This window comes from Struthio camelus, chromosome 1 (genome assembly GCF_040807025.1).
Source record: "Struthio camelus isolate bStrCam1 chromosome 1, bStrCam1.hap1, whole genome shotgun sequence".
Classification (NCBI taxonomy): domain Eukaryota; kingdom Metazoa; phylum Chordata; class Aves; order Struthioniformes; family Struthionidae; genus Struthio; species Struthio camelus.
This window is the reverse complement of record NC_090942.1, coordinates 55844084-55947201: the sequence shown is the minus strand read 5'-3', so window position 1 is coordinate 55947201 and position 103118 is coordinate 55844084. Positions and strand designations below refer to the sequence as shown.

Below are 103118 nucleotides of genomic sequence, written 5' to 3'. Positions count from 1 at the left end.
GCCAAAGCAAGAGGATAGGAAAAGTGACCTTTGCACCAGCAATGATCACGTGCTTCAGTTGCTGTAATTTCTGGTTAAGATCACGTTATTTGTAGTAATGATCCTTCACCACGTTCTCTCTCTTTTATCTTTGAAAGAGCATCTGACAGCTTCTCAAGATAAATGATTTGCAAAAGCAAGAGTAATGAAATGTCCCCCTGCCAGAGCCGCAAAGGCAATCCCTTGGGATGAGTAAAAGGGAAATGATTCCTATGAAAGCAAGGAGCTTGAAGAGTAAGATTTGCTTCTTCTCATCTGGTATCAGCAACATCGGAGTCCTAATATGCCCCGAATAGACAAGATTAAGCCCATGATGAGAAAAGGTGAAATATGTTAAGTTGACAGCAAAGACTAGCTTACAGGGAGGTGAAGATCACGTGTGCGTTTAATGCTCTTATCAGGTCTCTATTGCCCGCCCAACTCAAGATAGCAAAGAACAACAGTCATTGGTTTTTAAAGACCCCACACGGTAAAGATCAAATTCTGATTTTTTTTTTCCTTTATTGTGGTAAGAGAATGCATGTCTTCATTTTTCATTGATGTCAATGACTGTAATGGTATGGATTTATGGGAACTGCACCTTCAGAACTTTCCTAATAATTCCAGCACCTAACCTGTCATCAAGCTTTAATCAAGCTAGTAAGTGTAACTTAAAAGCCACTCTTGTGTTGGATTTCAACATCATATTTAGGTAAGTGTATGGAATTTTATATATGCAGAACTGGGGAATCGGGGGAGACGCAACCAGCAAATTGTGCAGATCCAAACTGCCCCAGCACAAGACACTCCCTGAACTGAAAATGCAATGCATTGCATGATTAGCTGGATCTGTATCAACTTACCCGGGTCAGAAAGACCATTTCAAGTGCTATATCTCAAAGAACGAAGCTGTACCGGTCCAGGACTTGTTCACTGTATTCCACTGCTACATGGATTTACAGGGTCAGGCAGGAACTGGCTTGAAAATCTCACCATGCCATTCTACACATAATGTAGACTTACCTAATGTTTTATAAAAAGAGAGTTTAAGAAGACTGACATTTATGTTCAGGTGTCGCTCAAGTAGCTATACTGCTCCAATACATGAATTATTACATACTTGAGCCATTTAGCATTCTTAAGGGTGAAACAGAAGAGATGTTTGCATGTTACAGATAACTTATGTTCTTTCACTTGACGGAGCTATGTCCTGGTGAGTCTAGAGCAGTCTTCTACTGAAAAGAAAAATATACATTCTGTTACTCTGGAAATAGCTCTGTTGTTCCACCTGACTTTGCTATTTTGAATATTAGAATGTTTGAATATTGTTTGACTGACCCTATTGAACTCTGGATTTAATTTTAAATGTCTTTCATCTGTTCAGTGCATTTTTGAGACTTCAGGTGGCTTGGTAAAGCGGCCCCAGGCAGAAGGCCTGCTGCTGAGAGCTGCCGTTAGCTACGCTGCTGCTCATGTATTGGCCTTCCTCATCAAGCTGCCATCTCCTCATCATCCATCACCTCTCACTGTGCTAGGGTTAGCTGTTGAGACCTTACATCCTAAATCAAACTTGTATAAGGACATAATGTAATCCCTAGCCAGCATCTATAGCGCTTTAATCTCTGAAGATAGGTTAGGAGCCTGAAAACCCTCTGAAATAGTTTTTAGAGTTAACAGGGTTTTCTAACTTCACATGGAACAACCATTTACCTTACTAACTTGTTCCTGTCTATTGCCTACCAAAGTTTTCTACCATTCCAACTGTAGCAAATACTGAATCAGCAGTCCAGGTGTCCAGACTCAAACTGAGACTAGGCAGAAAGAAGCTTCCATACAGAGGGTTTCGATCAAAATGCCCTGTATCCCCTATTACCTGATTGTGCCATTTATACCTACCAAGCAGCACTGTAGTTTATGGAAACCTTAGGTTATAATCTCACTACACCTGAGAGCTTCTTATGCCAGCAAACCACACATCCATCACTTCTCCATTTTCCTTAGATGGCCTTTCTCTGTTTAGTCCAGGAATCTGTGAATATCATGTGCTGGTAACTTTCTGGTGAGCACAAGTGAACCATAATGCACTATTACTACTGGCTTGAAAAAGTTATCATAGGTAGAGGGAGAATATGATGCAAGTGGAATTGGTATTTGGCCAGTGATGATGTCTCCTGAAAGCCCTTTAGTCACTAACATAGCCTCTTTGTAGCCTGTCTCAATATTAAGAATCCTGGAGGACAAAGACTATCTGCTCTTTGCCCATCCACACGTATGGTGATACAGAGTGTTGCCAAATCTGCTCTCTCCATTAAACTTTTTTGAAACAGGAACTGATAGTTCACTCTGGCCTAATCTTGTTGGGGTTGTCGTGAAATAAACAAGTGCTTGAGAAGAACTGAAGCCCTTGTGGCCTTTGACATATAGGGGCAGTCTTGTCTCTGTTGGTACGATACAGAAACATGGCATATCACTTCAGAGAGAAGAGTTTTTGTTTATTCTACAAAGATTTTGCCAAAGACAAGTTTTGGGAAATGGATTCTTTTTATCACCGGTTCAGGTTCACTGTCATAAGGAGCACCTATTAATTCTTTCAAGGGTAGCAGGAATTTCCTTTGCACCATCTGTATCTGACAAGATCTGGCAGAGCTCCTTGTTTTTCTACTCCTAAAGGTGGTCATGCTTTCAATATGTTTGTTGTTTTATATTTGCTAATATCATCCAACCTATGCAGCAGAACATTTTTGCCTTGCAGGAATGCCTGAGAACATAACTGAGTATCAAAACAGTGACGATTTGGTTGAGTTCCTACCGACTGCAGCTAAAACAAGGCACAAGATCTCACTTCTCTTCTCCCAGCCTGTTGACTGGAATAATCCAGATTTGCAACTACACAGCAGTGATTCAGTTTGGCCTGATCCTCACAGGGAGGAGATGTTCAGTCCTATAGAGAAAGAGTACAATATCAGAAGTTAAGAGGGAAGACCTCTTACTATTTCAGTGATGTACAAGTGAGATGGCTGAATAATGTTGACTTCAAAGTGTGCCTGCATTGGGAAAGGGGTAAGAGGAAGAAGCCTTTCTTAATTGGGCTAGATATTTATGATATATCACATATTTAGCTTCGTCTTCCAGTATGTGGCAACACAGACTTATGGGAAAATGGGGCCACCACCCAAGCTGCTGGTAATATGATGCAATTCCAATTGTAGCTTTTCTTGTCCATGTCTGTTGATTTCCTCTTACTGGATTGGTAACTTCTGATGAGAACAGTCAATTCTTCGCAGCTGTAGTGTAATTCTACACTAATCTGTGGCAGCAGCTATGAATTCCAAGGAAGTTCTGAAAAGCAAATACAGTTTCTATATAGCTATGTTTGTCATCATTTACATTACTTTCTTCCAAATCTAGATAGTAGAAATATTATTATCAGAAATCATTTAAAAGACAGAAAAAATGACTTTAATGTCCTAGCTCGTTTCTGTAATATTGAAGGTTAGAGAAGGCATCTTTATACTGGGCAGGGTAGACCTGTGACGTGCTCTCTTTAAAAGCACAGACATTACAGTATTGTAACATTTGCTTTTCTACCTGTAGACGCATTTTTTTATTCCAACCTTTAACAGAACTGAAAACAAACAAATGAAACAGAAATGTTATTATTTTCTTTTCTTCAATGTGATTTTAAAAATCTTTTTAAAGAGAAGGAAAAGGTTGCTAAGGCTCCAAACAATCAAAATAATTTTAATAGTGGATAGAACTTGAAAATTCAAGTGTTGCTTGAGGTATTTCTACATTTTACTCGACTGGCTAAATATGACTACTCTTATAAGGTGCAATATCTTATGCAAATTTTGTATTAAAAATCCATATTTTAAGGAAACAATATTGACAACCTCAGTTAATCAAAAACATAAGCATGGCCACTGAAACCAAGGAAATTTGCTTTGAAATAAGTGAAAATTAAATATAAAAATGCTTCTGTTGTTCCTTTTATTTACATAATTTTTTTTCAGATTTTTTTGTGTCCTTGCTTCACATTTTCCAACTTTGCAACCCTAGAGATTTGCAGGCACCCTCTTTTTTTAATGAAACCTCAGATTCTTGTGCATTATCCAAGTTCCCAGCTCTAGAGAAAATAAAAATAAAATTATGAGACTCAGAAGTTGATCATAACAATCATAATTACATGACACTGAGAAAATAAATAATAGCAGCAAGTGCATAGAAAAAAAGTTCCATTTTAAAGGACACTGCCGAAATATTTTATTCTGCAAAAGAAGATAATTGTATCACAATGCCTGATTCTTGACAAAAGAGTTGCTAGAAAAATACTACATTGGTTTTCTTTGGTAGCAAATAAAATGAAAGACAAGCTGACAATGTGTCCACATTGTTTTTTGACTTGCTAGGACTAGTGGTGCCATCTTCCTCTGGTGGCAGCTGGTATTTTCATATAGCTCTTTGGCTCTTATGGGCTATCGGAAATTCTCATTCCATATCTTCTCTCTGTTTTCCCCTCTCTCCCCCTTCTAAGGAAGGAGATAATTTTTTATGAGTGGGTCATGTGGAAGTAATGGTTTGTAATTAAGTAAAAATGAAATTAGGCTAGATGCCAGTGAAAAGATCCTAAAAATGAATCCAAAAGTGTTGGAGGTATGTGGTGCCTCATTCTGAATACAGTCACGCTTTTACAGAATGAGCTTGCTACACTGATACCAGATTGGCCTGTTTTCCCCATTTTTCAGGACTCTTGTACTCGTTACGAAAAAGTAAAGTCTTTGAAGTGAGGAAAGCCCTGTCACTTGAACCACTGAAAAACTGTACTGGAAGATATTCTGTGGAGAGTAATCTTACGCAGGCAGAGGGAGCTAAAGAAGCACCTTAGTGGGTTTTTTTGCTGTTCTGGTTTCTGTTACTCTGTCCGCATGCCTTTGAATGTTCCAGAAGACCGAGAAAATCACTCAGAGTAGTTTTAGATCAGGAAGTCAATGCTGATTATCTGTTTCAACTAAACCCTATAAAATCTGGTTGTTTATTATCCAATAAAACAGAGGGCAGAACAAACAAACAGTTTTCCCCAGAATCAGGGGCCAAAAATCACTTTTCACTAAAACCAGTGTTACATTTTTTCATCAATATTTCTCATCTGACATAGATGAGAAGAACACCTACACAGATCTGCTAAGCTGTTCTGTAACTACTCAATACATGCTCAAGTGTTATGGTTATTGGCAGGGGATTACATTTTCCTTTCAGATAAGTAAATACAGGAACCTCCCTATCTGAATGTTAACTGTCCCTGTGCTTCTGAGGGCAGAATATGTTATAAGCTTCAGGTTTTGTACTCAACGATCCATATATGTATTAGCTAAGGGAAGACCTCCATCAACTGTTAATAAAGCCAGGACTGCAAAGATGTACTCAAACTGATGAACACTGAAGAACCGACTTAAAGCATTTTGCACATAGTGAATATTTAGTGCTGGCATCTTTTTGACCTTCCTGACAGGAGCATAACAGTAACCGAGGCCTAGAAGTTAAAGTAAGAAAAATCTAACAGGGAAGCAAGACAGTTTTTTCAGCATCTTATTCCTTAAAAGGTGATTAAACATGGAATCTTGTAAGAGAGAATAAGTAGTTCTAGAAGAAGTGTTTTGAGGAAGCTTTTGGGAGAAAGTTGTGGCCTATCCTTGGGGTGTCAGGAGAGGGTATCTTTAGCAGGACTTTCCTAGTTTTTGAATTTCTTGATCTGCTTCCCCATGATATCTCATTCTTTCATTGTGGGGGACTCTATTGCCTTCGGTATGCTCCTGTCACTTGTAGTTCTGCTGCAAGACATTAATTCTAATTAAAGCTTGCGCTCTAGGCTTCAATCACCTGCAGTGGTCAAAAGGGACTTTTTTCCCCTCTGATGCATAATTTTACTTCTAGTTTTCTAAGCTATGTCCCTCAGTTATTGAGAGAGTGGAGGCAGTGCCATGAAGAGTTATGGGAGATCTTTTGGGGCATCTGGCTCTTGTCTCACTGGTAAGCTCTTGATCATATAGATTACTAGACTGGACATTAGGAAAAGTTTTTCCCTTACATCAAATTGGCTGGGATCCTTGGGGGCTTAGCTTCATTCAGCAGCTTGTGCGTGATGGATTCTCATGGGTGTCTCATCTGTTTTATTCCCTGGGACTGAAGGTCCCTCAGGCACAGGCAGGGCCTTAGACTCCCTTAGCCTCCCTCCTCTCTCCTTACGTGAGAACTGAACATATGGCATTTTCCCTTCGTGGAAACCCAGCACCAAACACAAATATACAAAGTTTTTGCTTGTGCATGGCAGCCCAACAAATCTTGTGCCTTACGTATAAGATTCACTTGTCGACTTTCCTTCTCTCCACCCTCTCAATCTTCTACAGTATCAATAACTCACAGCGCAGCCCCACAGCTTTTCTTTGTCTTGCTGACCTAGTGAACTAGGTGTCACCAATCAGACCACCAAGCAACTGTGTCTGATGCGTAAAGCCCTGAGGTGGAAGGGAAAGTGTCATGGTCAGCCAGTATGCACCTAGGAGCACCCGCTTCACCCCAGCAGCAATCTCCTGCAGCAGTCCCTCCCCCTTCACATCACCTGATGCTCAAGGCATGCTCCTGTCATGAGATTTGACGCGGAGGGACTACACACATTGGACAATTAAAAAGTTGAGAGGTCACCAACTCATTTATAACTTGTTCTGACTGGGGACTCCCTTTGGCAGCCTGGGGGCAGGAGGGAAGGGAGAAGGTGAAAAGAACTGCTGTGTTAAGGCCATAGTTGGTCTTTCCTTTTGTTTTTAAAGGACTTTTTAAAGCTGCTATGAAAACTAAATAACCACATGAATAAATACAAAAACAGAGGGACTTCAGAGCCCTTACATACTCCCTATATGATCAGTAATGTAAAATACACACTCCTATTTGCATTATCCAGGCTTATTGTTTCTCTCAGGCTAAGAAGAGTATAAAAATGCAGATCCTGTTATGCTGAAGTTAATGACAAAACTCCTATTGACTTACATGGGAAAAGTTTCAACCACTTTGTTTCCAAATACCTATAAAATGGGCCAGAAATGATCAGATAATCTCAACATGAAAGGCTATATTCTGTTCTCAGTCTGTCACTCCAGCCATCTATACTAGTCTAGATCTTTACATGCCAGATTGTTAATTTAGAATTACTATATTCCTAAGTGCAAATGCTAGATGAGATGTGCTGAGGTGTTCAAGGCCTGCTCTTAAATGCTGGCTCATGGTCTTCACTGTTTTTGGGTATAAGAAGCATTCAAGCGATTGTTGTTTGGCATTAAAAACAGGGTCATGTAATATTACTGTGCAAATACATTTGAAGTATATGCATCACCTTTTAAATACAGGCTTTTCAAATGAAAGAGACTATGGAATTTCAGTTCTTCTGTTTTGTGCCAAAAGCACTGTTATTTACACTGTTGATTATTAATTTCCTTGTTTTGTTTGTCTTAAAATTATCTCAGGACAGTAATAAAAGTGAAATGATTTATTATCTGACAGCCTCAGTCCAGATTTCAGTAGAGAAATAGAAGCTTCTATAGGTGTTCAAGAACCTTGCAAATTCAGACTAGTCACGTTCAGCACTTTATTTAAAATTTTCCTTTTTGGAAAGCTGTCGGTTCCTTTTATTACAGAATCACAAAATGGCTGAGGTTGGAAGGGACCTGTGGAGATCATCTAGTCCAACCCCCCTGCTCAAGCAGGTCACCTAGAACACGTTGCCCAGCACCCTGTCTAGATAGTTTTTGAGTATATCCAAGGATGGAGACTGCACAGTCTCTCTGGGCAACCTGTTCCAGTATTCAAGCACCCTCACAGTAAAGAAGGTTTTCCTTATGTTCAGAGGGATCTTCCCGTGTTTCAGCTTGTGCCTGTTGCCTGTTGTCCTGTCACTGGGCACCACTGAGAAGGATCTGCCCCTATCTTCTTTACACCCTCCCATCAGGTATTTATACCCATTGGTAAGGTCCCCCTCAGTCGTCTTTTCTCCAGGCTGAAGAGTCCCAGCTCTCTCAGCCTTTCTGCATTTGAGAGATGCTGCAGTCCCTTAATCATCTTAATACCCCTTTGCTGGACTTGCTGGCTCATGGTCAACTTGTTGTCCACCAGGACTCCCAGGTCCTTCTCCACAGAGCTGCTATCCAGCAGGTCAGCCCCCAGCCTGTAGTGGTTATTTCTCCCCAGGGGCAGGACTCTGCACTTGCCTTTGTTGAATGTCATGAGGTTCCTCTCTGCCCATCTCCCCAGCCTGTTGAGGTCCCTCTGAATGGCAGCACAGCCCTTTGGTGTATCAGCCACTCCTATCAGCTTTGTATCATCAGCAAACTTGCTGAGGGTGCACTCTGTCCCTTCCTCCAGGTCACTGATGAGTAAGTTGAACAAGACTGGATCCAGTGTTGACCCCTGGGGGACACTGCTAGCTACAGGCCTCCAACTAGACCTTACGCCTGCCTTGCACTTCTCCCTCATCAGTAATGCTTGTGGGTTTTGGTTTTTTTTGTTTCACATTCATTATACCCACCCTCCCCGAGACCATTCTCAGGAAAATGAGAATGATGAGACCATTCTTAGGAAAAGTACTCAAGAAAGCCTTAGAGCCCTAATCAGGAACAATACCATGGTGTCTTTTAGTGTGTACCTTTTAGTGATGCCATTTACAATCTAGCTTTGGTCCCGTAGGCCCAGGACGTGCCCTTCAGCATTGCTAATCCCTACATGGTGCAAGAGGTCACACCACATAAAATACGAAGATGTTGTCCTCCATTTCAGAAGGCATTTGACAAAGTGGGAATGGGCAATGCTGCCTGTGCTGCCTGGTAGCAATGTCTCTAGGGCAGACCTGGGGCACTCTGGGGTGCAATACTGGGTGACTACTAGCAGACAGGCTTTGTGCTGAGCCTTCTCTGTCAACAGAAACAAAGGCTTCAATGAGGACTGCAAGTCAGGCATTCTTGTCGATATCAAAAGTACTTTGATGGTAAAAGCTAAAGGAATGAAATTGATAATTTACCAGAAGAAAATATACCCTTGGTTTATGAGCACGGCCAACAGACATGGTATTATAGGGCAATGCAAACATGAAGCAACCATCTGTTTTCCTCTAGGCTTTAGCAGACCTTTTATTTTATTTCTATTTTAAAGAGCCTGTTTTACGGTCCATTTGCCCCCTCCTCCTTCCTTCTCTCAGCCCATCAGTGTGATGAGAAGTTAGTGTCCTTATCAGGCAAGGTTTCGGGTAATGCTTCAGTTTTATAGCCTCGGCCTTTCCATGAGCAAACATTCACAGCAACCTTTGGCCTTACCTGAGTTCTGCTGTTGTTAACAAACAGAAGTGCCACCTACAACACCAGAAGGACAGGCAGAGGTGAAGACAGAAAAGGGGATAGGAAAGCACCTGAGAGGAGGCTTGTATAGCCTATGTTTGACTCTGCAGCGTGGAAATCTGTTCCATCCTATTCAGAAAAAAAATCAATGTAGAGTATCTGAGAGGGAGATCTCAGAGAGATACCTGAGTATCTCCGAGAGAAAGAGAAAAGAGCGAACACACACAATGGGTCTAAACTGAACAATGATGAAGCAACGGATGTTGCAGCTGGCCATTTGGCCTTTATTTCTCTTGCTCCCACTGCTGCAACAAGTTGGTTCGAACAAGTGTAGTGACGACAGTTATGTGATCAATGTGATGCTCATGGATAGCATGGATTTCCCAGCAACTGGTCCTGATTTGAGGTCAGCCGTGGAGAAAGCCTTGGAAATGATACGAGGGCAATTCCAGATGGCAGGTAAGGCAATGGGTGTTGACTCTCCCTTTCCCACTGTGTTTTCTTGTCAGACTTAATGCTACAGCTCTCTACTGATCTGACCTTCTGCAAACTGCTTCTCAGACAGGCTCCTTGGCTGTCCGCCCTCCCTATGTAGCTCCTACAGAAGTAATGGCTCTCCCTCTGTGAAAAGAGAAATGCTATAGGCAGAACTACACTGGCTTTCATGGAAGCTGGGCAGACTCTTCCTGCATTCTTTTCTGGAGATGTTCAGTTGGGATTGGGAACACGGGATTACACAAGACCAGTGATCCATCCAGTCCGGTTACTGAGCTGTCCTTGCAGCAGAACCTAGCACTAATTCAACCTATCTCATAATTGCTAGACTATGAGAGATATACCATATGAAAAGTGAGACCTTCTCCTCTCCTGGTTGGTGTAGCCTGTACTGTTGGAGAAGACTTTTCATCTTGACCCCCAACTCTTGATCAGATTATGACTTGAAGTGTGAAGAGTCTGCAGCCCATATGTTTTTTGTCCTCATTCAGACTCACTGTAGATGATGCTTTTATTCACTTTAATATCTTACTTCTTTCAATATCACCAATCTATCGTCACTCCCTAGAATATCTAGGGACAAAAAGGTCCTTGAAAAATGATTCCGTTTTCCTCCTGCCTGCTAATTGAAGTGGTTTTTTTTTTCAATTTTTTTGGAAAATGGTGTCTCAGCTAGTTCCTACAGAACTCTAAAAATCTTTATCTGATAATGACCAATAGTTAATACTCAGTAGAGGAAGTCAACACTGGAGCAAATTCTGCAATCCCATACTAAGTAGTGGGAGTTAGGTAGGTGGACTTTCCGGTAGTTTTTTTGGGATTGGAAACACCATAGCATGAGACTACCTGTGTCGAAAAAAGAGGGACAGAGTATATTAGCAGTTATCTACATCTCATGATGCCGTTTTCTTCTACCTCTGTGTTGCAGGAATACAAGTGGAAGTCAATGCCACCTTCCACAGCTTTAACTCACCACTGTATGTCTCACAAGGCTGTCGTACCAGCACCTGTGAAGGTATGGAGCTCCTCAAGGAAATTTATGTGAGTATCAGGCTTCTTTTAGGCTAATTTCTTAAGAAGAAAAGACTTCTTCCTTGTGTGTGGTGTATGTATATGTATGTGTCTGTGTTATTATGTCTGTCTGTCTTTCGCTGATTTTTGAATCTGTAGTTCAGTTCCAAATAAATTTGACAGGGAGGTGGAGTTTTCAAAGACAAGATGTTCCTTTAGGCTTTGTGAAGACAAGCGGTCAAATACTAGAGGGAGACCCCAGAGGCTGTTATTAGACGTTTGATGGCAGTGTCAGCTAAAGCAGCCTCCTGCTTCCAATTGCTTACTCCCTCTGTTATATCTGCACAGCTCTGTGTGTGGCAACACAGCCAAAGTAATCCAGCTAAAAATAAACACCCAAACAGCCCAAGCAGAAAAAAAAAAGGCTATTTCCAGCTGGATCTTTTCCCCCATCTGGTTCACTGTGAGATTACTCAAGTACTTGTGCCAGCACAAAGGGGAGAGCTGTGCGAGGATGAGAATGTGCAGCTTGAGGTAGAGGGACTGTTAGACTGGCACTGTTACCAAAGAAACACTCATGGAACTATGTCCAGAGGGCAATGATGAAATGTGTGCTCACTTCTTACTAGAAATCAGAGAAGTCACATGGAGAAAAGATGTGAATACCCTAATGCTGGGAAATACAATTGGTGCCTTTCAACACATTCAAGAAAGCGTGTTTCAGTGGATTTGCTGATGTCTAATAACTTTAGCCTCTGAGTGAAGCTTTGTCAATCCAGTGTGAATTCTCTCATACTTAACAATGTATGAGCACATGCTACACTCTTAGTTAATCAAAAGTCAATCATGACACATAAACCAACTGGAAATCAGGCCTCATTAATTTTGATGGTCGTGAAAGGACTTTTTTCATGAAAGCTTCATAGGCACATAAATAATCTCATTTCTGATACACAGTATCTTGAAATTCCAAACTTTTTGTCTGCTCTGAGTGCAAGCGCCGTTCTGGTATGTAATTCCTTATCTGCGATTGCAACATACTGGTGCATTTATTATGCATTTTAATCCTAACATGTGCTCTGCTCCTCCCTTACTGCTTCCACTCTGCAGATCAAGAATTTAGTTCCCACAAAGTTTTCTCATATCTCTCAGTGAAGGTCATACTCTCACACGTGCTATTCTGTCCTCTTTATTTTCTTAGATAGCGCTCTGTGACTGTTCCTTCCTTTGCTCCAGATTTGTTCTTTTAACCTTTCTGTAGCTCCTTTCTTTCTCTACTCCTGCCTGTATTGAGTAAGTTCTGTGACTCCCTCTTAAACTCTGTAGTTTTCTTCGTTCTCCCACCCTGTTCTCTCTGACAGCCCTCTGCACTGTCCTCACTGCTGACCCTTTCTGATCTCTTGCAGAATAGTGGCACACTTGGCTGTGCTGTCATAGGACCGGCTTGCACTTATGCCACCTACCAAATGGTCTCGTAAGTATTAAAACACCTCTCCCTGCCAATATTATGATGTTAAAGATATGAACTCTTGCACAAAGTTGTTTTGTGCGCAACAGGCCAGCAGAGACATTGGGGCTGGGGATTCAGCAGACACCTTGGGCTCTGCAGAGAAGGCAGTAAGACTCTTATTCACAGCCACTGTGTTTGATGGAGAGAAATAAATCCTCTTCCAGAGCCCATCAGTGATTGCAGTGAACCCCCATTACTACCAGAAAAATGTTTATAAGGGGTCAAAACACTTAACTCTCCAACAAACACAGCAGGAAAGAGAGAGATTAGATGCAGTTATTGCAGTACTGCAGCAACCGAGGTCCTTCTGGGTGCATATTCAGTCACTGAAAGGGTCCTGAGTCACATGCTTCAAGAGAAAAGCCAAAAATCCCAACCACATATAGTAAACAGTGTTCATATAGTGAGCACCCAGTTTCATCCTAACCCTTCTACCTGAGAAAGCATTCCTGAAGAATGAGAGAATCTCTCTATGAATCCGTATAATTCTGTATTATATTATACATTATATGTTCATTGCCAGATATCAGGTAAGGTGTGAGCTGAACCTGCAGCCTGAGCATAATTCAGTTAAAAAAAGTGGTCAGTCATGACAAACAAATCCACATTTTTACCCAAGTAAATCACGGTCCCCTTTTTAAATTTTCCTAGTGTCTTGGCTTCACTGAGAGGTGCTGAAAAGGTAGGAATGTTTTTACCCCAATCTTTGTCTGCTTCCAGCTCCATATTTTTCAGGTGGGATGACCAGAAGTGAACACAATGTTCCCAGTGAAAGCATGTGATAGATTTATAGAATAATAAAAGAATAAAATCTTCCTTATGTATAAGACCACAATAAAATATTATGCAATATACCCCATTTTATTTATTGTGTCTCCTAACTGTATGTTTGATTTTCTAATCTACTGGATATGGAGCTGTCCAGAATAATGCCCAAGTGTTTTCCTCCGAAATTGACACAGTTAAACTGGTATCCAGTAAAAAGTACGGGTAGCAGAAGTTTGTGCAGAGCAATGAAGAGCACTAACCATCAGGCAGCAAGCTGGGTTTGCCCATGGTGCAATAGATTCGTAAATCAAAATAGGTGCCTTAACTTATAGCATACTAAACCAGCTAGAAAAATGTCCATTTCATTAGTGAGATAGTCCTCCTGATTCATTACACCTTCTGGGCCTCTTTCTGTTACACCAAATGTAAACTCTGTTTTTTGATAATGACAATGGCCTTTACCTGAAAAACAAAGTTATGTCGTAATAACGCCAACAGCTCTGATGGACGTGTTTTTTGCAGGCAAATTTCTCTGGCATAAAAGAACTCATCCCCTATTATAAGAACTGAAATATTTTGCATCTAACCTGATAACACTGCAACATCTAGAAAAATACTTTCATCTCATCCAACTCATTCTCTCTATGGAGAAAAATATTGTTGTTTCATCAAATCACTTCCAGCAGAGGGTTGCCTTATTTCATCTCCCTGACTGTTGCTGTTGTCCATCTCCCAAAACATGCCGTAGTGAAACTAAAAGACTTTTCCTTTGACTTGTAGGAGTAAAGCTTTTTGATGGCAATAAAACCCTCCCCCTCCAGCACTGCCTAATAAAGAGACCAAATCCATCCCATGCTAAAAATTACATTGGAGGGCAGGGAGTCCTCTGGCAATGCTCACAAATCAGAGAGGTGATAAAATCCTCCTTACTCATACAAAACTAACTTAACAGCATTACCAAGATGAGCTCCTTTCAAATTCCCTGAGCACATAGCTCAGATTTGTAAAGACGTTTTCCTGTCAGTTTACAAATGTTTACAGGCACCAAAGGTTCTTTTGTTCCATATAGTTTGACCAAAAGATTACTTGAGAAACTGCTAAGAGCGTGTAGCTTGTCATTTCAATTGGGTGGGGGAGTTTTCCTGGGAATATCTCCTATGCCCCCTTCTTGTGATCTGTTTTTCTAGCCTGGCCCCTAGAATATGTCATAAAGTGACCATCATCTCCTAGCTTTTGGGTGAATTGCTGAAAATAAACATATCACTTACAAGCCAGCTCCTGACAGGCAGCAAACAGCACCTAGTCCTCGATGGCAATCTGGGAGCAGAATCGGATGCGTCCTAGAGCCCTTAAACTGCTGTTGTAGCCCTTGGACTTAGACGAGGCACGGTACTGCAAGGGGCTGGAGAGGGAAGGTGCAGGGAATCGGGACGCTTGGAGAAGCTGCCTGGCATGCCCATTTCAGCAGGCTGATACTGATTTGAAATTTGCTCGTGTTCATTAGGAGCCTTCTGTTTCATGTTGAAGTTGCTGTTAAACTAATGCAGGACGCAAGATGAGCGGGTGCTAGGGGTGGAAATCACCTGGTAGCTGCCTTGCTGCGACAGCAATCCATTCAGACTTGTCCTCTTGTCTCTCCCCTCAGAGCTGACACAATGCTGAGCCTGCCTCTGATCTCTGTAGGGAGTTTTGGACTGTCCTGTGACTATAAGGAAAGCCTAACCCGCGTTCTGACCCCAGCCAGGAAACTGAATGACTTCTTCTATTATTTCTGGACTAATGTTAAGCTGCCATTCAAAACTACAGCCTGGGAATCTACCTACATTTACAAGAGGAATGAAAACTCGGAGGATTGCCTCTGGTAAGGTGCAGCTCCACATCTGTCCCAGCTGTTGTTCTGATAAACTCCATCTCCGTCTTGAGGCACAGCTCTTACAGGCTGTCCTTCAATTCCTACTCTTTTGGAGGTGCCGTACCGCTAACGAGGAATGAGAGCAGGAAAAGATGAATTATATCCTTTGGGTGTACCACATATCCCCAGTCTACTTTTAAGTATTCTCAAGCCTTGGAAATTCCAATGGACAGCATAATCCAAAAGTTGTCCCTGCTGGAAATACTTCATGTAAATAGCGTGGCATATGAGGGGCCCCCTCATCGGACTCCCTATAGATGTGTTTTAGGTTGGGGGTCTTATTAAGCTCTTTTAAAATTTCTTTGTGGCCACTATTGTTACTTTGAAATCTTTCCAAATGTGGAACAGTTGAACAAAATGACCCAAAATGATTGCAAAATTTAAGCTGTGCTCTCACCAGTTTGGAGCAAAGGAGACAGTTTTTACTTTGTGACATGATACGTCAGCCTGTGCTTGATTCTTGAGAATATTGAATCTTCTCCTTGCATAATCTCAAATACTGTTTTAGGCATGTAGATGCATTAATATACTGGTATTTATCATTACTCCTTATTTATTGACTGTCGTTCAGTTTTCAGTTCACGTGAATGTTTCTATGCTCTTTTGAATTTTTTTTGGTCAATTTTAGGACATGAAATATTGATTAATTCAATTACATCATCCCCTACTATTTTTACAAATGTACCCCAAGGGCAGCTAAGTATTCATGGAAATTATTATTGTTTATATTTCCAGTTCAGAACCTGAGGAACCTGCAGAATTGTAAGGAAAATCTAAAATGCTGTTGGCTTCAAAGTGATATAAGAATGTACTTAGAGAATATTTTGTATATGTGATTTTACAATTAAAATTATTTGCAGAATTGAGGGACCTAAAAACTGATCTCCTTTTCACTATTCTTGTAATAGTTAGGGACGTCTATTGTTTTCTCCTTTTCTTTAACTACAAACAACAACTTGACCACATGATGTAATTGCTAGGATTACCTCTCTTTCTTGCTTTGAAATGTGAGTGCACTTCTCTAATCTGCTACTACAATCCCTATTTCTCCGTATTTCCAGACATAACTGCCAATGTACTACACATATTTTAGCTATATCCCTTTAATCCTGCAAGTTTCATACTGTTCAGAGAAGTTAATTTATATAAGTTGTTATATGCAAAGTTTCATACCTTGTCTTTATTAATACTTCTGTTCTTTGTAACTTCAGAATTTTTCAAGCTCGTTTTCTTTGTTGTTGAATTAACAAAATATTTTAAAATCAATTTTGTATCTCTGCCCATTTTAGTGTCATTTTCCATCCTAATATAGTTGGGAAAAAATGTGTATCTTGCTCTGCTTTAATGGAAACTGTCAGCTTGAAGGTTTCTTACTTGTCTAATTTTAAAAAATACTTTTTTTTGCTAAAGCACAAAGTATGCCGCATGGGCTAACTGCCATATATATATAAAAGTGCATGAATGTTTGAATTGATAGCTGAGTTTATGCAAAATCAGGTATGTCCCAACTGTTTTTATATTCCTGTAAATTAATGATTAACTCTTCTGTTTCTGATAATAATGGAGAGAAAAAGATGCTTAGTATTCTACAGAACTAGGATCTCAATGTTGTTAGATCAGAAAGTTAAACAGTCTGAAAACAGAAAAATTTCTTTTTCCCTCTGCACTAACTTTATTTCAGATAGAATAACTCTTTTTAGATGCAACACATTGCGGCAAGAATAGGATTTAGGAGTTGGCTGTGTTTGCTTAATCTTCTAGCTAGCTTTTACTCGCTTGGCTTTTTTTGCTCTCCTCATTTCTTCCCTTCAATTTTTGACTGACTCAATATATATATTTTTTGTTGCTACATTCCTCCTTCCTCCTTTTCTTTTACCATCCGGGTGTGTGTGTGTTTTGTGATCTTGGTTCTTTCTGTAGCTCCCATTTACTCCTTTGGATCTTCCGATGTGTCTTCTAAGATTAGCCCCCATGTCTTTTTACAGCAGAGAATCCTAGCACTGTCTCTCACTAGAATTTTCCCATATTGCGATTTCTTTTCTTAAGTGTTAATGTCTTATCACATCGTTGTATTCTCTAAACCCATCCTTTGTATTACCAGGCTTAAATACCTTTGGGTGACGCTCCAGACACTTTTAATTCTTTCATGCTCTGCATTGACTTTCTTTCATTGGTGCAGAAAAACTGCTCCTTACCCTGTTACAAACACTGAACAGTCTATCTAGCATTTTGGCTTATTTTGGAGAGAAGGCTCTATGTGAATGTGAGGGGTGAGCAATTTTCTGACAATATCTGTGCTCCCTGCCTTGTATCAGGTACATGAATGCGCTGGATGCTGGAGTCACACAATTCTCTGAAAACCTGAAGCTCAAGGAGATTTTAAGGACTCCGGAGCAGCTTAAAAAAGTTGTGAAAGATCCGCACCGGAAAAGCAATGGTAAGGGGGGCTGAGGGAGCACTCTCCCTTGCAGGTAAGTTGCTATTCCCTGAAAATCAATCCGACCCCTTAGTTACATTTTAAGGACAGTCTTTCCACAGAAATGGTGGAAGGCACACGCGCTGTTTCACATTGGTGCAAACATAAGCTGGCACAAAGTTCTCAGATTCCTTTTTCCCTTCCTAGAGAATATGGGGGACTACTGTGGTTCCAGAGGCCTTTGGGGGTTAGTTATGCCACTGAGGTATGACATTGTCTTCTTATGAACCCTCTTTTGTGAAAGATTCAGAAATCACAGCTTTGAGCAGGGCCTTGAATATTACAAGAATGCTTAGTTCTCTACCATTCCTCTGTTTGCAGCAGCTCTGGTACACATACAGGCATTGTCTGTGCAGTAAAGGGGCACTTCTTCAGGAACTGGTCCATCTAAACTAGAGACACTGATAAGTAACACTTCATCTTCTAATAAGACTATGCACCTGGCATCAACAGGCAAAGTGAGTGAGAGTGATAAAGATAGTGGAACTGTCTGTTACTTGAATGCCATTTGTCTTAGAAACGTTCATATTCAGTAGCCTATATTGCATCAGAATTGCTAATACTTACCTGGGTGAAGTAACGGTAATGCCTTGGTGCAGTCAAACATAACATGGGGCAGGCGTTGAGGGACCTTTTACCACTCTGCTTTTCCTCAGATATCCCAGTCTCATTGCAGATTGTCTGTAGCTCTCTGCCTGGGTCTCAATACAGCACAGGATGCTTCAGCCCAAGAAGCTTGCACAGGATGCTTCAGCCTACTGCCTGCTGCTCAAGCACTGGGAGTAAGCAAATGTCCTCTCCTTACCTGTATGTCTCCATTTTTGCCCAATCTGTAGTGATCATCATGTGTGGTTCTCCAGCTGACGTCAGCTCTGACCTAGGGACGGAGGAAGTGGATGACGACATAGTTATCGTCCTGATAGATCTCTTCAAGTAAAGTATCATCTCTGCTTTTCCTCATTTCTCTGCAGTTTGTTGCAGGACAGAGATAATGGAAATAGTATGAGTGGAACTGTTGCATTGAAGAAATACTCTCTCACAAAATGTTTTTCATTGCTGTCCTTCCCTATGTCTTGCCATTTATCTAAGCTGTTTAGTGCTTAAATTGTGGAACATCCTCTACAGCATCTGAATTGGTTCACATAAGACTTTTCTAAGGCAGCGACCAGAGTAGGTAGAGTTGACTTCATACCGTGCAATCCTGACCTCACTGCGGAATCCATTAGAGAACCGTAGAAGCTGATGTCAGAATGGTCATGAGATTGTATATTTTTCATACTATCTATCCAACCAGACAATTACATAAGTAACCTTGCAGGATATTTTTCTAGGCTTTGTTTATTCTGTTTTTAAATGACTTAAAGGGTGAGACAACCCTTTCGTTCACTGACCAACCTCTTTATAACTACATAAATCTAAATTTTCAGAGGTGTTTCTTAGTATTCAGCCTAAGTACTCCATTGTTCAATTTCATCTTTATAATGGGAAAATAATTATAGATGAGGATTGATATGAACTGCCATATCAGTGGTAGTGTGCATTAACAAATAAGAGGACCAAGGGCTGATCTCCGGCCCTAAGCCTGACTGACACAGCATAGCTTGCATCCATACAGCTAAACTGTCTTAGATGTCCAAATTGCCTTAATGGCTCCCATCATCTTGGCAAGTCACAGTCTGGGAGAAAGCTAGTTGGCCTGGGCCAAAACCATGCCAAGGACTGTGCTGGCAGCTTAGTGGTATGAATGATCACAAGTGTGTATACCCATGCCTTGGCCTTATTTATTTCACTGTTGATGTAACCGAAGAATCCATGAAATTTCAGGGCCTATGGGACATCCCAGCCCTCACTTCAAAAGCTGCTCTTGATAGGGCAGGACTGAGGCACTTTGGAATAATGACTTCAGGCATTTAACTTTTAGGTCCAAGCATTTATTGGAGCCTGCAGTTCAAGTTTCAGCGGGATCTGCTCTGTTCTATCCCCTTTCAAAGTTCATCGTATATGCGTACATTTTTCAGAAGTGCTGCGAACAGCCTTAGTATTTTCACAACTTTATCCAGGCATTAAGAACTCCCAGATGCTTTTCCTAAGGCAACAGTTCCTCTTTCTTTTTAAATGCACAGCAGGGACTTACTGATGCTGCATGTATAATTGCCTCAGTTCTCCCCTTTACAATAGGAGAGGAAGATTAGGGGCTCCTCTGCTGTGATATATGATCTTCTGAAACAGACAACTGCCTCAGCCCATCTTATGGGTTGCCTTACTTAAATTTGCTACATACCCCTCTGATTTTGCTAAATATCTCATGTTATTCATAGAACACAAACAAAATACAGCCACATGTTAGATCCAAACTCAAGCAGTAGCAGAAGACAGTAGGCAAAATCCCATGCTTCTCCGGCAGTGAAGTTCCTCAGGTAAAGCAATGGATTTAAATTTTCTTCAGCCCTGAATCCTCTGGCAGCCAGGACACAAACACTCAGTATTTAAGTCAGCTATTGCCAGGGGAGGGGGGATGCTGTAGGATTATCCAGTCTAGTGGAGTCTAATGAAGTTTCCTTTTCACCTGGATAGTTCATCTGGATAGTTCAGTCCAAGCCGGACTGAAAGTCGCTTTGAAATTCTCTAGGGTGAAGAGTGCAATGTCAAAGTCGGACAGCTCAATGAATGTCTGGGACAGGGTTCTGGAGTCAGGATCCCATCTCATGCTTGTGGAGCAGAGCCTGTGGCCTCCAAAAACTCTTACTATGGTGCTAAATGAAAAAATAAAAGGATGATCAAACATGAATAATGAGAGAAAGCTCATACAAAAAGAGTTTTAATCAGTCTAGCTGTAGCAATGATAAGTACTGCTACTTGACACTAATATGTATTAATAAATTCCTCTATAATACATTAATCTAGTGGTTGCCAGACTAATCGGGGAAGCACTTCCAGATGGCCTGTCAGGATGATGAAACTAAAGACACCTGAAAGCTACAATCCTTCCTGCTTGTTTCAGCATAGTTTGCAAGTTTGCATGGTTTTCTCTGATTTTTCCTAGCTCACTGAATTAAAGGATCAAATCAAAAAGCTGCTTTCTGCACCTGTCTAATTCTTTCACACCTTCCTGGTAAATGTTTTCAGTGCAAATCCTGCTGTGATCAATTCTAGCATGAAATATCAAAATTAGAGGAACATGCAGAAGAATGCAAAGTCAGAAACTATAACATGAAGAAACTATAGCTTCCAGCACTATAGATACCAAGAAGATACTCAGTTTTAATAAATGTAAACTCCTGCTTGAAAGAAGAGGAAAAAACAGCCCAGAAACAAAACAATTATAATAATAACAATAATCCTCATTACAACTATTGAATTTCAGATTGAGAGATCTCCCTGATGTTGTCTTTTTATGTAGTTAAGCATAGAAGCTGCAACCAGGGAATGAACAATATTAAGGGTTGTGTCCGTGATGAATTTTTATTTTTAGAACCGCTGCGTTAATCTGTTAATTAACAGTTCCACTGGGGAGAGGAGAATGACTCTGTTGTGGTTTCTGCTGTCCCTGTTGTTGATTGTCTGGGGGGCTCTTGTGCTTTGCTCTGCAGTAACACGTACTTCAAGGACAACAGCTCAGCCAGTTACATGCAGAATGTACTTGTCCTGACCCTGCCACCAGCTAATTACAGCTTGAATACCACAGAGACTGAGGGAGCCCTCCAGGTAATCACACTACTTTATATCAGATCACTATCAATCAGTTGATATCAGTTCAGTTGATTCATGTTCACACACTAGGAGATGCAAACTAAAAATGCAACTGCAATCAATCCGCTGATATGCTGTTATGTTGATATTTTCTTACATTAGCGCAGGAGAACATTTAGTTCTGCTATAATGATGTAAAAATAAAATATCGTAAGACAAACATGCAGGATCTCATATTCCTGCTTTGTGATGTTCAATTCAATCTTCTTGTCTGGTCTGCAAGTGTCGTGTTCATGGGGCTTGCAGGAGACTTGTAAACACATGACCTTCTTACACCACTTTTGGGTGGCTGACAACTTAATCGTGTTTTCAATGTGGCTGCAAGACATCATTGAAGGAGGGTCTATATGTGCAATAGGGATGTGAGTCTGGAAAGTTCAGAAACTAATAATTGTTGGCTGATTCGTGTATGCAGATATGTATAAGCAGCAGCAACCATTGTTGTTTCTGTCCAGTGACTTTGCAGTTAAATGTTTCAAAAAATAGAACTTTTTTTCTGGAGGAAATATTTCTATTTTTAATTTCCTGAAAAGCAGAAGCTACCTAAACTTTATGTCTGCTGTGTGAAATGGTTATGCTTGCAGTCTGCTCAGGAACCAGACCCTACACGTAGAGTTCCTCCAAGGATTTGTGGCGTTGCAATCCAACTCTCTGGCAGGGAGCCTGAAGCTTCAAGCTGGATTTACAGGGCTCTCAGATCCCCCAGCCCTGGCCTAAGGCTTTTCGAGCGCTCTATGGCAGCCGGATGGAAATTCTGGCACAGCTCCCTGCCCCTGAACTGTGGCCATCTGGAAGCCTAGACTCGCTGGCATCACACCAGATTATCTGTACAGAAAATCTAATCCAAAGTCAGGAGCTTTGGGTCCTTCTGAGTGGACCTGCTCAAGACCCACAGTACAGGATTTATTGAATCCTTTGCTCCAGGATCAGCATGCCAGAGCTTCCGATGGGCCTCTTATAGTCCAAAGTTTTCCCTACCTCTCTGTGTTCAGACACCAAAAACATCTTGCAGGCCTCTATTTTTCCAAGTAATAATGCTGAAGTGGCATCGCCCATATACTCACTCAGCATTCAGCAGCTTCTGCCTTTCCATTTTGGAGTTTTTGCCAAATAATGACCATAAAGGATGTTGAAATTCTAGGCAGAAGCATGAACTCTCAAGTTGCCATTTTTCTTTTTCTCTGTTCTAGCTGGACAATGACTTTGTTCTTGGCTATTTTAATGCAGTCTTACTTTTTGGACATATTCTGAAGAAATTCATCTTCTCCCAGATCCCAGTTTTGCCTCGTAGTTTCATCGACGAATTCCGAAATGTCACTTTTGAAGGTAATATAGTACTATCCTGAACAGAATTCACTAAATTGATGGGGGGAAAGAAGTTTGTTTTTAAGCAGTCTTGGGATAAGTGCCTTCTACACCAAATAAGTCTAAGCTCCTCAGTGAGTTCTATTCCCACTGTTTTTTTTCCCCTGTTTTATCACTTTTTTCCAATTATGTTATCGGTATTAACAAAAGGACTATATGGTAGTCATGTGCAGAATCCCCTCAGTGTGTGCAAAACAGAAGAGGCAGAAAGCCAAAGTGAGGGACATTTGAAACATTACAATTAGGAACACACTGAGGACAAGATCCCTTTCTGAGATGTGGTCTTTTCCTGCTGCTTTGAAAGTATAAAGGAACCTATAAGGAATATTCGTGCCTAAGGAAGTATGGAGAAAGGAGGAGAGATAGAGCTTCCAAGTCAGTGGAGTAGGAGGATAGGCACAAGCCCCTGAAGCCAATGTCCTTCTTTGACTAATATAATGATTTGCTCCTGCTGGTACAGAAAATTGAGCTATCTGTAGGGGAACTGTTTGGAGAATGAGAAAGGACTTGGAACGGTGAAGCATATGGGTGGATTTCAGGGTTCGTGCTTCCCAAAGAGACAGACTGGCATTCAGATTTTATTTTCAACTTACCACAAGTTGTTAAATTGTGACAGCGTCCTTTCTAAACTTTGTCCCAAAGATGGACCATGAAAAACTCAGCATCAGTCTCTGAGGCAAAAAGGGAGGAGATCATTGCCAAAGTGAAATAATGATGCTGACCTTTAGAAAGGATAAAATAAGTCATCAGCAACAGCAGCAAAAAACTATCTAAAGCTGGTTGAAAAGACTTTCCTGAAAAAAGAAAGGAAAAAATGGAGGTGAGATTTTCAGGAGTGGTGGGAATTGGCTTAGCTTGTGCTCTTCTTGTTATGAGTGACTTCATGAGAGCAAAGCCAAGCCAACACTGAGTAGCTTAGAAAATTCCACCTTAAATCATTGGAATGTGCTACATAGGCAGTTTTTCAGTGTGTACATTTGCTGACATAAGGGGGCAAGAGGTTAAAGAGAAAAAAAAACTGGTTAAAATAATATTATTAGAGCCAAGTAGGTAACTCTCAAAAGAGCAAGAGGAATGAAAGTGTGTCTGTATTTCCTTTCTTGCTGATAGACTCAAATTGAGGATGGAAACAGGCAATTTCTCTTCTCATCTCTAAAACAGTTCCTTCAAGGGAGGTTACTCTGACATTCTTGGTATGCTGAAGAAACCTAATAAATGTATCTTTTCAATGGCTAGAGGGAGACCTTTCCTTTTGAGTGCAGTCAGTTCAACACCTTTTACTGGAACTGAATCCAGATTTTGTAGAAAGAAAAGTAGCGTGCTATTATTAAGGGAGAAGCAGAGCCAAACTGTGTGGATATGTGTCCTAGAACATACATGGAGAAGGAAGAAAAGATCCCAAGCATCAGAAACCTTTTTATCTCATTCTTCCTGTCACATATTTGTGTTTTTGACAATACAAGCCCTCTGACTAATTCCTTGTGTCCACAGGCGCACTGGGTCCTGTGACTCTAGATGAATTTGGAGACATAGATGTCAATCTGACCTTGCTGTACACGTCACAGTCCGCACATGTACGTATGTCCAGAGTGCAAGTGTTCAACCATAGATAAGAGAGGAGAAACAAAATGTCCTGCACTATGGCGTAAGGATGACGAAAACAACTACCGTAGAAGCGGTGGCATGCCAAGGCGTTTTGTGCATGCTGGGAGGGGGTCAGGAGAGGTGTGCTGGAGGCTGACAGGACTGACGTCAGGCAGTGACTCAGTAAATGAAGTGCAGCTGGTAATCTGTGGGACTGCTACATTTCTTTTTGGGGAAGGGGAGGAATGGCAGCCAAACGTATGGCTTAGTTGAGGGACACACCTCTGTAGCAGAAAGAGCAAGAATTACTGTGTTTAACTTTGAGCAATACATTTATTAAGGTAGTTTGAAGCATGGGGTAAGAAAGAGAGAGCACAGCTACTGACTGCATTTCTTCACTCCTACACCTGTAGTTCAGGACTCTCCTGTATTTCGACACTCACAAGAATGAGACACATGTGCTGACTGCCAGTCCAGATTTTGTCTGGAGAAGCCACAAGCTGCCTAATGATACTCCAGGCTCTGGTGAGATACCCATTAAACCCACCTCTTCTAAGAAGACAGTACTAAGGTCCCACCAGCACACCACCTTAACACTGCTCCCAGCTAGTGACAATAGGAGCTGGAGATGGAACAGTATCTTTTCTTCTGCTGCTCACACCCTCATGTTCTCTGCATCCAGCCCAATTCTAAACCTGCATTTCTGTTGAGCCACTGCTACGTCTCTTGTAGACTCCATACAGTACCAATGACTGCAGGCAGTAACATGCCATGGGTTGGAAGAGGTCACACTGGAACATAAAGCTTTACTATAAGATTGTGATGGTGTGAATTGCTTGAAGGACCGTTCAGGAAAGGCATCAGAGTTAAAGTTATCATGTGTTATCTGAGTCTGCATTTCTGTATCCCTCGTGCAGCATAATGGCTTTTGTCTGCCCCTTTAAGCCTACTGGATGGAGTTGGGGAGAGGACAGAGGTGCAGATTTAAGGAGTTCGTGCTTCTTCATTTCCACAGTTCCCTGCTGCAAGCCTGTTCCCATCAAGTGACCCAGTACCAGAGGCAGGGGGAGGAGGGCAGAGAGTGGGGAACAGCCCTTTCTGCATTCACAGTTTGGCTCCACCATCTCGTTCTCTGAAGCCTGAACTGCATAACTCCTGACTTGACTCAGTGTTTGGATTTTGGAAATATTGACTTTCATGTTGGAAAAGTCTATGATAAACACTACAAAAAAGTTTTAAAATAGCTCCTGGTTAAGTATGGTGCAGTATGGTCCAAACAAACTTAGCCAGCGGGAGGGCGCCTCAGCAAAGATCTGCTTAGATTAGCTGCTTCTGTGCTGGCACAAGCACTGTTTCAGACCTCATCAGGAAGCTTTCTCACAGACTAAAAAATGCCCCAGGACAGGTCTTGGCTACAGCATGAAGCACCTCTCTATGTGGAACACAGGGGACAGAACCAGTTGGCGACATCACGTTTAGGCTTTCCATTCTTATTAGCATCCGTAAGTTTGATATATTGAAGTTCCACATAAATTTCTGCTCTATTTGATATTTCACACCATGCTTGTCCAGAGTCCAAGTTTGTTCCTGTTAACTGGCTTAGTGGAACCAATTTTCCATTCATATCAAACCTGGTAGCTTTTCTTAGCCTTTTGAATTAGAGGTCTGAATAGTGCTATCTAGGGCTGTCCATCCATTAATCCCTTGCAGATCATGCATTGGTTCCTTTGCTAGCAGAGCATTTGCTTTTGTGCAGCTTTGACTGCCATCAGCTAGTGAGATTAGTTATTCAGCACACGTGGTCTATAGGAGAGCTGGCTCCTTGGAGATAGAAAATGGGAGACTAGATTATCATTCTGTCTCCATCCAAACTTTAAATCTGAAATCCTAGAAATCACTAGCTGCTTCTCTGTTGAGCTTTGGGTGACTCTTGGATAGAACGGTTGACCCGTCTTCTTATTCAGCAGAGCAGAGCAGAGCCTTGCTAAGCTGAGCACTTTGGGGTTGTTTCCCTGTATAGACTGCGGCCATATGGTGATTGGCAATGGTAAGACACGTTCTTCAGGGTATGATATTGAAGATATCTGCATTGGCAGTGATTGAATGGGGTTAGTGCACAATGGGACAGTGTTCAGCTGAGTCATTCACATCGGCACGCTTCAAGAGGTTCCATTGTTATTAGCTAAAGGCCACCATTAGATTACCTCTGTTAGGGACTATTAGACTTACCTGTATTAGGGCATGTTATTATGCAAGCATAGATAACCTGAGGAACAAACACTTCCTGATAATTAACAGTACATTCACAATAAGGTGGTGTGCGGAGTCAAACTTTTTTATTCCTCAGTAAAGTAAACCAGCTCACTTCAAATTAGGTCTTGCCCCTCCTAAGAGAAGCTAGAGAGTGTGTTCAGGAGCAGAGGTGCATGGCCAGAGTCCTACGGGAACTGCCAGAAGCAGGTAGCAGTGACAGTAGAGAAACAGGGGAGATGGCACCAGCACTGACCTGACTCCGACTGGGCAGCTCTGAGAGGAGCAGAGGGAGCTGAGCTGAGCTCTCACTTGTCAGCTCTGGTCACCGCTCAGAGAGTCTCCTTTGGCATGACTGCATGGCCTGCTTGTGCGGAGACAATAATGAGCTCCACACCAGCCACATGCTCTCCCTGCTCTCCTGCTTGCTGCCTGGCCACAGCCTTCTCAGTGTCGCTTCAATCCCAGTCTCACCCATCCCCATGTTTGAGAATTGCAGAAAGCCAGTACCGCCTAATCTGGTTGCTTAACATTCAGCTCTTAATGAAGGCCTGACTTTGCTGCCAAACTACGCTAAACCAAAACCAAACTGCTTCCCAAAGTCAACTAGTTATTTTTTTTCCCACATTTTAAAAAATAAACTTTCCTCCAGTGTGATTTCTAAATAAATACATCCCTCCAAAGGCTACTTTTTATAGCCAAAGTTTGAGTAATCATCAAGATTTGACAAAGCCAGACAGAACTTTACAACCAGAAATATTTTTTTTCCTCCAGGGAGGAGAACAAACACAGCAATCAGAGCCCAGCTTCTTCCTAGTCTGTAATTGAGAGCAGCTGACCCAATTCTGCTACCCTCCTCTCTCCTGGCATCCCGTGATATTAGGGATTTCATCCAAATTTTTCCATTATTCAGAAAGCTTTAACTCTCACTCTACACATGAATAAAATCTGCTTTCCATTATGCAAACATTTCTGCTTTATAGAGGACCTGAAAACAGTTAATTTGTGATGCACTATCCTTTTGTTTGTTGTAATACTAATGGCCAGGAGATGGTAGCAGAGGCTCAGGAACAAGAAATTGTAGTTTTCCCCAGAGTTCCCACTGGGAACTTGAACCTGCTGGTCTTTAAACTGCAAGCCACAGTGTACAAACTTAAGTTTCTGAGGATTCTTAGGAAATTCCTTCTGAAATTGATTTCCTATTGGAGAGAACAGTCCACCCAGTAGCACTTGTAATCCCAACACACTGTGTCTACAGAAGAGTTTAGAAGCGAGTCCAGTCTCCAAAGCTCTGCCTACAACAACTTTAGAGCAGCTTTAAACAACTGGGCCAATAAAGGAAGAACCCAGCTGCCAAATGTCGACAAGACTGCATATGTTAAAAGTAGCACCATCATTTTCACCCTGATATTTCCTTGGATAACAGGTCTTTGCGAGAAACGCCTTTTGAATTTACAAGCCACTGTAATCCGTATCAGCTCAAATTCTGGATAGAAATTGTGGTCCTCAGATCCTTCAGACCTGAAGTGAATTATGTCAGTAAAGGCTTTGAGTGAGAAAGGTAGGAGTTGCTGAGGAAAAATTCACTGTGAAAGAGGAATATGTCCCACTGGTTTGGTGCACTGCTAGACTGTAAAGCAAAAGATTGCTCTTTTTCAGCATTAGAAAGCCTCAATCTGACCATCATCACTGATTAATGCTTTTAATGATAAAAAACAGTAGGGACTAAATCGTTGTGCCCCAATTTTGAGAAAGCTTTATCCAAAGCAGTCAATGAAGAGCCCGTTTTGCATTAAGCCAAGAGTATGCTGGGCGCAAACAATGTTTCCTGCCTGCTGGTGACTCTGCACCTAAATAACAGTTACTGGATTTCAAATGGTCAACTGCTTACTTCATCTACATCCCCATCTCAGAGAGAGTTATACCCAAGGTTTGCCACCACCATCCACTCTTCTGAAATTATTACAAGGAGTAATTTGGCCTCTTCATTTTTTAAAACATGGTTACTGAGAAACAGTCAGCTTTATTCCTGGGCTGTCATAGTTTCTTTTTAAAGAGGAGAAGACCTGGAAACTCTGCTTCTGAGCTGATGTGAGGTTTGGTACTGTTAAATTCACTTCCTACCTGAGTGTCCCTACTGAACGCCCATGCCTCAGGTACTTGTGCAAGACTGCACTGCTCCGGTTCCTGCTTCATCCTGCAGTGAAATGGGGCGGGCATGTGTCATCTTTTTGGCTGGACTTTACCAAAGCTTCTGAGTTCAGGTGTGACCAAAAAAATATCCCTACTCAGCAACTGTGAATTGTGTATTTGTGGGTGAGGGTAATTTTTTTTTAAATATAATGTTCTTTGTCAGTGTCTGTGATCAAGTTGTTTACTTTCCAATTTTTCCTTTCTGCAGGCCCACATATTTTGACTATTGCTGTCTTTACACTCGCTGGAATTGTGATTCTGGTTCTGATCATCTCTTTACTGATTCTAAGGTACCAACCCGTTTGTCCCTTTGTTTGTCCTTAAACGATTTTTCCCTTTAGGCAACTCCTTTGATCTCTCCTTGAAGAGCCTTTCCTTATGTTTCCCTACACACCTGGGTGGTTGCCTTCAGTGTACACCTTTCAGTATCTGCCAGGTAGTGTTTACATCCATAGTGTTGCTAGGTCAGGCAAATAATCATGAGAGAAGATGCTCAGAATTATTGCACTCACTGAAAAGCTCTGCTTCCTACACATATACAGAAACTTATGTCTCAGATAAGTCTATAGACTTTTTCTCATTTACTGCCTGACTTTAGCCCACTTGGAGTTCCCTTTTATTTCTTTAACTATCTCGTGATATGAAAGTTCAGCCTGGAAGGGTGTATCTGTCTTAAGTCACTATACGAATCAGAACACCAGGAGGTTTTGATGTTTTTGTCACATGGACCCATCCTGTCTCTTAGTTTCCTCCAACTCAGTCCATCTCCTCACATACAGACTTTTCTCACAGCTAGATTTTTCTTGACTGTAACACAGTTCAGCTTTATAATAATGGAAAAAGCAGAAATAGAAATCAGTGATGGCTCCTTTCGCTGGAAGAAATGCCACTCCATTTCCAAAGTGTATTTTTTTTCCTATTTAAAGAATTTATCTTACCCAAGAGTGTTTCTAGTAGCTCAGGATCTGTCTTTGCTGTATATCAGAGAACTCCATACAAAGTAAGAAAATCAGGTCTTAAGAAAATCTGATTAAAACCAGATGCTACCCAGACACTGCTGTTTTGACTGTACCAATCTGCATTGCTAACTATGGTTTTCCAAGAGGGAGAAATCAAAGATGAAGGTATATAACTATTGCATATCCAGTTGTTCTCAGGAAACAGAAAATCTAATTATTCCCACGTCTAAGCTGTAACATATAAATGAACAGGTAAAGTTAATCTTTTTTTAATGGTTTTGTCTTGTTGTAAAAGGTTCTGTACTCTTCTATATTTGCAGTGTTTCCATTTCCATTTTGAGTGTTTGCATAGGATATAAACACTCTAGATTATTATATTAATAACATATACATACCACTGTAATGTACCCAAATATCAAATATAGAAGAAATTTCTGAGGATTTTTTAGAATATTTGTTACAGAAGACCGTCCCCTAACAAGAAAAGAAGAGACCCTCAGCTACGAAAATCAACAAAATGCTTCATTATTTCTCATTTATTTCTCAAGTTACTAGTGCTCCTGAATCATCATACTTCCCCATGTAGTTCTGACTGCCAAGTAAAAAGACAAAGTCCTGAAAAACACACAACTAAATATTAGACCTTGTAGAGTAGTTCTAGTCAAGATATGCTTAGTCACCAACTAGTTTGAATTTTCTTCTGTTTTGGGATTTGTACATTCCTTGCTAGTTCTCGAGGCATTTTGACTAAGTGCAGGATGGAAGAATTTCCACAACTGTTAGTTAGCACTGAGGAAGAGAGAAACAGCACTCCAAGCTTCTCCAAAAGCAGAAAGTGCTAACTTCCTGACATTGAATCCTGGTAATACAATGACAACTCAGCTTTCCAGACTGAACTCAGAAAAATAGTTCTTACAGCTAGTATTGGTCTCCCTCTTCTTATAGACAAAGAAGTTAAAATATGTTAGAAAAGGGAATATTTATGTTAGTCAATACTATAGATTGTCCTGTTTGGACCATTTGCCAGTAGCCATCAGTGGACTGGGATTCCCCTGCAGCCTCTCCAGTCAGTCTGGTGTCCTGTTTTTTCACAGAGGAAGGACTTGCACAGCGGAATGGGTACTCTGACGAGTCCCAGTCTTCTTGTGCTCTTCTCTGACAGAAGTTCTGAAGTTGTGCAAGAGAGATAGCAGATTTCCCCCTCCCAGTTCCAAGGTCTCTTCTCTCATTTTTGCAAGATAGGCAGAATACAAGGGTCACCAATAGAAAGGAATCTCATCTCAACACTTGTTACCTCCTCTCCTGGCACTGTGTTCACTCCAATTCTTACCGTCCAGCATTGCTGCCAGGACTTCCTTTGGCTCGTATTTGTTTGTGGGACCTCCTTTTAGAGTATGTTCAGTAACACAGATGAGAAAAGCATACAAAATCCTGATGGCTCTTTGTGCTTTAAATTGTAATGTCCTCCCTTGAGACTCTGGCAACGGCCTGCTGGTTGTTTTTCTGCTAAATCTATGGAACTGAATCAGTGTTTAGGCTTTGCCAGAGTTAGGTGAATAACAGCAGCCTCAGACTGGGCAACTGTGTGAGACACAAGGCTTGCGCTCAAGGTTTATCCTGACACTCCAAGTTTCCCTGCCCTAATCTCCTGTTGTGGGTTTCAGTTTGCTGAGGGGAAATTCTGAACAAGTTTGCTTATTTCACAGGAAGTATAGGAGAGATAATAAGCTTCGAAATAAGAAATGGTCCCATATACCACCTGAGAAAATCTTACCTCTAGAGACCAGTGAGACAAATCATGTTAGTTTGAAGGTAAGAGAATTATGGTGCCGTAGGCTGGGTCTTGGCTTCTGTCTCTAAAGACCGTAAATGATGGAGTATTGGCATGCTCTGCCCGGTGGTAGGGCTGGGTTCTGCTAAAATTATTTCATTTATTTGTTTAACTCTCACTTGCTATATGGAAGAAAAAAGAGATTATTCCCTGTCAATAGCTCCCTAATAGAATAAATCTGTTTCCAAACAGTAAAGCTCATTTTGTGATGGAGGAACAGGCTGTGGGACTGATTTCCCATCTCTTCCATACCACCACTGTTACAAATGATTTCCCTATGCTGTGTTCTGCCTCTAATGGCCAAGAGCATAAGAGCGGCAGGCGGAGGCCCAGGCAACTCTGGGAGTGGCATGGACATCCCACACTTTCTGTGGCATTCAGTGGCACTCCTCAGAGAGAGAGAGGCTTGTGCTTCTCTGTGTGGCTCACACTGACATTACTTATTTCTCGGAACCTGCCAAGTGGGGAATATGTGATAATTGCAAGTTAATGATCCTTCTTTGTTCCCAGATTGACGAAGATAAGAGGCGCGACACCACCCAAAGACTGCGCCAAGGCAAATATGACAAGAAGGTAAAACTGACTGCAGTATCCACGCTCCCTTCCTTTGCTTATGCAAATTCTGTGTGAGAGATGGGCGGTTCTCTTCAGAGGTCAGGACAAAACACCTCCCTCTGACCTTGGGCTGAGTTTATGGAAAGAATAAGCAGTTTGTTTCCTATCTATCTGGTGCTTGGCATTTTGCTGACTGATAGGAGGCAAAATATTAGACTCAGTGAACTCCTGGCCTAGTCCAGAAGAGCAGAAGCAGGAAGAGATGTGCCAATAAGCTAATAGTTTGCTACTGAACAGATTAATGGATTAATGGACAAGGACAGGCTATTTATATGGCAATTCCTATACAATCAGTAGAGCTAACTGCCTGACTGAGGTATATTCATATTAAGTTAAAATCTCCATTAATGTCAGTTCTAGATAGTTCCTATCTATCTGGTAAATCTTTTAAGGAAAATATAATTCCTTATTAGTTGAATTAGAATTAGAATTAGAAGCATAGCTACTTGTTAGTTGATTAAGAGATACTCCAATAGCGAAGTAGTAGGCAGGTGTTTTTTGAAATGTTGCTTTGTATAGACATTTCTGGGGAATAAAAGATGAATTGTTGTACAAAAACTATGCTTTTCTTCCACTGATATCTTTCCTTCAGGTGGTAATCCTAAAGGATCTCAAGAACAACGATGGTAATTTCACAGAGAAGCAAAAAATAGAACTGAACAAGGTAACTATTGCATGTAGGAACCAGACACGGCAGAGTTCACTATGAGTGATTGCTTTCCATTGTCAACTCCAACAGCCATACGCTAGTACTTGTTTGTGAGGAGAATGGGTATATGAGCTCCTCAAAATATTTTGCGTGATGATCTTTCTCCTTGGGTGTGCAATCTCACCACCAGTTCAGAATCTGGACTGTAGGCCAGTGAAACTGCAAATGAGTGAAGTAATTCATACACAGTCATAAGGCCTTGCTAAAACACATTTTTATAGTAGATGCTAAAAGGCAATGCACTCTCTTTCCTCATGTAATACTAATTCATTAATAGTGGAATATTGTAATTAAATCTCATTATTAAATGCTAAATGCAGCTCTTTCAATATAAATATCTCTGCTAACTTCTGCATACTGACATCTTCTGCATCAGATCTGAATTTGGCTACAGTACTGCATCTTTCTGAATAAAATACACTTTTCCTTTTCACGCAACATGTAGCTACCATGTGAATTCAATAAGCTTTAAAAGTAATTCAAAGCAAACTAAACTACAGTTGTCTATATAAATGGGCAGAGTCCATACTATCGTGCAGAATCATTACATTCCTATGACTTATTCATTTACACACTGATTCACAACATTCAGTCACTCATAATGGCTGTTCTAGTCTACTGTGAGGTTTTTCTACTAGATAGGCAATAATGGAGACTGTAATGAGCTCTGGAATTAACCTGCAATACCCAGTAGCAGGCACTCTTATCTCCTGAAACCGGAAAGCTCTGGAATGAAAAATGCCTTCAGGTACTTCACACAATGCCTTAGTTCACAGAGTCAAAGGGAACTCATACATCTTATCAGGGCCTGAGATTGAAATCCTCTTCACAACGTATCTTTGACCTGTGTTTCTATACCAGCCATGGCTGCTCTTTAAAATGGATGTACTATTTCTGTTCTAGCTCCTACAGATTGATTATTACAACCTGACCAAGTTCTATGGCACTGTGAAGATAGACACCATGATCTTTGCGGTGACTGAGTACTGCGAGAGAGGTTCCTTGCGGGTAAAGGATTTTGCAGACCCCCTTCCACCTCAGACTATCAAAATTCAAAGTAAGAAAAATAATCCCCTGCTCTGTGCCTCTGGCCCCGTGTGGCAGCAGTGGAATGAACAGGTGGTGACAGGTTTCTTACTCCAGGTTCCCTCTCCCTTGCCTGGCTCTTCCCAGCCCTTACCCAGCTGCTGCTGCTGCTGGTGCTGCTGCTGCTGGTGCTGCTGCTGTCAGATTGCTGGTTGTAGGCAGCCAGATGATGCTGCGAGTTGCAAGCAAGTAAAATACAAAGCTCTGCCCAGACAATAGCAGCAGCCAGGGTTCAGGATTTCTTGTATTTATATTGTGTTACTCATTGAAAGCATACAAGCTTTAGCTATCATCTCTGCTGATGCTCTTGCTGCTCCCACAGTTGCCCCAGAGTTTGAAAATATAGAAAAAAATAATATATCTCGTATTAGTAAGGGGGACACAGCTTGAGGCTGGAATTTAGGAAATCCTGTGCTGCATGCTTCTGAGTCCATGCAAAGACTCTCATCAGCTGCAGTGGGCTCTGGAATAAACTCACAGCAAGGCAGCAGAATAACACTCTTCTGTTTCCAGTTCTTTTCTTGTAAATCAAAATATTCATGAAGATTTATGCTTAGCAGTGGAAATCATAATGGCTGGAAGCAACTGTAACTCACTGGCCCGTATAGTTCCTTACATGCAGGAACAGTCGTCTTTGAATTTGTACAGCCATAAGTAAATTGATAGGAACTGGACTGCAAACAAAATTATTAAAGACTTGGCTTTAACAGCAAATTCACAATTTACCTTTAATAACATAAAAACCCCCCTTTTCCAGAGTCCTCACCTTTATAGCTCTATGTAAACCTAAAATATATTTCATTTTTCCTGTCTTCTGAGTCAACTCCTGTTCTAGGGCATGTACTCCCTTAGAAAAATGAAGGGCCACCTTTTTCATTCCCTGGCTGAAAGATGGTGTGATTTAGATACTTAGGTCTCTTCTTCTGCTTTTTTCCTAATGTAGATTAGAACAATTTTTTTCTTTCCCTTACAGCATGTTTTAAATGATAAAATCTCCTACCCTGATGGCACTTTCATGGACTGGGAATTTAAAATCTCTGTTATGTTTGATATTGCCAAGGTAAGTGGGCTGCTGACAGTGCAACGTTAATCAATCCATCCTGTATTGCAAAATCGACCCTCAGGAAGAGAGCAGCTACCCAGGCCTCTTCCTCTTCTTTCTAGAGCTGTATGCTCTTTCACTCTTTCCTCCTTGGATTGTATGAGGCAAGATGAGCCAGTGACTCTCAAACTGAAGGAGGAAATGGGAGGAAGAATTAGCTCTAGGCTGTTTAAAAACATGCAAACAAGTAAAATATGCCCCAAACAAAAGTGACCCAAAGATCGGAGGGTTAAAATTTGTTTACTAGTGGCTCAGATTAGTAGGAGCTGTGCAGCCACAAGGCCTACAAAATACACTATGCTGTCTGGCCTTGGATAAGGCAAGTAAAGGAAAAATATGTTTTTTCAAAATGATAGAATTATTTCAATTTGTATCTAGAAATGGGGATCAGCTTTTGCTTTTTCTAAGCAAATTCTTTATTTTGCATCCTGATCAAACTTACTAGAGTTGTCCATTTTAGGCAGTTAGAGAGGGAAGAATTCATCTCGTACAGAAACCAAGACTAGGTTTCAGTAGCTTTTATTAGATCTCTGCATTTTAGGTCTTTGTGGAAGGTGGAGTCGATAAGCACAGTAGAGCAAGTATTGTTCAACATTATAGACCTGCACCAGTTTAGCTGGTAGTTAAGGAACCTCTATGATTCACTTCAGAGAACAAACCTTTGCCTTCTGCTAGTACCCCATTGCTCTCCTCCTACTATTGCTGGTTTGCAGTTTGACAGGCCTCCCATTTCCCTGCACGCCTCAGTTCAGACTTGATCTCTTCAATGAATGACTCTGCTATGTCTGTTTTAAGAAGATACTGAAAAATCTCACTCTTTATTAAAATCCCCTTAATCCAAATTGTCCAATAGTTTGGACAATCCAAATCCAATAGTTTGTTGGCCCTATTAACTACTTCCAAGTTCAGTTAGCATTCAGCATTAAGTTTCATTTTAAATAATAGCAGTGGTGTTTCCCTTTCTCCTTTTGCATATCACAAAAGCAGGGTATTTTTTAACACTTTACAGTTCACCTGCAGATGTTTCCTAAGAAAATATTAATTGGTATTGGCTCTGTTTATGAGAAAGAGAAAGAAATCCAAATGTAGTAACCAAATGGCTAGTGACTTCATTGGGACCAGGATTTCATAACCAGTCATTCACTGAGCCATCAGTAATGGGGACAAGGAGTCTGAGGATGGAAAGCACCCAGCCTCCTTTTTGTGGAATGGCTCCTGAGCATTATCATCCATGTTAGTAGAGAAGAGTCACAGAATCTTCCCGAAAACCCGTATGTACTTAGGAAAAGTTGGCAATTTACTGTCAGTTTGGATGACCTGCCAACATTCCCTATTCCTTGAGCTAATACTGTGGTGGAACCTCTTGGATCTAGGCATTACCGTGCACGACTTGTATTGCTTTCCCCAAACTGCAGCTCCCTCACCTCTAGGCGCCCTATCTGTTTTTACTCAAATGGTTTCTTGCTTTACTTAAGTCACTTCCTGGCCATTCAGCTCCAGTTGCGCTCACTCCAGCATCTGCTCTTTTCAAGCCCAGTCCCAGCTCTCCCTGCAGTTAAAAGCCATATTACCAGTTCCTGCAGTTCTTTTGCCTTGCTTTTGATATACTCCCCCTCCCCATACCACTGCTTTCCTACACCCTGCTTTTACTGTTGACCAGATTGTCCTCTTACTTCCCTGACCCCTCATTTCTTCACAGGAGCTGCTGTGTCAGTGTTTCTCAGCAGAACAGGTTAGGTGATTTCTATTCCCTGACACAGCTAACAAAGCAGTGACTACTCCAGAGCAGGCCCTAGTCCACTGAAGGGAGTTGGGTAGGCCTAAATCTGCTCCATTTTCTTTTTTTGCAATCTTTGCTGTCCCTAGGTCTGATGGGCACCAACTGTAGCTACATGAATTTAGCTATATGTGACTAAAGAGCTCTGATGAAAGTTCTGCTAAGAAGGAACTGCACTAATCAAGCTTTGCAGTTACAAGCGTATGCACTGCCATTGCAAGATTGTTTATTAAATAAGGAGCTAGCGCAGGTGATTGTGCAAGCATTTGTGATATTTTTGCACTGTGCCAGGAAAAGGGTCTCAGTCAGAACTAAAGCTTCAGAGTAGAGGTGATAAGAATGAAGCAGTGATTTAGGAGTGCCGCACTGAAAGCCAATATTAATTTTGAAAATCACTCTGTGGCTTCTTAATAAGGTTATGTGTTTCCAGATAGGTGCCTGAGATAGTTGGAAAGAAAGAGGAGACTATATTATGAGACTTCTGCTTACAGAAATTGGTAACAGGAAAGCCCTGGCGTATGTAAATTAAAGTTACTTTTGCCTTCCAGTTGGTGCTGAAACTGATAAGGACTTCCTGCTATAACAGCGGGTATATTTTCTGGTTGTTGTAAGCAAGAGCTGGAAGAAGGTGCAGCTGGAGGAAATAGGCCCTGAAGCAGGCAAAACATCCTGGATAGTGTCGGCAGGGCTGCGTAATTAAAAGCTGCTTAACCAAAAAACATGTTCCTTGGATTCAGAGTGTACAGTTTCTGTAAATTTTGGCATGGTCTAGATAGGTCTAGATGGTCTAGGATAACCAGTCCAACCACATTCTCAAGGGATTGCATCTCTACCAGGCTGCTTGTGCCTCAGGCACACATTTACCCTTCCCAAAATTCTGCTCATGTCTCAGTGATCTCTTATAGCATTTTCTGATCCATTCCCAAAAGGGAGTGCCAAAGGAGAGAAAACCCAGCATCCCATAGGCTAACTAACGACCACATGAGCTATATAATCCACAGTAAAGCCTATGAGCTAGCATCCAAGAGGGTAAGATATATATGTAGGCGTTTAAGTGGAAGACAGTTCAACAAAGAAACTAAATGGACATAATGTACTTATGGCCTTTGCAGAATATAGATTGCACTTCATATTCTGACCTATAGAAAAGAGGACAAAAGGAATCAAAACAAGAGTAGGCTATAAGTAGTTGTAAGTTTAAATACTGCAGAAGAGAGAGATGAAACAGGATAAATAATAACAACAGAGTGCAAATTAGCATACCCTACTCCCTTCCTCAGTTTACACCCACTTAGTAATGTTCTTTTCCTGCTACGCCTCACTCCTGGCCCCTTGTCATGTATTAAACCATATTTGACTGTCGAAGACGAAATGAGCCAAATTCAGAGGTGATAAGTAAAAAGGGACAAACTACACACCTGTGTACACTAATGTGCATTTTGTGAGTCAGAGTCGGAATCTGAGGAAATATAGCTGAAACTGAATCAGCCGGTCCTCATGGTGCTCACTTCTGAGTTTAGCTTGTGGGTAGCCGATATTAGGTATTGACTAGTGTGGAGAAAGTCATAAGCAATGACCTTCATGACTATGTGACTTGATCCCCTGCGTTATATAAGCCATAGTGTATCATCCAGCATTCTCTGCACTGACCCTTCTCTGGCCCTCTGCTTTGTAGAAGATCTGTTCCTGAACCAAGTCTCTGGTGTGTGGTAATCTTCAAAGAAGACACACACATAAGGAGCAATTCTTCTCATATCTAGTGTGACTGTTGTTTGGACTTGTAGTTGGAAACATTTTTTAAGTGTGTGAAATGGAACAAATGCTGTACTAGATTTACCAGAAATGAAATAAAATCTTCTGTAGGAGGAAATAAACTTCCCTAATTCGCTAACTGTGATTTAATCTTATCAAAAACCAAGCTACCATGTCACACTTTGCTAACTGAGAAGTTTGATGGTCTTTGGTTAAGATACAGTCCATCTAATGATCCATCCGCAATTCTTAACATTTGACTTCCCCTTTGATCTTGGAAAGTCTCTTCTGTAAAATAATACTTTTCTCCTTCTGTGAGAGGGAATTGTGATTTCTGCAAACGCTTTGCTGACAAAGGCCATTTAATTACCTGGATAGATATTATGCTAATACTTCATATTCTTGTTGATTCTGGTAACAGCTGAGTGTCTCACGCACAGTCTTGCTTTCTCCCTCTTTTATTATCAACCACAGGGAATGTCTTATCTGCACTCAAGCAAAACTGAGGTCCACGGTCGACTTAAATCCACGAACTGTGTAGTGGACAATCGCATGGTGGTGAAGATCACTGATTTTGGCTGTCATTCAATTCTACCACCAAGGAAAGGTAAAAATAGCATTCAGTTGGATTCTTCTTCATGCTTTCCAGCCCATGATATTTTCTTATATTCATAATACAATTGGGCCTATTTATATCTTGTACAAAGGACAAGACATCACTACCCCTTTGCTTCATGTAGCACCTGTTATACAAATTACATCTAAAACAATTTTTTAACTGAAATACAATCAGTGAGAAGTATTAACAGGCGGAGAAAGAAAGCAGGCAGTGTAGCTGAGAAGGGAAAGACAGATGAAATTTCAATTTATGTTTGAGAAGACAGAGATTTCACAGGTGGCTGGGCTGCAAGAAGCGTTTTCGGCATCAAAGGGATTCATGCAAACAGCTCTTGTAAGCAATAATGGTGAATTTGTGTGAAGAAACAAAAAGGAGTTAAGTACCGCATGATACTGTCATTGATCAGATAGTGCAATTTGCATGTGTTACTACACATATTCTCACAGGGCTCTGTAATGATTTAAACATTAACACTTGCCACTTTAAACATCTTTAAAAATCTGCAATGATATTCTTAATGTTTTCCATTCCTTAGCTAGGAGTCCAGCCATTTCTGTTCAGTCAGATTGGAATCGTTTTCATGGCTTTTCCTTACTTCTTCTATTTTATCTACTATTCATGGAAAATTTCTATAAAATTGAGCACTCCTTCCTACTCATCTTCTCCTTCCTACTTGATCTTGAGTGAAAAGACAAGCCTATCTGCAATTATGTCATCTGACTCTGTATAGTTTGTTTTGAGTATAATGAACTGCATTGTGCCGTAACTATAGTACGAGATCTGAGAAGAACCTGGGGTTGCATCTGGACTGAGAGAAAATTTTTTCATTCAAACAGAAATGTGGCCAAGAGTAGCAGTGAGAACACAAAAAAAAGTGCAGAATGTAAATGTTCATTCCTCATTTTAAAAATTTCATATTTAAATTAATATTATTTTTATATTTTAATGTTTTTCTCTTTTGTGGTTGCACATAAGATAGATAAATGCATTGAGGAGCAGCCTCAAAATTTCTGGCTACTAGACTTCCTTCCTTGAAGAAAACTTATTGTTTCACAAGAGATCTAAAGAGTCATTGTGGCTGGATGTTGCAGCCTGATTTAACAGTCTTCAGTGTTACTTTCTGTCTGTTATGATATATCATCAGCATGTCATAACAAACTGTCATACCATGGCAATATTCTGCTTTTCAGATACGATGGTGCTTGGTGTACTAGAAATACAGATTAATAATTCCTATGAAAAGAAAGAGGTTACGAGCAAGTAATATTATGTCAGGCTCAAGAGCATTTTGGGATTACTTCAATAGGGTCATGATATTAAAGCCAGTGGGAAATACTACAGTCTTCTCATCTGACACCTTGCATAAAGCAATCTCTGCACCCGGCACAAGAATTTATGGCTCAGTCATTTTTTAGAGCACTGGCATTCCTTGGTCTTGTACAGATGCATAGGCTAGTTCTAAAAAGCCCATGAAAGGTTCCTAAGAAAAGCAAGTTCATCGTCAATAATCTTAACTGTTCTGGATGTGTGAGAGTCTGCACCTACAGTGGAAATAGTAGGGTCAGCAACCCCTAAAAGACTGAAAACTACCACATCAGAGTGTTATCCAACCTGTATTGATATCAGCCTCTCAACAGAACTGCTAACAGAAGAAATAAATAGTACTAATGGGCTTAGAGTTTGATATGAAAAGAGTGAAAAGGAACTGTCACTGTGGCAAATGATGCTCGAAAAATATAATTCTTTTCAATTACTCTTCTCTCTTCCTCCTTCACTTCCTCCCCTTTGTCACCTGGATCTTAGACCTGTGGACGGCTCCTGAGCACCTTCGTCATGCTAATGTATCTCAGAAGGGTGATGTGTACAGCTATGGGATCATTGCACAAGAAATCATCCTGCGCAGGGAGACCTTCTACACTGGACTCTGCCAGGACACCAAAGGTAAACCCACAAATTCCTCTTCCGTATCAGCTACCCAGGGTGATGTAGCTGTAACTAGCCCATTCTCCACTTTTTTTTTTTTCTTTTGGTGAAAGGCACTGTCTTTGATAGAGGCTTGAACTGCTGCTTCTTTCACTGTGTGATGAACAAAGAGCCCATTTGAAGGATCTCATTGTGGGGGCAATTGTCACTATTCTTTCTGTAAAGTTTGCACTTATTTTCTTGCCTTTCCTCCTCCTTTTCCCCCTCTGCCACAGCATTATAGAAGTTAACATTACACAATGCTGCCCAGACCTATTGTGACATTTAAAGGCCATAAGAAAGGTTTTTCTCATTATGAGTTGTGTGCGACATGTAATAAATAAATCACTCATATTTGGCATCAAAAATCAGCAATGTCAACATAGAACAACAAAGAAAACTCAGCAGCATGACACAAAAGAACAGCTAGCATTCAAAAACTGGCAATTCCGGCTTTATTCAAGCATGTCAAAATTAACTTAAGTCATTTAACTTCTGTCAGAAAATGCATCTCCTCCTGTACTGCATCCGTTAAATCCCTTTTTGTGACATTGTTTTTGAGTGGCTAACAGCCCTGTTGATGCCAGTTCCCAGAACCCATGCATTGTTATATATCAGAACTGCCATAAATGTGTGTGGGCTTGGGATTCTCCTAGTAACAGTTACCAACAACAAGTTTAGGTATTACCTTCACCTCTGAGTCATTCTGATAGATCCACCTTGCATTAATTAAAATATCTAGAGGAGCAGCCAGCCTGCCTAATAGCTCTTTTCTTGAGCAACGTTTCAGAAAAACTTCTGGGGTAGGCTCAACATCTTGCATTATTGCAAGCCTATGTTCACATTCAGGGTAACACAGTATTTCACATCACTAACTCTTTCATATAAATGTGGATCTAAGAGAGATTAGAGATGCCTGTTCCTCTTTAAGCAAACTCTTCAGGACTGCAGGCTTAAGAGAGAGGACTGTATGACAGATGATCCCTGGAGTTGCATGTGAATAAGACAGGGTACAGAAAATAAACGTTCTTCTATTTTTTTCCTTGGGAGAGGCGGACACAATCCTCATGAATGCAAGGATTGTACAGATATCCCCAAAAACAGATGGAGAAGGGAAAGAACAATTCTCTTCCATCCTCATTTTGCCCGGCAAAGCAAATCCACATTAAACTGCATTCTTTTAACTGTTTGCTGATCAGTTACAGGCCCTCTGTGTTGTGTTAATCGTTATCAAGTTAGCCTCAGACATAGTGTTTCTGGGGTCTTCTGAGATGCGGTGATATCCTCACTGCTCTTTCTTTGACCATGGCTGTCACAGTCACAATTTGGTTCCTTGTTTTAACTTGAACATACATCTTAACACTGCATTTTGTCATTTTTAGAAAAATTGTCCCTTTCAAATTGCATTAGGTCAATCCATCCAACTGAAAGGATTTCTGGCACCTCTAGGCGCAGGCTGTCTATTGGTGGAGATGGCTATATGTATCAGCATGTTTAGTAAAACAGCAGTGAGCCTATTGGGGTTAAAGCCTGTTTGATAAGTCAAAAAAAACCCCTCAAAACAAAAAACCATCCCGCTTTCCAATCTTCAGTTAAAATTTTAATATTTTCATTGAATGAGGAGATGGTAAACTCTTCTTAAAAGCATTAGTGGAAGTCTAGTAGACAAGTAGATGCTTTTTAGTGGCATCATATAGCTTTGGAAGAAAGTAGCTCAAACTTGGGGTGACCATTATTTTGTAAATATCTCAGATAAAAAGAGGGAAAGGAACATCAAAGTCGAGTCATTGGTAATGGGCAAAAAGATATCCCTTTTGCATGTTAGATTCATTTGTTAAGCCTCTCACAGAAAGTCCTTCAATGGTTAGGCTACCAGAAGTTAATCTCTGTAAGTTAGAAGACATGATATTGATATCTCAACCATTTGGCCAGGACTTCATTGGCAGCAGCAAGGACTGCATTCAAATTTTAGAAGAATTATTGAAAAAAGCCTGTATCTAGCCTCCATCCATAAACTTGGGAAAATTAAACTCAACTTTCAGGTACTCAGTGAGCTAATGTTCTCAATCTACAAATATGTATTGATTGATTTAACACACAATATTGTTATTAAAGAGAGAAAAGTCCCACAAAGAATACAGAGGTACAGAACTTGATTTCTAATGTATAGCAATAACTAGGTTATAGTCTTCTTCACTGACTTCTCTGTGAGACAGCTGTTAGGGCAGCTGGTTGCTCCACTCTCCTGCAGAAACACCTAATTCACAGCTTGCGTCTGCGAAATCTTGTCATGTACCAACACTCAATTCAAACTGCCTCCTTGTGCCATATCTTCTGCCACTGGCTAATTGCAGTGCTGCTAATAGTTGCTGTTATTTTTGCTCTCAGGTGTATATGCAGCATGGAAATCTGACACAGTCCTCTTGCATATATATGAGACTCAGATTGTTATGTATCTTAGTTCACAGGAGACTCCTAAGCAGTTTCTCCCCTCCATAGCATTTGGAGACTGTTAAACAAAGTCTCTTGCTCTTTCTCTAGTCTGTAACTTCTGTACCACAATGTTGGTACAAAAGTACCAGTATCTACTGAAAAATGACCATGCACCCTGGGCATTCCTAGATGTTCTAGACTTGCACATACCATCATGACTAGGAACCTTCCTCATCTCATCATATGCTCCCATTAGCAAAATTGTCTCCCAAACATAATCAGGCATTAATAATAAATATGTTTCAGGCTTGTTCACTGATCTCTTTCAGTTTCTCTGTCTTTCTCTTCCCCGGATGTCAAAAAGGGCTACTCTCTATGAACTCCCTCCCTCGGGAACTCTTGAGGTCTGAGGGAGGGGGAGAGAGAAATTTTTGCTTTAGCTCTCAGTCACTTTGCTTAAATTGAGTCCTGCAAACCCAGCCTGCATTCTGATGTGTTCTGAGTCCAGATAACTCTTAGAGGATGGATTTCATGGTAAGAGTACAAATGAGCTACCAAATGCAATGTTTTAAAATCATATATATTAATAACCTGTTTTTAAAGAAGCTGAGCATCTGCAGGATTTGAACCAATCAGATGAGAGTTGTAGGTGTCCACACATTTGATCAAATTTCAGTATCATAATGGGCTTCTCACATTGTTTTCCCCATAGCTATACGTAATGCTGAAAAGCACACTATTAATGCCTAACGTTCACTTGGGAAGATGCCATAACCATGTCTACCGTGACCAATAAATACTCATGTACATTCCTATTAATTTTGTTTTCAGAGGCCTTCAAGCCAGTCTGTTTTGATCTTGTGCTTTATGCTTAGAAAAGCTCCAAAGTTGAAATCCACATAAAAGATCGATGGAATTGACTTTGAGGCTTCTGTCTGAGCAGTAACTTTTAACATCACCATGGCACACCATTCACCAGAAATATTCTTCTTACGTTTTTTTGGTTAAAAGTTTGTACCTTTTCTCCTTTATTAGAGAAACTCTACAGAGTAGAGAGAGGCAAAGGAGAGAAGCCCTTCCGACCAGACCTGTCACTAGAATCGGTGGGAGAAAGAGAGATGGAAGTAAGTGAATAATTAACTAAAACATTTTCTGGGTGAAGGGCAGAACTCTTGGCCAAACTAGAGCTGGTGATATTGGGAGGATGAAGGCTGCACGCATTTTCTGTCAAACGCCTTAAACTCGGGAGCAGAAAAGGTGCTCTGTAGTTGTTCAGGGAAATGAAATACAACATATGAAAATTATTTCTTCCCTCTTCAGTGTATCCTGTGAAGTGTTTGTTTGGTTTTCTCGCAGTGATGGCTCAACTAATATATACATTGAAAATAGATCCAGTGTAGATTTGCACATTTCACTGGGGAGGCTCTGGGTTATCTCGGAAAAAGCAAACTTATCAGACAATGTTCTCACCTGCCTCCCTTGGAATTCCCTAAAAACTACATTCAATTTGGATGAATCAAAGGAGACCTTAAAATAAAATAAGAACATGTGCTTACATAGTTTAAAGCCATCTTAGGGCTGTGAACAGCTATACCATAAAGAAGGTGTTTCATCAACATATGACATACTATAAAAGTGTGAGGGTTGTATAACTGTGTGTGGGAAAGCAGCAGCCTGACCTGCATATGAAAGGATAGATCAGTCTTTTGATCCAATGTATAATATACTCACAAGTACATTGTGTTGCAATAATTCAAGAAGGGCAATCATTATCTTTTGAAAGTGCTTTCAAGCAGTGCTACTGTTTACTTGTCCTTATATTACAATGGCATGTCTTTTGAAATTGAATAATAATCCAGTGTGCTAGACTGATATTTTGTCTTTAAATAATGTGTGAGGATCACAAGAGATAGTATCTCACAGGAACAGGTGGCAGTATAACACATTTCAGAGAGGATTCATACCACCTATCTTTAGACATTTATGAGCTGGATATCTCAGTCTGACCTAGTCTCCACAGGTCCCCTTTACATTTGATGGAGAGAACACTCATCCAGAGGACTATTCTGACCTATCTTCCAGGCCTATCTTAGACCAAGATGCCTTTCTCTCTATTAATTATTAAGGGAACCCAAGGTGACTATGCTGGACATAGGCATCTAGCTTTTAAATGACTGAATTACAAGCAGGACTCAGCTCAGGTAACTTTAGATATCTGCAGTGCACATATTTGTATTTGAACTGATCACCTCACAGTCACTGGAAAGAAATGGACACTTACATGGTGCCATTCTTCTGACCTATTTTGTATATCTTTAATATAGAATGAATCACACTGCAAATGTGCCTAGTGTCTCCACTGATTATATCTCCTGAGGCTTCTTGCTCAGGTGCAGATGTCTGTGTTGTAGACATCTACATATTGGGCAGATGAACCCCTTTCTTTCTGACTGAATCACTAGTTTCTAAAAGATCCCAAATGCAGGATACTAAGGGATGTGATTAGCACAGCATTGACCTCCATGTCAATAACCATATCTGGCATCATTTGCAGGCCTGGATCAATTTACTTACCTTTCATTTATGTATGGCAAATTCAAGTTAAGCTCATGTCGTGAGTCACCACAGAGTTAAGTTTAAGATGCTTGCAATGAATGTCCTAACCATAGATTCATAACAGTTAGTCATGCATTTTAATAAGTTGCTGGTCAAGAGTAACCGGAATTTCCATAACGAACTAGTGCTGTTTAGCACCATTATCCTTCTATGCCAATTGCTTGGGCAGACTTTCCTTAATTTTTTTGTTTGAAGGTGTATACACTAGTGAAGAGCTGCTGGGAGGAGGATCCAGAGAAAAGGCCTGACTTTAAGAAAATTGAGAACACTCTGGCTAAAATATTCAGGTGAGCAGCAGCGGCTGTTTGTCAAGATACTCCTAACTCCTCCTAGCTGTTAGAAAGCTCATGTTTATAACTTGACGTAAATATGATTCAGTCAGTGGAAAAACTATCTTCATTTAGATCCTTCCTTACCCTTTGATAGAAAAGGAGGCGAACACATGCATGTGTATATATACATATGTATTTATGTATGTGTGTATATGTGCATCTATGCATGTATTAGCTGAGGACAAGATGATCACCATACCTCAGATTGGTACACTGTGAAGTAGCAAGCTAGGTAATTAGAGATTCAAGCCATTCGAGTAATTCACTACCTGTCTCTAGTCAAGAGTTGGACAATGAGTCATGTCAAAATTTCAGGAAATGAATGTATGCAAATGCTTAGAGGATGATTAGAAAGTCTGGACTGGGTTGTACTATAAATGAGTTTGGATGGTCCCAAATTAAGCTGACTAAAAGTGCTGGGTTGTACCTCATCAGAAGAGTTAATTAAAGGGTTTTGTTGGTGTAAAGTTGTGGGATAATAAGGGCCAGAGCTGGAAAAAACCCTATGAGGTTATGCAGGCCTTTCACCCGGCCACTGCTGCATTGCTGCTATGATGTTTGGCCTGAATTAATTATTCAGATATCCAAACAGGGAGTTTTCAGTCACTTCCCTTGGGAAATTGCTCCCCAGTTTTTAAAGCTGTCTTCATGAATCACTCCCAACAGCACTCACATCATTTTACACTTTACATGAGTAGAAGGACAACTGCACTATCCGTAACTAAACACATCATACTGCAACAGGGTAGAAAGAAGTCTTGGTTCAGCTCCTAAGTCTCCCTCCTACAGGAGGATGGAGGTTGCCGCTTGCCACTTGTAGCAAGGTGTTCTTCTCATGAGGGGCTCGAAGATGGTATGTTCCTGACAAAAAGATTTGTTTAGAGTAAGGGCACTTTTAAAGTTCGTTCAGGTACAAAATGAGTCTGACTCTTATAGTCAGCCTGGCCCCATCTATTTTCAGACTGCTTTGGTGAGCCTGGGCTGCCAGGCAAACAGGGGTTATGAGTGGCTCATGCTTCTGTATGTCTGCTTCCAGCAGTTAGTCTACTGCCTGCAGCCTGCGGGATCTTGTGAGGAAAATAACTCTGGGCCTGCTAATTGTTCTGTTGAATCGTTACGTCTTCCACACAGACAGCCCCAAATTTCCTCAGTCCTTCTGGGTCTAATCCCCACCTCAATGCTAAGTCCAATTTTCTGCCCAGTTTCTTTAGCTTTCTCTCAGGATTCAAGCTTGCCAGTTACTTTTTCCAAATGAATGTTCATGGATTACTCAAGGTAACCGGGAGTTAGCAAGGCTCAGTGATTTGAAGGTGCTTTAAGAATTAGCAGCTCCTAGTGACAATTGTGGGCCACAGGTTTTCCAGTCACAAACAGAAACCCTCTAAGAACAATGTACTTTAAATAATTTGCATTCTAACTATATGGAAGTCAAACACTGCAAAAGTTTTCTGTTGCTCATTTTTGCTTCTTTCTCAACAATGTGTTTTTATCATCCTTCCCTGTTGGCTCCTGTGTATTTCTGTTATTCCCAGTAACTACCATGGCCAGACCAATGAAAGCTACATGGATACCTTGATCCGGCGTCTACAGCTGTATTCCCGGAATCTGGAGCACTTAGTGGAGGAAAGGACACAGCTATACAAAGCAGAGAGAGACAGAGCAGACAGGCTTAATTTCATGTTACTTCCAAGGTTGGTAGTGTCCAGCAGGATTTTCACTCGAATTTTATTTACATGTATCATCTGATTCTTGAAGAGTGGGGTTGGAATTAATATTCAACTTGTATTTCTTCAAATGAGGAAATGAAAAGCTACTTCCTCTGTCTTAATTCTCCCAACCTTATGGGCAAAGGGGCAAATTTAGGAGGTGCCACCAATTCCCTCTGTACCTCTTCTGCCTCCCTGTACTGACCATTTGAGGACAATGGGTAGCAGACAGGGAAAATATGGCCTTCTTTGCCCAGACGGAACCATAGACTTTCCATAGGCTTTGCATTCTGGTGTGATTTCCCATATAGGCCACTGCTGCTTATCTAGGCAGTCACTGCCTGAGGCTCCAGTTCAACTCAGCATTTAAACGTATGGTTAGAGTTAAAAAGATTTACTGAACTGAAGCCTTAGTTATGAACAAGCTGGAGCTCAGATGAACCAGATGTGATCTACAATTACAGTATAATGATTTAAGCCAAAGGAAGGAAAATGTGTCAGTTAGGGAGCCACCAAAAAGAATCTTCATTCATCCACAAAGTGTATTTGCCTGGAAAAGGCTGAGACTGTGGTAAGGACACCCTCATTTACCTGTAGTTAAGGTTGCTAATGACAGATGTGTCTTAGTAACATTTGTATCACAACAGACGAGCATTTTCACACTTGTGTGTACCATCCTAAGCCATAAAATTACATGACCTACCTGAATGTTACTGACACTTAAGAATCTTCTTTTGACCACGACTGGCCAGATCAGTCCTTCTCATTTTATCAGCATCGGTATTGAGCGTTCAACAACGTGGCAGTAACATGAATTATGAAGACTCTTAATTTTACATAATCATTGTAAGTTCTAACAGATAGACAGACTGATTTTAAAACTAGCTTCCTGAGATAGGATCCTTATAAATGGCTCAAACACCTTGCAGACTGAGATATTACTATACTTATTACCTACTTCCACATGTGTTTTTCAGTTGCTCCAGTGATAGAAGCAGGAAAACTCTGAATTTGATGCCTACATTTCTTCAAGCTTCTCTCAACCTCAAGAACCCAGCTGTTTTTTAGAAACTACATAAATGAGAATCAGATAGCTCCCTTCAGAAACAGCACAGACAGTAGTTCCAACAGCAGGCATTAGCATTAGGAAGTGAAGAGCACTACAGTGACATGCTTAGCTGAGACCAGAGGGGGCAAGTCAGGGAGGTAGGACACTTAATCCTAGTGGAATCTGACCAAAATAGCAGCCCAAGCAGCTGTATTCTTCTTAAAAGCAAACATACACATGTACAAAGTGGCGTGGTGTTTAACATCCAAAGCTGCCAAACCCTCACCAAACAGTCTAGAAAGAAGCTGAGGATAATATGTCTCCTCACCATTAATATGCACAATTTCAGGCAGTGCAAGTCTGTGGTGGAGACTGGCTGCCTAACCCTAATGTTGTCTCTAGTTTTCCTCAGTTATATGTAGGACACAGAAGGGATCCTAGTGCTTTAAGGCTTGTTCTCAATTGTTTACAATTGAGAACAACAAGGATTGTTTACAATCAAGTAAGACTGCAAATTTAGAAGGCAGTAGTCTGAAGGGCTGCTGTGATAGTCAGGTAGACCATCATGTAGCAATGGCAACCTCACTTGAATCTTTTCTGATACTGATGCAAAAACAAAATATTACAATACCATCCCATTCCAAGAACTATGAAGTCCTTTGGGCAAAAGGGTAGAGATGTTTCTAGGGGCATAGGTATGGCCTCCTTTCCCCCTTGCTATGGAGGAAGGAAGAACCTGTCCCTGAAGTCTCCACCCTGGTGAGACCAGGAGACTCCGGCGGAGTGTCATGCCAAGATGCTACTGGGACCCATTATTTTCGTCCATCTCCCCTCATATACAGGATCCCATTTTCCAGCACAAAACCTCTTTCACTGCCTTCCTGGCAGACACCAGAGATCTGCACTGATCCCATATGCACAGAGCTCTGTTCTGCCCTAGCACTATGCTAGGTAGAAGGACTGTCTCCAGCTGGAGAGCAGGAGGAATGCAGACCAGCTTCAGGCTGTGGTTTGCAGTGAAACAGAGAGGCTGAGAAGGGTTGGGCCATATTGGGCTCCACTGGACTAGACGGATGCTTTAGAGGAAGGCACAGGACAAGTATTATTGAAATTGCAATACTGGTGATGCTAGTAATTTTGGTATTGCATACATTTAGAATAGCAAAACTATCATGGTATGTTATCACTAGTTTCAAGGGCATTTAAGTAGTCGAGGTATTGACTTTATGACTCATTTAAAAAAAAGAAAAAAAAAAGAAATTTTAAGTGTTTGTTCAGTCCAATCCAATTTTAGGGGAAATCTGAAATGTTCTGGGTATATAGGCTGTGGGACAAGAAATCTGTTTCCTTTCCACCCTTTGTTCCCAGGACCGTATTACTATCTCGTTGCCATGAAACACAGCATTGTACGAGACCTACATTTTCTACGTCTCTTTCAGTTATTCTCATCTAATTTCCCCACGAGAAACAGATCTTTTCCTGGATTTAGACATGCAAGAAAATGAAAATCCATCTGCATGGATACTGAGTGTCATGATATTGAATTTTTGTTCCTTAAAATTATCAGACTATGATATCTCATCTGAAATCAGGATGAGGTGATGTAGTTATTAGGATGCAATTATTTCTACATGAGGGAAACAGAAAAAAGTGTCTGTTCTCACTTGCTGGGAACAAAAGTGGGAGTAGAATCTAGGACTACAAGTCAGAAGTTCCAGAATTTGAATTTTAGCTTTGGTACAGTTTCCCCACTTCTGACCTTAACCAAGAAGCTCAGTTGTCCTGTGCCTCAGTTTCCTCATGGCTTTTACTTAACACACTCGTATTTTGTAAGGCTGTTGTGCATTAATTAATATTAGTAAGTGCTTTGAGGTCCCTGGCTGAAAGGCATTATGGACATCTAAAATGCTATTACAACTGGTTGCTTTCAGCAAACTATTTGATGTTTCCTACCCTGGAAACGATGATGTGGTTGGGTTGTGTGAGAGAATTCCTGTAATGTAAAACACAGATTATTCATCTGTCTTTCTGCCTTCTCTGTACCCGCAGGCCAGTAGTAAAATCTTTGAAAGAAACTGGCCTGGTAGAGCCAGAGCTATTTGAAGAAGTCACGATCTACTTCAGTGACATTGTTGGCTTCACCACACTCTGCAAATACAGCACCCCAATGGAGGTGGTAGATATGCTCAACGATATCTACAAGAACTTTGATCACATTCTTGACCATCATGATGTTTACAAGGTGATTAGCTCCTCACTTTTGCTCAGTTAACAACCAGGGGACACAGAAATCAAAACTGGATAATGTGGTGGGTTTAGGAAGAATGTCTCGGCACTAGCAAAGACGAGCAAAGATAAGAGAGATACAAAGAAGCCAAGATTACCTCATATCAATGCTTGTGTGCCTGCTTATAGCTAATTTTCTATACCAGGTGGTCACAGGTTCATTACTTGGAATGCTGTGTACAGTTATGAATACTCACATACCGAAAAAGGTGTCAGCTATCTTAAATGAAGCGATCTTGCTGGTTGGGGAGGGCATGCTTAGTCATGGACAAGAGGATCTGATAAGGCCTTTCTGCTCTTAACTAAATATTTATTTTGCTGTGTATGCAGTTGGCAACTTTTAATTGTTTCCACCACAGGTTGAGACCATTGGTGATGCCTACATGGTGGTGAGCGGTTTACCAAAGAGGAACGGCAATCGGCATGCAGTAGACATCTCTATGATGGCTCTGGACATCCTCAGCTTCATGGGATCCTTTGAACTGCGACATCTGCCAGGCCTGCCTGTTTGGATTCGCATTGGAATTCACTCTGGTATACAGTGGTGCTAGACGAGCAGTGACAATGTAGTTGTGTTGTTCTTGAACTTAACAGAATAGACATCCATGGAAAAGCTGGTAGCACATCACACACAACTGCTCTCCTCATGAAGAATCAGGTTGAGAACAATATTCCTGGGGGAAGGGCAACAGAAGTAAATAAGCCACTGGCTTGCTCCCTTATAGTAGCCTAGCCAATATCCATAGCTTAAGTTAGTAACTATGAAGCACAACTGCCATGGCTCCTGGATTAAGCCAGTTTATCCACCGAGCCTTAAAAGATCACGCCCCCTTACCAAAGTGGAGATCAGCTACGTCAGGTATGCTTATGTAGCCGTATAAAGCAGACCTGTGTTCTATGCTTTTTGAGGCAAAAGTTCTGACCAATCCAATAATTAAAGAATTTTTCTCAAAGGAGAATTGCAGATAATACAATAGGTACTTGGGGAAATTTTATCTTTTCCTATTTGCTTGTTTCAAAAATCACCTGAATACCCACTATCAGAGGAGGAACACAGAAGTGAAAGCAACAGAGGCACTGGGAGACCCCTTGAGACACCACTATGAATTCCCTCCATAATGAAGCTTGTTCTTTTTTCCTCCCGCTTCCAAAACTGAGTCACTATCTGTATTTTTTAATGCATAGAAACTGTGTTCAAGTAGTGTGCAGCTGTGTCCTCTTTATGTTCCTGTTGGGTTATGTAAGATGAACGGAGCTAGGCCTGGTTTGGAGTGGAATGGGAGACTGCCAGATACTTTAGGTAGCGAGGCAGGGACTATTGCCAATTAGTGGGAAACCCAGAAACCCAGCAGGTACTGGCATTGCTCTGCAACAGCAAGTGACACCTTCCAAATACAATCTCTTGATCCACCTTTTTCATTCCCTATATCCCATTTCTAGGTCCATGTGCAGCTGGTGTGGTTGGAATAAAAATGCCTCGTTACTGTTTGTTTGGAGATACAGTGAACACAGCTTCACGGATGGAATCCACAGGCTTACGTAAGAGTTTAATTCTATCTGTCAGTGTAGCAGGACAGAAGACCATCTGTTTTTGTGATCAGAGTGTTTATTTTCAGCTGAGAACAATTTATTATCAGATCGCAGAAGTTTTAAAGATGAAGAAGCCCTGCTCATTTTGACTACCCATTGTTCCACCTCCCTGTTAGGCAGTGAAGAATTGTTTCTTGTTCCTGCTTCAGTGCTGGTAACAGGGAGTAAGCTGGTTGGCTGGCTGAGTTCCTCTGGAAGATGGAACCTGTCTCAGATTTAGTTGAATTGTATGAATTGTATATTTTATTTCACCTAAAATTGTATTACAGCTTTCCTGTGTAAGTATGCTGACTGTATATTTTAAACTGAAGTAAATATCTTTTCAGCTTCACCAGCAGGGAACTAGGCCAGGAGCCAGTTTGTCTTCCTTCTGCCTGGTGTCTTTGCATTAGCATTCTCTATATAAGATACCTCTCAATTATTCTTTTCCCTTTTGGTATCTAAACACTAGAAATACCCATGTCACCTGTATTTCAGATCAATGGCTGTACCAGTTATTCCTATTTAGTGTTCTGCCCTTTCCATAGATACAATCCCATATAATGGAGTAGGATTTTTGATACAGCGGTATAACTGATTCTCATTTAATCTGACTCTCAGAATTTATGCTGTCAACAATTGGAAGAGCTTCTGCCATGGCACAAGTTTTCACAAATACTTAATATGATTGTGTATTACATTTCCAGGCTGAGCTTTCACTGTTTTTTTGTTTATTTTTAGCTTTAAGGATTCATGTAAATGGTTCCACTATTGCCATCCTGAAAAGAACAGGCTGCCGGTTCCAATATGAAATGAGAGGAGAGACATACTTGAAGGTAACGTGCACCATGCACAAGCACATACACAGAGAAGAGAGATCACTTTAAAAGGAGTATATAGCTGGCAGAACCCCACAACTTAATTAACAGCTGGGGAACAACAGTCACAGGTCAATTGGTATCACAGTTTCAAAGTGATGAAGATACTTCCATGAAGACAACACAGTCAATGAAGAAGTGCCCAAGACATAAATTAAGCCAACATAAAGAAGTAGAGAATAAACGATAAACATACCATTGGCAACAGGAAATTCGGTAGTAATGCTGAATGGGTCTGATGGATGGGAAGCTGAATCTATTGCTAATTTGCTCTTGTTCTGCTATCTGTCTGTCTATCTATTTATTTTAGTCTATTAAACTTGGCAGATGTCTGTACTTGGCTGCTGAAGACAGGTAGCACAGCTCACCTCTTCTGTGGTGTGTGTTCCAGGTCATGGAACAAGGGAATGAATGAGCAATTGCATCTCCTCTATTATTCTTGTTCCTACATCTGATTCTTAATCCTTTGCTGTGATCATCAGTTACTGAAAACAAGAAAAGGCAAATACAGCAATGTGCAATACAGTATCGTTTAAATAAATTAACTATAGGAAATTACACTCTAATCCCTAAATTGTGCTTTCTCTTCTTTGTCATACATATTTAGGGCAGAGGAACTGAGGTTACCTACTGGTTGACGGGCACCGAGGACAAGGAATATAATCTCCCAACACCTCCTTCTGTGTAAGATGGTCTTTACATGCGAAAAGAAAATAGAAAATCCCAGTCTTTGCAGTTTGGCCTTCACTGTTCCTCCTCAGGCTCTTTTTTTTTTTTTTTCCTGTAATGCTTGACTTGCCTCCATTAGTTAAAGGATTTAACAGTGCATGTGCATATAAACATGTGTAAATATTCATGACAGCATTAGCTATAGGACTGTGCATGTGCTGAAGGTTATTTGTATGTATAAGCGCTTAAGAGGCTCATTTCCTTGGAAGGGAAATAAGAGTTAGAAGACAAGTTGCCGCTCTAGTATATGCAGAGCATGGGCAGAAAAATGACAATTGTTAATATTCCCAAAAACTTTAGTTCTAACTCCACCTGTGCCTGACACTACAGCAAAAGGATAACTGCAACAGAATGTGCAGCTCTCCTTATATAGTTATACCTTTTTGTGGATTTTTAGCAGCAGCGAAGCAGCATTAGCATCTAAATCTGGCCTGTGCAACAAGTTGTCTGTGCCTTGCAGGAAGCCTGCAAAGCAATTTCTCTGCTTCCCTGGGGATGGAGATGGCTGAATTTCAGAGTCTGCCTTTTAGAACTGGTGTGTGTGTGGACCAATTAAATGTGCGTGGTTGTGCGTCTTGTGGGGGAACGTGCAGAAGGAGTGGGACAGGCAGGATTTTAAACAATATTCTGCTAGAAGTGGGCAAAGTTACTGCAGTATTGCACAGGCATAGTCTGTAAAAAGTGAACAAAAGCTTACTTTCTAACACATAAGGGGTTAGTTACCAGGAAAAAAAATATGAGGTTGATGTCCTGGACCTGAACTATGTTTTATTCCATATAAATGCAAAACAAGAGTAATAGTGGGAGTGTTGTCTTTGAGAAACAATGTAAAACTGAAGTGTCAACGACTGGTTGTGTTCGTTTCTCGTGTAGCGTGCATATGAGTAGAGCATTAATTCCTGTGACCTCACTAGAACGTGGAACTAAATCCTCCAAATCCTTGTGCACATTGCTCTTTACTAAATGAGAACTTGCTGGTATCTACTTAGAAATGACAGTGTTTCACGACAACTTCAAGCAATTACATTGCAAATCGTAGTTTGTTAAGTACATTAGGATCAACTATGGTGAAAGGCGTGAGTAAATGTAAAGGTTTACTTTTACCGCAGAAGTTTTGAAAATTACACACTTTCCATTGCACAAGTAAAATTTTCTGCCAATTTATTCATATCTACCTAAGAGAAAAGAGATGGCTAAGAGAAACTTGAAGGATAAAGTTTTTTTCAGGACATTTGCAAAACAGAAGCAATTGAAATTTTTATCTTCTACAGAATCTCATAACTCTTGATTTTTTAAAATGGAAAGTACAAGTCATCTTCTCTGGGCTGACAGGAAACACTGTTGGGCTCACTTCTATGATGCATTTCTAACCTCAGTACGGTTTTTTAAATTAAAATGATTGGTTGAGATTATCAGAATTATTGTATTGGTAATTAATCTGGAATTCAAGTTTCGAAAGTACCTCGTGAGCCTGATCATTGTGATCAGTGATGTTTTTGTTTTCACTTCCTCACATAGGCTGTGACAGATAAAATTGCACCTTTAAACTGTTACATGTGTGGTGCTCTGGCAAAAACCAGACACGCTGCAGAAATTTCTGGAAATGTGGCAGCTCTGTTACTGAAGGCCACCCGAAGTTGACTAGTGGAAATGCTGGTTCTGGTAATGGCGTTGAGAGCTAGAATCTCCTTCAATTGGGAGTGAATCTAATTCAGTTCTTTCTTTTCCTAACAAATGAAGCTGAATTTTTTTTTTTAAGATTGTTAATGACACTACTGCAAATCTGCACATCTTGATTTATATTCCCAAATTCAGAAACTGAATTTGGTTCTGCCCACACTTTGTTTCAGCAGCGTGTGACTGTCATGACGATAAACATAGCATAGAAATACTGAAAAAACAGTGGGGGCCTGGGGATCACTATGAATGTTGTGAGAATCACTGAAATTGTTTCTGTCCTGTTGCTTTCAGGGAGAATCAGCAGCGGTTACAAGACGACTTAGCAGAGATGATAACTAAGACTCTTCAGAAACGGGAAATCGAAGGGTTCAAGAAGCAAGAGCTTTCACGGGTACCCAGCTACCGAACAGGTACCCTAGAATACCTGCAACTGGCCAGCACAGATAATTCTGCCACATATCTTTAAAACCAGTATGGTTAGTATGGCTTAAAAAGCTGCAGCAAATCTATGCACACTCTCCCGTGTATTTTAGGTAAAGGCTGTAGTTTTATATTCTCAGGTAGAGGGGAAGGAAATTACCCTTTCAGGCATCCTTTCTAACATCTGACCTGTAAGCAGTAATTCAAACCTCTCTTCACCGTCATGTCCAAATCGTCTGATGACTTCAGAAGGACGCATGCAGTCTGATTTGAGGGAAAAGAAAATACCTACCACTTGAGACTGGAAGATAGCTTTTCTGTTTTGTTTTGTTTTATTTTTTTTAAATGTGATAGGCTGTTCAATAATCTGCTTCTGAAAATATTCATAGTAAAGCCTTAATTTGTCATGATTTTTAAATGTTGTGCTTAATTTGTAATTTTTATTTGGAAAAAAAGATTTGTTATACTATATTTGAAAATAACATTAAAAATATTGATAAGTCTGGGATATTTTGGCATTTTGCTTCTTCTGTAGTTTTGCCCAGTGTCTGCAGTGTTTTGCTTAATTAAATTGACTTTGCTCAAGAGATAGCACTTCCATTATTTATCTTTAGAGATTACTCCAAAACTTGTATGATTACTAAAGCTTATCTGAATCTCTTGGGCCTGCAAAATGAAACTGGAAATCTTGCAAAAACAGACCCTTTCATATCTTTTCTCTACTTCTGCTTCTGCCTTCAGATCAGAAGTGCAACAGAAATGAAGAAAACAACTTATGTCAATTTCTTAAACCTCAGAAACTTTCAATTCAGCTTTTGAATGAAGTTTCACAACCAGGCAGAACTCAGATTTTACTGAGTTGACTCACTCATTAACTGACATCGCAACATTTATATTAATAATCACCTTTAAAAAGCAACCAAAGCACAGGGGGGCACCTATAAAAGAAAACCACCTTTCAACTGAAAAACTAAGAACTAGTGAGCAAAATTTTTGCAAATGCCTTTTGTGTGTCGGTGGTTTTCAAATCTTGTCAGTGGACCACAGCTTTTAGGAAGTTCTCAGAGCTGCTTCTTTCACAATTGTCAAATACTGGTTAGGATTCAGACTTAATCCTAACTTAAAACTTGGTGCTTAAGTTATCCCCAAATCATTCCTTTATGGTTTTGAACAGCATTTTTGTCATTTTTGTCCAAGTAAACGCCCTAAAAATGACAAAAAATAGCAAGCCTGTCTCCTGCATTTCTTCTTTGTTAACCTAAACTAGAATTTTAAAAGAAGGAACAATATAGATGTAAATAGATAGGCCTGAAGTGTAAAGAGTCCTGGAAAAACTAAACCAGGAGCTGCTGCAGGACTTAACAATGTTGCCCATATAACCTAAATTCTTACACCCCGGAACAGGATATAGACAGAAAGAGCAGATAGCATGTAACCAACAGACATAGTTTCCAGATGATAGGAAACCAATTTTAAACTTGGTCTCACACGAATACACACAATAATTTTTTATGTTGGTGCCAGACCACCCTAATGGAAGTGTTCATTGGGATGAGGACAGAAAAAATGACTGGTATTCTAAAACTGATTTGGTTTAAAAGGAGTATAAAGTACAGTAAGAAAGTATAAAGTCAGCATGTCTGCTATTTCCTGCCCCTCAAGGGACTTATCAACACTCTTCATCTCTATATCTGCATTCTCTGGTGCAAGCGCTGCACTGTAGTGCTACCTGCCGTGACAAGTGTTGGACTCCTCAAGACTGAAGAAGCCCATTACTTTAAGCAGAGCTGCTCTGCTGTTTGAAGTGACTTGAGTCCATTTTTAAAGAGGAATTTTATGGGCTCCATCCTTGACACCTCTGAGATATGATTTATTTTAGAACAAATATCTGCTGACACTGATTGAGACAATTAATTTAGTTTGTTTTTGGTTTGCAGTGGTCCTTCTCCTTCCTGCACTCTTCAGATCATGATTTTTGTTTAATTCCTTGGAGGTAAATAGTTACCTTAGTAATGAGTCGATTGATCCATCTTCTGGCATGTTGGCTTTCAACATGATTCTGCCCCTTTGCATTTCGATTACCCATGCATCACAACAAATTCATTTTTGACTAATCTTTTCAAAAACTTGTACCTGCTTTCTGCTCTGAATCTGTCCAGTTTCAAGGTCTTACCACTGCCTCCTGTTATTATCCATTAGATCAAAGGGCTCTCTACCATTAGAAGTCTGTCACTGAAGTTCCAGTCACAGAGCTCTCCATTTTTTTTTTCTAAACAGTGATAAATTATATTAAAAATCTAATGTGAGATGTGGTTTTGCCCTCCAAATGGAGAGGATTTTGGCTGCACCTTCACCTGTTCATTTGAACTTACCTCACATAAATCTGTGAATCCCTGGGTTGGGAGCAGTTGGAAGTAAATGGTTCCAAACACACAGGAGTTTTATAGCCATGGTCACATGTATACTCCCCCTCCTTTTCTCCATCTTTGTGTTCTCAAGCATCTGCACAGCCTTCCTGGTTTAGCACTGCTTATTTGCATTTCCTATCCAAAGTTGCATGTGCCTCTAATTCCCGACCATGCCCATCACATGTACACAGAGATTTTTTTTTTTTAAATACTCATTTTCTGTGGTAGTCCTACAGGAGGAATCCTATGGAAAGTATTATTTGATATTTTAATTCACCAGTACGGGCAAATTGAGAGTAGCATCTAACAGAGGTGAATTTTTCATTTGGAAAAGCATTTTTCATAAATGAAGTATCAGGAAAATACACCTCAGGCAAACACAACACTGACATTAAGACTTATTCTTTACTGGAGAGGCAAAAAAAGAAGAAGAAAAAGAAGAAGAAAAAAGTAACACCACTGGTCCTAGCCTTATCTAGTAAAAGTAGCCCAGAGCAAAAAAGCAATGGGAACAGAATGATTCTTATAGCCGGTAATGGTGTGATAGTGCTGTTATCCTGGGCACGAAGCCAAGACTTGCTGTTTCGCCTGAACTGGTGGGTGTGTGACCTTGTTACACGAGGCTATTGCACGAACCCAGTATCAAATTTGAACAGTATTAAACAATCAGCAAAATAGAAAGCCCTAATAATGGCTGCTTTAGGACACCAGAGGAATATCCAACGCTGGGGGGAAGGAGGGGAGGGCCACATTTGAGATAATCTAAGTCACAGGGGCAGAGAAAGGGCAAACAGGAAATAACCCATATCTGTAAATGTTAGAAAAAGGGTTGCGCCTCAGTTTTGTTTTTTCCTGAGACACGTGCAGCGGTCGCGGTCATTTTTTTCAAGAGGGCCAGAAGCTGCTCTTCAGCTGCTGGTGACCCGCAGCTTGACAAGACACCACCCAACTCTTGTTAACTCTTGGGTTGCTTTATCGCGACCTTTCCTGGCAGCCCCTTCCCCGCTGTGTGCAGCGACTCCGGCAAGGCAGGACGGAGGGAGGGAGGGAAGCCGCCGGCTTGCTCTCCCTGCTGCCGCCGGACACGCGAGCAACGCCGAGACGAGGCCGCGCCTGGACCCCGCGGGGAGCCCCGACCTCCCCCCGGACCCTCGGGAAGCTTAAAACAAGGGCGGGGGCCGGGGCTCGCCGCCCGCTTTGGCCTTTCGCCTTCCCCTCTCCTCGGCGCGGCAGGCAACGTGCGGCGGCCTCGGGAACACGCGCCGCGCCGCCGCTGAGGCGAGGCGAGGCGAGGCGGGGCGGGGCGGGGCCAGCCGCAACGGCCGCCGCGCCCAACGGCCGCCGCGCCCCTCGGCGAAGGGGGAAGGTGGGGGGCTGGCTCGGGGCGGCCGCTGCCTGCCCAGAGCCGGAGGGGAGCGGAGCGGATGGAGGGGGCGGCGTGCGGGCAGCCCTCACCCCAGCAGGGCCGCCCCAGGCTCTGGGCGCCAGGACCGGGGCGGGCGGTGGAGAGGAGGCGGGGGCAGCGGCGAGACCTGCCCTGAGCGAGCGAAGGAAACTTCTTAAAGTCCCGCCGCCTCCCGGCGCCCGCAGGAGACGCGGGGGAGCAGCATGGCCCGGCTCGGCGGCGCTGCCGTGTGCTGCTGCTGCTGGGCGCTCGTCCTGCTGTGGGCGGCGGCGGGGGGCCGAGCAGGTGAGGCGGTGGCGGGCGGCGGCGGGGCCTGGCCCCAGGGCTCCTTGGGCGGGCGGAGGAGAGGCTGGCGGCTGCCGCCGGCTCTGGAGCAGCCGGGAGCGGAGCCCGGCGCCGGGCTGCCTGCCGCTCCCCAGGCTCCGCGGCGCGGCCAGCCTGGGCTCGCTGCGGGCTCCGTGCACCGGCCCCGGCGGCGTCTCGCTGGTGTGCGTCTGCCCGTCTCCTTTGGGCGTGCGGCACCCCCCCCCGCCCTCCCCAAACCCATCGGGTCCCCTTGGTAATCGGTGGGGGCTCGGCCCCTGAGAGTGGTTAACCTCCACCCTGGGGCCCGGGAGCAGGGACAGAGCTGCCCCCCAGACCCCTTCACGCCCTGCGGGCTGTGGCAGGCGTGTCAGGAGGTGCCGGTGCTCGTGTTGTATTAACACATGCTTCCCAAACGCTGCCTCTCGGGTTCCCGAAATGGGTCAGGAGAAACAAACTTCGAATTAAGCAAATGGGGAAACAGCCTCTGGCTCCCAGTGGCGCTTATCTTTACACGTGTTGTACAGAATGCTTCTTTTTGGTGCTGTGGCCTACAGCGGGCTGCCACTTACATCCTTAAAAAAGTTTAAAGGTAGCTTGTGGATATAAATAATTGTTTTTGTTTCAGAGCTCATACCCGTGCATGGATACGAATCCCATCTGGTGTTTTGTGATGAGATAAACTTACGTTGCCATTAAAGTAATTAATTTACCCATATCTGCCTAATTTAAAAAAACTGAGGTTGTTTTCTGTGGTGCAAACACCACTTCATGCTAATTTTCTGCTCAGAGTTGCTTTTTGTCTTGTATTTGCATACTGCAATATTTTCAGCTGAAGCTGTAAGGCTACAATTAAGCTAATTCAGTAACTGAAACTTCCATAACACTTGCAAGCTTCCTCTGTTGGCTGCTATAGTTTTTCTGTCTCTTTGGGTTTTTTTTTTTTCTTGAGCTCTATCTTTATATTGTTGTAACTGCTATGATTTCAGAGTCAACATTTGGATATGAACAGATTTTTTTGCAAATGCCATAATGGCATATTTTTTGTAGGCTTCACAACTTAGTGTAGAATCTTGGCTTCCTGCTAAAGTATTCAGGTTTCACCTGATTTGTTTGAGGAAACCTCCCAGATGTGGGCAAATACTGTGGAGTCTAACCATGTGCTAGAAGGCATGCCAGCAAGGTGCAGACACTACATTTTTTTTCTCATTTAGAAGTATGAAATGAGCTGTGCAGCAATAGGAAGGATGGGGGAAAGAGTTACTAAAGGAGAACATTTAAGAGACGCTGAGTGTTGTGGAGTATGTGCAAGTGAAGCTGTCTCAGTGGAAAATCGGTAAAGGCTAGGGATGGAGAGGAGGCAAGCAGAGCAGATACTGTTTGCATTGACAGCATTGTCTAATAGACTATGCAGAAATGGTGAGGCAGTTGAGGAGCAAATCTCACCAGGAAAACTTCGCCCTCTCTTGCTGCCTTCAATGAACTCTGAAGATCTTAAGGGCTAGTTCCACTGCTCATCTTCTAGGAAACTCTAAAGTTAATGCATTAATGGCTACAGGACAAAGGAAAAAATCAGGCAATTGTTACTTCAATGTTTTCAGAACACAGCAGGCATCTCATCTTCTGGACAGTACTACCTTATCTTGGAGACTCACTTTTCGAATCTTACCTGAGTTGGCAGAAGCTTTTATTTCTATGTTAGCAGGACTGAAAGAAGAGTCACCCATGAAGCAAGCATAGAAAGGGAAAGGAATTTTGAGATATGCAGTAGTTTCAGCTAATGTCTGGCTGACTTTTTTTTTTTTTTTTAACATCACAATGGAAGTTTTGGTAGAAAACTATTAAGTAGCAAATAGAAATGCTGTTAGGCTATTTAATGGAGTGAATTTAGCCCTCAAAATTGTGAATTGTCAAAATATATATATTTTTAAGTTGGCTTCTTATGCTCTAGCTATTCTACAGCATTTCAGATGCCTTGAAGATGCTTCATCATACAGTTTGGAAACTGTAGAGAATGTTCTCTGGTAAAAATCACTTAAATTTAGGAACTAGGAGATGAGTGAAACTATGAAGCTGTTATTTTTGTCTTCTCTTGATGACTCATCCTAGGGACCTGAAATTGTTTTGACAAGTTTTCTGTACAAGCTAAGCTTTCCATGTGAAGTATCCTTGTAAGTATCCAATTGAACATGAAAGCCTTGAAGACTCAAACTCTTAATTCATAGTTCATGCAGTCGAATATTGCTTCTCTCTCTCTCTCTCTCTCTCTCTCTCTCTCTCTCTCCTGAAAGCACAAATCAGGGGATTAGACTTCAAATAATGACAGGCCTGTTAGAGGCGAATTGAAAAATTACTTAAACCTTAAATGTATGAGGAAATAGGATAAATTAAGGCCAATAGAATAGAAAGCTCAAATAGCTTATATTCAAGCAGAACAAGAAAGCATTGACTACTTTAATTGAAAATTACTGGGTTTCATGTTAAGTTCTTGTGTGGTTTAAATTAATTTCTAAAGAAAACCTCAAGTAATTAACAATTATTTTGTAATGAATTTCAGTCATAGCTGTATTTTGAAATCTCAGTTGTACTTTAGAGGTATACAACCTTTCTAAAAGGTTACAGGGATGATGCTAAAATTTTCTTTAGGACATTCCATATCAAGCTACAAAAAAAATAGGACATTCCATATCAAGCTACAAAACTGAGCAGAAATGCCAGATGCTGCTTGTTGTGCCTGACCTGAAATATTTAACGGGTGCATCCTACTAATATTAATTAACTACTGAACATTAGTTCTGGGAGAGGGTATACTAGATATGAGAGATGTGCAACTTTGTGCTAACTTTTTGTGGTTTCTAAGTTGTGCAAAACTAGTTTTTGGTGAAAGGGAAAAGGGATAGTTTCCTTTTTTAACAGAAAGTGCATAGGTAGACTCTGCCAACTTAATACTTATATTTTAAAATATTTATCTATAGTTTTTCAAAGGTGAAGAGTTTTTTTTTTTTTTAAATATAACTAAAAATTACAAGGTAAGAAATCCCACTGGATTCCTGTTCTTAAATGCTGTTCACTCTAATTTAGCTTGTCACTCTAAGTTATGTCATTGTGAAGCCTGAAATGCATAAAATGATTGAAGATATTCCCAGGGCTACATTGCTCATCAATTGATTTTATTTCTAATACTAAGGAAAAGTGCAAATATTAGTTCCTACCCCCAACCTTGTAGCCCCTTCCTTTGTAAGGAAAAGGGAGTTCTGTTAATTTCTAAATGGAAAGTCCAGTAACCTGTCTAGATGTATGTATGCTTTTTGTTTATTTTTAATAAACAACTTAGGCTGGAAAAGCAGCTGTTATGTATTGCCAAAAGAATTTTACCAATCTTAAGGCATGTCAGGTATTACTTTTGCAGTTGTAACATATCCACTAAATATAGGTGATACGTATCAAAAGTTACCTTTGTTAAATGCTATTGAGCCTTCTCTCTGTATTTCTTCTCTTTTTTTCTGTTGTCTTCCATCTCTTCTATTTTCTCACTACAAGTTGCTACTACTTTTTTGATGTCCTCCTCAGCATCTGCTTTCTTTGTTTCATCTTTCCTCAGTCCCACTCAGTATTTCCTTTAATTATTTTCTCTAGCTCCTAACAAATTTGTGTATATTTCTACTCTCCCTCTGCCACCAAGTAAAAGACAAGCCCTATTTCTAACGTACCCTGCCAACTCCTGTACCCAGACAAAAATGGCAGAGAAAAGATTTGGCATTTCAGCCTGAAAATCAAAGGGACCACCACTACCTCCCAGCCACAGCTGCGATATCTTCATGTTTCTGTTATTAAGGGTATAATCTTGGCAAAAAACAGCTACTCCTCAGTTGTTGAAGGAATTCTAGCACTCTCCCAACTGTGGCACTATTCGTGGATTTTTATTTGGTGGATGCGTTGAAGTATCTTCACTAGCATTAGGCAATTTGCAGAAAGGCTCCTCTTAGTCCCTGCTAACAGCTGGGAAGGGGAAGAAGCATGTATTTATTTACACACTTGTTTATCATTGCACTTCTACTCTATTTTTTGTCTCCCACCCTAAGTGTTTTGGTGGCTGTGGTGGAACTATGTCTCCAGTCCTATAAGAGTCTCCTGACTTGCTGGTTGCAGTGGGGGGGGGGGGGGGGGGGAAGGGTGAATCCACTGACCTACCCTGTCCCCAGGGGGCTGAGTCATTCCTTGCAGTAAGTAGTTCCAGTGTCTGCTTCTGTTTGTTACTTGGGTCATTCCAAGCAATATTGGTGTGGAAACTCCACAATTTATTTTTGCTGTCTTTGCTGCACTTTGGAGTCCTGAGAGCAGGTAATAGGCTAAGATATTTGTCAGCGTTTGCTCTACTACACCCTGGAAAATTTAATTTAGCAGTGATAACCAGAATGATCTGTAGATTCATGGAGATGTTGCATTTGATTCATGTGTAAGAGGTTACCATCGCAACTACTGGGAGAAGAGTTCCTGGGGTCTCTGCCTCACCCTCAAAATGAGTATAAAAATACCAGCATTACTTTCCCAGGAAGAGGCTCCTGTTCTTGCAGAACATGTGTGGGGTTTTGAGTAATATGTGGATGCTTCTTAGATATCTATATTCCACTATATATTTTGATTGTGGACGATTTTCTTGCTAAAGGTCGTGCTGTTAGTTTAGAAGAACGGGGATTAAAATTCCAACAAACTAGATGACAAGAAATGCTTGAATTACGTTGTAGTATTAAGCTTGCTTAGGTGTATATGGGCTGTAAAGCTTGTGGCTTTAACTCCAACTGGAGCAAGATAGTAATTATCTTTTAAAAAAAATAAGTCTGTTATGATTTTATATATAAAAACATAAATATGTATACCTTGAAATGATACCTACATATTTTGACACTTTCTGTCAGATCTGGGAAGGCTATAGGCCTAAATCTTTGAACCAGGTGAAATCAGGTGGTGAGTGGCTGAGTTACAAGGAACTTCAGTAATGGGAAATGATTTTTTTCCAAATAATGAAGAATATATTTGGGGGAGGGAAAAAGTAGTTGCTCTTGAGAGTTCACTTCAGTGAAATACACTTGATAAGGATTTCTGTTGAGAACGATCATGAAGAACATGTATATTTTTATTTAACAAGGAAAGAGCAAAAGAGTATGTTGCTGTAGCTCACAAACACCTTTTGGAGGGTGAAGAAGAAAGCCTTTCTTGTACGGTTCTTGGAAGCACGCAAGCACAGCTAAATATTGCCAGTGAAGGTAAAGCAGTGAAGTTGAGGGGAGAGAGGAAGAGTTGCTCTTGATGTGTGGAGATAGTTGAAGGGACAGTAAAGGAGGCTGTTACCACCCTCCAAGACTGTTGTGTGCTTGGGGATTCTGGAATTAGAAACGACTATAGCTATCATTTTTGAATGTAGATGTGAATTTCCCAGCTCTCCTTTTCTCCTCCATACTTGCTTCTCACGTCTGTCATGTGTCTCCTTGCAAGTTCACCATAATATTTAATGTTTTAATCTGGTGGATCAGTATCTGGCACTTGTTACCCTTTCCTGGGTGCAGGCCTCATTATAAAGCTGCATATATGGCATCTACATCTTTGCTTTTCCTTTAAATGCCTGTCTAGCTTCATGGCAAATTATTCCATACGTTCATACTTCCCCCTGTCTCCCATCCTTTTCCAGCCCGGGTCTTCCCCAGTTTAGTCTGCCATATAGTGAAGTTAAGGGCAGGGCAAACTATAAGTAATTTTAAAGTTTGTTCTGACTTATGAGAGCATCTCTGTATGTTTATGCCTTAGCAGAGGGAGGAGGGGGGGGGAGGAAAGAGAACCCCACAGCATGCCATTTTAGAGTACCTATGTTCAGGGTACTTGTCCTTCTTAATTCAGTCTATCTGGCACTAGGATCAGCCTTATTTAAAAAGGAAGCAACAGCTCTTTTGCTTAAGGTGGAAGAAAGTTTCTTTGGTATGCTTATTTGATCTGTGGGTACTAATAACAATAACTTGCTGCCCTAGTTCCTCTTGATTACTTCCCACCTCTTTGTTAGGTTGGAAGTGAGAGGAAGAGCATCATCTTTCTTGGAGCATCTCTTCTCTCTCTCTCTCTTTTTTTTTTTTTTAATGTTCTAACTCTTTTTACTCATTCCTCAACTGTCTTTGCAAGCAGAGCACACAGCCTGCCTTTCCTCTGCCCCCACAGTGGGCTTCTGGGTCAGAATCTACCTCCCCTTTTTAGTGCTGGACATGGCTGGTTGTGTTCTGTGCTGGACCCTCACACCACTTCTTCAAAGGATCTTACTTCCCGTGTAGTGAGCATTCCCTGTCCTCTTTGTGTTTGTTGTGAGCTTTAGTTTTGTAAGATGGCATTTGACTGTCCTCAGTGAGGACCCTTATCAGCCTGCTCTTCTTTCTATAGATGTTTAGTCTGAGCAGGTCCCATGTTAAGCCTTACCTTAAAGTAGCGGAGTTATTAAATGCAATACTTAAAGATCGTTAAGGAATCATGACAGAAAAATAAAGTTATGACTCTTGAACGGGTATCCAAAGTCTATCATGTCTCAGTCCTTTAAATAGCCTCAGTACCTGGCAAATGAGAAACATGTTTTTAAACACTGTGTTCCAAGTCCCTAGAATGATTTCCTTTCTAAATATAGATGCATGTTAATACTTCTATTATTATCCACAGAACTAGGAAAAATAAAGTTTTTCTTCAATACTAAAATTGTCCTAGCTATCACTTCTCATTACCTGTTCACAAGAAAAGTATCTCTAGTACATTATGAAGACTGACATAGTAGGAAACAGTTATTGCTATCCTTGCTGGAATGTCAGGAAGGAACAATTATCTGGATGTTGAATGACACAGAGCATTCAAGGGTCTAGTGAAATGGATTAAAACTGTCTAAAAGCAACTGAGTAACTGCTATGTCAAAAAGTGGTTAGGTGGAGAGAGTTTAGCTCTTAGAAAATAGTTTTACTTTTTTTCCCTCTGATTATGAGAAAAGGTTGAGAGAGCTGGGACTCTTCAGCCTGGAGAAGAGAAGACTGGGGGGGCGGGGGGGAGAGGGATGGATCTTAACAATATATTAAAAATATCTGAAGGAAGGTGTAAAGAGGGTGGGATCAGACTCTTTTCAGGGGTGGCCAGCAATAGGACAAGTGGCAATAGGCACAAACTGAGACACAGGAAGCTCTATCTGAACATGAGGAAAAACCCCTTTACTGTGAGGGTGACTGAGCGCTGGCGCAGGTTGCCCAGAGAGGTTGTGGAGTCTCCTTCCTTGGAGATACTCAAAAACAATCTGGACATGATCCTGGGCAATGTGCTCTAGATGACCCTGCTCGAGCAGGGGGGTTGGACTAGATGATCTCCAGAGGTCCATTCCAACCTCAGCCATTCTGTGACTCTGCAATTTTAGTCAAATACTTTGACTCTGATAAGTCTCTTTAATATTATATTTTAGAGTACTGACTCAAGTAGGTATGCTTAATTTGAAATCAGACTAGATGCTTGGCAAACATTCTACTTACAGCTTTGAAAAGAGCAATAGATAATATGCTGACGTTTTGTTGCTTTTCTTATGGTTCCGGTTATCATAGCATGTATTCTAAGATCATGAAGTATTCTGGATACTCGTGAAGTATCTTGTTATCTGCTTTGCAGCTGATATGCGCATAGTGCACAAGATTAATTTTTGTAGCAAATAGTAACCAAATTATATTTTTCTTGCTGTAAACTGGCAGCATCAGTTGCCACAAAGTGGAGAAGGGCCAGGGAAATAGAGCATTGCAGGTTTCTCAATAGTTGTACAATGTTTCTTTTGAGAAGTTAAGGGATAAGCTCATAATTCTGGGAACTCTGACTCACGACTTTTGAACTCGTCTCACTTGCAACACCATAGTAGTCTTTTGAGTTGTGAATTAGAGGTCTCTAGTCATTCAGCCTTCCCTAAGGTCAGACCTGGTTACATGAGATTTTTGAAAGCAGCTTCCCATTCTCTTTGTTATTGGACTTAACAAGAGCAAAACCTGACTAATTCAGAGTATATGTTTTAAAAGGCAGCCCAAGAAGAATTCTGGAGCAGTCTTGCGCCCACCTTCCTTTCTTCCCTATTCATTTAACACTCTTGTGATCTATTCTGTCCCTGTTTGGGTGATGCGTTCTGTGTCTTGTAAAGCATTGCAGTTCTGTGGTGCTTTTGCCTTTCAGCCTCTGATCCAGAAAGTTCTAGTGGTCCTCTTGGATAATGCCACCTTCAGAATTAGTTGCCCAGGAAGACAATTTAGAAAATGTTTGTAATCTTTTGAATCTTTAGCTGGAAAGCAAAGTTGACAGTAGCTATAATCCCTTTCAATTGCTAAGATATGCTGCCTTTTAATCTTATTTTCAATAAGATGTGTATAGATTTTCTTTTGGGCTGGGTGAGGGAAGACTTTTCTAAATTTTTTTGTCAAGACTCAGCTGTGTCAGCAGGCTGATACTGAAGGAGTTCTAACTAATTTCCTAAAGAGTAACATGAGAATATTTAGCTGTTGTCCTGGTGAAACTCCAGTTAGTTCTCATACCACTTTCCAGTATGTTAACATCAGTGTTACTATTAACGGTGGAACTAAGCATGATAGAAAGCAATTGAATTGATCTTTTAAACTTTGTCAAAATATTATCTTGGCATTTCAGTATTGGATGGGAAATACCTACTCGTGCTTCCCTGTAGAAAGCCTTACTTTTAATCTTGCGTTGTAGCAACTACTTTGTTACTTCTCAGTCTTTGGAAGGTCTGCAGATGAGACTTCCAAAAATGTGGTAGACCAACCCATTCAACTCTTGCATAAATCTACATATACAGCTACTTAATAACAGCTATTTAATGATGGTTGGGACTCTTGGAAACCTGAGTTTGAGGTACCAACCTGAAAATTGAAGTTTTCTGTACATATTGCAACTGATTTTCTGATCCCTTCAGTCTTCTGTGAGGCCCAGCACTGTCTAAGTGAAATGAAGTTCCTGTAATACTTGTTGCTTCGTCAGGTGTATTGCAAGATTAATTTCCCATTTTTGTTTGTTTATTTCCCTTGTCCCCTTCCCTCTTCCCCCTAGAAATGCACTACGCAACGGTGTACTGGAATAAAGCTGAGAAAACACTTCAGATCAAGAATACGTTGGACAGAAGTGGAGATGCCTATGGTTTCTACAACAACACTATACAGACAACAGGTTGGGGAGTTCTGGAGATCAGAGCAGGCTATGGTAGTCAGACCTTAAGCAATGAAGATATCATGTATGCATCTGGCTTTTTGGAAGGCTATCTCACAGCTCCGTAAGTAGCCTAGGAAGCAACTCAACTTGCAACACTTCAAGTGGGTTTCTCTACTATTTTTATCTTCTCCTTAATTCCTATCCACTTAAACTAACTATACATTTAGCAGTTGTGCGCTCCTCTTCTAATTATTAGCAAGTATGAAGTATAGCATCTTCATTACGGGATGAAAATGTGGTTTCTGCTCTGTGTACTCTCCTCCTCGTTCTGTAAGTTCCTTAACACCTTGGTGAGATAGATGAGTACTATATCTGTATTACCAACTAAATAATTTAATCATAGAATGTGCATATGTGTAATGAAGTGCATAAGCTCTGTGTTGAAAGTAGTTACAAAAGGGTAGCAGAAGGAATAGTTATTTCCCCGACCTATAGTTAGATGACTGACCAGCAACAGATGAGACACTTGAACGGTTCAGGGTGAGAGGTGTGGCTAGCAAAGGCTGCAGGACTTTCTAAGGAAGTGTTTGCTTGCTGTCCAGCAAACACTGTCCAGAAACTGCTAGGGAACAGAGATTAAAACCTCACAACATGATGTGAAGTTTAGTCTCTCTTGGACAAATTTAAAAATTGTACTGATAGGCCAGGAGACAGACTGGCCTTGGTCGAGAAGGTTCAATGTGCTCCTGAAAGCCCTTTGGAGAGGTGAGGGACTGATCTGTGGAAAACGGACAGCATTTTTGTGCTTGTTAACAGTAGAGTGTGTTGGGGGTGTGGTTTTTTTTTTGTTGTTGTTTTTAGCCATTCTTTTCTTGACAAAGTGAGGTGGCAGCATGGGACTAAAGATACTAACTAATGGGAAGTAGCTGGTGCTACAGCTAAGTACATGATGTGGCTTGGAGTTGAAGAGGCTCCATCTTTTCTTTTGTCAACTTAGTCACAGCAAAAGAAAAATTCCCAAGTTCTGATGCATGTCTGGGGAACAGCTGGAAGATGTTTTTGATAAATGCTGTGACATGAATCTTTGCTTCCTGAACACTGAAATACACTTCCATGGGGTGCATTGAACAGGCCAGCAAAGGGTAGTTGTATCTGCAACAGTTAGGTCAAATGTGGCTGCTGGACAAAATAATATTAACCTAATGAATGGTAAGACATTTTAAGATCAATTAATATTTACAGTTAGTTCTTTGATCATATAATGTGCTCAAGTGACTTCAGTAGAGTTTTCTGGAGACACAACTAGGTCTCGGGACAAGAATACTATAATATGAAGGAAATTCAATAAAGTAATATTTGTCAATAACAAAACACTTTCTTTGTGGCGGGGTGAGGAAGGAGGAATCTTAGAGTTCTGAGTGCACAGCATGTACTGTGCAAACAGAAAGGGAAAGGAAGTGCATATAAGATTGAGATATGTGCTATTTGATTTTTGGCATGAGATGTCAATATTATGCACTATTCAATCAGCTTATGTAAACTGTGTTTGAATCTGGTGGATGTTAGTATTACATCAGAATATTTTGTTACGATTGTGTGTTGTGCCACAGAGTTTCACTAAGGCCGAACCTAGATGCGTTCATCTCTAAGTGGTTAAGCTTAAGCTCTGTCATAGCATGGACTGAGCTCTAAGTAGTATAAGCCCAGTCAGATGGCAAATAATGTTCTAGTTGCAGCAAACATCTTCCTAGCTGTCTTTTTTTAAAAAAAAAACTTAAGTACTGAACCATTCCTTTAAACATGGATTGAATGTGGAAGAAGTATTTGCAAGTACTTTATCCCATATCCTAGTCTACTTGCAGATTTAGGGGAGGGAGTTTTTCCACAGGCACTAATTGAAATTTCACCTAAGTGATGGTGCTCACAAGTGACTGCTCAAGGCTTTCCTCTTCTCCAGGCAAGGTGCTTACCAAGGCTGTTTTCCAACCCTAGTTACTGCAGTGCTGTTAGCTCCAACACTGAGCAGCCCTTTGAGAGGTGGATATAGCAGAAATAACAATGAAAAGAGAACTGGAAAAATCTGAAAATGAAATTGAGGGTTTGGATTAATTAATTAAAAGGTTAGGAAAGCAGGTGTGAGACCAGGTTTTTAAGGAAGCTGGGGACCTCAACTGTTTTAAAGCAGTTTAAGTGTAAAAATGGGTTAAGATGTAGAAACAGAAATAGCCGAAGCCTTGCCTGCCTTTTTGAGAAAATCCACTGAGAAATCCTCTGACAGGGCAATAGTTGAAAATGGTTGCCATCACTAAAATGACTATCAAGTATACCATATCATATACCACTTGAATTTAGTTTTGGGCTATATCTTTGCCCCGGGAGCATATTCCTCACTGAGGGTTATGAATATCGGCCTTTATTGTCAGGTCTTGTAAAGTTATTTCAGATAAGAGGGCTTTTCTCTGAAGCTAAGAATGCCTACCTAAAATGCACTAATGAGCAGAGATGAATTTGTGATATGTTCCACTGATGCTTGAGAAGGAGGATCTTTTACTTCAGTATTTACCTGCAAGACCTTGGTGTGTCTTTCCTTATTCAATAAACTGCAAAAAGGCAGATCCTCTGTCACAGTGGGTTTGCAATTTGCTGAACCACAGGAGCAGTGAGAACTTGCTGCAACTTGCAGACTTTAAAAGTTTCCTCCCAAAACCCTGTTTCTCCTTCTCTCTTTAGCCTAGAGATTCAGAATCCTAATTAATGCCAAGGCAGATGTTCTTTTCCTGGGACAGTTGCACAAATCTTCCATATCAGTCTGGAAACAGTCTCTCTCAGGCTGCAGCCTCTATCCCCATCAAACTGCCTGGCATATTCAGCCTGTCTTCAGGGAAGCTCTTTAGCACCATCGAGACTTCTCTCATGAGAAGAAGTCTTTAAACGCTTTCAGTCTCCTTTTGCACACATCAGTGCCCACAGTAGCTGCACAGAGCTCAGCTTCCCTTTTTGAGGGCTATCCCGTCCTGGTAACGGCAGGGAAGAGTATAACAATCTGTTCTAGCGTGCTGAAAGCTTTACTTGCATCAACAACCACTCCCTATCAAACACTGAGCTTCAGGAATACTGTCTAAATTGACTGGCATGCTCCATTTCACTAAGGAACACGTAGATCCTATCTAGTTTTCATCATGAAAATCTTTTCAAAGCAGCAAGTTCAGGAGCTGTTCTGCTACATTTTATTGCATAGGCTAAGGAAAGGAGGTATCCTGCTATGCTTTTTTTTTTAACTACTTTAACTTCCATGAAACAAAGTATTCCACAGACAAAATAAAACTAATACTTCCCTTCCCTTTGGAAGGGCATTAATTTATTTCTGCCTAATTCCGTGTCAGTACATTCAAAGCTCTGCTGATTTGACAAAACAAACGACAAAAACAAAATGCTCATACCCCTTTCATTTTAAAGGATCTCATCCACAGCTCGTGTAGCTTAGTGGCACAGGCTCAAGGGAATAGGAGGAAGATGAGAAAGGAAGGGAGACTAGGAGCAGGGGGAAGAAAGTAGTATGTTTCCATGATTTCTTTTGGGTTTCCAAACTTGGAGTGATGATCTCATCTGAGCTCTTTGTTATTTTTTAAAAAAACTATATATATATACACGTTGTAGTGCATCTGAATAAAAGAGGTGTGTAACATTTCTTCCTTGGGGGATAACAGAGCCGCTTTTGGCCCAAACCAGGAATTCTTGCTTCGTACGCTATTTTTAAAGAGGGGAGGGGGGGGAATTGCTCCAAACTTTCAAAAGTGAAAGAACTTAGTTAAGATGTCTATGCCCTTGTTTGGGCAACTAAAACAAATGCGCTGTCATGAGTGTATTTGGTCATCTTTTGGCTCTTTGAGTTAACTGTCACAACTGCTAGCCTGCATATCCTTACTGAGATGGGATTATATGGTTCTCCACTGTGGGACCCCATGTCTGTGGCTGCGCCGCCATGCAGCATGGCTTCAAGGGTGGATGTGGAGTGAAAACAAACGCTGGACGTTATGTGCCTGTACTGTATGAGGACCACGAAGGCTGGCTCTGGCACAGCCCCTGAGAGGAAGACATTAGGTATGTCTAGTAACTGAGGTCCCCATTAATGAATTGTTAACCTGTAGCCCAGACAACTCCGGGGTCTCCAGCTGTCTCGCTTCCATTTGTGGCAATGACTTCATGAAGGAGAAATGACCAAAGGTATTTCCTTGAAGAAATCCTAGAGTCCTGCTAGGAAGAGCTCTGATCTCATGTATGCCATGGACACAGGGATATTTTGGAAGCCTGAACTGAAGTTGAAGTGCAGGTTTCTGTACAGGCTGCCTGGCTAGCAGGAGCTCCAGGGCAAGGTTGCTTGCAATTCAGAGACTTCCAGGAATGTTCAGCTAGCTCAGGCCTTGCATTTCACTTATGGTATGAAGAAAGGTTTCTAGACACTGCTGGGCCTCTTGATGTAAGCACGAGAGTAACAAAACAGCTCTCTTAAAAGGTAAGATTTGTTCTTGGTAGGAAACCTAGCCCAATGCAAGACAAATGAATTTAAAAAACAAACAAAAAACACTGGGACTGTTTTATCTCAGATTGCTGGAAAGAATTAATCTCAACTCTAGCTTTATAGGTCTGTGGTGTAAAAAATCAACAGCTGAGCTAGTCAGACCCTTCTACGAGTCAGGGTAGGAACACAGGCATTTCTGGAGCGTGATTCATCTCTGCAGTGTAGACACCTGATTCAGATAGTAACTATCTGTTTTGTAAACATATATAGTTAGGGGTGGGATAAATCCCATTCCTAAGGTCTGGAGATCCAGACAACAGTTTGTTCTGACTGTAGTCTCTCACCTCTCCAGAAGGACCAGTCCTATTATCCAGCCAAAGTTGCTAGCCCTGGTGTTCTTGGATTTGAATTCTCTTCCCCCACTACAGAGAAGTGTCATTGAGGCCTCATTTCATTTGGTCAATGGCAGGGCATGTACAGATCTATGACATTAAGCACATAATTTTAATCAGTTCCAACTGGGACATGCCAGGTGCCTAAGAGCAGGATTTAAATTTGAAGCATCATTAACTGTACTCACCCCAGCGCCCCCCCCCCCCCAAATGACCTCAGCTGACCGGAGTTCTGTCATGCTTCTCTCTAATTTGAAGAAGCAGAGCTCTGCTTTACTGTTTTTGTACTTTAAATTCTTGTCCCGGCTTTGTAATTGCCTTGTGTTTGGTCTTAGAGTTGCAAAGCCTTACCTTACTGTAATGATCCACTTTACTTCAGAGGATAATACCCTTATGAAACATGCAAGCAATACACACAGAAGCTTTGTTAAAGGGAAAAAAAAAAAAAAAACACAGGGCGTTTAGGGGAAAAAGCTCAGTAACCTTGGGCATTTAAAAGGAAAAATGATTTGTCAGCATTGTCTTTCCTCTGTCAGTGTGATGCATTAAAGAAGTTGATTTCAGTCCCCTGATTGTGAATTAACCCAGTCCCTACATCAGTCATCACTGAAAAGTACCACTAGTGGTACATCTGCCTTGTGTTGCATACCCTTTGAGTGCACCAAAGGGAGAGAGTAGAGCTGATGATTGAATCTAGAAGTCTGATCATTGCCTTGGCCCAGGCGGTGATTATAGTAATATCCTGAGTGTTTTTATCCTCCTCGTTTGGCTCTCATCCATAAAAGACCATTTCGTGCTACTTATTCCCCATTTCTAGTCCCATCAGAGCTCTGACTTGTAGTGTGGAGCATGTTACATGATAACTTACTTCTAAAATTGCTTGAGAATGTTACTTGTCGAATTCCCTGTGACTGCAATTGTGCAGGATATTGATCAACTTCTTCAACTTTCTTACCTTCTTCAAGAAGTGTTATGATCGTGGCATGTAGTCTTTTGTTAAATGGGATGAGGATAGGAAACTCGGAAACTAAAATTAATACTATGACTGCAGTTTCATGACAGGTGTAATGGTGTGCAGCTGCTGAAGATTTTGCTTCTCCCTCTACAGATCCTGTCCCTCTCTACAGGTCCTACCCCCTCACTTGCAGCTACCCTGGCACTGATCCGGCCCTTTTGTGCATTGATTAACTCACTAACCTAGCAGAAAGCTGCCTTCATGCACCGGCTCTGGTGCTTATCTGCTACATGATAACCCAATTCAAACTGCAAACTTGCCAGAAAAATAGTTCACTTTCTTGCTGTGTTAATGTTTCGCCTGAATGTTGTGCAGGCCGTTTAGATTTTGTAGTCGGAGGGGTGCTGGAGCTGACATATGAAGCAGTGGCACCACACAGCCAACTGGTACCTAATCATCGGGAACAAGGGAAGGACTGAAAGAGAAGGGAAGGAGGTCAACAGTTCAGTATCTTTTAATTCCCAGCAAACTGCTCAGTCATCTCTGCTATAGTCTTTAATTATGCCTGAAGAGAAACTGTGAACAATAGCTCCTGTCTATACCCCTCCTAGAGGAAGCTGCCCTCATGGGTGTTAATGCAAGGAATTCTGTCTTGCTGGCATGTGCTTTCCTTGAGACAAGTATCCGTTTCTCAGTTCTGCTTTTTCTCTCTCAGCGCTTGGTAGGAGATATTTTTACTGATGACCGATGTAGTTCTACCAGCTCCAGACCTCAGCAAAATAATTGCCTGCTGACTTCCACCTAGAACTAAACAACCTGCCCCCTCCTCCCCATCCTTTTTTGTAGTTTTAGTGGCTCAGAACACCTTGGTTCAACTTAAGCCAGATTAAGAAATTTGATAGGAGAAAAATTAGCAGGAGAAGACCCCAAAGTTCTACTTTGGCTTGATCCAGACAATTTCATTTGACCTAAAGTAGAAGGGTGTTTTTAACTTTCTCCTGAGTTCTTTTTGAAGATTGATTTCATCTTGAAACGTCTGGTGTTTCATTTTGAAAATCTTTTCTTCCTCTTAATGAGAGCAAAGCAGCTACTGAACTCAACCGAAATTCACAATGATTTTGTTCTCTACAAAGCTGAATTGAGTTAGGACTAACATCAATCTGCATTCTGTGGGAACATGCAGGATCAACTCTTCATTTCTAAATATATACTTTAAAACATAAATACTTAACTTAGTAAGGAAAGAACACTTGGTTAATGGTAAGTAAAACTGTTAGATATCAGTCTGGATTTCTCTCTCACTATCGAATCAGCAAATTATATCTCTTTCACCTCACTGCTTTCTTGGTTCCAAATGGAATAGTGCTCCAGTAAACCATTTTTTTTTGTGCTTTAAACTAGCATGCTAGGACTTCCAAGATGCTGCTGGCCTACAAACATTCCCTAAACCTGAAGTTTTGCTACAAAGTAGTTCAATCTCATTCTCGCATCTTTTTCCAATGTACAGCAATTTGAGCAGGTATTAGCAAAGCCTTTTATTTTAAGCTTAATTTCCACCATTTGTTACCTTTGCAGTTTGTGGTGCATTAAAGATGTAAAGCCACTCCTCTGGTTAGGAAAAACTGACTTTGTGGACTGTGCTGCTCATCTATCAATGCTTGTTGACGAATGGGGTGGTAAGGCAAAGGGAGGAAAGATACAAAACGATAATTTTTGCTGCTCTTGTTCTTTCAGGCATATGTACGACCATGCTGCAAATATGTATCCGCAATTAATTAAGAATCCTACCATTCGAAGTGGAGTTCAGAATTTTATGATGTATGTATTAAGTTATTAGAAAAGAAATGATTCAAAATTTGGGGTCAGAGGATGACGGTGTTTTTCTTTTTTCTTTTTTTTTTTTTGAATTCTCTTCCTTATGGACTGTAGAAAGTATATGCTTATTTTTCCTCTGATTGTATGCCATTAGTATAAAAAAAAATTCTAAACATACATAAAGTAGGACGGAATCCATAATTCTGTTCATTCAAGGAAACGTTTAAAACTATCATTACAATGGGATAAGGCCAATGAATTCTTAAGTTTATTCTTGTCAATAACCTTTTCTGAAAAGCTGGTATTTTGAATGTTATACTGAACAGTGTGGTCTCTTGGCACCTTAATCTTTTTAGCACTGTGTATCCTTTCCTTCCACTGTTAGGTTAGCGTTTTGCTTATTCTACCGCTGAAGTAAATTCTGTGCTAATCACAAAAGTCCCAGTTCCCTTTTCTCTTCAGCTGTATAAATCAAAAGTAATTCTACTCAAATAATGCAGTTATACTGGTGGGAAATTACAAGTAGGAGAACAACCATGCCAAGTACTGGGAGACTCAGCTGTGATTGGCAACTTTTTAAAATCTCCTTAGACTTACGTTTTCTTCCATTCCAAATACTCCAGTAAAACTTTCATCATTTCCGTAGATTACTTTTTCCCATCTTTCCCTCATTTTGTGCTTCCCACATAGGGTTATATATTTGATTAATTCTGCTGTTGCTGCACTTATATTGTTGGTAGCCTATTCAAACAGAAGAAAAAAGAAAAGCCACCTTAACACCTTCCTACCCTTCTATCCTTCAGCTTTACTGCCCTCCTTGGGAGAAAAATGACGTAGCCACCATATCTAGGCATATGTTTTTTTTTTCCAGAATGACTCATGGTGTCATTTTTCTATTACCTGTATCCCAGACTCCTGCAGCACTGCTTTATTTTATAGAAGTCTTGTTATATGCTGCCTTATACTGAAAGCCTTTAGCCGTGAATGCTGTGACCATATCCCTGTTTCTTCTGAAATACTTTTTACCTCTTGTGACTTTGAGAAAGCAAAATCTGGCTGGCTTTGTCACCCATACGCTACTGTCTGCTGGGAGAGTTTGCTTCCTTGCCAGATTCATTCACTCTTTTGCTGCCATATGCAATGCTGGATAGATACAGAACCAGAGGTCAGAATCTGGTCCTGACTTATTCTAACAGCTGTGGTTCTTTTATGGTCCTTTGACCACAAGCCAAAGAGGGAATTCCTGGAGATTCTCATAAGGGTGACTACTCTTGCCTTAGGGTCTGTTCAGCTTGTGTTGCTTCATGCTGTAAACCTGGGTTATTTGGCCAGTAGCCTATTGACTGGATTTGGCCCATGGGATGATTGTTTTTAGACTCCTGCCTTTTCCTCAGAGGAGGAAAGCATAGGCTTTTAGGCAGTGTTTGAGCACTACCAGCAGAAGGCCTTCCTTGCACTTGTACCCAGGAGAGGGATATAGACACTTCAAAGGTTTTACGCTTTTTATCCAGTTTTATCCTAAAGTAGGCATTTAAAGTGAGCAGTTCACCTGTCCTATCAATTGCTTGTTTCCCTTTACTGACTATAAGGGGAGGCTAGATCTGACATAGGCGAGTCCCTCAGAGGTGGCGTCCATCTCTTTTGTTTATGTTAAAGGAGTGTGTGCCAGTAGAAGTGTACTACTTTAGCTACATGCACGGATCTGGACGTTTACACCCAGAGGATACAACCTTCATGTCTGCAGGATCTCCAAACCAGGATTTCCCTCAAAGCACTAGGAAGGTTGGATCATCTGGGTCACAATACAGGCCTGCATTTTTGTCCCTTCCCTGCATTATCAACTGTACTCTAAAACAAAAACAAGAAAACCCCAACCTGTTTGTTCCTCTGCAGGAAACAAGATCAATGGACAAGACAACAAATCAGAAATAATAAAGATGACCCCTTTTGGAGGCATGCTGGCTATATTATTGCACAGCTGGATGGCCTGTACATGGGAGCCCTCGAGTGGGCTAAACTACACAAGCAAACAGTAAGATTGATGCATTTTTTTTTTTTTTTATTTTAGTAATTGGGGATGCGACGTCAAAGGAAGTAGGTGGGAGAAGGGAATCTGATATTAACAAAAAAGGAGGAAGATAATTAATGGCAAGTATTCTTTCTGCATGCCACTCTTCAAAAATTCCAGTGACTGTTTGGTGTGGATAATGTAACTGGTCTGTGGTGTTGTGAGAGGATTCCTGCTCTGAACTGGACTTGGAACCTGGGATGCTCTCATGCTGGTGAGATAGGGATGGCTTTTGTATCCAAGTGCAAACGTTGGAAGGACAGATACTTCCTAAGGTGCTGTTGTCACTTTAAAACTGTTTTTGAACAAATGACCCTCTGGGTATAAAGAGTAACTGCAACAGCATGAGTCAGCAAGTTGTGAACTAGAGCGTTTGTTCTTATTTCCAACATAAGATTTCCAGTCTTAAAAGCCTTTAGATTTTGGAGTATGCTTTTCATTGCTCAGTGTCTTCTCCTCTTCCCCCCCCTCCCCCCCCCATTTTCTGTTTCCAAGTCTCCCATTACAAAATGTATGGTTAGTGCTGTGGCAGGCCAAATGAAGTAAATCTTTTTAGTTCATATTAGAAGTTGTACTGGAAATTGTAATTACTGTGTAATTACAATTGATCATCGACTTGTGTGCAATAGCAGATCTTCATTAATTCCACTGCAGGTACAGTAATTTATAATGCTGTTGCAATATGTCTGATAGGTTCCTCAGTGTGAAACTGAGGGTTCGAGTAAGTGTAGTTGACCTTTTTGTCTTGGTTTAACCATATCAAGGATGTAGAGAAGTTGGGGGTGCTGAATTATGAACAACTGAGTTTTAGTGAAATACGCACCTCTTTCGTGTGCAGAACTTGATCTGAGGCTTTCAGGAATGGGAACCAGCTCAAACTAAAAGGAAAAGGATGGTGTCTGTTCACAGTAATGAAGAGGTCATTCCTGGTGAGCCTGAATTGTAGGGAAGATGCTAAGAAATGATACATTTTCTAAGAAAAGAACTCATAAATTACTTTCTATAACACCTGTATCTGAAGAGCCCTGTGAACGCATCAGTTTTTTGGCTAATTCAGAATCCTTTAGATTTAGACAGGGCAAAATGTGCTAGCTATAGCCTTAAGAGTAGGCGTGTTGCATCTGCAGTGTCTGTTGCATGATAATCATTTGTCTAACTGTATTTGGTGTCAAAAAGCATTGACCTTAGAAGTGACTAAGTCATTCTGACCCCCTTTCAGTCAGGGCATGTTGTATCTCATCAGCATGCTTGTCTAAAAATGGTACATTGAATAAAAGTTCAGAAATGTGGTACAGGCTGAAATAACTGTATCCTCTATTCTTGTATTATATGTGGTGATATATATTTACATTCTCAAATATATCTGGAGCAGATGGTGGGCTATGCCATTGAAAATTTTTGGTTTGGACAGTATCGCCTATGTTGGGTCCATATCGTTTTATTCAAAGCAAAAAATCTTCCCTATCCGTGTGTTTGTCACTCAAGATGGTGTACAGTTTCCGCTGTTTGCCGGAGCCAGTAAGTTAACGTCAGTCTCCTGAGTACAGTTTGGGCAGCTGCTGTGCACCTGGACTTTTGGGTTTCTTTGACCTCAAAATGGTACCTGACAGCTTGGTAAAAGTACCTGTGGATCCCTTAGCTGGATACCATGCCACTTTCCAAATACTTCTGCAGGAGTAGGCCACAACAGTGCTATTTGTGTACATATTTACTGCTGTTTGTATCCCCTTCAGGATATAAAGGGCTTGAAGATTGTCCCTCTGACCTTACACAGACAATAAAAACACATGTCGGTAGGATGGTAGCGACTAGCATTCTAGCTCTGACACATTCACTGATATGAGAATCGTTCCAGCTTCTGTAAATCATCAGCGCTAAAAAGAAACCCAGAGCAAAGACCGACAGACTTTCCTGTGTCTTGCTTATTTCTTTTGACTCAAGAACACCTGTCCCTTCCAAGGAGGCTGTTTTCAAATTTGCTTTTGTAGTACGTGTTTTAAGAATGTTAGTAAGGTTCTTTTGTTTAATCCCTTAGTTTTTTTTTTTTAAAAGTGCAATGTTTGGGGAATAAATTTAGCTAATAGATGGTTTTCTCATACGTCTGACAATTGTACGTTGGTTCAGTTTGTCTGATGTCATTTTGATCTGTCTTTGTGCAAGAAGTACAGTGACAGATGTTTACTGTTTACGTTACTCATGTCTTGCCTTCAAAATGTTTGAAATAACTTGTGACTGAAAGCCCCTGCAACAAACAACAAATCCTGCATGTTTTGAAAAGAAAATCTCATTCATATTGCACATTTTTCTTAGTGCTGTGTGAGCTCCCTCTTCTCTGTTTCCCTTGGTAGATACTGCTTTTTTTTTTTGATCAAAAAAAAAAAATCTTTATATAGATGCCTATTTGGTATGGGTTATTAGCACAGGGAACAAGTTTATCGATCTCTAGTGGTGCAGTAGTTTGGATTCATGAGGGTGATAAACATTAAGAGCATTGAGAATATCTTATTTTTTCTTGTTTGTTTTTCAAAAACATACTTGACAAGCAGATTTTTGTTGTCTGATGTTCTTAACGCTATTGAGAAAAGCTACGTAATACTTCTAAATTCAGCTGATCACTCTGAATGTCCATAAGAACAAGGCTAAGTGCTGCAGAAGAAAGGCTGGACGCTTCTTACATCGTCTCTAGCTCCCTGAAGGTCAGAGACATGGGGAAGAAAAAGGGAGGAGGAGATGGATTTCAGAGTTCCTAGATTTTATTTTGCCCCTAATGAATGTGAATGCTCTTGCATGGACAAAGTGCATTCCTGAACCCTGAGAGATAGGTTTGTTAGTTAACCAGTATTGGTGAAAAGTCCTAAAGGAGAAGGAGGAAAAAGACTCTGTTTACAAAGTCTGGATTTGTACACTGAGCGCACTAGGCAAAGTGAAAGAAAACTGTTCCTTTTTCAGGAGAATGGAAGCAAAAACTGTATCAATTGCCAGTCTGCTTTTAATTTTATGCATTTAGCGCGCAAGACTTCTTAGCGCTACATGTGCCTGTTTAAACTTGCAAGTAGGTAGAGTTATACCTTGGGTGGATTAGTTGATGTGTGCTCGTCTGAGGAAAACTGAGTGAAAAATCTGACTTTCCATTGTCCTGTACAGTGCATGGTAGATTATAACTATGCCAAATCCAAACAGTGCTTAAATGAGAGGTGGATCATGCGCATACAGATAGATGCCACTCAAACTTTTTATTTTTCTTTCCCCTTAAACTTAGTCTGCTTTACGTGAATGTTATAGAAATCATTATATCTGCCACAAATAACCAGGCTTTATTACAGAGAGAAACTGTTTAACAGTAATACCAGTATATATTTTTTTTATTCCTGTATATGTGGAGCATATGTTTTGTAGTGGACTATTGTAAATTCTTAAATTTAAAATCACATAAAGCCTCGTGTCCTGCAGGGATATTTTAGATAGGTGCTTCCACTGAAGACCTGCTTGGTGACAAGGTATATTATGAATGTCTATATTTTGAATTTGACGTTTACTTAAGATTGATGTCAAAATCTGAATACATTTGCATGTTAAAGTGTGAAATTATTCCATCTGGTTTAGCAACATTTTTATATCCAGTAAACAAACCCAACCCTTTTGTCAAGACAATTTCTGAAGGAGGGGCACTCAAAGAACATTAAGCCTTTTCATCTGCCTAATGCTCTTCCTGAGCTGTGATTAATCTTGGGCTTGTCTACATGGGGAAATTACTCTTGAAAAGGAGGTATAAGAGTTTTAAACACTACAGATTCTAGGACAGCCGTCGATTTGTACTTCCTTATTTTGTATTGAGAATGCTCACACATAGGGAAGTTATTAGAAAACAATTGTTACAGAATAAGTTGTTACTCTTATTATCCCCTGTAGACCAGCCTTTAAGGTTGGTTCTGTTATCTTTTAACTTTTCTAACTTTATTTGTCCTTACAGCTGATGATAAGTTTTCAACAAGGAAAGGAAGACTCACTTTGATCTTTACTACTTTGGGGAGGCTACCCTAGAAAAGGTGCCACACGTTCTAGCAAAAGGAGTTTTTCTTCTTGTCAAGGCTGCATTGCCTCACTGTTTGACAGCTTAGCTAATGCCATTCACTCTTCTTCAGATGTAAACCATGCATACAAGGAATTTTTCTGGCATTGCTGTGTGAGATGGGAGAAGGTGATTAGAAATATCATAATATGCCCTATTATCGACCCTGACAGACCTCATAGAAAAGGCTTCTCTGCATGTCCTGGGACTCGGTAATAGCTATTCTCAAACTGACACTCTCAGCCTGGTGCCTCAGACTGCTCTGAGAATCTCAGATTTGACCTGTGTTACAGGCACACAAATCTTCTGTTTGAATGCATTGCTTTATTGGGGCTCCAGAGAAGCTCTGTGCATTATGTTTGTTGGACTACTTTGATGTAACTTAGCATCAGAAAACCTGAAACATAAAACCAGGTTTACCCTAGCAAAGCAAAGCAGTGAGTTCTTGAATGAGTTGTTAGAAATAAGTTGGAGCAAAATTTCCTTGTTCCCGAAAAGGGGAATGAAAACACAATTCTAAAGGGTGCTTAACAACCTAGTTCCTCTTTCACTTCTCTGATATTTTAGCAAGCTTTGGGAGCTGACAGGCTAACCTCACTAGTGGAAGACTTTGAATATGCATAATCTTTGCTGCTTTGTTCAATAGGGTCTTTCCTCCCACCCTCTGGCGAGCTTTCTGGGCTTAGAGTTCTGACAGCTTCCTTGCTTAGCACGTTCCTTCTAACTAGTCTCATATGCAGTCCTGCCTGCTCCTCTGCTGGTAGTACTGTTTGCTGGTCACTTTTCTGCCTGACTTTCCGTTAGCAGTTATGTTTGTGTAAATTGGACGTTGGGAAACAGCTTCTCCTCGTTGTGTGTTTGGCTTACAGTCCTTTAAATGCAGCTGGGTCATACATGGGGAAAAAAATCATACAAGATAGCAGTTGTCAGGACGTTTTAATGAATGATTCATACCACTGAGTTGCTTAAAATTATCCAAAGATACATCTCTTGATTTTTTTTTTTTTGTTTGCTATGGCCCGTGCTGCTCCCTGTCTGGGTTCTTGCAGCAAAAATGTGATTGAGCTAGAGCAATGTAGCATATGTCAAAGTTTGCTTTGCATTTCTTCTTTAAACTATAGGTGCTGGTAAGGTCTTCTGCTGTGTATGATCTTAGTTGTGAGAATGGTTTATTTCTCTCACTTGTGTTGGTGAACGTTATGTGAAGGTTTAATTCCTTCCCCTGGGATATATGCAGTAGAGTTTAAATTATTTTTTGTTTTTCGTGCTGGTTATTCTCTCTGCCAGAACATCGCATGGATAATGCAGAATTCAGCCTTCTGAATAAAAAGTAGATGTTCTCTGAATTTGTCACCTTTCATCTCTTCCATATCACTTGAGTCCCCTCTTCTGGGATAGGTCAGCTTTAGGATTTAATAAGAGTGATTTATACTGCAAGCAGTGTATTCCTTTGCTCTATGTTTATGTCGCGTTCTAAAAATACTAATCATATGCCTACAGTGATCTGTGTTCTGTCTTTTTTCCTGAAGCCTTGTCTTAACTAAGGGCATGGTGCAAGCATGAACAGGGAAGATCTAGAAAATTCTCCTAACAGGTGAGGTTAGACCACTATGTAGCACTTATTTTTGAAGAGGAGAAGTGAGAGAAGGGTCTGAAGAGCAAGTTGCACTGTGAATTGTGTGTCAGATAACCCTGGCTAGCTCCAACCATAAGGGGATTTTGAAAGCTCTTAGCTGAGTGCCTTTTGACTGACTTCTTCTATTCAGCTAGTTCCATACTTGATTAGGATTGTTAACATGTCTCGCTTCCCTCTTTTGGTTCCTTCTCCTCAGCCCTGAGGATGCTTTAATCGTAGTCTCTATAAAAATCTGAGAGCTCGCCTGAGTATTCATTAATGTAAGGCTCCTCAAAGGCATTTAGATAAATATAAATCCTATTGTTCAAACTTAGTGTAACAGTAGCAGCAGACTGATTCGTATGCTGTTTGCAAAAGCACACAAAAGTCTTATAAACTGCTGTCAGCGTCTCCTTTTTTCCTCAAATGTTAGTACTGATAATGTTACTACACTAGAACAAAGGCCACACTCTTAAAGATAATCTGAGTGCCCAATTCCACAACGCGTTTTAGTATCTGGGCCTTGTGAACAGATATTTATATGAAAGAGGAAATATAAGAACCTTCAGAGTGAAAGAAAAACAAATTCTAACAGCTGAGATTGTATTGACGCTTCTCTGTCTGAAAGTGTTTTTTGTGGTCCCTCTTTTCTCTCTTTCCCCAGCCACTGAGCACCTTTGATGTCCATTTTCTGAACGCAGTTGGAGACCTGCTGGACCTCATTCCTGCATTATTTGAGTATTCTGCACGGAGTGGACAATGCAATGTGGAGGCAGGAGGCCATGGGAAGTATCAGTGGGATATGGGTCACTGCTCTGCTCTCATCAAGGTGAGCACCAATCATTTCATTTCCAATGACTGCATTGATTTGCAGTATCGTAAGTCTGTGTTTCTGTAGCCTTAACTGTTGTTGAATGTGCATAAAAAGGGACTGTTGTCAATCAGGGCCGTTTCATGCATGTCATTTGTGCCTCTGTAGGATACTGGCTCCAGTTTTGCTCTCTTGCGTTCAAGAAAAACAAATTGGCAGTGAAAAGCTACTAGAATTACTAGGGGATGGAGAACTATCATGGAGAGCAGAGCAGAAGAGTGACTTGTTTCCCTTTCAGCCTTCACTCGGCTCAGTGATAGCATCAATGCCTACAAAGAAGTCAGGGAAATAAGAAGGGAGGGAGGAGGATTGCTTAAACTAAAGGACAGTGCTGGCACAAGAATAAATGGGTGTGAGCGGCTCAAGAATGAATACAGGCTGGAAATTAGAAGAAGGTTTCTAACTGTTAGCAGTGGTACTCTGAAATAGCTTTCCAATGGGAATAATGACAGAAATAACATAGTATTTAAGCATCTGATATGTCAGGACCTCAACTCATTTTTTTTTTTTTTTCAGAGTTGAAATTATCAATAATTAGCATATGAAGACCCCATGTACCCCAGAGCAACAATATTTGCTTTAACTAGACAAAATTTAAGCATTTCCCTACAGCAAGAGGCTTCTGAGTTAACCACAAATTTTAGCACCAGGGAAGCACTTAGCACTTTGGAAAAGATGTGCTATTAATATATATTTACCTTTCAAAATGAATTTGCTTGTCTCTGCTGCTGTACTTTTCACAGAAACAGCATGTTCTAAGTTAATGTTGGAGATGTTTGTAGAAAGCTGATTTGAACGTGTAAATACATTTCAAGTATTCGAGAGGAAACCAGGGAAACAAAACGTATCATATGATGCAGGTGTCCAAAAAAAAAAAAAAAAAAACCCCAAAGCTGTTTCATTTTGAAAAATAACAACTAATTATTTGAGAACAGCACACTGGCAAGAATTATTCCCAGGGGTTTCAGAAATTCATTGTTAAGTACACAATTAAAAGCACAAGAATCTGCTCATTCTTGAACAAAGCAATTAATCAAGCTACTTAAAACAAGTTGTTTTCCCAGTTTCTCTGAAGTATGAAGCATGCAGAGCGTGGTAGGGCCTGAAAATTGTTCATTGTTCTGCTTCCGTTTTCCAGGTTCTACCTGGATACGAGAACATATATTTTGCCCATTCCAGCTGGTTTACATATGCAGCCACACTGAGAATATATAAACATTGGAACTTCAATATTGTGGATCCAGACACTAAAACCAGCCGTGTCTCATTCAGCAGTTACCCAGGTACGGTGAAAAAAACAAAAAAACAAAAACAGAAAAAAAGAGGATATCCAAGATGGCATGGGCCTTTTTACTGTCTTAATTACGTCTTGCCTGTATAAACGGTAGTACCACAAGAAGCACGGAGTTCAAACTACCTTAATTCTTTCTTTTAGACACTGAGAGGAGAACATGTCGTCTTCAATTTTCTACCTTGAATATGTTGTTGTTGTTTTTTTGTTGTTGTTGATTAATAGCCTGTAGTGCTCTGAATCGTGCTAGTTAAATATTCTACTACCTCTGGCACAAACGTGCTGCTTGGAATTCTGCTTGTGTAGTCTGCAGTCATCTCAACTGTTGAACTTCCCCTCACCTTGCCTATAGCATTGGCATGTTTAATAATAACTCAGTTTTGAACACTTCCATTTACCAGTGTGGCATGATTCATGCTGTAATGGGATTAATAGAAAGTATGCAACACTAGCCATTTGAAATTGTATAGATTTCTTTGGGTTAGCAAACCTTCTGATGATTCCACACCCCCTCGCCCAGCTTCTGTATAGAGTGCAGCAGAGAGGAGTACTCATTTTTTATCCTTATTTCATGTGTTAGTAATATAGGCAGCCAGACTATTTATAACCCTCCTTGGGAAGATTTGGCAGCGCATAGTATTCTCAAGTTTCCTGGAAGAATGTTCGAAATTGCCAGCATTTAATTTTTAGTGGTAAAATATGGACTATTGCTTACCAAAAAAAAAACAAAACCAAAAAAAAAGACTAGGGTAGCATGGTGAATTATGAACATGAAAAACTAAAGCAAAATCTAAGATGCTTGAGTGAGTTAGCACTGCAGTTTTGAAGGTGAAATTCCAAACTCAAAAATGCCCAGTCAAATTTTTAAACTTTTTAAAGGGAAGAATATGCTATAGGAGACTGATTCTGATGAAGTTTTGCATTGGTTGTTGATTGCAAAATGTGCTTTAACTGCTGTGGTTTCCTTACTACAAAGGCAAGAGTCCTTCATGGCAGGGACTCCTGAGACTCTGACTAAGAAGCGCTTTTGAAAAGCAGCTGCGTTCATTGCAAGTTGAAACCAAATATTTTTCTGCGGGGTTCTGGTGCTGCTCCTCAGTGACCCTCAGGAGGGCAGCTTTTCCTGAGAACTGGGATTTTGCATTGATGAAAGAGTAGAGATGTTTTGGTCAATGCCTATTAAGCGTACAGCCTTTCACAAGCCCGCGTTATCTCTAATTCCCCTAGAGGTATTCCACTCACTTGTTGGAAGGAATTTTGCCAAGCCTGTGTTACCTGGTAGAAAGCCAAGGCTTCTGTCTGAGCTGTCTGTCCCCTGTCTGTTGCTGACAGAAAGGCATTCTGGGTCTGATATCGCCTAGAAAAAATACGATTGAGGATAATACTATCCTTTAGGAGGATGTGGCTATGTTTCCCGAATGTTATATTTTGTATTGTGCTGCAGATTCAAACTAGGGATCAGGATCCCCCGTGCAGAGCTTTTTAATGGGTGTAAATGCTGATGTCTTTAAGCTGTTTTGCCCCTTTTGTGGACTCTTCACATAAAATTAAATACAAGTCTTATGTTTTGACCAGGCTGATCGAGGACATTGCGTGGGAGAGTGCCAGAAGGTTGGCTTCTAACATGCTGAAATGGTCAGGGTTTGTCCTCTAGCATACAAAATCCCAGTGCGCTTCCTAAGACTGTTGGGACCTGCAGGGAACTCTTAAGAGATGGCTTATTTAAAGCTTACTTGTGCCAGCTAGATTCTGACAATGATGTGGTAAGTTTTCCTTCTACCAGCAAAGTTCAGTGAGAACTGCGTTACAAAATGTAGTAGTAGTTCCCATGGCCACAGTGAAATCTGAGACACCTGTGGTATGCAAAGTGCACTCACTGGCCCCCTAATTATGGGGTAATATCACAAGCACTAGGCAAGCATGAGCCATTAGCACAGCATGAGCCATTAGCTGTGGGCGTAGCTCACAAACTTGCAGTTTTCCAAAAGATGAGCAAGCTCTAAAGCACTGGTCCGGTAGTGATCTAGGGACATTATGCAGGAAGGAGGGAACTGGCAAATTCTTCTGCTCTGTGCTGTGTTGAGATGAAGCCTTATATTTTCAGGGTGTCTGACCAAGGAACCCACAAGTCCTCTTCATGGCTCAACTTGACAACTGTAACTTCTCCCTGCGTGTGAGCCCTCATTCTTATTCTGTCTTGATAGATGCTAAGAACTAGAAAGAAAGTCCCAGCTAGTAAGCTTCCCTAAATAATAACCTAGATGATCTTAACGTGCATAGAAGTACTGACTTTGGGTCAGCAACAAAGAGCATTAAAAGAGGCAAGTGTCCCTCCAGGCTGGCAGTGACACTCAGCTGAGTAATTAATAGATAATTATATATATCCAGTAGCCTGGATATGAAGTAAAACTCTTCTGCTGTCCAAAGTTGCACAGAAAAGCTTGCAAAGCTTCAAGAAGGCATTTGTCTTCGGAGAAGGAATGTGCCAACTCCCTGATTTCTCCTGGAGTCAGAGAGTCAAATTGTCCAGCTTGTTTGTTCATTTACTGAACGTCAAAAGATGGGCTAATATGCTACAAAAATTAATATTTGTTATGACTCTGTTTAGAGTGTCTAAGACTTTGCTAACCGCGATGCATGTCAGCATGCACGTTGCAGTACAGCTAGAGGGCCTTGTGCTTCCTTGCCTCTTCTGAGGCTGAGTTGGCAGGTGGGAGGACAGGCAGGAATTGCAGAATCTGTTCCTGCTTCCCCAGCAGTTGCCCAGGTTTCTGCCAGTGTGCTCCAGTGTCAGTGTTGCGGCAGCAGTTCCCCAGGTTTCTGCCAGCGTGCTCCAGAGTCAGTGCTGCGGTGTGTTGCCTCCCTGCTGCTTTCTTGATTTTAGAGCAACAGTAGCGCTGTAGAAGCACAGGCAAGTGGAAATGAATGGGAATAGTAATCTCTACTCTTGCAGAATGTTTTAGCCGCTTGCTGCTTGTTTCCACGCTAATCCTCACTTGAACCTTGCTGTTGATCTTGGCCTTTTCTGCTACTGAAATCAACTGTGCTGAGCTGCATGCTGAGCAGCTCGGTGAACTTAGGGAAAAGAAGAATATCTGAGCTGAATGCTTGGGTACCCCTGATTTCAGTCTCTCATTCAAATGTTGAGCATAAGTATTTCATGCTATGGTTGGTGAATCTATACACAGCAGAGAAATTGCACAGGCCATGTGGCTGTTGCTTACAGATGTTGGCTGAAGCTATGGTTGCTTGGAGGGGTAGGAAATGCAGTGGCAGGGGCCAGGTGGGTGCTGTGGTTCTGCAGGGCATACCTGGTAAAAAGAGCAGAGAGAAAGCAAAAACATGGCCCTGCTGTGGAGTCACTGCTTTACAGTGCCTCACTGTCAGGGCAGTTCAGGGGACTGGCAAATTCTCTTCTGCCATCAGCTGGCTCATGGGCTTTTGCCAGACTCTTTTTTGCTTCCTTGCTCCCTCAAACATCTGTCTAAAATTTGGGGGCAAACAGAAAAATATCTGATGTGCCTTATGTCTCTGGCCTCTCATCTCCAGTGTGGGATGTGCTATCAGTTAGTGCCTAGCAGAGATGTACCAAGTAGAGGGAAGGCAACTGGCAGGAGTTCAGTCTTGGCATGAGAAACGACTGCTGATGGGTTTAAGAAAGCTAATCCAGAGAAGACGTCTCCCTTCCCATCATCCAGGGCTGTTCGTAGCCCAGAGCGCTGAGCGTTTCAGCCAAGAGCTTCTCCCATCCCTGCGAAGTGATGGCTAGACCTCATGCCTCTGACTTGCAGGCTATACTACTGTCCCTTTCTGTACTTGAATGAGCACGACAACCTTCCAAAATAAGAGAAAAACAAATGCTGTCTGGTTCAGAAAGCAGCAGCCTTCCTTTTTGGTAACAATAGCTACCAGGAGCGTGCCCCCCCCCCACCCCCCAAAATGCTGTTCAGTGTGCTTTCTCTCTCCAGAGAAAGCTGTGGTTCAGATTTTGAAAAGTATTTTGCTTTGCTTGGTGGATGAATAGCATCATGATGAATGAAGCTCCAGGCTCTGGAAACTTCACAACTTTCCAGCAGTGTTTGGAAACTGAATCTAAATGGCTCAGACCCAGAAAATGCAATCAGAAGTGCTCGTGTTTGTTTCTACGTAGGAACAATCAGGTTCATTGAAAAAAAAAATTGATTGAGAGTTGCTGATAAGAATGGGAGATGGGCTTACAGAGCAAATAGGTGAACTGTATGCAGATAACAGTTGACATAAAAGGCAATTTCAATTACAGCAAATTCTCATGCATAGTTAAAAAGACAAGAATGAAACACGAGGACATCGCATACTTTCTGATATCTCTAGGCTTCACCTGGGTTTTATTGTTGTGAATGTTTTTCCTCTGGGTGAACCTGTGGTATATGTTTAACTTCCCTTTGTCTTGGGGTGGCTGTGTCCGAAGTCATAATGGCATATATTGTCTCTGGGTAATTGGGCTGGTAATGGTGTATACTGGACAGCACATTGTATTGTAAAAGTAGGATAAAAGTTGGTGAGTACTAAGGCCCAGAAAGAAATCCTCTTGTTTTTGGTTTAGCTGAACTTTGTGATTTATTTGAATTAGAGTTCAAACTTCAGTTAGTTCAGCATCGTTCCTTGTGTTGACACTTACTTTGGGTTGAGTTTTTCTGTTTTAACTCAGCTTAAATTGATTTAAAAAAGAAAAAAAAAAACCCTTACTTTGCTTATTTTGAAGTAGGGCACTTGGTGTTGGCACCCACATGGGAATTGACGTTCGATTCAAATGAGTTTTTAATGATTTTTGCTTCTGGTCTCTGTTTAAGCACTGAGCTTGTTAGGCAGCAGCTTATTGGTGGAATCTCCCATGTCTTTGTGTGAGATAAACTAGTAGCAGCCAGGTTTAAGGCATTTCATTTCTTGTCTTTAGCTATTTGAAAGAGAACTCTGCTTTTCATATGCTTTATTTACTGTTACTTTTTTTTCTGTCTCTCCAAGACCATAGGCTGCCAAGGCGCTCTGCCTGACCTATGCTGAAGTGTTTTCAGAGATCAGGTGACCATAAAGTAGTGTTTTATCTGATTTGACTTGGAAGAAATATGCTGTAATGGGGCACTCAAACACTACAGGCCTCTACTGCTTGAAGGAGGTCAGCCTTTTCATGAAAGCCCAGGAGCAGGAGGCAGAACTCTGTTTTCTTTCTGGTTCACACAAGTTGCTGACCTAAGTTTGTTTGCAAAGTGCAATAATGAGGCTCGTTGTAGAAGATTTTATAGAGGAGCACAACAATTACACTAAGTAATTGCCTGAGTCAGATGCTTAAAGCTTTATCCTTAAATGAATGCTGTCCAGATGTTTAGAAATGAAGATTTTAGCATTTTGTACACTTTTTGATGCCATTGATAGCTCTTTAGTAAAAGTCCTGGTTCTGGGTGACGTCCCCATCAGGAGCTCAATTAATATGAACCTTTCTTCCCCAACCTGGCAACTGCCAGCCCTCTGCCCTCTGAGGAATCTAGAAGTCAAAGTATCTCTGCTTTGTAGGTAGGCACCAGTAGTCCCATGCTATCCATGGTATTATAATTGACTTTTGCAACTCTGTATACCACCTCCTGGCATGGGATCTGCAAATGGACCTAGCGTTTCTGTTGGTCTGTAACATAGAAAGGAATTGTGCTCTGTCATCCACGGCTGGGTTGATTCTGTGGGGGTGATAGGAGTAAAAAAGCACTGACAACATGTCAGAAAGAAGAGGAGGTAGAATATTATCTCTCTCTCTCTCTCTCTCTCTCTCTCTCTCTCTCGTATACAGGAGATCTTTTATGATTAAGAGGTGCCTGTATCTTGGGCTTGGTGCTTTACGGAATAGTTACATTGGAAAAGAATGAACTAGAAGGAAGACTTTCTACTTGGCTAGTTTAGTCCAGGAGGGGTTAATTTAAAGAAATACCTGTTGCCACCCCCTCATGCTCCCCCAGAGAAAAAAATCCCAAACTGAAACTGGTTCATAAGAATCTATTTGACTGTGGGATTTGTTCTTTTGTTTCAGTTTTCTTTGTTGTGTTTTTAAAGAAACCTATGTGTTGTAAACAAGTACTCACCAGGCTTTTAGACTGTGTAATCCCTAGTGTAGGACTAAGACTATGCTTTACATGTGAAGGGGAAACTTCCAAGAGGGAAAGCTTGGGACATAAACCTGAAGCAAACGCTCTAGACAGAAGTACGCTGTGTATTGAAAGCATGACAAGTGAGAAACTGTGTGCTTACAGGCAGGCTTAACCCACTTGCAGAATTTGCCATCTCATCTTTAATATTTGTACAGCTTGATCTCTCTCTCTTTCTCTTTCACACGTGCTGTTTGACTTTGACCTGTTTGTAGCTTGGGTGTCTGTTTCATTTTATGAGCTTATCAAAGCTTCACAGAGAAAATGGAAACTTTTATATTGTCGTTTAAGGCTTTTTGGTGTCCCTGGATGACTTTTACATACTAGGCAGTGGCTTGATAATGTTGCAGACAACCAACAGTGTGTTCAACGAAACCCTCCTTAAGCAAGTGGTGCCCGAATCCCTGTTTGCTTGGCAGAGGGTCCGTATTGCGAACATGATGGCAGACAGCGGCAAAACTTGGGCAGAAACCTTCTCAAAGTGCAACTCTGGTAAGTACGTTCTTGTATGAATCTTAGAAGAAAGGATATGTTCCCGCTCCCCTTTGTGCCCTTGCCTTGTGCAAGCAGGATGTGTAACTCTTCACCCCTCCCCAGGGACTTACAACAACCAGTACATGGTGCTGGACCTGAAGAAGGTCAAGCTACAGAAGAGCCTTGATGATGGTGCATTGTACATTGTTGAGCAGATCCCAACTCTTGTGGAATATTCTGATCAAACAAATGTTCTCCGGAAAGGTAATAGCTCCTATAGTAGCTGATGGCTTGGGAAAGCCAGCTGTTTGTGCCATCTGATAGAGGACCTTGCTTCATACCTGGGAAGGGTTTTTTGTGGACTAATGCTAAGATTTCAAGTCAAGAGGTTTGTGTGAACAAACCTCTGTTGCCATGTCAGTAACTCCGCATTCATTTCTCCTGCCTGCTGTAGTAGAAGTGTGGTGAGCATTTGTATTTCTTGGAATTATGCAAGGCAAAAATTGACTTCACCATCTCTTTCCTTTCTTCCTTTTCTTTGATGTTATTTTGCCCTATCTTAGGGACCCATGGAGGAGGGAGGTGAGGTCTCTTTGAAGCAGTGACGAATAACTGATGCTGTGGGCTACTTGAAACATTTTGCGAGTAGGTCACCCTGCAAGCTTTTAAAAAAGTTTGCCATTAGATTCAGCCCCTTTGCTGAACTTTTCTAGAGCTGTGTCAGCTGGTAAATATCTGCTGTTCAAAAGATTCCTTAATCCTGCAGCAAGACCAGCAACAAGCTGATGGAAAACAAAGAAAGATCTAGTGAAGTAAAATTCCCACAGTCAGGTTGCATTCACAGGTGTTCTCCAGACTTTTCATATTTTCATCCAAAAGTCTGAGCTCTTTCCACAAACTTATGCCTGGTGCTTTGTGCTCCCCCTTCTGTAATCACATACTGAGGGGGTGATCCGATAAATGCTCTTCAAAATCACTGGAAATGCATTTACCTTAGCAGCAGGAGTTGTTTCTCTTTGGAATTTTCCTTGTCTCTGGTTCCTTGGAAACATCCGGCTTATTTTGGGCTTTGCCACAATGTGAATATGGTTTTGTGAGATGTTTCTCATGAATAGTTTGCAAAAAATCTCTTCTTTCCCTTATGCTTCTCTGGCTTCTTAATCCGTTGAAGATATGAAAGCAGGCTGTTGCACCTTATCTTCCAGTGTTTGTGTGTGGTTCGGATGGTGAAATGCCTTGAGCACCTCTGCTGTGTTGTGGATTGTGGTGCAGATGACCAAGCTAATGAAGGCAGCTTTAGCTCTGGCCCTTGAAGCGATACAGCTATGTCCTAGCTGTGCTGCACCTGTGTTAATGAGCCTGACACACAGGCCAGGTTTAGAGGTTTCCCAGAGCTCCTTCTCAGCAGTGACATGAGAATGCTGTGTGGGATCCCCCATAGGACTGAGCCCAACCCCTGGGCTTGGACGCATGGTGATTCCCTCCTGTGGCTGTTGTTGCTGGAAGGACGTGGCTGAACTCATCTCTGATTTGCTGGCCAGTAGGAGGTAAGGAGAAGGGGCAGGAACTGTGCTTGGGGCCATGCTGCGCCCAACTGCAACCCCTTCTTTAATGAGGGACAGGAACTCATCAAGAACTACCTGATGGCCAATGGACTGGGAACAGCTGTTTCTCCTTAGTTAGGACAGACACCTTTCCAGCCACCCCTAGATGACACGTAGCTCCATGTGCTCTTGCATATCTTCCTGGGGCAGCCTCTACAGTTCTCAGGACAATCCCATCTCCCATAGCTCTCTAGCCCATGCAAGCCTGGTCCTGGTCCCCATCCAGGCACCTCCTCATTATTTCTGCTGCTGCAGTGGGTCATGCACCTCCTCCAGTGATCGCGGTGGGCTGATCTCTGCCCCTGGCAACTCCTGCCTGCCGCTCCAAGCCTGTTCACTTGTGCTTGCCTGCTTCCACTGAATCCTCTTTTGTGACAGTCATCTAGTGCTGTCCTGCCTCCTTCAGTCTAGTATTGGACAAAAGCTACACTCCTGTGCCCGAGACGTGGCCTGATCAGCCCTCTTGCCCTCTTGTATTCTGTGCCCTTCTTGGGTAGGTGGAAAGGTCTGATTTGGGCCACCTGAGAGCAGGGTTTGGTGTGGGGAGTGCGGAGCATGGCCTACCCTAAGGTTACGTGGCCTGTGCAGTTAGGCAGCCACAATGTGTCTGCGCCTTCCCTGGTCTGAGCTGTGGTCAGGCCATGTCAATCCCTCGCAGCCTGATGTCCTGCTTTGGGAACTTGGATCAAGTGGCAGAAATCACCTGGTCTCTTAAAGTTTAAGCATTAAAGAACAGCCCTCGCCACGCAGAGTGGTCAAGCACTGCAGAATTGCTGCCTTAGAGACCTTGGCTGCTGTAGGCCAGCATTACTCTTGGGAGAAGCAGTCTTGGACTCCTCCGTGCCACACAGTATGCCAGCACAGGGACCCCAGTGGAGCTGGCATGTTCCCCAGTGCTCGGGGCAGCCCAGGTGAAGGCAGTTGCCTCCCTCAAGAGCAGCTCAGGCTTAAAGTGCTCGTCGAGTAGCTGACCCTGGCACCTTCCATACCTGGCAGCTGGTATCCAAAAATAGCATGCTTTTGCCACTTTGGCCTGGTCAAAGTGAGTTGGCTGCATTTGCATCAACTTTAGCTTTGTAAGTCTCTTTCAGGCATAAACCTAGGAACAGCAGAGAATGAGAACTGAGTCCTCAGGTAAACAGAGGCGGGTATTGCTATAGTAAGGCCTGTATCTGAGGTAAAAGTAAGCATTTTCTTATGTGACTTTAAAACTGGAAGGATTTCCTGGCCTCTGTCAGCTTGCCTCTTTGGCCAGTGCAGGTGAATTATAAAACCCAGGAATTTTTTGCGTTCCATATAGCCCCTTCCAGGCAAAGAAGTCAAGTTGCTGTCTGTGTTGAAAAAGAAAACTCAGGAATCCTGTGGAGGAGGTGAGAGAGAGCAGTACTGCCTCCAGTTTAGAGGTGGGGCATGGGAGTGGACCACAGTCCAGACGTTTCTTGATCATGAGTGAATTGCACATCCGTTTCAGCATCAGAAACATCGTTTCAGTTCAGAACCTGGGATCTCTGTCTCTTCCATCATACACCTCATCTTATTGCTCCACCTCTCAATACTACTCAGCTCTCTTGCTCTGATGGGCAGAGTAGGACGGATCAAACAAGATCCTTCAGAGAATTTTTGCTGCCTGTGTGTTCTTCCCCAACCTTACACCATCTCTGACTTGTTTTCATCACTGTTCACCTGGCCAGACCTAGCCAGCAGTTTTCACTGGCTTGTATTAGTCCTTGGGTAAAACCTGCCTGAGGTTGGATGCTGCACTGTCTCCATGGGATTTGCTGTCTTGCAGAGCCTGGGACACAGGAAGAACACTTGCTTGAGGAGAACTTAAAATGATTTTCTTTGTTTTAGCAATTTAAATTTTTTTGAATCGTAACTAAACCCTATAGGTTTGGAAGCTGATTCATCCACATCTTCCTGCCTGCTTCAGTATGGGGTGGCAAGTGTGCTCGTTTCTGCAGGACTCCTGTGTTGCAACACAGCATACACACGTGAACACCCTTTCCTTCAGATAGGCTCTTAAGTCATGTAAGCAAATGCCAGCAGATGGGGTACTCCTGTCTCTGCTGCATGCTGTGCAGGACCCAAGCTGGCAAGGCCTCTGCTCAGGCAAGTTTATAATGCTGTTGCTCTCTGTGTGTCTATCTCAGGAAGTCTGGTTTGTATTTTAATATCTGACTCCCAGTGTGTCCCAGCTGACTTACTTGAGCCTCTTACAGTCAGACTCCTCATGTCATACTGGGCTGATGTCAATACAAGGAGTGCTGTATTTATCAGTGTTTAGATAGCAAATCTTCCTGACAAATCCTGGCATGTGTGATTTGAGAGGCGACAGTCCCCGCTGACAACAGAAAGACCAGGGCTTTGGGGAGGAGCTGAAGATGTGCTGCTCTTGGGACCAGCTCATGGCATATACTCTCTATGTGAACGCTTCTTGATGCCGTGCCTTGCAAAAAAACCTAAACATTATGGCGTAGGTATCTATTTTCATTCTCTCAAGACTTCCTGTGCCCAGATCCAGATCTGGGTGGTTCCCTGCTCTTTGCAAGCATATTTGCTTCCTAAACTAATCTTGTTCTAGACAGTCATGTGTCATCCATCTAAAACTCTCCTTCGAGTTTGGGCTCGTAACCCTGCCCTTTGGAGGTACCAAAACTTCAGGATAGCGGCAAGTGTGCAGCTATCCACCTTCTCTCCCTATTGCACAGCGTGCAACCACAGCTTTCTAACTACTACTGCTCAGCAGCCTCTGTGTGTGTTTGTGTGTGTTTTCTTTGCTTGCCTGCTCCCTGTTCATCTCTATTAGCTCTGTGGTTCCTGTTTATTTAATTCATTTGCTTTTTTTCTGGGGTCTCTTTTTCTAACTGCTGTCTTGGGGCCCTCATTATGGCACAAATGCGTATTTACTTAGGTGCTTTACTTTTTTAAATTCCGCTCTGCCCTCATGACTGCCCCAATCAACTGTGTGTTGATTGTCCCTGACATCTCAGCAGCGTGTCTTACTCTGCTTTGGTGAGCTGGGAAGGGAAAAGGAGGAAGGGGTTCAGGCCTTTGCAATGTACTTGCGGGAGTGTTTGGTGGAGGGAAATGATCTTTCCCTGCTCAGCTTCAGGGGGATCATGATTTCTGCAGGAGGACTAGGGCTGTTCTGTGTGTTCACCTCAGACTCACCTGTAAGTCTGGTCTCAGCTGCCTGATGGGTGAGTCCTCAGGGTGAAAGCCTGGGGATGGGTAGCCTGGGTACAGTCTCCAGTGGTATTGTACTAGGAGTCAACCGTGGTCCTTCTAGTGACCACTGCCAAATTTGTTTGTGTTCACACCAGCTTGATGTGTTATTCATAGACATCCTGTTAAGGCAATGCAGTGTGGATTTTTTTTTTGGTTAATATAAGCAGAGGATTCAGCTTTTCTAAGTAACTAACAGGTTGGGTTGTCTCTCTTGCAGGCTACTGGCCTTCATACAATATTCCTTTCCATGAAAAGATTTACAATCTCAGTGGATATGCAGCCTATGTTGAGAAGTATGGCCTGGACTTCTCTTACGAGCTTGCTCCAAGAGCAAAAATCTTCCGGCGAGACCAGGGCAAGGTGACCAACCTGGAAAGCATGAAGTACATCATGAGATACAACAGTAAGAAACATGTTCTGTGGAGCTGATCTTAATAAAGCAGTGTTACATTTATTTATTGGATTATAGTGGTAAGCAGCAGCCTGACACGTAGAGCAGAGCTACATTACCTGTGCACGCACAGAGCAAAAGGACAATGCAAGCTTGCTGTCAATGTAGGAGACAAAGCTAAAAATTACTCTCACAGAAACAAGACTGGACTTCTTCCAGAGCAAGGGCCCTCAGGCCTGCTGTCTGACCTTTCCAGAGAGCTTCTGACGCTCCAAGGGCCTGAGGACTGCTGTTCCCCAGTAGGACTGCAATCTGTCAGAGTCTTGCAAAGCTGTAAATCCTAAGCATCAGTCAGATCAGACCAGACCAGACCAGAAAATTTTGTATAAAAACTACAGGTCTCTTTTTTTCTCTGCTCAGGCAGAATGACCTTTGGGTAGGTACTGCTGTGCTCTGCTTTCTCCTGACAGGGTTCTGCTTGGCTGGATTAAAAGCAGCTTAATTAAACTTCTGGCTAAACCTATCTCTAAGTACAGATTCTCTGTTTTGCTCCCCAATTAGAGGGAGCATACTGATTGCTGGGTTTGGGGTTTGGGATGCCTCTTCCAGGGTGGGTGCTGCTGTTCAGGCTGTGAGTAGCAGCAGGCTTGTAGATGTTAAGGCTTGTCCATCTTCCCCTGCTGCTGCTGCAGTGGGTGTTTGAAGCCTTTGTTTTTTGCCACTTGTTTTAGTCCAGTACAGGAAAACAAAGGCTCTCACTGCTTTCTTTACAAAGTTCCTGCAAACTTTAGTCATGTGGAGTTGCAGATGGTTGTGGATTGGCAGCGGTAAGACCACTGGGATGTAAGACCAGCTGTATGGATTTGGACCAGAAGTTTGTCTGCTTAGTATCCTGTCTCAAACATGGACCTTCAGGTGGTACCTGGGGAGGAGTGTGAGAGCAGAGTGATAGACTGATGTTTCTAGGCACTAACCAGCTTTTTAGTGGCTTGGGGACTTTGCTCCATCAGCGGAGGCTTTGTGTGAAGGGACTAATTTGTTCTTTTCTTCCCTCCTCCCCTCCCCACATTTCTCCCCAGACTACCAGCGTGATCCTTATGCCAAACGCAATCCTTGCAACACCATTTGCTGCCGGGAGGACTTGAATCCTTCTTTTCCAGTGCCTGCAGGCTGCTATGACTCCAAGGTAAATTACCCTTGCTTGCAGTGTCTGCTGCAATGCTGGATGTCTGCTGTAGCCTGTTTGTGTTCCTGTCAGACTTGAAACACATCTCCATGCACTAGGGTGGGCATGGTGGGGCCATGAGGCTCTGCCTGTGTCCTCTCTTCAGACTGTCCGAGTGCTTGGGCAGCTCACAGGACGGTGCTTCTCTGCAGTGAGTCTCATCTCCCGTCCCCGACGCCAGGCCTGGCAGAGTGACAGGTGGCAGAAGGATGGAGCTGGGAGAGGAGCGCATGGGGAGGAGTGCAGAAGCCCGATGTCCGTGGGAACTCCTGGCATTTAAGAGTTAAGCCCCAAAGCCTTGTGGCAGGAGGAGCCCAAGAGGAGACTGGAATGAGTCTTCACATCCCTTGTAGGAAGGGTGACTGCTGCACAGCCCTAGCTCTTGTTCGTGGGGACTGTGTGCGTTCCCGAAGCCTGCAGGAAGATGTCTTCCTCCTCTCTTTAGCTTTGCCTTTGCAAAAGCCTGGCTCTCTAGTAAGTCACCCTGCTCCAGGCCTCGCCTCTCTGTAAAACTGCTTTGAGCAAAGGTTGGCTAGGTCACGTCGCTTTTTTTGCGGGTTATGGGAAAATCCTTAGACCCACCGTCTTGGAGACGGTGCCTTTCTAGCCAGCTTGTATGATGTTTTCACTGTGAGGGGCAATACTTAAGTGAGCTGCTGTCCAGACTGGGTGAGCTGGTAAATTGTATGGTGCTTTATCCCACTGGGACCAGCCTGCTGCTTTCTGGATTGTTTGGTTGCTAGGATGGACCCTGTGGAGGCCGTTTTGGTATTGCCAGTGCTGAGTGTCTCCCCTCGGCTTGCACAAGCCCAGGTCAGCTTGCCTGCCTGCCTTGCCAGATAGCCATGGTGGCCAGCAGGATCTCCTAGGGCTGGTTATTACTTGGGGATTTCAGAAAATTGCTCTGTAGAGGTGTTTGGCAAGGGACACTTGCAAGCCAGAGCGCTCTGGCTGTGATGCCTTCAACATCATAGTTAAGCAAGGAGGCTGGGCTGGGCTGGGGAAGGACTGGGGACTAATAGGGGGTGGTGAGGGAAATGGACAGAGCCCAAAGAAGAGGCAGAAGCTGGCTGCAAAATCTGTTGTAAACACTAAAGACCATCTTCGACTTCGTGAAGATGGAGCAGGCTGTGGGCCTCTTGGGAGATAGTAAAGGAGCAGGTCAGGGGCTGGACAGCAGGGGTGACTTTACTTCCTTCGTCCTTTTGTGAATTACCCTGCTCAAGTGCTTAACACACAACAGCACTTAGGCCAGACCCTCCAGGGTGCCTGCTGCAGCTCCAGCCCTTATGGGGAGACCCAAAAACAAGGAGGATTGTCCTGAGGGAAGATGTGCGGCCTCTCTTGACTTGGGTAGTGCAAGGGCCAGGGGCAGCATAGACTCACACTTTGCTACTACCCTCTGGCCCTTTAGTGCTGGTTGTTTTGTGGCTAAAGATGCTTCTGTGCTGGGAAGGACTGTTGCGTTTTCCCCTTGCTCAGTTTCTTTGCCTTATTGTTATCAAATCTCCCTGAGCTGTTGCTGCTCTCTGTGATGGGTGCATGCCAAACACCACACAACCATTTTATCCTGAACTCTTGTCCTTCATTACAGGTGTCCGATTTCCGCCTGGCTTCAGCTTTCACAGCTACTGCAATCAACGGCCCCCCGGTACAGGGTGGGCTCCCTGTCTTCACCTGGAAACGGTTTAACCACACGCGACACCAGGGCCTGCCAGATGCGTACAACTTTCATTTTGTCACTATGAGGCCGATCCTGTAAAACCGGCATTGATATTCCAAATTGAGGTTCTTTTGTTCATGGAAATTTTAATTTCCTTGTGTAATAAATCCACCAGGATGTCTACCTACCTGTGCCTCACCTGCCTTTCCCTGTCCCGCTTGCTAGGCGTCTTGTTCGGAGATTGGCCACCTCTGTCCAGCCCAGTGTATGTGCTGACCACCCAGATCTTCTGAGATATTTGGGAAGCCGTTCCTCTGATCAGGATTGATGGGAAGGTCATGTAGAAGTCCACAGGCATAACTCTGCCTTTCGGTTGTCTGAGCCATCATCACAGTTATTCCCAGAGCATGAGTGAACTGCTGTGATTTAACAGAGTGATTTACAGTAGCAACATAGGACCTGCGTTCTGGACTGGGCCAGGCCAGGTTTTGGGCCCTGGTGGCTTTTTCTCTGCACTTGGCTTGATGTTCGCATTTTGAGCAGTGCAGGTGAGATCTGTGGTGAATGGCTTATCATCCAGGAATGTAATTAGCAAAGCAAGTAGGCCATGACACTTTGCACCTTGGTCTCTATGGCAGA

At 41.6% G+C, this 103118-nt stretch overlaps 2 protein-coding genes across 2 annotated transcripts; both read left to right on the top strand.

The window, feature by feature from the left end:
* The first annotated feature begins 9328 nt into the window (after nucleotides 1-9328).
* GUCY2C (guanylate cyclase 2C) lies at nucleotides 9329-58022 on the top strand. The gene is made up of 27 exons (XM_009665300.2): nucleotides 9329-9851; nucleotides 10816-10928; nucleotides 12305-12372; nucleotides 14822-15037; nucleotides 17404-17525; nucleotides 18401-18497; nucleotides 21155-21269; nucleotides 22505-22640; nucleotides 24171-24253; nucleotides 24677-24788; nucleotides 28915-28996; nucleotides 31372-31477; nucleotides 32007-32069; nucleotides 32704-32775; nucleotides 33724-33828; nucleotides 34880-34966; nucleotides 39012-39144; nucleotides 40960-41097; nucleotides 44587-44675; nucleotides 46363-46454; nucleotides 48032-48190; nucleotides 51303-51495; nucleotides 51899-52073; nucleotides 52980-53078; nucleotides 53850-53944; nucleotides 54594-54670; nucleotides 56687-58022. The coding sequence occupies exons 1-27, from the start codon at nucleotides 9638-9640 to the stop codon at nucleotides 56859-56861; spliced, it is 3216 nt and encodes a 1071-aa protein (XP_009663595.1). The 5' UTR covers nucleotides 9329-9637; the 3' UTR covers nucleotides 56862-58022.
* Nucleotides 58023-60578: 2556 nt separating this feature from the next.
* PLBD1 (phospholipase B domain containing 1) lies at nucleotides 60579-102666 on the top strand. Its single transcript, XM_068940178.1, has 11 exons — nucleotides 60579-60913; nucleotides 70034-70253; nucleotides 77733-77816; nucleotides 79707-79845; nucleotides 86230-86394; nucleotides 87575-87719; nucleotides 94186-94386; nucleotides 94492-94632; nucleotides 99418-99603; nucleotides 100671-100777; nucleotides 102411-102666. The coding sequence occupies exons 1-11, from the start codon at nucleotides 60832-60834 to the stop codon at nucleotides 102576-102578; spliced, it is 1638 nt and encodes a 545-aa protein (XP_068796279.1). The 5' UTR covers nucleotides 60579-60831; the 3' UTR covers nucleotides 102579-102666.
* The last annotated feature ends 452 nt before the right edge of the window (nucleotides 102667-103118 follow it).

Coding starts and splice junctions, on each gene's coding strand:
- PLBD1 (XM_068940178.1), top strand. CDS start 60,832: ATGGCCCGGCTCGGCGGCGCTGCCGTGTGCTGCTGCTGCTGGGCGCTC. Junction 77,817..79,706: donor GGAGTTCAGAATTTTATGAT/GTATGTATTAAG, acceptor GTTCCTCTGCAG/GAAACAAGATCAATGGACAA. Junction 86,395..87,574: donor ACTGCTCTGCTCTCATCAAG/GTGAGCACCAAT, acceptor TCCGTTTTCCAG/GTTCTACCTGGATACGAGAA.
- GUCY2C (XM_009665300.2), top strand. CDS start 9,638: ATGATGAAGCAACGGATGTTGCAGCTGGCCATTTGGCCTTTATTTCTC. Junction 32,070..32,703: donor AAGGCAAATATGACAAGAAG/GTAAAACTGACT, acceptor TCTTTCCTTCAG/GTGGTAATCCTAAAGGATCT. Junction 54,671..56,686: donor CTCCCAACACCTCCTTCTGT/GTAAGATGGTCT, acceptor TGTTGCTTTCAG/GGAGAATCAGCAGCGGTTAC.